The sequence below is a fragment of the Pezoporus flaviventris genome, unplaced genomic scaffold, assembly GCF_033815535.1.
Source record: "Pezoporus flaviventris isolate CSIRO_AGI_PZ_B2104156 unplaced genomic scaffold, CSIRO_AGI_Pfla_v1 ptg000225l, whole genome shotgun sequence".
Lineage (NCBI taxonomy): Eukaryota > Metazoa > Chordata > Aves > Psittaciformes > Psittacidae > Pezoporus > Pezoporus flaviventris.
The window spans coordinates 41,839-179,122 of NW_026892773.1; the positions used below are offsets into that span (position 1 = coordinate 41,839).

At 52.6% G+C, this 137,284-nt stretch overlaps 9 protein-coding genes and 1 long non-coding RNA gene across 13 annotated transcripts in view; 4 read left to right on the forward strand and 6 right to left on the reverse strand.

Annotated features, from left to right (window-relative positions):
- LY9 (lymphocyte antigen 9) overlaps window positions 1–1,570 on the forward strand; it is a 5,222-nt gene extending 3,652 nt beyond the window's left edge. The window contains exons 6-8 of one of the 2 annotated variants that reach the window (XM_061442395.1): window positions 775–827; window positions 1,154–1,243; window positions 1,483–1,570. In XM_061442395.1, coding sequence (XP_061298379.1) covers window positions 775–827; window positions 1,154–1,243; window positions 1,483–1,563 — 224 coding nt within the window. In that variant the 3' untranslated portion in view covers window positions 1,564–1,570. Of the gene's footprint in view, window positions 1–774; window positions 828–1,153 lie in introns of both variants that reach the window. The other variant, XM_061442394.1, reaches the window with a different exon arrangement.
- Window positions 1,571–8,729: 7,159 nt separating this feature from the next.
- On the reverse strand, window positions 8,730–14,108 carry VANGL2 (VANGL planar cell polarity protein 2). The gene is made up of 7 exons (XM_061442380.1): window positions 13,817–14,108; window positions 13,613–13,733; window positions 11,776–12,383; window positions 11,516–11,652; window positions 10,752–10,887; window positions 10,247–10,478; window positions 8,730–9,851 (listed from the first exon to the last, which is right to left on the reverse strand). The coding sequence occupies exons 1-7, from the start codon at window positions 13,885–13,887 to the stop codon at window positions 9,591–9,593; spliced, it is 1,566 nt and encodes a 521-aa protein (XP_061298364.1). The 5' UTR covers window positions 13,888–14,108; the 3' UTR covers window positions 8,730–9,590.
- Window positions 14,109–26,052: 11,944 nt separating this feature from the next.
- On the forward strand, window positions 26,053–27,350 carry LOC133262851 (uncharacterized). The gene is made up of 3 exons (XR_009741409.1): window positions 26,053–26,258; window positions 26,380–26,412; window positions 26,963–27,350. It is a non-coding gene; the product is annotated as an uncharacterized LOC133262851 (long non-coding RNA).
- A 2,376-nt stretch (window positions 27,351–29,726) lies between these two features.
- On the reverse strand, window positions 29,727–30,208 carry NHLH1 (nescient helix-loop-helix 1). The gene has a single exon (XM_061442467.1). The coding sequence runs from the start codon at window positions 30,206–30,208 to the stop codon at window positions 29,807–29,809; it is 402 nt and encodes a 133-aa protein (XP_061298451.1). The 3' UTR covers window positions 29,727–29,806.
- Window positions 30,209–44,365: 14,157 nt separating this feature from the next.
- NCSTN (nicastrin) lies at window positions 44,366–57,670 on the reverse strand. Its single transcript, XM_061442423.1, has 17 exons — window positions 57,627–57,670; window positions 57,269–57,543; window positions 55,870–55,993; window positions 55,349–55,467; window positions 54,101–54,246; window positions 53,764–53,914; window positions 53,394–53,503; window positions 52,468–52,620; window positions 51,006–51,110; window positions 50,752–50,829; window positions 50,041–50,210; window positions 48,760–48,862; window positions 48,388–48,483; window positions 47,784–47,873; window positions 47,501–47,650; window positions 46,984–47,196; window positions 44,366–45,363 (listed from the first exon to the last, which is right to left on the reverse strand). Exons 1-17 carry the CDS (start codon window positions 57,668–57,670, stop codon window positions 45,241–45,243), a joined length of 2,250 nt encoding a protein of 749 aa, XP_061298407.1. The 3' UTR covers window positions 44,366–45,240.
- A 128-nt stretch (window positions 57,671–57,798) lies between these two features.
- Window positions 57,799–78,040, forward strand: COPA (COPI coat complex subunit alpha). The gene is made up of 33 exons (XM_061442457.1): window positions 57,799–57,896; window positions 58,258–58,371; window positions 59,218–59,291; window positions 59,582–59,662; window positions 60,251–60,327; window positions 60,766–60,875; window positions 62,913–63,022; window positions 63,599–63,698; window positions 64,649–64,784; window positions 65,254–65,336; window positions 65,908–66,058; window positions 66,442–66,508; window positions 66,616–66,691; window positions 68,698–68,780; window positions 69,711–69,850; window positions 71,065–71,150; window positions 71,519–71,657; window positions 72,003–72,165; window positions 72,251–72,397; window positions 72,820–73,009; window positions 73,132–73,227; window positions 73,577–73,665; window positions 73,907–74,030; window positions 74,317–74,406; window positions 74,497–74,606; window positions 74,793–74,870; window positions 75,074–75,142; window positions 75,338–75,474; window positions 76,160–76,346; window positions 76,428–76,538; window positions 76,740–76,901; window positions 76,999–77,193; window positions 77,447–78,040. The coding sequence occupies exons 1-33, from the start codon at window positions 57,857–57,859 to the stop codon at window positions 77,504–77,506; spliced, it is 3,675 nt and encodes a 1,224-aa protein (XP_061298441.1). The 5' UTR covers window positions 57,799–57,856; the 3' UTR covers window positions 77,507–78,040.
- A 522-nt stretch (window positions 78,041–78,562) lies between these two features.
- On the reverse strand, window positions 78,563–80,305 carry S100A11 (S100 calcium binding protein A11). Of its 2 annotated transcripts, none has more exons than XM_061442461.1 (3): window positions 80,123–80,305; window positions 78,973–79,113; window positions 78,563–78,777 (listed from the first exon to the last, which is right to left on the reverse strand). In XM_061442461.1, the coding sequence occupies exons 1-3, from the start codon at window positions 80,123–80,125 to the stop codon at window positions 78,625–78,627; spliced, it is 297 nt and encodes a 98-aa protein (XP_061298445.1). In that variant the 5' UTR covers window positions 80,126–80,305; the 3' UTR covers window positions 78,563–78,624. The 2 variants fall into 2 exon arrangements, with proteins under 2 accessions (XP_061298445.1, XP_061298446.1); XM_061442462.1 differs by having other exon boundaries at window positions 78,973–79,110; window positions 80,123–80,301.
- A 5,764-nt stretch (window positions 80,306–86,069) lies between these two features.
- TCHH (trichohyalin) lies at window positions 86,070–92,024 on the reverse strand. The gene is made up of 3 exons (XM_061442424.1): window positions 91,887–92,024; window positions 86,125–91,401; window positions 86,070–86,081 (listed from the first exon to the last, which is right to left on the reverse strand). The coding sequence occupies exons 1-3, from the start codon at window positions 92,022–92,024 to the stop codon at window positions 86,070–86,072; spliced, it is 5,427 nt and encodes a 1,808-aa protein (XP_061298408.1).
- Window positions 92,025–93,842: 1,818 nt separating this feature from the next.
- On the forward strand, window positions 93,843–118,166 carry LOC133262948 (keratin-associated protein 9-1-like). 2 transcript variants are annotated; one of them, XM_061442459.1, is made up of 3 exons: window positions 93,843–94,528; window positions 108,784–108,904; window positions 116,491–118,166. In XM_061442459.1, the coding sequence occupies exon 3, from the start codon at window positions 116,511–116,513 to the stop codon at window positions 117,768–117,770; it is 1,260 nt and encodes a 419-aa protein (XP_061298443.1). In that variant the 5' UTR covers window positions 93,843–94,528; window positions 108,784–108,904; window positions 116,491–116,510; the 3' UTR covers window positions 117,771–118,166. The 2 variants fall into 2 exon arrangements, with proteins under 2 accessions (XP_061298443.1, XP_061298442.1); XM_061442458.1 differs by lacking the exon at window positions 93,843–94,528 and adding an exon at window positions 108,095–108,201.
- Window positions 96,810–99,435, reverse strand: LOC133262859 (cornulin-like). Its single transcript, XM_061442362.1, has 3 exons — window positions 99,006–99,435; window positions 98,335–98,494; window positions 96,810–97,990 (listed from the first exon to the last, which is right to left on the reverse strand). Exons 1-3 carry the CDS (start codon window positions 99,068–99,070, stop codon window positions 97,046–97,048), a joined length of 1,170 nt encoding a protein of 389 aa, XP_061298346.1. The 5' UTR covers window positions 99,071–99,435; the 3' UTR covers window positions 96,810–97,045.
- Window positions 118,167–137,284: the final 19,118 nt, after the last annotated feature.

Sequence of the window (137,284 nt, forward strand, 5' to 3'; positions counted from 1 at the left end):
GGAAAACTTGGTGCCAGCCCTCCACGAAGGAGACCCATGAGACCCCCCCAAAGCATCGGGATGCTCAGGGCTGTTTTGCGACGCAGCCCATCGCTGCTACAACGGGGCCGGTGCCCCGCGCGGATCCCACTGACTCCTCTTCCTTCCATCCCTGGAAAACAGGGTTGTTTCCATCAGCTCACACCAACGGGGGGATTCCTGCCTCCTCTTTGCCTGCGCCTGGATGTTGGGGTGCACTCAGCACCGGGGCCATGGGCTCCTGCCACCCAACCCTTGAGATCCAGCTCTTCCATGGGGAACTACGCACGAAGCATCTCCCCGCAGCAATCCCTGCCCTGCCTGAACCCTGCGTTGCTCTTCCTCCAGTGCTGCCAATGAGGGACACAGGAATTTTGACCCCCAAATGGGACTATGAAGGGTTTCAAGGGTCCTCTGCTGGGCCATGGAACGAGCTGACGCTGCCATAGTGGCAATGTCTGAAGGAGAGACAAACGCATCTCGCCCTCTGAAAGCAGCCGGGGATCTTGTACTGGAATGGGAAGAGCTGGTTTGCACTGGCGCGCGCTTCCACTGCCATCCTTTGAGCTGGAAGCACGCGCCCTGCTCCCACCTCCCGTGGGGCAGAAAGCGGGATGCAAAGCGATGCTCCACCTCCACCCAGACCCACAGCAACGCCCTCCAGCACCTCTCGGCCTGCTTTAAACCGGGATTCCCACCCTTCCCATCCACCGCAGCCTGTTCCCTCGCTGACCTTCCCCTCTTCTCTCCCCACAGAGGCCAGAGCAGAGTACACCACGGTGTATGCCCAGGTCGGCCCCTTCCAGCAGGTGAGTTTGTGCAGGTTCATCCCCATCCCCTGGGTACGTGCCCGGACCAGGATGCAGATGTGGGGTGGGGGGGTCCCTGCATGGCATGGGGATGACCTGGGGGGCCAGGATGGGGTGGGGAGGAAGGACAACCTCAGCCTATGGGAACTTGAATGGGGGACCTGGTGCTGGGGCTGCCCCAGGAGCAGCCAGCGTGGCCGCAGCCGCCTGCACGTCCCAGTGCATCACCGGGCTCTCCGTCCCCAGCCCCACTGAACCTGGTTTCTTTGGCTCACCTTGGGATGCCTCCGAGCCCTGGAAACCCCTTTTAAAGCCTTTCCCCCCAGGTCTACCTGCAAGAGGGCTCCATGACGACACCGACCCCCGGCGCTGAGACCTCCAAACCCACCCCTCCCACGGCGCCGGCTACAGCCCAGGTGAGCCGTGGCTCGTGGCCATCTCCCCTAAAGGGGCTCCAGCCCCAAGCAAGGAGATGGGGAAGACCCCAGGGAGAGAGATGTAACCCCTGGACCCACAGGCAGGAGCAGATGGGTCCTCACTGGGCTTTCCTGGGCTCCAGAGCATCAAACCAAGCCCATGGGTCCCCTCTCTCTTGCCAATGGAGGGATTGGGTTCCGTGAGCCCAAGCAAAGCTTTTGTCCCTTTGTGGTTGCAGACGGATGATGAGAAGATGGGTAAGGGCCTGCCAGGCTGCTGGGGGCAGGAGGAGAAAACCCTCTACGCGTTGGTCAGCTAGTGAGAGCAATACTCCAGTTTGCTCTGAGTGCGGGGCTCCCCCCATTGCTACCCTCTCTGGAGGGGAGAAGGATCATGGGATCATCATGGGATCATCATGGGATCATCATGGGACCATCATGGGATCATCATGGGATCAACTGGGTTGGAAAAGACCTTTAAGATCATTAAACCAAACCATTCCCAGCGCTGCCAAGGCCACCACTGCCCCATGGCACTTGGGGGGTGTGAGCACTGGTAGGGCCCTGGGCAGCCTGTTCCAATGCCTGAGCACCCTCTGGGGCAGGAATTGTTCCTCAGCTCCACCTAAACCTGCCCTGGTGCAGCTTGAGGCCGTCTCCTCTTGTCCCATCCCTTGTTCCTTGGGAGCAGAGCCCAGCCCCTCCTGTCAGCACCTGTAGGGAGCCATCAGGTCCCCCCATGATCCAGAGCTGTGGCTGTGCAAGGACGGGATCTGCTGCTCCTGATGGGCCACAAAGATGCTCCCAAGGGGAATGGCTTGAACCTGCCCGAGGGGAGACTGAGCTGAGCTCTTAGGCAGAAGCTCTTCCCTGTGAGGGTGCTGAGGCGCTGGCACAGGGTGCCCAGAGAAGCTGTGGCTGCCCCATCCCTGTCAGTGCTCCAGGCCAGGTTGGAGCATCCTGCTCCAGTGGAAGGGGTCCCTGCCCGTGGCTTTAGATGAGCTTTAAGCTCCCTTCCAACCCCAACCATCCCAAGCTTGTGTGATTCTGTGACTCCTGGGATTCGCCCTGCAGCACCTCGCAGTTTGGAGCCTCCCAATGGAGGCCGGGAAGAGCTGAGGAGCCCCTTAGCCCCCTTTCTTCCTGTTCCTTTGCCCTATACTTCTCAACGGGGCAAATACTTCAGCAGCTTCATTCGATTGCTCACCCGAAAGGAAGCAGGGACAACGCTTGGTGGTGCAAAGCTGAAGATGGAAACTCAGCCGGGAGCTGCCCTTTCAGCTCTGGCTGCTTCTGCAGTGCTCCTGCTCCTGCCGGGGACCTTGCAGACCTCAGAGCCCCCAGCACCGTGCTCAGCATCGCTCTGTGCCAGCAGCAAGCGGTTCGTGGTCCCCTGAGATGCTGTCATGGTCCATAGGCAGGAGATGATGCAGCCTGGGGGCAAACAGGACAAGGAAGGTGGCTGATGCTGTTCCACTCCACTGCTTTGATGGGTTTGGAGATGAGGTTTAACTCTTGGGTGAAGCGTTTGTATGGAAGCTTCAGGAGGAGAGCAGCTTCCCAAGAGATGCAGGGATGCTGCGCAGCACGCTGCTGGCTGCATCCCACCGGGATGCTTGCCCTGCAGCAGCGCCTGCGTGGCTTCACCCAGACCTGGGATACCCAGCGAGCAGGACACGGGGCACCCCAAATCCCTGCTCCCCAAATCCCCCCCCCTCAGAGCCAGCAATGGAGCCCAGCTCCCACCTTGGCACCAGTTTTCCGGTGCTGCCAGACAATGGGAAGCCGCTTCCCTCTGCTCTTTGTCTCGTCTGTGCAGATAGTAAATTATTCAGGGATGAAACTGGAGATCTCTTGGAAGTGCCTGGCACAGGGGAGCCCTCCAGGAATAAAAACGCCAGACACATCCGAGCTCAGTTTCTGTCTGCGCGCGGTTTGAGGTGAAACCAGGCCATTTTTGGCAGTGATTTCTTTGCTCTCCGCCTTTTCACAATGGGTGTTTGAGCTTCCACGCTGATCAATTCAAAACACACCCCATGGATCACGCATTCGACCCGTGCATCGGCCGTGTGGCACCAAATTCGCCCTTGTAACTCCAATCCCCAGCCTGGACGAGGCTTAACCCAGCGATGATGGCACCGGGGACCGGTCCAAAGGGAGCCGGAGCATCACCGGAGCATCGCCTCCTGCTTTGCCCCTGTCATGGGATCTGCCCCCTGTGATGGTCATAGCCCCAAAATGCCCCCCCCCCCCCTCCATGGGGTGGTTTCGGGCCATTAATCACCCCATTTCAGTGCCAGAACCTTTGAGCTCACAGGAAGCCGTTGGTGGGGCAGAAAGGGGAAGGAAGACATTGCAAGAGGGAGCAGTGGAAGGGGAGGATGGAGCCCCAAGGCGTGGGGATGGGCTGGCTCTGCATGGCAGTGCTCTGCTCCGGAGCTGGTGAGTGGGGCTCGGGGGGGTTCCCTCCATCTATGGGGCTGGGCGAGGAGGAAGAGGAGGAGGAAGGGGCGATGTGAAGGCAGTGGGTGTGCGACCACGGTGCCTGCTCAGGGGCCCCTTTGCAGCAGGGCAGGATGCTCCCCTGGACATTGCATGGGGGGAAAGGCTCAGGCCATGGCTTTATGGTCTGGCTGGGGTCTGGCTCATGTGCAGGGGCTGAACTGGGGTTTCCTGGGCTCTCCCAGCATTGATTTGGGCCCCAAATCCCCACGCTGGGCTCCCTCCTCCCTCTGGCCATCCCTTTGCTGGCCAAGGGGCAGGGATGCTCGGTGACCACCCGGCCCCTTGCTTGTCCACATCTCACCATGGGCTGGGTTGCTTGAGGACCCCGTTCCACCACCACAGAGCAGCACAGGCGGCTGCCCAGCACCAGTGGGATGCTGCTGGTGGCGTGGCCCTCATGAGTTCCAACAAGCCTTTGCCAGCACCCACCGTGGCAACGCCACCGGTAGCATCCTCTGCCTTAGGGGGTGTTTGTCTCAGTGTGACCGTGGTGGGAGGGTGATGCCACGGACCCGTTGGCATCCCTTTGTCCTGAGGCCTCTCCCTAAGCCGTGGTGCTGCGGTGCCGGCTGAGCTCCTGGTGTGGGACCATGGCGGTGCAGCCCCATTCCCGCTCCATAGGGGCAGTTTGGGTGTGGGGAGGCGTTGACATCAGTTGATGCCCCTCATTCCCAGCTCTCATCCTCAAAGAGGATGCAGGCCACGGTGACGACGGCCTCGAGCTGCCGACAGACCCCAACGCAACCGCTGCGGGTACGGACGAGCTGACGACGTGGCCAACAGCCTCCCCAACCCCTCCTTGGAGCAGGGACCCCATCACCACCTCCGTGCAGCCACAGAGAGATGCTGCAGGCAACAAAACACGTGAGGAAGGCAAAGATGCAGCTTGGGAATGTCCTGCATCCCCCACAGAGACCTCTTGCCGCATCCCTTTGGGTATCTGCGAGCAGCCGGGCAGCATCCCTTATCTCTTCCCTTAGGAAGCGCATCAGCTCTTCCCATCAAGTACTGGTCCCCGGCCATCTTCGTGGGGGTTGCTCTGCTCGTGCTCTTCCTCACCTACCGCTGGACCAAGGGGGAAGGTGAGGGCCCCCCTTTTGCTCCGCATCGCGTTGGGGCGGCAGGAAGAGGTAACAGCCACCTCCCAACCCACATCCTCAGAGCAGCGAGAGCCGCCTGCTCTGCTGCAGCTGGGTGAGCTCTGGGTGCGCGCTGGAGCAAGGGGGGCACGGAGCAAGAAACCCCGGGGGCCGCGGTGGGGCTGCCCCCTCGCTCGGTTTGCCTTGGAACGCCCAGGTTTGAACCCGGAACTCCCCTTCCTGCCCCGTGGTGGCCGCTATGGGGCCAGCTCAGCCCTTTGCTATAGCACAAAGAGAAGGTTTTCCTCCTCCTGCAAACCCCAAAGCTCGCAGCGCAGGAGGGGCTTGCAAAGCCCTTGTAAAGCCGTTGTAAAACCCTTGTAAAGCCCTTGTAAACCCCTTGCAAAGCCCTTGTAAAGCCGTTGTAAAACCCTTGTAAAGCCCTTGCAAACCCCTTGCAAAGCCCTTGTAAACCCCTTGTAAAGCCCTTGTAAAGCCGTTGTAAACCCCTTGTAAAGCCGTTGTAAAGCTGTTGTAAACCCCTTGTAAAGCCCTTGTAAACCCCTTCTAAGGCCCTTGCAAAGCCGTTGTAAACCCCTTGTAAAGTCCTTGTAAAGCCGTTGTAACCCCCTTGTAAACCCCTTGCAAAACCCTTGCAAAACCCTTTTAAAGCCCTTGTGAACCCCTTGTAAAGGCCTTGCAAACCCCTTGTAAAGCCCTTGCAAAGCCCTTGTAAAGCCCTTGTGAAGCCCTTGCAAACCCCTTGTAAAGGCCTTGCAAACCCCTTGTAAACCCCTTGCAAACCCCTTGTAAAGCCCTTGCAAAGCCCTTGTAAACCCCTTGCAAACCCCTTGCAACCCCCTTGCAAAGCCCTTGTAAAGCCCTTGTAAAGCCCTTGTAACCCCTTTGTAAACCCCTTGTAACCCCCTTGTAAACCCCTTGTAAACCCCTTGTAACCCCCTTGCAAAACCCTTGTAAAGCCCTTGTAAAGCCCTTGTAAACCCCTTGTAAAACCCTTGCAAACCCCTTGCAAAACCCTTGTAAAGCCCGTGTAAAGCCCTTGCAAACCCCTTGCAAAACCCTTGTAAAGCCCTTGTAAACCCCTTGCAAAGCCCTTGTAAAGCCCTTGTAAAGCCCTTGTAAACCCCTTGCAAAGCCCTTGTAAAGCCCTTGTACAGCCCTTGCAAAGCCCTTGCAAAGCCCTTGTAAAGCCCTTGTAAAGCCCTTGCAAAGCCCTTGTAAAGCCCTTGTAAAGCCCGTGTAAACCCCTTGCAAAGCCCTTGTAAAGCCCTTGTAAAGCCCTTGTAAACCCCTTGCAAAGCACTTGTAACCCCTACATCTGCCCCGGCCGCAGGGACGAGGGACCGAGCCGCCTCCACCAACGACTCCTCAGGTGAGACGTGCTCACCCTGAGCCTTAGACCCTCCTTGACGTGGGCTCGGCGCCGTGAGCCCCATCCCAGCTCCTTGCCTTGCAGATCTGGGAGCCCTGGATGCCACCAAACCCGCTGCTGCCCAGGTGAGCCGGGAGCCCGGCAAGCCCCAGCCTGGGCCTCGGTTTCCCCACCCGGCACAAAGGAGGAGCACCCAGCACCCAGGGATGAGGATGCTCAGCGCAGCTCCTCAAGCAGCGCCTCTTGCAGGACGAGAGGAAAGAGCCAGAGAGACCCCGAGCCCTGGAGCGCACTGAAACCGCCTTCAGCGAGCAGGACCCCCAGGTGCTGCACCCCAATGCACCGAGCCCCAGTGCAGGGATGGGGGACACTGCCCCCCCCCCCCCCCCAACATCTCATTTTGCTTCTCTCCAGCCTGATCCCCCCCAAGCTCCCAGTGGTCCCCATTGCTCCGGGGAGCCCGGTGCCGATTGAGCGCTCCCAGTGGCTTCCAGGGAGCCCGAGGGCAGCAGAGGGGCAGCGTGGGGACTGAGATGGGAAGATGCTCCAAGCATCGTGTGTCCCTGCGGTCCTAACCCTACGGACGCCCAAATCCTGGTGGGAACGGGGACCTGCGTGGGCCGTGGGGCTTGGGCACAGCGGAGCCAATAAAGACGGGTTTCACCCCAGAACCCCCTGCCCAGCCCCATTGTCACCTTTTCCCCATGGCTTGGAGCGGAGCAGAGGCGGTGCTGACAGCGAAAGGTGCGAAGGGCAAAGGAAACGCCAACGCTGGGGCCCGGTGAATCAGCGCTGCAGGGGGGGGGGCCCCATCAGTTTGGGTGTGTGGGGTGCAGGTGGGTGCTGGGGGGGGGGGGTGGCAAAGAGGCTCTGCAGCCCCCATGGGAGAGGTGCGAGGGGGGGGACTCAACCCCCCAGCAAAGGGGTTGGGAATTTGGGAATGGGCATTTCAGCCCCCCCCCCCCCCCATCCCAAACCCTTCGCCATCAACCCAAGTGCCTTGGTCCCCCAAAGCCTTGTTCCTCCAAGCCCTGCGCCCCCCATGAATCCCAAATCCCTGCAACCCCTAAACCCTCGGTCCCATCAGACCCCAAGGTTTGTGTCAAGGGGCCGGGCACTTGCACCCACACCAGTGGAAGGCGGCCCTGGTTGGACCCGGATGACCTTGAAGCTCCCTCCCAACCCAAACCAGGCTGGGATCCTGTGATTCTATAAATCCCAAAGCCCTGGGCCCCCAGACCTTGACCCCACACCCCCAAACCCTTTTCTCCATGGATTCCAAGCCCTTTTTCCCATAGACCCCCAAAACCTTGGCCCCGGCCACCCCTTGACCCTTTAGACCCCAACCCTCAAGCCCTTGGTGCCCATAAACACTAAACCTTTGGACCCTCCTAAAGCCCAAACCTTTGGCTCCTTAAACCCCAAATCCTTGCCCTCCATAAACTCCAAATCCTTCATCCCTCAACCCCCAAATCCCTGGCCCCATAGACCCAAAATCCATGCACCCCCCCCCAACCCCAAGCCCCGAGAGCAGGATGAGGTTCTCTCTCTGCTCATCTCTTGAGCAGGGACCTAAACCTGCTTCTTCACCCCAAAGCATTGGTGTGGAAGAGAAAATCACCATCACCACCACCGTCATCATCATAAAAAAAAGTCAAAAAAGGGTTTATTTTTTTATATATATATATAAAAAAAAATTTGTACAATTTTAGTTCCTCTATGAAAACCAGAAACCAACCAAACTTCCTACCAGGGCCGCACGGCTTCGAGCCACTGCAAACTGCAAAACCAAGCTTTTTATATATTAACAAAACCCCCCCAATTTTACACTTTACAACTTTCTACACGCATGCACAAGGGCTCGGCTCGGCGGAAACGCAACAACAACCCCCCCCTTCCCCCCCCCAGGAACAAAACCCAAAAGGAACCAAAAAAAAGAAGGGTTTCTTCTGAAAATCCCAAGTGGAAAAATCCCCCCCCCCCCCCCCATCTTTTCCCCGGCCGACCCACCCGCGCTCACCAAAGTCATCTCTTTGCACTAAACCACCCCAAAACGGGCTCCCTGCTGGGGGCTGGGGGGGGGAAACCTTCGGCCTCAAGAGGCTGGACCATGAAGGAGGGCTTGGAAACGCCTGAAAACTGGGGATGTCCTGGAAGAGGGGGGAGCTGGGAACCGTGGATGGGTTCGGACCCCCCCCCCCGGACCCCTCCAGCATCTTCACTCTGCTCCTGGTACCCGCCTCTAAGGTGGCATCGGGACCACAGCCCCTCGCTGCCCTCCCCTGGCTTGGCACCTTTCGAGTGCTTTAGGACAAACTAAGCCCAAACCAACCCCAACCACGACCAAACCAACCCCCTCCTGCCCAGCCACAGCCTCCCCATGGGCCCTCCTTCCCCGAGGCTCCGGGATCCATAGGGAAAAAAAGAGCAATGAGCCCCAAATCAACCTAAAATCCATGAGGTATTTGTGACCTGAACACGACCGAGGGGAGGCAGAAGCTTGTGCGTCCCCATGGCGAGCCAGCTCGTGGGTCACCCCTCGCCATGGGATGCTAAGGACCTCCTTGAGCCACAAACACTCAGCATCCCCGCCAGGAACCGCTCGTTTCATTCCCACCGCTGGCTCCAGGTCCAGGATTGGACCCCAAGACACGTTTTAAGCTGCTCTGCTTGCAACCCACAGCCAGCACGAGGGAGCCCCACGGTGATGCTGCTGCCACCAGGGACGTGGATCACCTCGGGAGCAGGGAAACCACTTGGAAACCCCCTTCTGCTTCTCGTATCAACCAGCTTTGAGCTTGCTTTTGTTGAGAGCTGAGCGTGGAAAACCATCAGCGGAGAGGACGTTCCGAGAGGCAGGAAATGGTGTCCTGGATGCCAGCGGCTTCCACAGCAGCCACGGATCACGGAGCTGCTTGCAAAACAGTGCCCAGAAGAACCTCTAGGATTAAAAACCAGCCCCAGATGCTGGGCAATGGTTTAAGGCCAGAGCCAGGTAGAAAACAGGCAAGCGCGGAAGGTCCTTGGGACCTGACGGTGCTTGAAGACGCTGGTGATGAACACAGAGTTAGCCCTTGGGTTACGGCACCGCAGCGCCGGCTGTGCCCGGTGCACCTTCGGGGGGGATGCTACAAGGACCTGGGTTTCAGGGAGGAGGAGGAGGAGGAGGAGGAAGGGGCTCAGCCCACCCCGATGGCCAAGCCGAGGGCGAGCGCTCACAGGTAGGTGATGGAGGCAGGCAATGGGTGCTGCTTCCTGTAGTTCTGCCCTTGAGCCACGGCCAACCCGAGCCGCAGCGGAGGTGGTGAAGACGAGATGGATGGCGAGGGAGATGCTCTCCCCCCCAGGCCCCTCTCCACCCCTCTCCAGCTCACACAGAGGTCTCTGACTGCAGCCTCATGACGAACTTGTGCGACTTGGGGTCCACGAACTCCTCCGAGAGCTTGAAGAACGGGATCTTCTTGGTGCTCACCACGAGGCTGAAGTCCTGGCGCTTCAGCACAAAGACCACCCCATCCTTCAGGCCGTTGGTCACCGGCTCCTCGCTCACCAGCGTCCACTGCTTGGCCAACCAGCGGTCCTTGTGGTACTGGATGGTGGGCCCAGCCGTCAGGTACCGCTCCAGGAATGCCTTGGAGGAGGGAGAGGACATGTGAACATCACCTTCCCGTCCGGGTCCTGCGGCCCCAAGCTGCTCAGCAGGTCCTGCAGGAAACGCATCCCTGCGTGGCTGGTTCCCATCGCTGCACCCTGTTCCCTTGGGATTACGCCTGCTTTGCTGGTTCTACCCCCCAACTCCTTGTCCTCCCTTCTTGCAGTGGGGAAGAAAACCGGCGCCCAAGCGCTTCAAAGTCTGGACCAATCCCTTGGGAAAACCTGTGGGCCCATCCCACCTCACCGTGCCCCTCCAAACTCATGTTCTAACGGTTGGACTTGATCTTAAAGGTCTTTCCCTAGTTGTAATGGGAGCTCAATGGAATGGGAGCGTAAACTCAACCTGGCTTCCGATCCCACGATTGCACCCACCTTGGGCGTCATGTCGTGGGTGATGCAGAACTCGAGGTGCTGCAGGATGCTCTCCATGGTGTGGTAGGGCTGCTGCTTGGTGGTACGCAGGTACTTCTGCATGGCCCGGGCCATGGAGGCGAAGATGGCCTGAGCTGCCTCCCGCGGGTCCATGATCTCCCGGGGGTTCTTTTGGTCCTCCTCCTGCAGCCGCTTGATGTGGGTGAAGGCTTCTTCCACCGCCACCACCAGCCTGTGGGGAGGGAAGCCACGGGCACGGGCTCAGTTTGGATACAGACAAGAGACCCCTTGGGGCTGGGGAAGGGGAGCCATTTGCCCACCTAGGTACAGCAGGAAGCCACCTCCCACCCCAAAACCTCACAACGCATTGGGATGCTCTTCCCCAAAGAGCAGGGATGCTTCACATCGGAGGTGACCCCCTCCACCCTCCCCAGCACATCCCAGGTCCTCATGGGGGTCCTGGCACGGGCACCCCACAGGACCCGCAGTGATGGGGCACCCGTACCTGGCGCGGCGCTTCCGCACCCGGCGCTCGTGCTCTGCCTCCTCGTAGTAGTACTCGTTGTGGCTGTTGTCCCGGCGCCGGGCGGCCGCCGCGATGACGGCGCGGGACTGGCCCGTGGAGTTGTTGGTGCTGTTTTCTGCGGGGAGAAGGATGAGGTTTTCCCCGCTGTGAGGGTGCCGAGGCGCTGGCACGGGGTGCCCGGAGGAGCTGCGGCTGCCCCATCCCTGGCGGTGCTCAATGGGGCTCGGAGCACCCTGCTCCAGTGGAAGGTGCCCCTGCGCACGGAGCTGGGTGAGCTTGAAGGTCCCATCCAACCCAAACCATTCCATGATGGATTGGGACCTATAGGGATGCTGGGGAGGGACTCTTCATTAGGGACTGCAGTGACAGGACAAGGGGTAACGGGTTCAGACTGAAACGGGGGAAGTTTAGATTGGATCTAAGGAGGAAATTCTTCCCTGTGAGGGTGCTGAGGCACTGGAATGGGTTGCCCAGGGAGGTTGTGAATGCTCCATCCCTGGCGGTGTTCAAGGCCAGGTTGGATGAAGCCTTGGGTGCCCTGGTTTAGTGTGAGGTGTCCCAGGGTTGGAACTGGGATGATCGTCAGGTCCTTTCCTACCCTGATTATTCTATGGTTCCATGATCTGGAGAAGGTTGGAGAGCGGCTGCGCTCTGCCCAGAGCCAAGAGGAGAGGAAAACACAGGGACGGGGAAGGGAATGAGGAGAGAGAACAAGAGGAAAAGCGCGGGGAAGGGGAGCTCACCCTCGCCGAGGGAATAGACTTTAAACCCCGACATTTTCTTGGACAGGACGGACTTTGGCAGGTTGAGGAGGGCAGGGTTGTAGACCGGGAAGTCGTGGTAATAGTTCTCCAGGATCCACACGGCCGCTCGCTGGATGCTGCAGGGCCACAGAGCGCTGGTTAGCACCGTGCCAGGGGCAGGACGAGGACTCAGCACCACGAACACCCTGGGGTGTGCGTGTGTGTGTGTGTGTGTCCCCTCCGACCCCAGCAGCCCGTACCTGAGGTGTCCAACGTTGTAGAAGCGGCTGGCCCCGTCGGCCGAGCGCACGGCCTTGAGGGTGAACTGGGGCTGGAGCTGCCGCAGCTCCAGCAGCACCACGGCCAGGTAGTGCACGAAGAGCAGCGCGTCCACCAGCGAGACGGCGAACTGCACCACCCCTTGGTAGTTGCGGTCCCGGGAGTCCAGGATGCGCACCCCGTAGAAGAGCCAGTAGGAAACGACGAGGAGGAAGACGAGCACCATGAGCAGCGCTCGGAAGACGAAGACGCGGGGGAAGAAGGCTTTGGGGCGGCGGAAGAAGAGGGCCCAGCTGCCCAGCAGGAGGATGAGGAGTTTGAAGGCCACGGAGATGAAGAGCCCTTCGCAGGGGGTCCCGCAGGGCTCCAGCTCCTCCCGCCACAGCAGCTGGGGCAGGAGCATGAAGGCGAGGGGGGTGAGGAAGGCGAGAAGGGCCAGCGCCCCGGCCAGCGCGACGCCCAGGTGCCGGGAGCAGTCCAGATGGGCGCTGTCCTCCATGTCCTTGGTGATGCGGGTGATGTCGTCGTGCGAGATGCTGTGCTCCGAAGTCCCCGTCACCACGGTGGTGGTCTCGCCCCAGTTGTCATCCTAAGGAGGGTGGGTGGGTTACAAAGGGGATGGTTTGGTGCTTCCCCCATCACCAGCACCCTCTCCACCCCAACTCCCATCCACCAAACCTCCAAGCCCGGCGCGCTGCCTGGTGCCATCACCCCCATTGAGGTGGAAGCCTCGGCTCGGGGTCCGGGGGGATGCAGTGATTTGGCCTCCGGGACCCTATGGGAAAGCCCCGTCGGCAGCTCCGCGCCGCGCTGCAGCTCTCCGGCAGCTTTGGGAGCAGGAAGCATCCCGGTTCCAGGCAAACCCCCTCATTAGCAGGGCCAGAAGGAACATGCCCGGCTGCTGCCCCAACACAGCCTCACCGCTGCTCCTCCTCCAGCGCCGCGCCGGGCAGGACAGAGGCAGCGGTGATCCAGCAGCTCGGAGCACCAGAGCGACCATCCCTGCTTCCAAAATCCCCCTCCCTCCTCCAGCCAGAGGGTGCAGAACGACCCATTCACTTCCACGTTCTGCCTCGCAGCTCCTTGGCAGCCCTGAAGCTTGGGGGTTTATCGCATCCTATTTCCCCCCTCTGGATTTCCATGGGAAAGCCGGCAACTCCATGGCAAAGAGCAAACTAAAGCCACAGCCTGGGGGGTTCTGGAGCCACGGGGAGCAGTGGAGGGGCTGGAGGGGGACCCGTCCAAACCCCAGCCCATCCCCAGGTGAACCCAGGCTCAGCCACTGGCATCCCAGCCTCTGCCAGCGCCGGCTTCTTGGTGGGGGAAGATGAAAAGAGCTGGAGCCGCCTGTGTAGGTGGCTGGGAGGGGATTAAAGCCAAGGACTGGCCGGAGGATCCTGGTACCCAGAGCAGGGGAACAAGGGACCCCCATGGGACCACGGGGCTGGGCTGGAGGGATGCAGCACGGAGCCTCCTCCGCATCAACCTGCTCCCTGGTGGGATCCGGCTGCCGCCTGCGCGCGGCCAAGCCGGCATCACCTGCAGGCGCCGAGCGAGGATTCGGTTAATCCCTAGGGAGTGGATCCCCATGGATTGCATCCTCAGGGTGTTTTTCCACCCGGGGCACCCCGTGCCCACCCCAGGGCGCCGCGAGAGCCGGGCCCCTTTCATCTGCACCGGCGCTGCCCGCCCGCCCTCGCCGCCGGCGCAGGGCCAGCCCAACCGGCTCGACCGGAGCACCGGGCACGCCGGGATCCCAGCAGCATCCCCACGGCAGAGCCCGGATGCCAACCCCGCTCCTCCCCGTGCCCAGCTCACCCTCTCGTCCCCCCGCGTGGATTCATTGTCCAGCAAGGGCTCGCCCGGCGCTTGGATGGTCACTGACTTGTCCCCGCGGCTCCCATCGCGGCTCTTGGAGCGATGCCGGTCCCGCCGCTCCCTGCAGGGCGCAAGAGAGGAATGCGTTGGGTGCGCTGGGGTGACAGCACCCGCTGAGGCCACGGGCACGCAGCAACCCCTCACCTGTGCTTGCGGGAGCTGCGGGAATGCCCGGACTTGTAGGAATACCCCGAGTATTGCGACTCATTGTCCATGGTGTCGGAGCGCCGGGGCTTGTGCCGCTCCACGCTGAGGGGCTTGGGTCTCCCCGGCCTCGGGACAGCGGCCAGGGCCTCCTTCAGAGGGGGCTTCTTCAGGCCCAGGGGCACCTTCAAGAAGTCGACCGTCACCTTGAAGGACTCTATTTTGATCACCGGGTTGGGCTCGTCTCAGGAGAAAACAGCTCGCCTGCCTGCAGAGGGAGGGGGAGGCTCAGCAGCCGTGGGGAAGCATCCAGCAATCCACCGGGGTGCTGGCGAGCGTCCCCTCACCGCCACACACGTTATCCCTGCACCACCACCTGCGTTATCCCTGTACCACCACCCGTGTTATCCCTGTACCACCACCCGTGTTATCCCTGCACCACCACCCGTGTTATCCCTGCACCACCACCCGTGTTATCCCTGCACCACCACCTGTGTTATCCCTGCACCAACACCCATGTCATCCCTGTACCACCACCCATGTCATCCCTGTACCACCACCCGCATTATCCCTGTACCACCACCCGTGTTATCCCTGCACCACCACCCGTGTTATCCCTGTACTACCACCCATGTCATCCCTGTACCACCACCCATGTCATCCCTGTACCACCACCCGCATTATCCCTGTACCACCACCAGTGTTATCCCTGCACCACCACCTGCGTTACCCCTGCACCACCACCCATGTTATCCCTGTACCAACACCCGTGTCATCCCCGCACCACCACCCATGTTATCCCTGTACCACCACCTGTGTCATCCCTGCACCACCACCTGCATTATCCCTGTACCACCACCTGTGTTATCCCTACACCACCACCTGCGTTATCCCTGTACCACCACCCATGTCATCCCTGTACCACCACCCATGTCATCCCTGTACCACCACCCGTGTCATCCCTGTACCACCACCCATGTCATCCCTGTACTACCACCCGTGTCATCCCTGTACCACCACCTGCGTTATCCCTGTACCACCACCTGCGTTATCCCTGTACCAACACCCATGTCATCCCTGTACCACCACCTGCGTTATCCCTGTACCACCACCTGCGTTATCCCTGTACCACCACCCATGTCATCCCTGCACCACCACCTGCGTTATCCCTGTACCACCACCTGCGTTATCCCTGTACCAACACCCATGTCATCCCTGTACCACCACCTGCGTTATCCCTGTACCACCACCTGCGTTATCCCTGTACCAACACCCATGTCATCCCTGTACCACCACCTGCGTTATCCCTGTACCACCACCTGCGTTATCCCTGTACCACCACCCTCATTATCCCTGTACCACCACCTGCGTTATCCCTGTACCACCACCTGCGTTATCCCTGTACCAACACCCATGTCATCCCTGTACCACCACCTGCGTTATCCCTGTACCACCACCCGCATTATCCCTGTACCACCACCTGTGTCATCCCTGCACCACCACCTGCATTATCCCTGCACCACCACCCGTGTTATCCCTGCACCACCACCTGTGTTATCCCTGCACCAACACCCATGTCATCCCTGTACCACCACCTGCGTTATCCCTGTACCACCACCCGCATTATCCCTGTACCACCACCAGTGTTATCCCTGCACCACCACCTGCTTTACCCCTGCACCACCACCCATGTTATCCCTGTACCAACACCCGTGTCATCCCTGCACCACCACCCGTGTTATCCCTGTACCACCACCCATGTTATCCCTGTACCACCACCCATGTCATCCCTGTACCACCACCTGCGTTACCCCTGCACCACCACCCATGTCATCCCTGCACCACCGCAGCTCCAGCCCTGGTGGCAAACACGGATGGGACACGAACAGGGAAAAGGAATCTGAGGCATTTTGAGGCACTTCTGTTTTCTCCCCTACCCAAGCTGAGTTTGGGGCGGCCCCTTCCCCTTCCGTAACGATGAGCTTCTGCTTCGGGTGATTTACGCTTCCATTACCACCACAGTCAGGGTTTTAACTGCCAAAAGGGTGCTGAGGGTGGGGGCCACGAGAAAAAGAAACAGAAACAGGAATGAATAATTGGGTGCAGGCAGCGTTTCAGGCCCATCTCGCAGCGCAGGGCTCTGCCTGGACACGCTCCCCAGCGCGGAGCCGGGATCTCACAGCCAGGAGATCAGCCTGGAGCCCCGGTGTGTGCGGAAGAGCATCGCTCCACACCGGCCTGCGTGAGCTGGGATTGCTCTGGGAGGCATTGAGGGGGGGCTCTGGGGATGGCAGCCGCATCCAGAGGCTGGTTCAGCATCACAAGGCTGTCTCGGGGCAGATAGCATCACCCTGAGCACTTACTCACGGCTACCACATGGTTGTGAGCCAGCCCCAAACTCCCACTGCAGCCTGCTATAGACACGCAAGTACGTAAATACATACACACGCATGATGCTAGAACCCCAGACTGGTTTGGGTCGGAAGGGACCTTAAAGCTCATCTAAAGGGACCCCTTCCACTAGAGCAGGGTGCTCCAACCTGGCCTCGAACACTGCATCCAAACCTTCTCCCTTCAACCCATTCCAGCGCCTCAGCACCCTCCCAGGGAAGAGCTTCTGCCTAAGAGCTCAGCTCAGTCTCCCCTCGGGCAGGTTCAAGCCATTCCCCTTGGCCTGTCCCTGCATCCCTTGTCCCAAGTTCCTCTCCAGCTTCCCTGCAGCCCCTTTAGGTATGGAAAGGCTGCAATAAGGTCTCCAATACCCACCTATGCCACCCTCTGCTGGCTTGGGAAAAGAACTCCTTGGCAAAAGCAGGATCTGCCTCAACGCTCTCGAGCCCAGGCCCCCCACTGGTTTTGGGGACCCCTAACTGCTCACAGCCCTGCCTTGGGTTTGGAGCTGGGGCTGTGATCCCACCAGGAAAGGGACCTGGACACTGGTGGGAGCCACCAGGTGCTGCCTGACCCATGCTGGGGGTGCTGGACCCTATCAGAGGGGTCCTGCCTGATCCCCGCTATGGGTGCTGGGGGGATGCAGGCATTGGGCACGCCCCAAGCTCCTTGTGCTGTGTTTGGGGGTGGACCCGTGCCGGGTAACCACGGCGATGCCATTTTGACCAAATAAAAGCCAAATGTCTTTTGGCCTCTTTTCCAAAGTCTCAAGAAGGGGGGAGATGGGGTCAAGGAGGCAAAAAGGGGGGGGTGTCCTTTTGTCCCACATGCTGGATGCTCACACGTTTATCGCTATGGCAACAACCCACCCCCCCTACACACCGGTTGTCTAGGAGATGGCAACAGGGTCCGGAGCTCGTCCCGGCATTCCCAGCTTCCATGGGGGATGGGGTTGGGAGAGAAAGGACCCCCCCAATCTCCTGCCAGCCCCCCCCCCTTCCCATTCCCTTAATGGGCTTTGTTTGCAGGCAGGGATTGAGTTTCTGCTGGGAACAACGCTGGGGCCTCCTCAGCACCAGGCTTGTCCCAGCCTGGCCCATGAGGAGCCCCGGGATGGGCACTCACCGGCTGCAGGCGGGTGCAGTCCCCGCGGTCACCGAGGCACTCGGAGCATCCTGAGCCTCCTGCTGGGGCCGGCATCCAGCGGGATGGGGGCTGAGCATGGAGGGTGGGGGGGTGTCACGGGGTGGGTGCTCGCGCCGGGGGTCCGCGGTCGAGCTGGAGGGAAGGAAGAGAGGAGGAAATGAGGATCCCGGTGTCCCCGCGGTGCTGGGATGCAGGGGGGGGGCATCGCATCCCCAGGGATCTGGACCACGTGTGGGCCGTGGCAGCCCCTCAGGCACAGCACGAGCCAAGGTCCTTGTCCCGCAGGTCACCCACCCCTGCTTCCCCTGGCACATCCACCCTAACCCCTGATGAGCACTCGGGAAGGGGAAGAAAATGAGGGTGGGCTTGAAACCCACCCCCCAGACACCACCACAAACCCAGATCCTGCCCTGACATCACCTCTGCGGTGCACGGCACCCGGCCCTGTACCACCAGCACCCTCCTGCCGTGGGATATGAGGTGCCCACAGCCAGCCCAGGCACTGCCCTGGCACCTCCAGCCAGAGCCGGGCACCATGGAGAGGCGCAGCTGATGCATCGGCCAAAATCAGGATGGGGTTTTCCAACTCGCCTCCATCGTTCAAGGCATCCCCCCATGCATTTAATGCTCCACAATGCTGCGGCCACGCTTCCAGGCCACCCTCAAGTCAGGGGTGCACTGATGGCGTGGGCACCCCGGGGCTGTCCAGCTCCCAAAGGCAAAGCCAGAGCTGGGAGATGGGGGTTAATCCATCCAGACTGGAACAGGCCACATCCCAATGGACACTGCTCTGCGGGGAGCAAGCAAGGAGCCATAGGAAGGGCTGCAGTGAGCCCAGCCCCTGGGTCCCAAGCTGGTGACAGCACAAGGTCATGGGCAGAGGTTTTGGGGCCCTTTCCCAAAGCAGAGCAGCGGCTCCAGCCCGATCCATGGATGAACCAAGGGACATCTCCGCATCCGGACCCAGGATCCCACTGGTGAGGACTGGGACCAAAGCAGCCAAGCTTTCCCCCAGCAAAGGCTGGCAGAGGGAATAACCTCCAGCCCGGGAGTCCAGCAGGGTTAATCTGTGACTGCAGCAGCCGCTCCACAGGTCCCCGGCGCCGGGAGCTCCCCGTCCTCTGGACCAACTCGGCCGCTCCGGTGGAGAAGAAAAGGGTTTTGGTTGTTGCTGCGTTGCCCAGCAGAGCAGGGAGAAGCCGGTTGAGCAGCACCAGGTGGAGGTGGAGAGGCTGGGAATGGATCCTTGTCTCCAGGAGGAGCAGCAGCTTTGCCTTAGCGAGCCCACGGAGACGCCGAGCAAGCGCCGAGGGCTGGGAGCCAGAGCCAGACACATGCAAAGGAGGAGGAAACCTCGCCTTGCTAACAGGGAGGTGAGGAACCAGCCCAGCAAAGCCCCAGGGGAGGAGGGGATTTGCCATCTCCTGACACCTTCAAGTCCAGACTGGATGGCTTCTCGGGATGATGCTGGAGCACATCACAGGGCTCAAAGCAGAGCCGGGGCTTCAGGGCGGTCCGAAAGGCTGCTGCCATCGTCCCTCCGGCCTTTGAGTCTGTGAACCTCAAATGCTCTGGCATTCAAATGCTCCAAGGAAACCAGATCCGAGTGTTTCGAGGTGGGAAAGCTTCCTTATCCCATCCATCCCCAGCTTCCCAACGCTGGGAATCATCGGGGCGGGCGTTTGCCTGCTGAATCCAATGAGCATCACGGTGATGGGGAAACCGAGTCACGGAGCGAGCCAGGAGGACCCTGGGGTCCTGGATTCCCCACACGTGATTCCAGCCCTGTTTCTCCTCCCAGTAAGCCCAGGAGGGCTGGAAGCAGGGCTCTGCCCATGCCAGGCCTGCAGAAACCGAGGCACGCCACGAGCTGGAGTCCACAGCAGCGGATGCACGGGCAGGAAACCCAACAGGAGCCATAGCCCTGCCTGGGCTCTCCTGTCCCACCCCAGGGACACGGGGGACCCCTCAGCAGCAATGCCCATGGTGGGAATGCTGCTGGTGGATCACCAAAACCAGCCTGGGAATGGGAAGCAGCTCCCAGCCCCAGCACAGGGGCACATTTGCTTGCTTGGCTACACACGCACGCCTTGCTGCCTCCACACAATAGGAGCCTTCCCAGCCATAGGAGTCTTCCCAGGGAGTTCACAGCACATCCCTCGATCCAGAGGCTGCTCCACATCCCTTCCCGTGGCTGGGAAAGCAGCTGCCCCAGTGCAACCCCAGCCCTGCGAGGAACCCACAGACTTCCAGCTCTTCGGTCCGTTGGCACGACCGGGAGCATCGCAGGGATGCGGGAAAGGCCCGTGGGAAGCCCTAGGGGGCTTTAATGCAGCTCCCCCCCGGGGGTCTCATTCTGCTCTCCAATTGCTCAGCGTCAGCTTGGATGCGGAAGGTTTCGTATCCCTTCCAAACTGCCAGCTTTCATTAGGATCCCTCGGGATTGTCACAATATCCACAGGAACGTCCAGCCCCTCACCAAGGCTCCTCCAGCAGGGAATTCCCACTATAGGACAAAGCCCGGCATTTCAATCCCACTGCGTGTCCGGGAGGGATGGAGGTTGCAGTGGGGATGGATTAGGTGCTTCCACGCAGGTAAAAGTGATTGCACCGAGATCTAGAACCAGAGGGAGGAAAACCATGGACAAAACCTTGGGATTTGCATGAGAACAGGGCTTGGTGCAAAGAGAAAAAGGAATTTGCATTGCAAAACACGCCAGCACCAAGGGATGCTAACGGGGGTCCTGCAGGCAGCTGAGCTCCCCATTACCTGCTCCATCCCTCCCATCCCAGGGCTTGGTGCCCGGCCCACATCCACATCCTCCATCTGCCTCATCCCGGGCTCACAGAGAGCACCCAGGGCTCCCTGGGGTGAGCAGCAGCTTCGCCCTCATGGATCCTGGTGCTGGGAAAGGCGATGGGACGGCACCGCGATGCGCACCCAGCACATGGCCAGCCCCACGGTGAGATGCTGGAGCTGCCAGGTCACCCCAAATCACATCTCCCTGCTCCAGCCACACCGGTGGCACCTCCGGGATGCTGGCACAAACCCATGCTCACCCGTGAGCACAGGGGAATGCAAACCCCAGCCTCCCAGGCTGCTTCTCTGCTGCTCAGGAGCATCCAAGTGGAGCTGCAGGATGCTTGGACGGGGCAGGCCAAGGAGATGCAGGGATCCATCCTCGTGGTCCAGGCTGTTGCTTTGATTCCAGCGTGTTCTCCAAGAGCATCGCTGGAAGCTCTGTCCCGAGGCGCTGCTGTGACACCCCAAAAGGTCAGTTCCTGCCCCAAAGGGACACTTGCAGAGCGCTTTTGGGTCAATTCTGGATCTGCTCCATCGGCTCTGGGTGCCTAAATCCTGCGAGGCTGTGCTGGGCAGGCAGCAGCATCTGCCTCTCGGAGCCTGGAAAAGCGGCATGGAGACAGGATCCATCCGGGTCCAGGCAAGGAGCGAGGCGATCACATTCACCCACGGACCGTGGGGCTCGAGGTGGGGCCAGGCTAAGCCTCAAGGTGGGAAACACCTTTGGAAGCAAAGAATCCCTGGCGTGGGGTCCAGCTTTGGTGATGCCCATGGGTCTGAGCACTGGAGTGGGAGCAGGCAGGGAAGGGCAGCCAAGGCTGGTGCTTCTCCCCAAGGCCCCTTCCCCAGCATCCTGCCTGGACAATAAAGCCATAAAGCATCTGCTAGGCCTCAGACAGCAGAACCAAAGTCAGACCAAAGACCTGGGGCTGATTCAGCCCAGCCTGACACCGGGGAGATGGGCTCCCGGCCTGACACCGGGGAGATGGGCTCCCCGCTTGCCCCCAGCTCCCTCCAGCCCCATTGTGTGTGAGCTGGTGGAAACAGCTCCCTGTGAAGGCAGCTGAAGGAGCAGGGGGTTGGCAGGCGACGACCCCAGCCCTGTGCCCATCCCCTGGGCTATGCCCCCCGGATGGGGCTGCCCAAAGGGACCCAGCACCCTGCAACCATCACCCGGTGAGGAGCCATCACCGGCTCCAATGAAATCGGCTGCTAATTAAAGCAGGTCTCATCCTGAGCCCCCCCCCAGCACAAAGACAGTGTAAATACAGAGGAGAAGCCTTGTGCAGAGATCACATCTGACTCAGGCTGCCTCGGAGCCCAGCTTGGTCCCAGCACAATCCCGAATTGCTGTGATTAAGCAACAGCCGTTCCCAGAGGCTCCATGGAGATAATATTTAATTCTTCTCTTTTCTTTTTAACCTCTGCCTTGGTTATTATTATACCAAGGCCTGGAGGGGGCAAACAGCCTCTACGCCCTCTCCTAAGGAAATCAAGCCTCTCACCCCAGACAGAGCAGCAGGGCCGATGTCTGAGCCCGCGCCCGGTGTAGAGCGGAGGGAACTCCCTGCTGGCTCAGGGCAAGGTGCCAGCATGGGACCAAGATAAACCGGATCAGGATCCGGCCGAGTCTCTCGCAGGTGAGCATTCCGGCACGGACGGACCGACCCTGCCCCATGGATGCCACGGATCTGGCAGGAGCATCGCCTGCTTTCGCGCTTCCGAGCGGCCACCCAGCCCCGGTGCGGGGCAGGTAGTGGGGTGCGTGCCCTATGGATGCCCACCTCCGTCCCCATTACGGCTTGCGGGGAGGAAGCCCGGCGCTTACACCCGCGCTGGGCACAAAGGGCTTGGAGGCCGCCGGGTGGTTGCCGGTGGAAGCATTCCCATTGCCGAGCGGGAAAGCCACGGGCACCGGTGCCAGGCTGCATTCAGCCGGGAGGACCCGGCCCTCGCTGCGGCACCCACCGGGAGGCTCCCGAAGATCCAGCGGAGCCCTGGGGCAAGGCAGCGAGCGGGGGCATCCCCAGCGCGCCCCGAACCCCGGCCGGGGAAAAGGGGGGGGTTATGGGGAACCCCGCACCCTCCGCACCCCCCGCGGGAGCCGGGCTCGCCCCGCAGCCGCTCCCCGCCTGGCCGCCGGCCCAGGAAAGTCCCCGGCTTCCCAGGCCCATCCTGCGGGGCGAGCCCAGCCCCAGCCCCAGCCCCAGCCCGGTCGGGTCCCGCTCCCCGCGGGGCTCGCTCCGCTCCCCGCTTCCCCCCGCACTCACCACGGTTCCCCCCGCACTCACCATCGCCGCCGCACCTTTGTGCGCGTCCCGCCCCCCCCCGGCACCGAAATCCCGGGGCTGCTGCTGCTGCTGCGGCGATGGAGGAGGAGGAGGAGGAGGAGGAGGAGGAAGAGGAGGAGGAGGCGGAGGAAACCCCGAATCCCAGCGGAGCGGCCCCCCCCCAGCCCCGCTCCGCCGCTCCCCGGCCCGCAGCCCCCGCCCGCGCCGCTGTTCCCGGCCGCTCCCCCCGCGCCCGCCCATTGTCTCCGCTCCGCGCTCCAGGGCCATTGTCTTGGGGGGGGGGGGGGCACCTCCACCCTCCCCCCAACCCCGCCTTGACCCCCCCTTATTACCTGCTGATGGGAATGGGGCCCCCCCTCCGTGTGGACCCGCACCCGGGGATGGAGATGGGGGTGCGCGGGGGTCCCCGCTGATTGCGTTGTGGGGGGGGGGGGGAAGGCTGAAGGTGAAGCCCCACGAGATTCGGGTCCCCCCACTCGTGTCCCCCCCACTCCCCCGAGCTCGGGTAGGGCCAGACCAGGAAGGAGGAGCCTTCCCCATGGGAAAGGTGCCCCCGAGGGGTGACAGCCCCGCGGCCGTGCCCCCGTTCCCCCCCTCCCCACGTCGGGCCGAGTTGTTCTGGGGTGGGGGTCAGGACCCTCGGGTGTCCCCCCCCCCGTCCCCCCCCCATGAAACGGGGTCCGTGGCCCGGCTCTGGCTCTGCCCCGGGATTGCCCCGGTGCCGGGGTCCAGCCCCGAGCTGGGTGGGAGCACCCGGGAGACCCCGGCCCCTACGTCCCCCCCCCCCCAGCGACAAGGGACAGGCGGGGAGGGGGGACGGGGAGGGCTGGAACACACTGGGCCGTGCCCCCCCCCAAAAAAAAAAGAGGGGGTCCTTTATAGGGGGGGCTCTCAGGTCTTTGGAGCAGCGCAATCCCCTCTGCTGATGAGGGGGGACCCCCAATGACATCTGCCCCCCCCCCCCCCCGGCCCCAGAGCGCTCTGCAAAGCCAGCCCCCGCCCCTCAATGGGGCCGTGGGAACTGGGGAGCAAGAGCCGCGGCGGGGACGCGTCACCTGCCCGGAACAGCCGCGCCGGGCGCTTGGTATCAATGAGAGAGGCTGGGAAGGGACCGGGCCCGCCTCCCTGCGCTGACCAATGGCGTGAGCCGGGAGGAGAGCGCGGCGCGCCATTGGCTGGATTTAAATGGCTTGTTTTGCCTTAATGGGGAGGAAGGTTTGGGGAGGGAGGAAGGGAGCCGTGGGGCGGGGGCTTATCCATCCCATCCCCATCCCCATCCCCATCCCCATCCCCATCCCCATCCCCATCCCCATCCCATCCCCATCCCCATCCCATCCCATCCCCATCCCATCCCCATCCCATCCCCATCCCCATCCCCATCCCATCCCCATCCCCATCCCCATCCCATCCCCATCCCATCCCCATCCCCATCCCATCCCCGTCCTATCCCCATCCCATCCCCATCCCCATCCCATCCCCATCCCATCCCCATCCCCATCCCATCCCCGTCCTATCCCCATCCCATCCCCATCCCCATCCCATCCCCATCCCATCCCCATCCCCATTCCATCCCATCCCCATCCCATCCCCATCCCCATTCCATCCCATCCCCATTCCATCCCATCCCCATTCCATCCCATCCCCATCCCCATCCCCACCCCAGCCCATCCCCAGCCCATCCCATCCCATCCCGCCCCACAGGGTTCCTGTGCTGTCTGAGCTCTGGCCCAGCTCAGCCCATGCATTTTGGGGTCACCTTCCTGCCCGTGTGTGCCCCAGGGACCAAGGCACCAGGCAGGTGGTGCCCAGCACCATCCATGGAGCAGCCAGAGCTGCGTGGTCCAGGCTGGGTTCTGGCTCAGAGGGAAGGGGTGACCGGAGCTGGAAGCTGCAGGACGGAGCTTGGGGCCCTTTGAGAGGACCCCTGATTTGGCCAGCTTGTCCCCCTCTTTTTGACTGAGGTTCTTGGCTATCATTGAGGAGCCCGTCTAGGAGCCGTCGCTGTGATTCCTGCTCTGGGGTGCCCCACGCAGCTCACCCCAGGATACTTATCCCACTGTTTTCCCACTTGGCTCAATGGGCCAAGTCACCAGAGTGGCCCTGAGGTGTAACCTCAAGGGTGCAGGACTTTGGGTCCCTCTGCCCTCCCTTCCCTCTGCAGCTGCCCCCGGCTGTCCCCTCGCTCCTGTTCAGGCTCCGGGAGTGATTAATGGGCCCTGGGAGCTCATTCCTGGCCAGCTGGGGTTGCTGGAGCCTCCCTGCCAGCTGGGAAGGGCCCCATTGTTCCCCCTTGTGATTTATAGGGACGTCCCCTCCGTCCGCACCCTGCTCCCGGGACTCTGCGAGGCACCCGGCCAAAGGAGCACCCGGGATCAGCGGCACACAGGGTGCTGGGTGCTTCGGAAAGGACTGCCCAGGACCAGCTCTGTCTGCGTTCTGCAGAGCAGGGGAGACCTTCCAAAGCCCTCATGTCACACACCACCATACACGGCCCCTCGTGCCCACCAGACCCCTCTCTTGGCCCAGAGCTGCTCCGCCACCCTGCGCACCGACAGTGACGGGTCCGACACTCATCAGTCCCGAGGAGCAGAGCTGGGCTTCCTGCTCCATAAGGAGTGGGTAACTCCAGGGATTAGGAGTCTAAAAGAAGAGAGCAGGGTGGCTGCCCTCCCTGGCTGGGACCAGCAGCATCCAACCACATCTGGAGGCATGGCATCATGAGACCCTTGTTCCTTTTGGGTCAGGGCCTTTCTCTCCCAGATGCCCACCTCCCATTGGCATCATGGCCATGGGGACGGGACCTCCTGCGCTCCGAGCCAAGCACGAAGCGAGCAGGAAACAGGGGATGCTTTTGGGGAGGTCACCAGGGACCGTTTGCCTTCATCCCTTGTCCCGATCCCAGCCCTGCCTGAGACCTGCAGCGGGTTTGGGCTGGGTCCCACGGCACGGCACAGGGATGCTCCCCGGCCTGGCTGGCAGGGGATGGGGGTACCCAGCCCTGGGCAGGGGGAAAGGGGGAGTTCTGATCACAGGGACCCAGCAGATGGCACTGGTGCCTCACAGAGGGGCTGGGGACACTGCTGCTGCTGCTGCCCCCCCCCAGGACCAGGGCACAGGCAGCCTGGGGCAGCAGGAACAAGGGATTCACCCTTCCCAGCCCGGGCTGTCACATCCTGCCCTGGCTGCTCCCTGCTGGCTGAGGAAGGGACGTGGGACAGGGCCAGGGGCCATCCCCACCCCCTGGCAGTGCTCAAGGCCAGGCTGGAGCATCCCGCTCCAGTGGAAGGGGTCCCTGCCCGTGGAGCTGGATGAGCTTCCAGGTCCCTCCCAACCCAAACCTCGCTGGGATTCCATGGTTGTGTTTTCCGTGGGTTCTGCTTTTCCACTGTGAAACGTTCCTTGAGCATCCCCCTAGCTGCGCACCGGGACTGGGGTCCTCCGGAGGCCTTGAGGAGGATGGAAAGATGGAGATGTGTACGGGGAAGGAGAGGGAGAGAAGGAAACAGCTGTGGGAACAGGAAAGGAGTTGGGAAGTGGGAGTTGGGTGGAGGAGAAGCGGAGCTGCCCGCTCCCTGCCTGCCCGCAAGCACAAAGAGCAGGCGAGGGACCCGATCTGTCGGAGATGGCAGCGAGGCCAGAACCAGCATCCGAATTAGCGTGAAGTGTTTCCATTGTGCGAGGCACAATGAGGACCATATGTCAAGGCCGGGGCCCGCAGCCGGGAACAAACAGGCCCTGAGGAGGTTTGGGAGCTGCTGCGTGGAGCTTGCACTGCCCTATCCCATTGTCACCTCCCAGAGAGAGGATGGAGGTGGGATGGAGGTGGGATGGAGGTGGGATGGAGGTGGGATGGAGACGGGATGGAGGTGGGATGGAGGTGGGATGGAGATGGGATGGAGATGGGATGGAGATGGGATGGAGGTGGGATGGAGATGGGATGGAGATGGGATGGAGATGGGATGGAGGTGGGATGGAGATGGGAAAGAGGTGGGATGGAGGTGGGACGGAGGTGGGATGGACATGGGATGGAGATGGGATGGAGGTGGGATGGAGACAGGATGGAGACAGGATGGAGGTGGGATGGAGACAGGATGGAGACAGGATGGAGGTGGGATGGAGGTGGGATGGAGATGGGAAAGAGGTGGGATGGAGGTGGGATGGAGACAGCATGGAGATGGGATGGAGGTGGGATGGAGACGGGATGGAGTTGGGATGGAGATGGGATGGAGGTGGGATGGAGGTGGGATGGAGGTGGGATGGAGATGGGATGGAGGTGGGATGTAGGTGGGATGGAGACAGGATGGAGGTGGGATGGAGATGGGATGGAGATGGGATGGAGACGGGATGGAGGTGGGATGGAGGCGGGATGGAGATGGGATGGAGGTGGGATGGAGACGGGATAGAGGTGGGATGGAGATGGGATGGAGATGGGATGGAGACGGGATGGAGACGGGATGGAGATGGGATGGAGGTGGGATGGAGGTGGAATGGAGATGGGATGGAGGTGGGATGGAGATGGCCGCCCAGCATGAGCATCCCTGTGCGGAGGCTGGGTCTGGATGCAGGCAGCGGGTACATGGGGCATCCCAAGGGGTGATCACTGGGGAGAAACCCCTGTGCTGGGACAAAAAGGGAACCTGGGAGCGCTGAGGTCCCTCTCCGTGCCCCATCGGAGCTATTGCCCGGTGCAAAGTCCCCTCCCTCCTTCCCTTCTCCCTCCCCCTGTTTATTCTCTCCCTTTGAGGCAGCTCTGCTGAGCCGAGGCCAATTGATTAGAGGCAGAAATTTGGAGCAAGCGGCGGAGCAGCTGCAGCCCTGCCCCTGGGGATGCCCCGCATCCGCGCAGACAAAGGACACGAGCCGCAAACCTGCTTCCCAGCGCAGCTCGGGGTGGGCTGAGGGAGCAGGGAGAGGGCTGGGGGACACCGGGAAGCCGTGGGTGACGTCGGTGCCGCCGCTGATTTCCCAGGGGGGGGCCACGGGAGGGAGAAGGTGATTTATGGGGTGGGGTTGGGGATGCTGATGGCTGGAGCAGATGGCCTCATCCTGCTGCTGTCACCAGAGCCACTGGGCCGCTCCGGGTCCGTTTATCCCAGCAACTCCAAGCTGGGCTCAAGCCGGGGCTGTGGAGTGGGGGAAAGCCAAGGATGTGAAGCGAGCCCGGATCTGCTGCACCAAAGAGGACCCATCCTGGTCCCTGCGGGATGCCCTCCCTTCCACGGCCATCGGCTCCTGCATGGGGGATCCATCACCCCCGGCACCGAGCAGCGCAAGGGATGGGTAAAACCAGCATTCAAGGGAAAGCAAAAGGGAAGCCGGGCGCTCCAGGTTCAAGATCCCCCTTTCGCTGCAGTTTAATTCATTTCCCCTCCCCAGCTTCCTTGTGAACTCCGCAATACCAAAGCCTTGCTCAGGCTGAGCAGCCCGGAGGAGCAGGCGCCGGGGCAGAGCACGGAGCAGGGTTTTCCAGCCTGGCCGCTCCGGCCGTGGGCTCTGGGTCTGTTTGCTGGCTCCCCTTTCCCCCAAAGCGCACAAAGCGGCAAGTAAATAATAATAACATTTATCAATAAATTAATCCAATAAATATCCTCGTGGCACAGAGACGGGGCTGGGGAGGGGCGGGGAAGGGGGGGGGGGCTGCCCTGCTCTGGCTTTGCTCGGCCGCTGCCTTGCGATGCAGGGATGGGGGAGCCGGCTCTGGGATGCGCTGCTTGATCCCTCCGGGATCCCCCGTTCACCGGTGAGTCCTTGGGAGGCAGAGGTAGCGAGAATTCCCGACTTTCATGGGCAGGGGGGAACGAGGGCCGGAGCGAGGCGGCGCTGGGAGCTGCCAGCACCCGCTGGGATGGAGCCGGATCTTGCCACTGCCAGCGCAAAACGAACTCTTCAACCAACCGAGCCCCCACCAGCGCAAGGCAAAGCAAAGCACTCACTTCTGCAAGGAGCCTTCCCCAGCCTCAGCCTGCCCTCGCTGGAGGAAAGGCTCCTGGGCTCCCTTTCCCCTTCCTGCTCCCAAAGTGCTGATCCACGGCTGGGAGGGACCGGGCTGAATCCCGGCTATGGAAGCCGGGGATGGGGCTGTGCCTGCTTCCTCCCTTCCCCATCCCCACGGCCCTGCCAGCCGCAGGTAAAGTGCAGTTTACCCCAGCCTGTGAAGGTCACCCCGCACCGGGGCCGTGCTGGTGTAAATGGGGGGGGGGGGCCTGGCACCCAGGGGTGAAGCCTCTTTGCATGTGGGTCCCGGTGCCCCCTGTGCTGTGCTTGTGACCCCCCCCCCAAGCCTTTTTCACCAGAGCAGTGAATGGGAGACAGAGGAAGAGTGTGGGGGGGGATGAAGTGCTGGTGCCATGGGGTGGTTGTGCCTATCGGTGCCATGGGCCAGACCAGGGGGGCTTCACACTCACTGTGCACTAGTGCAAAAGAGGGCTGGGCAGCAAAGCTTGGGATGCATGGATGTGGGGAGCAGAGTGCTGAGCTCTGGGGAGCCCCCATGTGCAATGGAGGGGCTTGGGGAGCCCCCGGGTGCTGCTCCAGCCTGGAATGGCTCCGGCACCTGGCAGGCAGCACAGCGAGCATCCCTCTGTGCTCCAGCTCACCGGGAACCCACCGCTGGCATCCAGGTCCTGCCAGGGCTGCAGCACATCCTTTAGGGGTGTGCAAAGCCAGGGAGCTGCTCTGCACCCTGGGGCTGCCTGGTGGTCCCGGATCATCCTGACGTGGTCCTTCAGGTGCCCAGCACGATGCCCAGGAGCAGAACAGCAGCAAACAGAGAGATTGCCCACGCTGGCTGTGCCGGGGGGGTGCTTGGTGGGAGAAGGCGCAGACAGACGGACGGACAAGGTTTCACGGGTCCATTTCTCCGTGGCTCGTGTTAAAGAGGTGCCACGCAGACAGGCTGGGGCTCAGTGGCTCCTGTGTGTGTGGGTCAGGGAGCAGATGGGGCGGGCAGACGGGCGGACTCAGGATCCAGCAGGCAGCACGGGTGGGATGCGCGGCAGAAGGACGGACAGAAGCTGGAAGCAGACACGGCCAGCCCAGGCTTCAGGCAGCAGATCCAGCAGGCCAGACAGATGGTGATGGACCAAACAGCCAGCCTGACTCGAGCAGGATGGAAAGACAGACGGACTTGGGCTTGGTGGTGGGGAAATACAGGACATGGTTCAGAGAGGGGGTAGAGCAGACAGCCGGGGACGCGGTCCATTTGAACAGATGGGTGGACACAGGCAACAGCGTTTTGGATGCCTGATGCGTGGGTCGGGTCGTAGACGGACAGACGGACTTGAGCCCTTGGCTCGGGCGCCCAGCACGTGTTCAGGTCGGAGATGCGGCAGCCGGCGGGATGAGCACGGGCCGGGCGGCTCAGACATCCAGCACATGGTTCAGGTAGGAGATGTAGCAGATGGCCAGGCGCAGGATCTCGATCTTGGAGAGCTTCTTGTCCGGCGGGAGGGTGGGCAGCAGCTTCCGCAGCTCCGCAAAGGCCATGTTGAAGGCTTCGACGCGGATGCGCTCCCGCGTGGCGTGGGCTGTCCGGTACTTGGCCGTGGCCCGGCGCCGGCGCCGGCGCTCCTCCCGGCTCAGGTGCTGCAGGTCCTTCTTCACTGCTTCTCCCGGCTCCATCCGGGATGGAGCGCACAGACCGACGGCGCCGGCGTCCTCAGGGCCGCCCGTGTGGACGCCGCCGCAGTCGCTGAAGACGGACTCGGACTCGGAGTGTGTCGGGGCCAGGTCGAGCTCTGTCTGGTCCGAATTGAGCATCATCGCTGCCGAGGAAGAGCAGGCAGCGGGATGGGTGCTCCGGGGCTGCGGCAGGACGGACTGAGCCAAGCACGGCGCTGGAGCAGAGCTGCTCTGCTTTAGTGACAAGGTCTCCGGCTCACAGCAAGCTCTGGGCTATTCTCCTCCTCTTCATCCTCGTCACAGTCTCTGCAAGGGAATTTGAAGTTTTTCCCTTTTTCCTGGAAAACTCGAGGGGTGGCCGACAGCGACCGCTACAAATGATGGGTGAACGATGGCAGGAGGCATATAAAATAAATAGGGAGATGAGGAAATATCCCCTGTATGCGCTCAGAGATCGCGGGCTCTTCCCTTGCAGCCGTGGCAGGACCCAGTTCTGGAGCTGTCGGTGTCAGAGCCGGACTCCTGCGTGCTCTAGAAAACAGAAGCACAAGGGCTCTCAGTACGAGGGCTCTCAGTACGAGGGGGAGAACCCGGCTCTTTGCTCCCCTCCTTGCCCTGCAGCATCGGTCCCAGACGGAGCAGGACCCCATCCTGGGATCGGCTCCGGGATCCCGGGCACGGAGGGTGGAAAGGAGCCGGTGGAGCGGCTCTGGGAGAAGGTGGGAGCCGTTTCTCCTGCCTCTCCGGAGAGATGCCAGGTGGTGGATGAGCAAAGGGGAAAAGCAGAGTGCAGGGGCGAGAGGCAGGGGGGGCTCATTGTACACTAAGTGAGCCCGTATGTCACGGAGCCTGGCACCCCCGACATATGGAACCCAACACAGCTGCTTTGCTTGATGTGTCCAAAGAGGCGCTGGCTCCCCGCTCCCTCCGGGATGCTGCGCCGCTGGCTGGGAAAGCTGCCTCTCCTCTCCCTTCTCCTCCCTCCCCATCGCTGCCTTCCCTGCGCGGCTCCAGCACTGGGTAAAGCAGGTCCTGCTGCAGGCGCATCTTCCCCCTGGGCAGGGGAAGGGGAACCAACGTCCGATGGGGAAACGCTGGCAGCGTGGCTGGGAAGGCAGCCAGGCGGAGATGTACAACCCATTCCCTCTCTTGGGCCTGACAGGCTTGTAATGAGCCATAGGAGTGAGAAAAGGGAACGAAACGGATGGGGACAGGCGATGACGGGGGAGAAATCGTCCATATCCCGCTTTAAAAGAGTGGTGTGTGGGGTGTTTGCAGAAAGGAACCCCATAGAACTGCATAGAAATGACTGCGCATCCCCCCCGAGCACCCCTAAACACACGGGGCTGCTTCTTTGCACGCTCCAACACACACACGGGTGCACATCCACATGCACGTTCCCCAGCACATAGGTGCAAATGTTCCCAGGCAAAAACTCCACATCCATTCACGAGCAAGAATTTACCCTCGCTTGTAAACGTGCCCCAAGTCGGGCATCTCTGCACACACACACACACACACACGCTCCCCACTGAACCATGATATCCGGTTTTCACCAAAGAAACTCCCCTGGGCTGGTTTTCTCTAACACAAACCACTGCCGCTATTAAAGGAAAAGGCCCAAATCCCAAACAAGAAGTTTAGGAAGCCCGGCCAGAGCTGATGGAGACGCGGCGCTCGGCATCCACAAGGCTTTGAGCTCGCCGTAAACTGCACTGCCCTCAGAGCACGGCTGAGGTTTGTGTTCAGCTTCTGCCCCTGCCGTCGAGGGAGGACAAACCAGGGACCAAGCACCACGGCCAAGGTGGGAGCGTGGGTCCCGGGTGCCGGAATCAGCCCCATCTGCCGCAGCCATTCCCTGCATCCTGACTCCTGCACCTCGTTTAACCTCCTCCATCCCCCCTTTTTTCCCCTTCTGCTCCCATCCCCTTCCCACGGACCCAGGACCTCCTTCCCGATGCAGCCCCATCCTGCAGCCGCCCTGCCCTCAGGAGCAGCGTGCCCATGGATGATGACCCCAGCAGGGCAGGGATGCTGCTCCAGCCACAGGCGCGAGCTCCGGAGCGGCCGCAGTGTGGAGGAAGAGGGGAGGTTGGCTCTGGGTTGACACATGATGGGTCTGCACCTCCGGTGCTAGGGCCATGGTGAGGTCAGGGCATGGACATCCAGCATCACGCTTGCAGCTTGCAGGAAACCCTCTCCCCCCGCTGCTGCATTGGACCCCTTGCACCAGCCTCACTCACCTCCTACCTCCCTCCTACCCCAGTGCTGCTGCTCGGAAACCTGCAGGCCCATTCTGCTCTCATGCTGCAAGCCCAGCCTTCAGCACAGGGCAGGGAGGGAGACAAACACCCATTTCCCATCCCCTCCGAGGGCACCAGCCCCCAGGCACGCGTGGGTCACTTCACCCTCCTCCTCCTCCTCCTCGGGCAGGGAGCGATGGCGACTGGTGCACGGAGGGCAGCGGCTGTGGGACAGCAACGCTGCTGGTGCTGTCTGGGGGTCCTTGGGAGTGAATTTGAGGTGCATCAAGCACAGAGGGCAGGAGCCCTGCGTGGGGGTCTCGGTTGCTGCAGGCAGGAGGCACCAGAGCATTTGCATGGAGACAAGTTTCAGTCCCGGCCCCAGATAAACTCCTTATCCCACTCCTCCTTCACTGGCTTGGTCCAGTCCTCAAAGCGCTTTCCCTTTGCAGGGGTGACTTGTGCTCTGAGTGGCTCCTTCTCACTTTCCCTCAGAGGAACTGTAAAGTGCCACCCTCCTGCATTCATCCATCACAAGAAGCTCTTTTAAACCTGCGCTAAACAGCCCTGCCTCCAGCAAAACCCCAGGATCGATGTCCGAAGCCTCCCTGGCCATGCAAAGTCTGTCTGGGACCAACTTCCAGGCCACCTGAATGGAGCTTCCTCCTCAGAAATCCCCCATCCCATCACCAAGCCCAAAGCAGAGGATGCACCCGCAGGTTTGTGCATTAAACCTCACCCCAAAGTCGAGCCCCCTTCCCCACGGATGTTGCCACGTGGACCACGCTGCTCCTCTCGCCATCCTCCCCACCTACCACATTCCCATTCCAGCAGCACCAAACCCCGCAGCCACATCCAGAGCACCACGGAGCCATGCCAGGACAGCCACCTTACCCCCAAGCCGATGACCATTCCCAGGCTCCAGCTTCCCTCTTCTAGGACGAAGCTCCAGGTAATCCAGGGAGGGAGGAACCGCTTGGCTCATCCGTCCATCGAGGAGGCAGAAAGTTTCCCTGCGCGCGCACCGGGTCCTGCTCCCTGGGATGGACTTGGGGGGTCAGGGAGAACCCCCCAAGAAGCCTTGGGGCCCAGGCATGCTACTCCTTGGGCAGGAGCAGGAGCGGGCCACGGTGCTTGGAGATGGGCACCCCAAGGAGGCATGTGCCCCATCGCTATTTATACACCCCAGCCTCGCACGCCGGGTCCGACCCCGGCTGCCTCATTGGCCGCTCCGGTGCTCCCCCCCTCATAAATATTAAAGTCAAGAGAGGGGATGCCATTGGCTGTGCAGGAGGTTGGAGCCCCCGGGAGAGGAGGGAGGTGGAGGTTGGATGTGGTCCTGGAGGGTGGATGGAGGTGGTGGGCTGGGAGGGAGGGAGGGGGTGCCCGGGGAGAAGGCGACATCTGTTCCCTGTGCATATTTCATAAGGAGGAATAGAGATGGGAGTGGATGTGGGAAGGGGAGAGGGGCCCACAGGCAGGCAAAGTCCCTGCGCTGGGGCGGGATGAGGAGCAGCAGGATGGGGCTGAGCTTTCCCGGTGGCTCCCAGTGATGGGCAGCCCCGCAGCCGTGGCGTGGGTGAGCGTGTGTCCGTGGGCAAGCAGCTTGCATGATGCAGGGGTCCCTGCGCCCATGTGTGGGGTGGGCGAGCGCTGGTGGCTGCTCCCAGGCAGGCTCTACCAGCAGCAGCAACTACCCCATGGGTCCTGCTTGGGAGCTGCTGTAGGATTCACCTGTAGTAAAGTTTGGGGAGGAAAGAGGAAGAAAGCGGCGCCCAGAATACACAGGCATTGCTCTGAAACACCAATCCCCTACTGAACCACGAAACACGGATCTCCTCGGTGGGTTAGAACTGGTCTCTACCTCTCACTCTTCCCTGCTTCTGAATCCTCCTCTTAACCTCTGCCTTGAGGCAATCTGCTCTGGTCTGTCCTCACTAAACTCCCTGCATCCCCATCCCACACAGCCGCATCCCTCCCAGGCGCTTCCTGGAGAGCCTCCTGCTCCCATCTTCTCCTTCCACTGAGAGCTGGAGGTTTTGCCTCCCTCCCAAGCCTTGGGTTCCCTGAGGCCGGCAAAGCCCAGGGACGGGCGCTGGCACCTGGGTGATCTCCAGCCCCTGGCAGGGAGCAGCAGATGGGCCCAGGACGCGGCAGAGGGCTCAGGTGGTGCTGAGGAGCCCTCCTCGCCATTGCCATGGCACCCATTAGACACCAATACTCGCCTAATGAGCCCACGGCCATCGCCGCATCCGCCCCGAGCCGGGGTGCGCATCCCTCACGGGCACACGAGCAGCACAGGCCGGGCCCCACGGCCCCGCACGGCCCTCACCAAGCCCTGCCGGCCCCACCGCGCACCCCGCTCCCCTCTGCCCCTGCGTCCCGCCTGGGTCCGCGGCCCCCCGCCGGGCTGCTCGCGGTGATTCCTCACTCCGCGCTCCTCTGTTCCCCTCTGGGTCTCTCCTGTCCGCCCCCCCCCCTCCAAGGGCAGCTCCTCTCCCGCTGCCAGGACGCCAGCGGGGCTCTGCCTCTCTCCGCAGCTGAGGCTGGGATGCTGCGGGCATCCTGCCGGGCCCAGCCCGGGGAGCGATGGAGCGGGGCCGAGCTGGCTCCTGGGGCACCAGGTCTGGGGCGTGCTGGCCTCGCAGGGCACAGCATCCACGTTCCGGCTCCCTTCAGCAGCATCCACGTTCCGGCTCCCTTCAGCAGCATCCACGTTCCAGCTCCCTTCAGCAGCATCCACGTTCCAGCTCCCTTCAGCAGCATCCACGTTCCGGCTCCCTTCAGCAGCATCCACGTTCCGGCTCCCTTCAGCAGCATCCACGTTCCAGCTCCCTTCAGCAGCATCCACGTTCCGGCTCCCTTCAGCAGCATCCACGTTCCAGCTCCCTTCAGCAGCATCCACGTTCCGGCTCCCTTCAGCAGCATCCACGTTCCGGCTCCCTTCAGCAGCATCCAGGTTCCAGCTCCCTTCAGCAGCATCCAGGTTCCAGCTCCCTTCAGCAGCCTCCACGTTCCAGCTCCCTTCAGCAGCATCCAGGTTCCAGCTCCCTTCAGCAGCATCCAGGTTCCGGCTCCCTTCAGCAGCATCCAGGTTCCAGCTCCCTTCAGCAGCATCCAGGTTCCAGCTCCCTTCAGCAGCATCCACGTTCCGGCTCCCTTCAGCAGCATCCAGGTTCCAGCTCCCTTCAGCAGCCTCCACGTTCCAGCTCCCTTCAGCAGCATCCAGGTTCCAGCTCCCTTCAGCTGCCTCCACTCAGGTTCTCGATGCCTCAAGTGGAAGCATTGGCAGATCCATCCTCCCAGGCCAGATCCCTTCGGGAGCACTCTGTGGGACACAAACTGCCCGGCTTAAGGACACAGCAGGGGACACAGCCTGGTGCCAGCCCCCTCTGCCTGCCTGCAGTGACACAAGCACCTCACAGGGACACTTCCCATGAGGCAGACACCTTAACTCTGCCCCGGCACGAGGCAGACTCGCAGCCTTCCTCCTCCTGCAGGTTACCGCAATGGCCCCTTCATGGGCCAGCATCCGCATCTTGCCCTGCCAGGGGGGAGAATTCCATCTGGGAACAGCCCTCAGCTGGGCCGTGCCCCAGGCAGGACACAGCCCCATTGCCAAGGCCCTGTGCACACACAGCTCACGGAGCCTTGCAGGGCTGACCAGCAGATGCGAGATGAAGCCACGGGTCTTGTGGGAGGTGACAGCAAAGCGAGAAACTTAGGACCCCTCTCCTGCAATCCAAGCCAATATCCCCCTCCCCATCCCATCACTGCAGTCCCCCCCGGTCCCTGCTCAGAGCCTGCATCCCACAGGACCTGCCATGGTCCCTGGGAGTTTTGGCTCCTGCCTCCTTCTCCGCTTCCTCAGCAAGGAATCCTGAGCTTCAGATACCCTGAGGCTGCTGAAACCCATGAGGTCCGGGGCCGGGGAACAAGGGACCCTCTGCCTTTGCTCTGAGTTTCCCAGATTCCTGGCTGGCAGGAACTGGCATCAAAACCAAGCAGGAGCCCACAGGCTGGAGCCTGCAGAGCCCCTCATTCCCTCTGAGCTCCCGGGCCTGCCTTTCAACGCCTTGTTCAGGAAGCAAGAGGCTGCTGAGCCCCGGTGGGCACCCATCCGGCTTGTTAAACCCTCTTGGGACCTGTGAGCTTGGTGCATCCAGGTGGGGCCGTTGTGGCTTTTCCATCCGAGGGGGATGAAGCCCTCCAGGACCTGCCCACCTCGACCCCCAGGGATCAGAAAGTGTGATGTGGGGCCGGGGGGGGCACGACCCAAGCTGGGTCTTGCTGCCCCAGGGCTCCCATGGGGTGCAAGGAGGGCACGGGGAGGTAGGAAAAGAGAGGAGAAGAGGCTGTGTTTGGCAGGAGATGAGGTGACATATTGCACACAGCCACTGGGGACCACGCTGGCCTGGGCTTGTCAGGAAAGAGAGGCAGCTTTAACCCTTGTGCTGCTGGAGCAGCCCACACACCGTTTGGTAACTCCTCCACAGCGAGGAGCTGCGTGTCCGAACAAGTGGAAGACCTGGAAGGAGATCCCTGCCCCAGCTCCCAGACACTGGGAAGATGCAGTCCCTGGGGAGCATCACCGCTGCTGCCCACCAGCAGGACGGGTACCCATCAGCTGGTACCCTCGTCCACACGGTGGGACCGCACTCCACCTCTCCAGCAAGGACCCTCTGCAGAGCAAAAGATGCTGAGCCCCTGTGTTCCTGTGGCCACCCAGCTCCTCCCCACGGCAAGGCCTTCTCCAGCAGACCTGCTCTGGACCTCTCCCCACAGCCAAGCCATCAGAGATCTCACCGTTGGTGCCACCACACTTGGTCCAGCCGTGCCCAAAGGTGGTTTGTGGAGGGGGCTGCGCAGGACACGTGTGGGTGGGTAGGAGGCTGAGCAAAGTCCAGCACCCCTCAGCACACTCTCCTCTCCTCTCCTCTCCTCTCCTCTCCTCTCCTCTCCTCTCCTCTCCTCTCCTCTCCTCTCCTCTCCTCTCCTCTCCTCTCTCCTCTTTGTCTCCCTGGCTCTCACTGAGTGCAGGTTTTGTGAGCGGTCGGTGACAGACGGCCCTGGTGCTCGATAACCAGACAATCTGTCACCACCACCACTGACAGCTTTCACAAGGAGCCCCCTTCCTTTCATCCTTCCCCGTTCCCTTTGCCTTTGCTTGTCCCCCCTTCCCCACGTGCTCTCTGGCTTTGTTCCCCCCTAAAAGCCAAATAGCGACAGAAGCTCCTGATCATAATATTGCTCTAATCGAGTCTGTCATAATCGGATCCAATCTAATTATGTCCAGATCCCTCTCTTCTCCTGACTCTCTCTATTGCCTGTCCATCTGTCCCTCTCTTCCCTTCCAGTCTTTGTGTCCATCCATCTGTTATCTGCAAGGCCTTTCTCCCTTCCCATCATCTCCCTGGGCCCCTGCCCCATTCACAGCGTGGCCGCCCCGGCCCTTTCCTCCAGCGGCTCCCTCTCCAATCCATCTCTCTTAAAGGCCTCTCCATCAATCCATTTAGCAGCAGCTCCCTGCCTCCTCTAGCCCATCTGCTTCTCTCTTTCTGCTGGCTGCGAGATGCAGAGATGCTGTTTTGTTTGTCTGTCGATCTTGATTAGCCCCAGAAACCTCGCTGTTAAAGCTGTGCTGGCGCTGGGGAAGGATCACCTGGGTAGCAGAGCGCTGTAGGTCCTAAGCAGCATCCTCCATCCCTGCCTCACTCTCTACCTCCTCCAAGCAATTGCACCACACACAAGCACTCAGGCTGGACATGAAAGGATGGAGCCCCAGGAGCCCAGGGCTGCACAAGGCCGGGTGGGGAAGAACAAGCTTGGATCAGTATCTCCCCACGCTGCCTTCCTCCTTCTCTGGCTGTAGTGTTTCCTCCAGGAACACAACTGCCTGGATGATGGGCAGATGGATGGACAGACCCGCAGGCACGGTGCTGCCGGGATCTGCCTGATGTTCTCACTGCATATGGAGAGAGGGCAAGGTAAAGCCCAGCCAGGGCAGTGGTACCCAGCACGGGAACTGGGTGCCCAGGTATCCACGTGCTGGGCGTCAGCGCTGGTCTCTGTCAGAGGCAGCAGAGATGGACCCTGGGCATGACCAAGCCTGGCAGGTCCTGCACTCCCTATCTGTAGCAGTCAGCCCCTGATTTCAAACACATGTTGGACTCATGCTTGCTGCCCTGTTCCTTCAGCTGGACCTCACTGTTGCTCATGGGTGGGATGCAGAAAGCACTTGTGGCATCATGGCAGCAGGATAACGGGAGAGTGACTGTGGGCTATTGGACAGAGCACTGCACTAGGACATAGGACTCGAAGCATCCTTTAGACACCAGCATCACACAAAGGCTCCATTAGGTCTGCATCAAGTTTACTGGTCCACAGACCAAAGACCTGCCAGTCTACATAAGGCAGAGAAGGGGTTCAGGCCCAGGGACTCGAGGTACAGGGCACACAAAGCTCAGAAGTCTTTAAAGTCTTCAGCACAAAGAGCTCAGAGCCATTTCAAGGCACACAGAGGAATAGCTCTTGTGGCAGATAACAGGGTCTCTCCATGTATTGATTTGGGTGTTTAAGCTAAATAATCCATGCCTGAGCAATTGTCACTTGTGAGAACAGGGTCTGGTTGCCTGTATATGCCTCAGAGCAGAGCGTGCAGCAACACCTCGGTCTCTCTAAAGCCTGAGCTTTACCAGGCAGGCAACAGCCACCCTGCAACACTGACCCACAGGGAGAAGCCAAGGGGTGAAGGATGCTCCACGTGGGACAAGGTGACTCCAGCCAGCAGCAGCACCACTGCCCACAGCACAGAGCTCCAGGGCTGGGAGCAAGAGAGGCAGCAGAAGCTGGGGAGGAAGGATGCTACGTGGGTAGCGAACGCATCACCTCGAGGCAGGGAAACAGCAACTCTGAGAAGCACAGTGCTACAAACACTGCCCTGCAGCGTCCCACGCTCAGTCCCCACGTTGAACAAGGCAACTGGAGCTGTTCCTATAGCTCAGCCAACAAACCCTCCTGGCCCTTTGTCTTTCTTTGGCCTCCAAAAATCAAGCCCTTCACCCCCGCCGTGGGCTTCACCCCTGTGATAAAACATAGAAAACCAAGCGTTTCAGACAGCACCGATCTTCCCTTCCTGTCTCCACTGCTTCCTTCTCCCAGAAGCCAAAGAGCCCTGGCTTTGTTCTGGCTGTTAATTAACTTTCCTGCCTCTTAATATTCCAAAGCCATAAAGTTCCCAGGAGCTGGGGGGCCGGGCGCTAAGAAAACACCCATTTCCTCTCCTTTCCTCCTGTCTCATTGACTGGCACCCCCATATGTCTCCCCCCTTAGGCCACTAGGGCAGCTGCAAGCCCTCCTCTCCGGGCTCAGCCCCAGCCCTCTGCCTCCCCCGAGGCAGCTCAGTTCAGAGGTCAAGAGAGTCAGTGGCATCTTCCTTTTGTGCAGCAATCCCTGCTTGGGTCGCGTGGGGAGACAGGGGAGGAAATTGATGCCTGCAGATTATTGTGTGTGCATGGAGGGGGGGGGAGCGTGTGGGTCTCCGGGAGATGCCTGGGGGCTCTATGACAGAGACAGCATGTGCCAGCTGCCCTCCTCAGCAAGGGCTGCCCAAACCCCCTCGTCTGCGCTTTGATGTAGCTGGAGGTGGGGGTAACCCGAGCACTGTCTCGGTACTGGAGGCAGGGGTGAGGGCTCCGTGGGGTTATTGGCAAGGAGAAGACTTCTCAGGGGGTAAAGGGTGCTTTTGGAAGTGAATGAGGGAGGAGAGGGAGGCAGCGATCCCTGCCTTGGCACGCCGCAGCCAAAAGAGCCAGCAGCAGGTAGTGAACGACTTCCCTTCGAGCACAACAGGAAAGGTGGCTCCAGTGTCCAGCTGGATCTTTTCCAGGGCTGCCCTCCTGCACCAGACCCACTGGAGCTGGGAACAGGCGCAGAGCTGCAGCCTTTACCTTCAGGAGCAAAACAGCGCAGGGTGCAGCCAGGCAAAGCCCCTGGGAGCAGCTGCCCCAGCCCTCGCTGCCCTCAAGGGCCTGGTTATGTTTAGGAGCAGCTCAGCAAGACCTGCTGGAAGTTGCATCATTTCTTGCTCCCCTGGCACAGGGCTGCAGAACTTGCTTCTTCCAGGCTCCATCTCTTGCGGGTGAATTTGCCCTGGGCTGCTCAGCCACATTCTGCTTTCTCCCTTGGTTCTTTGGTAAAGTGTTGAGAAGAGGAGAGAGTTGGCAGAGCCCCCATCCCACTGAACCAGCAGAACTGACCTGCTGAACGCGGTGCCTAAAAGGTGCCAAGCGCTTGGACGGAACTCAAAGCTGCCCAGCATCTGTAAGCATCAGGAAGAACAGGTTAGACCAGGAATGATGGAAAACAACCTCAAAATGTAGTTGTTTTGGAAGAAATTCAAGTAGTTGTGCTTTGGAGCAGGAAGCCAAAGCCTTTAAGAGTCAGAAGAGAGCATTTTCCCAGTGCCTGAAGTTCATTGGGATGAACTGGAGTGAGCTTTCGTCTCCTCTGCTGCCTGTGCTAGAGAGATGGTGACCTCTGCCAGCCGGGAGAGTATCTTCAATGACTGCAGCAAGGTTTGCCAGGGGAAATCTGTTGAAGCCAGACAGGTATCTCCCATGTATTGTTTCCCAGCTGGACTATGTCCTCTTGGACCAGCCATGACACACCAAGTGATGCCCACTGCATCCCTTCTCTAGACTAAGGTGCTTTCCATATGGTTTGCATAATTCCCCATGCAAACTTTCCTAATTATCAAAGCAAATGGGCTTTGAATAGGGGGAAATTCTCTTGGTCACGTCAGCCACCGGCTCTGCACTGTCACCCAGCGTGACTTAGACTCTGCCTTACCCAGCCAGCACACATCAAACTACCCACGGTTGCTCCTCAGAACTCAGTAATTCCGTTCCTATCACAAAGATAAAAATAGAGCTACATCTAAGCAATACTCACACTACTTTCCATATTGCCTCACCACCCTCATGGTAAAGAACTTCCTTGTATCTAAGCTAAATCCATTTCAGTTTGAACCCGTCACCCCTTGTCCTGTCACTACAGCCCCTAATGAAGAGTTCCTCTCCAGCATCCTTGTAACACCCTTCAGACACTGGAAGCTGCTCTGAGGTCTCCACGCAGCCTTCTCCTCTCCAGGCTGAACAGCCCCAACTTCCTCAGCCTGTCTCCATACAGGAGCTGCTCCAGCCCCTGCTCATCCTCGTGGCCTCCTCTGGACTTGCTCCAACAGCTCCATGTCCTTATGATGTTGAGGACATCAGAGCTGCACACAATGCTGCAAGTGAGGTCTCACCAGAGCATGGCAGAGGGGCAGGATCACCTCCTTTGACCTGCTGGTCACGCTCCTTTTGATGCAGCCGGGGATATGGTTGGCTTTCTGGGCTGCAAGGTTGGAACTGGATGATCTTAAGGTCCTTTCCAACCCTAACTTCTCTGATTCTATGATTAATGTACTGAGAAGGCATTTATTCCCCGTGGCTTATTAGCATTAGGGATGCTCTAATTAATGCACAGTATCTCAGGAGTGATGGGGAAAAGTGCATCAGGGGAGTTATCAAGTTTAAGGTTTGCACAGCTGAGGACAGCTGCTGTTATACTGCAGGGGCAGGACCAACTTTGGCAGCCCCAAACCAAGGGCTCTTCGTTACAAAGGAAGGTACACACAAGGCATCAAACCGGTTTCATTTTAAACTGGGAACACCTATCTTCTGCAGATAACTGTGCTCAGACTGAAGGCACGGAAAGGATGGCTTAAGAGGGAGCTTTTGAGGGCTAAGACACTAACTCTGGGCTTAAGGCAGCAGACAGCAGCTCCCTGCGGGGCAGTGATTTAACAGCCATACACAAAAGCAGCAAAGGCTCTGCTGGTCCCAGCGGAGGGGAAGGAGCACGCCCAAACCCACTGTCAGCTCTTTGTCTGAAGACCAGGAGCGAGACTGCACAGCTGAACAGGTCACAGAGACCCCAGCTCCTCCCACCCTGCCCCGTTCAGGATGGGGCGAGGGATGCAGGTGAATGGGAGGCCTTTCTGCACGGTCTTGTTTCCGTGTAAAAAAAATGGGATTGCATTCTCCACGACAGGAAAAGCAGCTCCTTTCCCCAGCGTTCGCCTTCCTGTAACAAAACACCTTCGTATTTCAAGCACCGTTCACCTCAGGGTCTCAAAGGCATCCCCTCACCCCTGTGACAAAGGGCAGTCGCAGGGTCCGTGGCACTGGTAGAAGGGCACTGCAAGCAGGAGGGAGCTGCAGCCCTGGGGAGGACAGGGAAGAGAAACCCAGGGGCTAGGACTCACTCTCGTAGCTCATTTCCTTCCCAGATGAATCCCACAGTCCTGTTTCTCCCCCACCCCCTTCCCTCCAACCCTCAGGCCCGATTCCCCAGGGGAGGAAGGCTCCGATCTGCACGGCACAAGCCTCATCATCAAAAGCCAGCTGAGCAAAACGAATTCACTGACCATGGCAAAACGCAGCCAGGAGGGCTGGAAACACCTCTGGCTCCTGCCTCTCCTTCCACCCCTCTGCACAGCAACACTGCTGGCACTAGGAGAGTTCGAGGGACACACAAACCCCCAGCTCAGGGTACATTTTGGGCTGCCAATCAAAGACTTACAGTGTTCTCCGGTGCTGGCAGCAGGAGGGGAAATGTGTCTCTGCTGCAGTGCCTGCCAGCCAGCCCCCTTTGCTTCTCCCCTCCTTGTCAGGCACTGATAGGAGCGTTGCTCATCGTGCTGTCCACAGGGGAGACCTGTTGGCCATCCAAGGCCCAGACAACAGAGGCAGCTGTTTGTTCTCCTCGCCAGAGAGCGAACAAAAAGCTGGGAGTGGAACATGGTGCTGAGAGTGGTAAAAGGGTTGATTTCTGGTTGTATGGAGGGGAAAAACGATGCAGAAGCCTCCAGGGGAAAGAAAAAAAACAAGGACAGAGCCTAGGTTTGAGAGATGGGAGAGAGCAGTATGGGAAAGACAGGGTTTTAATATGAAAGTGATATCAAGGACACTGAGTATATAGAGTCACAGAACAGTCTGGGTTGGGAAGGACCTTAAGATCATCCAGTCCCAATCCCCTGCCACGGGAAGAGATGCCTCACACCAGATCACATCACCCAAGGCTCTGTCCAACCTGGCCTTGCACACTACCAGGGGTGGAGCATCTTCTTTGGGCACCCTGAGCCAGCACCTCACCACCCTCACAGTAAAGAACTTCTTCCTGATATCCAATCTGAACTTCCCCTGTTCAACTTCAACCCAATATCAACCCCTTTGCTGGTCAGCCATCACCAATCCCAACATCTCTCCCCACAGCACTGCTCCACGAACGAAGCATTTGCAGTTTGACATATAAAAAGCCTAACATGAACTTACCTTAGGGAAGGCAAAACAATCCTCTGCCAGCCCACACAGTTGTGAGGTCCTCGTCTCACCCCATGTAATTCCACACACAGAAAGAGCCTACTTGGATAATTCTGGGGAAGGGATTTTGTTCTGCCAAAGTTGGAAGGAGGCCAAAGATTAGGAGTTAGAGGCTATGAAAATCCTTATTGTAAAGACAAGACATCCCCATGTAAATTGAGAGATCAACTTCTTCAGCATCGCTAGGAGAAATGAAATCAGGCACAGAAACATTCCACCATGGATCAGAGGCAGTTTCTTGATAGTGGGATGCACCAGCAAGTGGAAAAAGCCTCCCTCAGGGAAGCACTGAAAGTAGAGGCTCTGAGTGACTTTAAAACTGCAGAGTGCAAGCCTAGCTGAGAAAAGACTTGAACACAATAAACCCTCCCTATCCTCTAGGGAAGGGAAAGCGAGGTCTGCTTCAGCTCTAGCAGGCTCTGACTTCTGGTATTAATCCCCTCTCCCTGTTTTCTCCCTCCTGGCTTTGGAGAGCAGCACCATCACACCTTGAAATCTGCTGAACAAGTGAATTTTCACCCAGAAGAAACAACCAGGAACATCCAAGTGCCTGGTCAGTCACAACCAGCAGCCCCCAGAGCTCGCTCTTGCTGGGCACTAAGCCCTGGCATCGAAGGAAGCAGAGTGTGTGAGCATCATTAAAACCCATGTTTATTATAGCAGCAGCAAGGGCCTGACCAAGATCAAGGTACCGTGGTACAAATTGCTGTTTGGAATGACCAGCAATCCCTGCCTTGGACTGCTTACAGTCTAACCAACAGTGAGTTAACATCCTATCGTGTCTGAGGGCACAATGTCTTTTGTCCAGCTAGAGAAAGAATTCCAAGTTTCACCATAATTCCCAAACCAAATGAGACAAAGCTCTGAGACCATACTGCAACACCCAGTGGTTCTGGTCCTTTGGCAGCAACCAAGACAAAGCAGGCAATGGGTTAACTTTGTAAGTGGAGATTTTTTTTTTTAATTAAATGGAACTATTTATATATATACAAAGCCCAGAAAATATTGCACCATTTAAAAAAAGGACATTTTACATCTGATCATCTGTTTAACACACCTTGCCCTCCCTGCATTGGAACATAGACAGGTTCACAGCAACACCTGGGACATGAACAGGCAACACGTGCCACCACGGAAATCCACTGGTCCACATGCATCCCGGAGAAAACAGCTCCCTTTCCACCTGGCCTTCGTTTCGGGAACACCTCCATCACCTTGCCATCGCACTAGCACAGGACCAATCCCCTCATGTTGCTCAGAAGCAAAGACGAACTAAAAAGAAAGGCTTTGGGAACTCCTCAGTCCCAGTTTCTTTAGGGCTTGGTCGGCACGGTTTTCTGGGAAAGTCTCTTATGTTTTCAGGGCTCAGCACCCAGAATCCGAGCGTGGAAGCTCTGGAGAGAACCATCTGCATCCCTGTCCAGAGACAGGGGCATTCCAGTGTAGTTTTATCTTTGACAACTGTAATCCAAGGGCTAAGACTTCTCAAGCCCTGAGAGCATCTTCAGTAAGCCACAGCCCCAGGGTCCCGGGGGATGCTAAACAGTACATCTGCTTTGGCGTTGATGAAATAGGTGGCCAGGAGAGAGAAGACCAGAATGGCAATGCCCACAACCAAAGTGATTATCTAGGAAGGGAGGAGAAACACTCAGCATTGTTGTTACAAACACAGCCCTGCAGCACCTCCCAGAATTTGCCTTGAATCACAGAATGGTTTGGGTTGGAAAGGACATTAAAATCATCCACTTCCAACCCCCTGCCATGGGAAGGGACGCCTCTCACTAGACCACATCACCCAAGGCTCTGCTCAGCCTGGCCTTGCACATTGCCACGGATGGAGCATTGACCACTTCTTCAGGCAACCTGTTCCAGTGCCTCACCACCCTCGCAGTAAAGAACTTGTTCCTTATACCTAACCTGAACTTCCCCTGTTTCAGTTTAAATCCATCACCCCTTGTCCTATTGCCACAGCCCCTGATGAATGAGGGGCTCTATCAGAAAGCTACAGACACCAGCTCACTCCTGAGGCACTACTACATGGAGGTGAGAAGATCCTCCAGGACCTTACAGCCTTAGATGAAAGCAACTGCCAGGCAGGATGAGGTCAGGTTTGCTGTGGTTACAACCAGGGCACACAAACTGATGTTCAAGAGAAAAGGTTAGAAAGTTCTATCATGGATTGGAATCATGGAATGGTTTGGGTTGGAAGGGACCTTAAAGCTCACCCAGTTCCCCCCCTCTCCTGCAGGAAGGAACACCTTCCACTAGACCAAGTTGCTCCAAGCCCCATCCAGCCTGGCTTTGAACACTGCCAGGGATGGGGATATCTCAGAACAGACCCCACAGAGCAGTCACCAGAACTCTCTCAGTACATCTTCTATGAGGTCAACACTTGGGGAATGGTTAGGCTCAAACTGCATCTCCAGGGCACCAGTGTCTGCTGGGCTCTAACACGCCGAGGTACAGGCAGGGCTCTGGGCTTGCCTGGCAGCATTCAAAAGGCCCAGTGCCACAGAACTAAATTGCTCAGATTTCAAATAATCACCTGAGAGGTGCAACAACTGCCTGGGCTTGCATGGCCTTTGGGTGGCTTACTGCTAGGCCATGATGATGCCATCCTGTGCACTCCTGAGTCTGTCCTGACAGCCTGACATCATTAACAGCCAACCAGAGGGCATCAAAACAGACACAGTGTCCCAGTGTGACTGTATGCTTAACCCTTATTCTGCTGGCACTTAAGCCACATCTCACCCAGCTAAGGGCTGCTCAGAACCTGGGACACTGAACCACCATCAGCTTTTGTTTGTGAAGGTTATTAGAGACTTATTTCCCTGCTGTTAAGAGGGGATTCAAAGGGCAGGAAGGAAAATCTGGGTCATGGATCAGGCAAAACATCAGCCAGGTTCACTGCCTTGACTCCCTATGCCTGGAGAAGGGGTTAAGACTCCTATGCCTCTATCTTTGATTCACAGAGCTCAGCCTGCTCATGGGACTCTTGGTTATTCTGCACAGTCTCAGTCCCAGCGACTCTGTTATTAACCCACAAACAGCCAGAGGTGGAAGGAAGGATGATCACCAGCGATGCTCTTGGTCACCTCCTTTTCCAGGATCAAAGCCTGCTCTTAACAGAGGAGCTCCCACAAGATCTTGGAACAAACTCTGAGCTGTTTCCAGCAGTCAGGAGGTGCTATTCAAAGCCAGTCAGATCTTTTCCTCTACTTTCTTTTCCAGACATGTACAAACTCACCTCTAGCTCCCTGCTGGCAACCAGAAATATTCGGGCCCGGATCTCTTTCCACCGACTCTCTGTCCATGTGGAATACTCTGTAGACCCCCACTGCCTCAGCTCAAAGGCAGGAGAGAGCGCTTTGCTTAGGTGAACAGTTGACCGAACGCAGTAGGGGACTCGGGATGTCGAGTTGGGATCCAGGGAACCCTGCACCCAGGCATAGTCATACATCTGCAATAAAAACAGGAGGGTAAGAGACAGGAAAGAGCCACCAACTAAGCCCTGTCCCCTCGTCCTGGAACCTTACCTGTGTCTCTGGGGAGAGACAAAGAGACTTTACTGCCTGTTCTCACTGTAAGGGGATCCTTTGGCCTCCTCTTCCTCTGCCCCTGGGCATTAAGATGCCTCCCTGTTGGGAGCTTCCCACTTCTCCCACGTTATTATGAGTAACAGAAAGCATTCCTAAGCAGCTTTCCTCAAAAGCAGAAACGGCCAAAGCTTGGCTGTCCCCAGTGTCACTCTCATGGTTACTTACTTCTGTCTCACTGTTGGGTGATTTTTCAGGGTTCAAGCACTCCTCCTTGGTGAAGTTAACAACAGTGCCCGTGAGGTTGGCCAGGACATACTGCACAAGGTAGGTAGTGTTCACAGGGCTGGAAACAGCCACATAGTGCTGGGGAACATCATCGCCTGGAGCAGTCAGAGAAGAGGGAATGGCAGAGAGAAGGTCAGGAGCAGACAAAGTGGCACTTTAGAAAACTGCCAGGTAACATGTGGGGTCAAATCCAGCCCCTGTTCTTCTGTCCTGTGTTGCTCTTACCCAGAATTCCTTTTATGTCTGGTTTAATGATGGACTGAAACCAGGAATTGTTCATTTTAATCAGAAAGCCATACAGCATTCGAGAGACCTGGGAAGAGATGGAAATTGCTTTGTACAAAGAGGAAAGAAAATAGCATCCCAACAGTTATATTTCTCAAGACTATTTGGCTTATGGATGTTTCCCACTACAGGGGCCAAGAGCACAGCAAAGGAGAAGCTGTATGTCACAACTGTACATAATTTCATATAAGCTATGAAAATTGGGTTTGAGTCCAGCTCCACCAACTCCTGAGTCGGCCCCTGTGGCACACGCTGCCATTTCACCTCAGCTTATTCTTCTGCTCTGTGGGACAAGGATAAAGGAGCTCTGGTTTGTAGAGGGCTCCTGAAGCTTAATGCCTGGCCTGAGATCAGGTGAGGAAGTAGAGAAGGGTGAAAGGGTTTTCACTCAGCTGTGGTGAGGAAAGAGCAAAGGGGGGAGGTAAAGCCCTCACTGAGGCAGACAGGACAGCGTGCTGTGTAAACACATCTAAACAGAGACAGAAGGGAAGTACGTGAGGGCTCATCAGAGATGCCAGGGACTCAATCCCATCTGCTCGTACCGTTCTTGGATCTGCCTGAATAGCAGAGGTGGTGTTGGCTCCCCCTGCAAGGCGGTAGAGAGCACGGGCGACCACTGTGGCAACTTCTGCCAGGGACTGCAAAGGAAGAGTGCTCTGTGTTAATCAAGACAGGCAGATCCAGCACAACAAGCAGGAGAGCAAGCCAAGATCTACACATCCATCAAAACCCTCACGTCGTGCTAGCATTTGAGTAGCTATTGCCTTTGTCACTGGACAAAGCGCTCCCCACCTTCTTTCTGCCCTAACGGAAACAGCTTTCCCCCCTCTGCTCATGAGCTTGCTTCTATCCACCCCTACCCAAAGCCCCATCTGCCCCAGGTACAGCAGCTACAGAAAATGGGCAGCAGGAACCTTGGCTGTATCCGTGACAAACTCCAAGGTCTCCTCAGGGCTGAGCCCCTCGGGGTACTGCATCCGGATGTTCTCTGGAGTGTCGTACATGCTCTGGTAGTATCTGCAAAGAAGAAGGCAAACAGAGGTTGGGGAGGGGCAGAAAGAAACCACAGGGCATGGAATTCAATTCAGAGTGTGCCTAAACCAAACAGTGGGAGCAGTCTCCTGGGAGCAGAGAGACAGCCCTGCCAAAGCACTGCCCTGCCACACGCTCCTTAAAGCATTTAATGAGGCTTTATAATGAACTTGGCCCTTCCACAGCTTCTCCCATCTGAGGATCTCCAAGCAATTTACAGGCTGTGATTAGCTTTCAGGTGGGCGACAGCCCAAGCTATTAAGTGGGTAGAGAAACTGAGGCAAGGACAGCCCGTGCACAAGGGCTCCTGGGAAAAGGGCTTTTGCTGCAAGTCGTGCCAGTGGATTTTATTAATGCCCTATCTTGAAGGCAGGGAGGAATTCCAAGTGAGCTCCGAGAGAGATTTCCACCAAGGCACACGCAGCTGAACTGGGAACTGGGCTAAAAACCCAACACATGGTCTATGCACCCGACATCCCCAGTCTACACAGAGGTCCCACAGCAGCAAGCTGTGCTTTCCTGCAGCTTAGGTTTTCTTATCCCTTTAAAGCAGTGCAGATTTTGAGGTAAAAGGGAAGCTACTTCCCCCTCGATTGCTACAGAGAGCCTCAGAAACAGCAGGGAAGGAGAGAAAATGAAGGGAAAAGGGCAATTTGGAGAGTTTAAGGAAGAGGAGTGAGGAATACTTCTATCTTCTACCCCACATTTCCACTCCAAAGTCGAAGCGGAGCAGGGGGTCTTCAAGCAGCACACCATAGTAGGGTCATGTGGGGTGAATGCAAGTGCTCTTTCCAATGCCTGGGGCTTTTTGCCATTGCAAATAGAAAGCTGTATTAAAAACAACAACAAAAAAAAGGCAGCTAGCTGCTGGAAGAACAGATGAGGCTTAGGCACGCTCAGTTGCCATTTGCTCACCTTTGGCTCCCAGCCAGCTGTGGGGAACATTTTCTGTACAAAACTGGATTTCTTTCGCTTGTCAGAATAATTATGTCGTGCTTGCTCAATGACATGGCACACGTCTGCTCCTCTGCTCCCCCTGTGCTGCTCCACATGTATGTTGGGGAGCACACATGTATGTTGCAGGAGCTCAGGTGCCCTCTGCTGGCACCACTGCCTTTGGCCAGAGGCCAGTCTGGACCTGCTGAGCCTGGAGAAGCAAGTACCTGTTCTGGAAGGCGGTTCTGTGGTCAGTCAGGACTACTCCAGGGATGTGCCGGGCTCGAAGGAAGCGCTGGAAGGAGGATGGGGGAAGAGGCTGCGAGAATCCAGCTTCCTGCAAAGTCACGTTTGCTCCCAGGCTGCTGCTCCCCAGGATATCCAGCAAGTTTCTAACCTGAAAGAAGAGAAACCAGTGCTGCTCTGCTGCCCTTTTGGATGTGCTGTTTCTCTGGAAAGGTTAACATCATAGAATCATGGAATGGTTTGGGTTGCTCCAAGCCCTGTCCAACCTGGCCTTGAACACTGCCAGGGATGGGACAGTCACAGCTTCTCAGGGCAGCACCTACGCCAGCACCTCAGCATCCTCACAGAGAAGAACTTGTGCCTAAGGGCTCATCTCAATATCCCCTCTGGCAGGCTAAAGCCATTCATTCCCCCTTGTCCTGTCCCTACAAGCCCTTATGCAAAGCCCCTCTCCAGGTTCCCTGTAGCCCCTTTAGGGACTGGAGCTGCTCTAAGGTCTCCCCTTCAGGAGCCTTCTCTTCTCCAGGCTGCCCCAGCCCAGCTCTCTCAGCCTGACTTCAGAGCAGAGCTGTTCCAGCCCTCGCAGCATCTACATGGCTTCCCCTGGACTCACTCCAGCAGGTCCACAAAGATCCACATCCTGATTATCTGCAGTGTGCTAAAGACCAACCACACAGACTGCTTTCTACTACCTGTACATCAACAGATTCATTCATCCGAGAGACAGGGTCTGTATGCATCCATAGAACCGAGTCATTCCTCAGAGCCACCTTCAAGAAGAAAACGAAACCACCATAAGTATATGGCTGAACATCACTGAGTCTTGCAGAGGAGGCAAGTTCAGCTCAGGGAAAAATCAAACCCAGTAAAAAGCTGGCTGGGAAAAGCCCAGCTCAATTATCACAGAGAAACAGGGAATTAAAAGGACCCCTGAGTTATCCCACACCTGATTCAGCTCCACAAATGAATGAATGTTGTCCAAGCGGAGAGGAAACTTGTCTTTTTCCATATCATACACCATTCGTGAGCTGCCAATGTAATCAAAGGTCTCCTGCAACAGAAAAGAAAATCCAGTCACACAGGAATCACCTGGGTATGTGCCTGGGGCAACTACCAGCAATATCTGAGAGGCTGAGGTGGACCAAACCCAAGAGCTGGAGGGGCAACTACTGCCTCAAGTGTTTCTGAAGGTTCACATAGCCTGTGACACACTGGAAAACCAAAGTAAATATTCCATTGTGCCTGGCTCCAAAGACGAAGGTGTTGTAGGAAGGGATGGAGCAAAGGACAAAAAGGAAGGCATTGAGCAAACAAAACCCAGGGGACAGCTATTGAATTCCACAAAGTTGGTCAGAGTTAAGTGAGCACCGATATCTAGCGAGATACTGTTACTGTATCAGCAGAGAGGCATTAACATAGCCTTTACTCTGGCATAAGCCATCCTCTTTGTTTTTTAGTAAGGAGTACAGCAAGTCAGGGAAAAAGGGAATTCTCCATTGCAGGAACTACACATTTTCCTGAAAGAGGGGGTGTCTGTTTCCCCTAAAAGAACAAGGAAGTAAAGGCTGGACGAGTTTGTCACGGGAGCTATACGGAACTGGGGAAGAGTAGTGACCTTAAGAAGAGAATCCCGTGGCACAAGCAGGCAATTAAGTCAGAGGCAGCCACGAGACTTTCCTCTTGACTCATTTACAGTCAAGTCTTCTCATCCCTCCTCCTTTCTGGGAACATGACGGAGAACGTCCATTCCTTCTGTCTGCTGGGTCTCCCCCAGAGCAATCCCGACCATGCAAGTACTGAGGAGGGTGAATGAAGGGAATCACATGGCCACAGCATGGGGCTGTGGGAGCCAGTTTCACAAAGCTGCACAAAAGAAGCCATCAGTGTGTAGATGCCTTGAGGGGAACATCAGCTGTTGGCCATCAGTCCCTCCTCCACACGCTTGTTCTGCTTTTCCACAGCTGCCAACTCCAATGCTGGGCTCTCAGAAATGAGCTGCATTTTGCTGTTGTCAACACATATATTTTTAATCTAGCCCTTTTCTGGGCTTCATTTCAGAATTTAAAGTCTGGCCACTGCAGTTCATCCCTCATGGGGGTGAGGCAGAGAGCAAGCACACAGGGAGGCACACTGGGAGGAGACATGAGGAAAGCAAAGTTTGAGTCATTCATCCAACAAGAACTGTGGGGCAGAATATGGGTTGCCCCCAGTGGAAGCTCCATCTGCTGTTGTTATCCCAGTGCAATTAAGATCCTGTTCTCACTGGGGGAGCAGAGAGAAGCACGGTGTGGGGATGCAGACAAATGACTCTGTACAAAGAGTAGGGAAAAAGTTCATTTGCAGGGAGCCAAGGGCTGATTTGATCTCTTGGAACAAGCCAAATGGTGGAGCGATGCCACAGCTCTTACCCCTTGGAAGAAGGTGAACATTATATTCCTTTGCAGCAAATGAACATCTGATGCTTTGTGAAGGGCTTCAGCAGCAGCCAAGTGGGTCACAAAAGAAGAGACAGCACTCTCTGCCCCGGGTGCAATGTTCCAGAAGAAGGAATGGCTGTCAATCTGGAAGCACGAACAGGAGGTGTAAGAAATGTGCACAGGGAGAGAGGAATAGAGCATTGGAGAGTGAATCTATCACCTCACTCCTATCCCCCTCATCCTACTGATAAGGGAAGAACCAAAGCACCCTGCTTAATGAAACTTAAAATACCAACAGCATTGCTGTGGCAGTCCTGAGGCCTCAGAGCCCTGTCCAGAAAACAGAGATTAGTGAGTGTGGTGTAATTTTAATGCCAAAAGCCCTCTTCAGCATGAGGCTCTGAGACAAGGACAAAAGGGAGTCTGGAAGTGGAGCTTGGAAAGTGACTGTAAACCAACTGCTAGATGGGGAAGTGAACTTCATTCTCAGCTCTGACACTGACTCACTGCCTGACACACAACAAAGTCTCCATGTGATTCAGTCTCTCCCCCCCCAGAAAATACAGACGAGCCAACTGTGCTCTTTGTCACAAGTTATAAGGGTGTGAAATATCTTAGGAAAGCCCAACAGACACGTTATTTCCACTTGTCCCATCAGTGAAAGAAATGCAGAGAAAAGCCTCATATAAAACAGAAGCAAAATGGGGATGTCCTTCTGTTGAAACAAAAAATTAGGTAAACCCAGCAACTAAAAGGCTTGTACTTGCAGAAACCCAATAGCCAGTGAGGTCTAAAAGGTCTGGAACATGGGAAGAAATGAAACTGTGTCAGAGAAGTATATTCCCATGAGACTTGAAGCCCACATCTTCCCAGAATCCTATTCCATGCTCTACAAAGCAGGATCAGGAGGTACCTACTCGTGTGGCAACAATAATAACTTCCTTCTCAGGATCGACTTTCCCAGAGGAATTAATAGGTTGCAAGGTGCTCCACACGTTGTAATCAAGGAGAGGATCACAGACAACCTCTAGGAAACAGGAAAAATCATTGTCTGAGTTGAGATTACAGCAGTGACAAGTGGGAAATGAGCTTTCTGGTCAGCTCAGTGGATCTATGAGCTTCTGCTCCACAGGGGTGAAGTCCTGGCCCCAGGAAAGTCACTGCCAGGGGAAAGGATTTCAGTGCACATACACATTCCCAAATTTCCTTTCTTTTAAACAACTGTCTTCCCCTGGGATTCTTACCACCAGCCTAAGGGGGCTGACAAGGGAAAAGGAATGTGCTCACCTGGATTAATGCTGAAGGTGCTTTGGAGGGAGCTGCGTCTCATGCAGGTGACAGTGCTGGTGACAGCATGCATGTGGGAGAAAAGCTGCATGGCACAGAGAGGGTACTCGGGGCCGGATCCATCACGAGGGACGTTATGGTCTTGATAACACTGGATGGAAACAAAAAATCATTCCAAAATTAACCCTTCTGTAGTAGCACTGTGTCCTGCATATAAAATCAGATGTCTTTTTACTCTGCATTTCAACATCTAAGCTGAGAGAAAACAAAACTTTGTGCCCCCTTTCCTAAGCTGTGCAGCAGTTCCCCCCTCCTGCTCGCTGAGGAAGTGCAGTACCTGCTTAATAACTTGTGTCTCATTGGCATCTTCGAGGAGAAAAATAGGGAAGTCAAAATCCTCATATGAAAGCCCACTCCCCACAGGATTCCACACGGTCTTATTGCAGTGTGCAAATTGAGGGCCATAATCTTTGGAATAGACACCTGGAAACAGAAAAGAAATGGGCAAACCTGAGCCTTCAAGAGAATAACAGACTGCAGGAGAAGCAGGGCCTGCTGAGAAAATAGCAGCACATCCAGAATGAGCAGCATTACGGGCTGAGGAACCAGCTGATAAAAGCTTGGAGAGATGGAGCTGGTCACTGCATGTGGCCGAGTGGCAGAGACAGAGCGCTGTGCCACACCGAGAGGATGAGGAACGTGCATGCTCAGAGCCATCCCATGCCAGGAGGCTGGCAGGAGAACTCAGAGAGCATTTATCACCTGCTGAGAGAGTGGAGGAAGCACACAGAGAAACATTCTACTTCAAAAGGAGGAACATACAAAACCACAGTTTCTGGGCTCATCGTGTGCTGGAAGAAACCCTGAGGCAGCTGTAAATGTGCCCATCACATTAACACCTAGATATGGTACAAACAGCACGGAGGCAGAGACAGGACAAATGCCAGCACACCAAACTCCAACAGGGCATCCTGTGCAGCAGAAAGCTGTGTGCAAACTACAGAAGGTGGAGCAATTTCTCCCCTCAAAGTGCAAAATATAACAGAGCAAATTTGCTGCATGAAGAAATAGGGGAACGAAAACCTAAGTGAGAGCACAGGGGGAATGAAAACCTAAGTGAGAGCACAGGGGGAATGAAAACCTCAGTGAGAGCACAGGGGGAATGAAAACCTCAGTGAGAGCACAGGAGGAACTCAGAGAAGCACAATGCCATTTCAAAAAGCAGGAACTGGCTGGGACAGAGAGGTTCATGCACGCTCCACACAGTCTACGCCAACACAAGATGCTTTAATGATCACATGTGGACAAAGGACAAGTTTCATGTGTTAAAAACAAAGTTACCACAACCTGTGGTCAGGTTTAACATTTGTCTGTCTTCTAAACTGCTGTCCCAGCCCTTGTTGGGAAATGATGAGATTCTAGCCCACACCAGCTGCTTTGAAGGAACACGTTGAGCCTGTTCTCTTAAAGGCCTTTTTGACATATAGCTGCAATTTCAGCTATCCTTTGCACCTCCTGGCCCATACAGTGTAAAAGCACCAGTTCTCTTCCTCCCAACAAGGATAAAAACTTAACATTTTCTTACCAAACCCATCATTGGGGCACTTCAAACCAGGAGAGAATCCCTGGGGAGGGCTTGGCTTGGCAATGGCCACAGCAAGGCCAGACACTCGTGAGGTTCCCTTCAGCTGCTGCAATACCCTCCTGGAAGAGAGAAGATACAACTGAAATGATGAATTCAGTAATGAATTCTGCAACCAGCAGAGAAGTTCAGCCCCTTCTTCCCTGCTCTGCCCAGAAGAGATGTGACCAATCTTAATCATATTGTTTAATGAACTTTTGTAACTGCTACAGTGATGAATGTGGCATAAGAATTGACACAGAGCAGAGCTCTAACAGCAAAGCACTCTGTTTAAGGAGAAATCAATTCAGGCAGTAAACCACAGTAAACCCACAAATGTTTCAATGTCACTACACTTCAACCAGTGAGGGACGATTCTGCCATCTATCACTTGAAAAATGATGTTTCCATCACCACAACAGGGACCCACGTTGCTCTTGTGGGCTCCCATCACCCTGGGAGGATAAAAACTGACAATGACCAACCTGTTGAAGAGGCTCCCATCCAGCAGGACCATGTAGGGTGGGTGTGGGCCATCTGCCAGCACCCAGTTCAGGTCCTCCTCCTTCTCCACCACATGGATCACCCCTGTGTCTCCACTGATGGAGGCTGTGGGAAGAGAGCGTGCCCTTTATGTCTCGCAGTGATCTGCTTCAATCCCACCCCAAGGCCCAATGGAAGAGCAGGGCAGCGTGCTGGTAAGGGCTTTAGGGAAGGACAGCTCATGGAGTTACAGGGCTGGAGGAAGCAGTCCGGTGAAGAGGCACTATGTGGCCAGAGCAGGCCAGAAGAAGGAACAGTGGCTTTCAGCAGGGAACTCAAAATAGCTGAACACACAGATTAAGAAATAGACACTTCTGTGGTGGAAGCATCTTTCGGTTAAGCACGTTCAAGGACCTCCATTTAGTTGCTAAACAAGCAACTAAAAGTCTCTTGTGACTGAAGAGAATAAGGAAGTACAGGAGGGAACTGAGCCCCTGAGACAGAAAGGCACCTGCCTCAATGACCACAGGCACAGAAGCAGTTTAGTGCTGCCCTCAGCAAAGGGTAAAGGTGGTAAATCACAGCTCAGCATGAGTTAAGACTGGGACAGCAAAGGGGACTAACAGCAAAGGAGGTCCACTGCTTGTGATTCCACCCTGTGCCAACGGAACTGGATGACTGACAAAGTGCTTGATAAGAAGCTATGGATAAAACTAAGCATTTTGCTCCCCAACACAGTTCGTAAGCAGGAAGGCAGGGCTGTGTACGGCTGCCTGCCCAAACACTGAGCTCACTCACAGGGTGGAAGAGAACACAGAGAACCTTGTACCCTGGGTTATCTACAGACCAAGTGCTGCCCTTTAGTGGCAGCTGAGAACCTCTGCTGCAGGGAGTGGCTCACTGTGGAAGCAAAACTGAATGGAGAAGGAGCAAAACACAGACTCACAGTAAAATCAGCCAAAAATGCTGCTTGAATGGGGTTCCCTTATCGATCTTTCCACTGTAAGTCATGCACTCCTGCCTTCCCCATTCCAATATGGCAAAACCTCCCTTGCAATGTTAACAGCACTGCACAAGCAGCTCCGCCAAGCCCTCTTCAGATGCTACCTTGTCACTTCTTCACTCTCTGCTCCTTCACTCTTGCCCCCTGCTAACCCCTCATGCACTCTGCAGCGCCCACAGCTTTGCCCTGTACACCCGGAAGCATTGTTTTGGCTCAAACCTCTGCTCTGCACCGTAGCAGGGATTCTGGAGGACTCTCTAAGGTCTCAACTTAGCAGAAACAGGTCTGTAGCCAGCAACACAAGAGCAGGATCCGAAAGGAGGACAAACAGTGAAGAAGACGAGGGCAACGCTGACGCAGCCAAGGCGCAGCTCGGGGGGCCCCGCTGCTGTACTCACACTGGCAGCCGATCTGGTGGGTGGCATTCAGGAGGCGGACGCACGGCGCCGTTTTGTTCAGGGGGATGTAGATCTTCCTCTCCACGGAGTTCCCCTGGCAGGAACCTGCGGAGCACACCCAGCCCCGCCTCAGAGGGGTGGGGGGGACAAAGCAGCGGCCCCCGCACCTCAAAACGCTCCCCGTGACCCGGGAACGGGGAACGCGAGCTCGGACGGGAGCAGCCGAGGGCGCCGCCGCCTCACAGCGGGCCCGGCCCGGCCCTCGCTGCCTCCACCTCAGCCGGGGGAGCCCCGCTCGCACCAAGCCTCACCCGCTGCCAGCAGCACGGCCAGGAGCAGCCCCCGGAGCAGCCCCCACCAGGCCGGGAGCGGGGCCCTGCAGCCTCCCACCGCGGCCGCCATCGCCGCTCTCCCCGCCGCCATGTTCCCGGCTCTTCCGCTTCCTCCGCCGCCACCGGAAGCCGCTCTGTACCCGCGGGAGGACTCGGGCTCGATGCTCGGGGAGGCGGCGGAAGCGGAAGTCAGCGGGGGTCGCTTCCGGGACGCCGACGTGGAGGGGCCGGGGCGGCGGTGGCGGTGTCCGCGGCGATGCTGACCAAGTTCGAGACGAAGTCGGCCCGGGTGAAGGGTAACGGCAATGGCGAAGCCGGGCCCGGGCTCTCTGCGACATGGGGAGCTGAGGGGAGGGTTGTGCCGGGGGCTCCGGGGCGCTGGGCGGGGAGGGTCGGCGGCCTCGGGCCTGCTCCGGTTCTCCGGGCCTGCTCCGGTTCTCCGGGCCTGCTCCGGGTCTCCGGGCCTGCTCCGGGTCTCCGGGCCTGCTCCGGGTCTCCGGGCCTGCTCCGGGTCTCCGGGCCTGCTCCGGGTCTCCGGGCCTGCTCCGGGTCTCCGGGCCTGCTCCGGGTCTCCGGGCCTGCTCCGGGTCTCCGGGCCTGCTCCGGGTCTCCGGGCTCCCGTCACGCCTGTGTGTGTGTGTGTGTCCGTCCCTGCAGGGCTCAGCTTCCACCCCAAGCGGCCTTGGATCCTCACCAGCCTGCACAATGGCGTTATCCAGCTGTGGGACTACCGGATGTGCACCCTCATCGACAAGTTCGACGAGCACGATGGTCAGCGGGCAGCGGCTGGGACCTGCGTGTGGGGGAAGAGTGGGGTGTGAGGGGAGGCGCTGTGGGGTGTCCTTGGGGTTTGCTGGTGCTGAATGTTGGTGGTGCACACGTGAATTGGGGTCATACTTTTGTGTCTGGAAAATGAACTTGTAGCTGTGAAGGACCAGGGTGTTTTGTGATGAGATACTGCAGGTAAGGGTGGAAAGGAATGGGTTTAGCAAAGGTGGAAGGGAACTGGGTTTAGGCAAAGGTGAAAGGGAACTGGGTTCAGGCAAAGGTGAAAGGGAACTGGGTTTAGGCAAAGGTGGAAGGAAGCTGGGTTTAGGCAAAGGTGGAAGGAAGCTGGGTTTAGGCAAAGGTGGAAGGAAGCTGGGTTTAGGCAAAGGTGGAAGGAAGCTGGGTTTAGGCAAAGGTGGAAGGGAACTGGGTTTAAGGCAAAGGTGGAAGGAAGCTGGGTTTAGGCAAAGGTGGAAGGGAACTGGTTTAGGCAAAGGTGGAAGGAAGCTGGGTTTAGGCAAAGGTGGAAAGGAGCTGGGTTTAGGCAAAGGTGGAAAGGAGCTGGGTTTAGGCAAAGGTGGAAGGAAGCTGGGTTTAGGCAAAGGTGGAAGGAAGCTGGGTTTAGGCAAAGGTGGAAAAGAGCTGGGTTTAGGCAAAGGTGGAAAGGAGCTGGGTTTAGGCAAAGGTGGAAAGGAGCTGGGTTTAGGCAAAGGTGGAAAGGAGCTGGCTTTAGGCAAAGGTGGAAAGGAGCTGGGTTTAGGCAAAGGTAGAAAGGAATGGGGTTGGGAATGGGACCTCAGGCTTTGCTCAGCCCTTTTGCTCTGTCCAACCTGCTCTTCCTCATTACAGGCCCTGTTCGAGGTATTGATTTCCACAAGCAGCAGCCTCTCTTTGTTTCTGGAGGTGATGATTATAAAATAAAGGTAAAACTTTACCCTTGTAGCTCTTGTTCTCTAAAAGGCATCATCCAGGGAAGGGAAGTGCAAAGAAACAGCTTACAAGAGGAGAAGGAGCGTTTGTGGGAGGGGAAGAGCGTTTTGGGGTTGTGATTTTTATGTTTCAAGGACATAGGTTTGCTGCAGGGCTGTAGTTTTCCATATTAAAATGGGTTTTTAATGCAGAGAGGTTTGTAGTGAACTGAAACATGAGACTGCACCTCAAATCTGGCAGGCAGTGGCAGGTGTCATCATTGTTCTGCTTCTGTGTGGCGCAGGTCTGGAACTACAAACTGCGCCGCTGTCTCTTCACTCTGCTGGGCCACTTGGATTATATTCGCACGACCTTCTTCCACCACGTAAGCTCTGCTCGTGCCTAGCCCAGCAGTGGGTGCCTGCTCCCTCTGTGGGCAAAGGGAATCTCTTTTTGCTTCCTGAGGTGGGAATCTTTGCCTTAGAATCGTAGAATCCCAGTGTGGTTTGGGTGTGAAGGGGCCTTAACGCTCATCCAATTCCAAACCCCTGCCATGGGCAGGGACCCCTTCCACTGGAGCAGCTTGCTCCAAGCCCCTGTGTCCAACCTGGCCTTGAACACTGCCAGGGATGGGGCAGCCACAGCTTCTCTGGGCACCCTGTGCCAGCGCCTCAGCACTCTCACAGGGAAGAGCTTCTGCCTAAGAGCTCATCTCAGTCTTCCCTCTCGCAGGTTAAAGCCATTCCCCTTGTCCTCTCTCTGTATCCATTGTAAATCATGCTGGACTTGCTGGTATGAGGCTGCTCCAGATGTGGTGGCCTTTTGTTGAGGTGTAAGAGGCATAAATGGTGCCTCCAAAATGTTCAGTAAGATTTAGAAAGGCAGATTCCTGGGGACAGTTGGAAAATGCCACGTGGGGAGGGAATGTCCAGGATGTGTACTAATTCATACACAGAATGCTTTGTCTTGTTAGGAATATCCCTGGATCTTGAGTGCTTCTGATGACCAGACCATTCGGGTTTGGAACTGGCAGTCCAGAACTTGTGTTTGGTAAAGTGCATGGTTGCTTTAAGAAATAACTGCATGGTTTGGGGAATGAGCTGTCTTCACCCATTGTGTCCAAGCTTAGTTGAAGGAATAGAACTGAGCAGTTCTGAATGTTTCCTTTAGCCTTTTTCTCTTTTATTATGATGCCACTAGAATATTATTCGTAAATTCATGTTATTTGTTTGAAAACATTTTTGAGGTTAGAATAATGTGTGTCAGTGCTGAAGCCTGTGAAGTTATTGATACCAGAAAGTCAAAACTTGAATGCTTTATGTAAGAACAGACACACTCAATGTTCTGTTATGCTTAGTCTTGAAGAGCAGCGTTTAGCAATCCCATATTCCTCACTATCCGTCCCAAGACTGAGCTTGTTGCTGTTGGTGCAAGCTGGAATGCATATTAATATGTTTTAAGTGGTATTTTCTCTCCTCTTTGTTGTAGTGTGCTGACAGGACACAACCACTACGTGATGTGTGCCCAGTTTCACCCCTCTGAGGACCTGGTGGTGTCAGCCAGCTTGGACCAGACCGTGCGTGTGTGGGATATTTCTGGTGAGCTGCTCAGGCTGAGGGGTTACCCAGTGGTACAGCCAGGGTGGAGTGGTTCAGATCTGGGTGCAGGAAGAGCATCCTCTTCACTGCAGGAGTCTGAGGCAGAACAGTACAAGTTCGCTGTGATAGGAGCCTGTTCCCCTCTGCTTCCATGAAGTTGTAGGGTGTTGGCTGGAAGGGACCTCTGGGTGACATCTAGTCCAGCCTTTAGCTTGAAGAGGATCTTCTGCCAGCATAGATGAGGTGAGCTGCAGCTTTCTGCAGCCAAGAAACCCTCTAAAGGTGGAGATTCTACAGCCTGATCTCCCAGTCCTATTTTTATAGCTGACAGATAGTGCTGTCAGGAGGAATGGAGTCCCTGCCCATGGCAGGGGGGGTTGGAACTAGGTCCTTTCCAGCCCTAACTATTCTGATTGTCAGCTGGTCAGCTTTGCAGATCTGCCAGACTTAGGAGGATTTTAGACATGTCTGGATTGCTTTTATCCCCTTGTGAAAATCTTGGAGGCAGCAATAACTCAAACAGAAAGATAAAAAGGCTTCTGGATTACAAAAGGTGTTGTGTTTTTTTGGTAGCTTAGCTGTGGATGGTAATAGGAAGATAGTATTATAGGAATTAAGTATGACCCCTAAATGAAAAGCTGGAAATAACGAAAATACTAGGTGGAAGTAAGGGGCTGGTGGTGCTATAGAATCATAAAATCACAGACTTATTTGGGTTGGAAAGGACCTTTGAGGCCATCTAGTTCCAGCCCCCTGCCATGGGCAGGGACACCTTCCGCTAGAGCAGGTTGCTCCAAGTCCCCAGTCTGGCCGTGACATAAACCATTCCAGAGACAGACCTTTCTCTGTCTCTTTCCATTGGAGTTTTGGTTGGCCACCCTGTGGGATTGGCGGGACAGGCTCAGCCATGGGCAGCTGTGTCAACAGCAGAGGCTGGGGACAGGATATCCTGGTTATTTAAAACCTGTCCCCCTCTCTGTGCTGCCAGCATGGGGAGCTTAACAGCTATTCCAGCAGCAAGCTTTGCTGCTGCATTCTCCCACAAACCCTCTCTCTCAGCAGAGTTCCAGCTGCCAAATTGGTTTGGAGTTAGTACAGACCTTTTTTTTTCCCCTCAGCTGATATGTGATGAGGGGTTTTAGAGACATTCTGAGTTATTGACTCAGCTGTGGCTCCAGTCAGACACAACACTGAGAATATCAGTGGGTGAAAAAGCCTACAGAGAGGTGAGAAATGGATTCAAAAGACAATTCCACTCCCCAATTTTTCCCCCAGATGACTTATGTCCTTTGCAGGATTCTGTCCTGGCTCTGGCAGTCTCCTGGGGAAGGGTTATGTCCCCATTTTGTCTACTGTCTGTTGTGATCCCAGTCAGAGGGAGCATTTAGTGTTAAGCTTTAACTCCATCATTTGGTGTTGAGCTTTAGCTTTAGCTCCATTTCAGAGTGTTGCTGTTAACTTGCAGCTTCTGCTAACATCAGTGAGAACTTTTTGGAGCAGATTTGGGTTAGGGGTTGGTTTTGAGGGTTGCCTGTTCAGCCTTTTACCTGTGTGCTGCTGGAGAAGCTCCTTTTGACTCTCCAGTTCCCTGCTGTGTTCTGCTGGGTTTTGGTGCAGGGTAGCAGGTACAGGTCTGTTTTAACCTGAATGACTTTGTTTTCTTCAGAATCAGGAACAGGCTTTGTTTCATGTACTTTTAGCTCCTGAAAATGTCTTGTATCATAGAATACCAGACTGGGTTGGAAAGGACCTTAAAGGTCATCCAGTTCCAGCCCCCTGCCACAGACAGGGACACCTTCTACTAGACCAGGTTACTCCAAGCCCTGTCCAGCCTGGCCTTGAGCAGTGCCAGGGATGGGGCAGCCACAGCTTCTCCTGGATGTTCCTCACCCTCTTTCAAGTTCCCAGTTTCCACCTCAAGATGCGTGTGAACAGCACAGGAGCGTGCTCATCTTGTTGTTAAACAAGAAACATTATCTTGATAATACAAGTTTTGCTTCCTTCACCTCTGCTTCTGCTTCCTCTTTGTTCCACAAGGCCTAAGGAAGAAGAACCTGTCCCCTGGAGCTGTGGAATCGGACGTCAGGGGAATAACGGGAGTGGACTTGTTTGGGACAACAGATGCAGTTGTGAAGCATGTTCTTGAGGTACAGTATCAATGTGTGTGTGTAGTACAGCCCCTTCAGATTCATTTCATGAAATCTCTATGATACAAATAGTCCTCTAAAAGCCCAGAAAAACAACAGGAGAGAAAAAAGTTGAGAAAACTGACTCAGCTCTGCAGTTACATGGTCTTGTAGATTATGGTGGTACCTTCTCTTCGTTTCGAAGCTGAATCTGGATGTTTGCACTATAACCAAACAGATTCAATACTCCCTGTACAGCCAAAAGCTCAGTTCAATAGCAGCTGTTATTACCTTGTGTTATTGGAAGCAGCAGAGGAGATGACAGTAAAGCCAGCCTTCCATGGTGGCTTGTTTAAGCTGGGAAGTGATTGGTGCTCTATGCTGAGCTGCAGCTTTGCTCTACTGATGAAGAATGGTATCTGCAAAGCTTATTACTGCGGGCATCTATAATGTTTCTGTCACTGTGAGCAGCATGGTGTATAAAACCAGTGAAAGCTGTGTCTTGGCAAGCCTGTCTGCAGTCTTTGTTGCTTTATCCTTCCTTTACTCATTCTCTTCAATCACCACATTGCTACAAGTGAGTGTTTTTGCCTGTAGGGCCATGACCGTGGGGTGAACTGGGCTGCCTTCCACCCCACAATGCCACTCATTGTGTCAGGAGCTGATGATCGGCAAGTGAAGATCTGGCGGATGAATGGTAAGAGGATCCTATGAAGACATAGAAGGAGTTGGGGTCGTTCAGCCTGGAAAAGAGAAAGATCCAGGGAGACCTTAGAGCAGCTTCCAGTGCCTAAAGGGGCTACAAGAAAGCTGGAGACAGGCTTTGGACAAGGGCCTGTAGGGCCAGGCCAAGGGGAATGGCTTTAACCTGCCAGAGGGGGGAGATTGAGATGAGCTCTTAGGCAGAAGCTCTTCCCTGTGAGGGTGCTGAGGCACTGGCACAGGGTGCCCAGAGAAGCTGTGGCTGCCCCATACCTGGCAGTGCTCAAGGCCAGGTTGAACACAGGGGCTTGGAGCAAGCTGCTCTAGTGGAAGGGGTCCCTGCAGGGGGTTGGAACTGGATGAGCTTTAAGGACCCTTCCAACCCAAACTATTATCTGATTCTCCAGGGGGAGTCTACAGGGAGAAGGGGTTAAGAGCTGAAATTTATGTTTGAAATGGGCTGAACCTGGAGGTAATTTGCACTTTGAAGACGTATCTGTACGATAGAGTAGTAAATAATCCTAAGCAGCATTGGGTTTTGCAGTTTGAGGAGAGCTCTAGCAAATGCTTCAAGCTTCTTTTGAGTTTTACCCAGTGCTGTGCAGAAGCTTGTAGCATTAGAAGAATTTGACTCTGAGGTGGTTTTTAGTATGGATGGATGAAGAAAGGGGAACAGTTCAAGAGCTACAAGGCCTCCACCAGGAGTGACTTAGCTCAGTCCAGCTAAACACAAGTCTTAGCACCTCTTTAGTGACCTGGCTGATCTGTTCCTCTTAGGTGAGCTGTGCTAGTGGTTACAGAGAGATCTTGAATGTGGATTGCAGAGAATGGAATAGCAGCCTGTGGGCCATGCAGTTCGCTCTATAATAAAGTGCTTTCTGTGCTTCAGCAGAACTTTACCTGTTGAAGTGTTGTTTTCCTCACTTTTTTTCCTCTTCTGGGTAGAATCAAAGGCCTGGGAGGTTGACACTTGCCGGGGGCATTACAACAACGTCTCGTGCGCTGTCTTTCACCCGCGGCAGGAGCTAATCCTCAGCAATTCCGAAGACAAGAGCATCCGTGTGTGGGATATGTCCAAACGGTTTGTGCTTGATGGCAGTCGATACGTGTGTGAAAGACCTACGTTACTCTTAGAGAAGCTGAACACCAGCAGTTCTTTAAACATCAATGCCAGTGTTTGATAATTCATGAGTGACAAGTCATGTTTAGCCCATCTTCTGTCCCTTTGAGACCCGTGTTATGAGCTAGGCTTGTAGTTGTCTGAAAGAAAGGAAGAGGCTGGCTTGCCCAGTGATACTGCTTCTAAAATATGGTAAATGAGAACATCTTGCTTGAGAAAAGGCTTTAAATAAGAGTGTTTTGAGCTCTCAGTGGTCTCCTTGTGCTGAATGCTCGAGGTGGGTCTCTGTGGCAAGAGGTGTTGCCAGTATCATGAATCCCAGATTAGTTTCTCACTATGTCACGGTTTAGGACCTTTGTTTTGGGAACTGAAGTCTACACGAAGGTTTCCATTTTGTTTCTGTTCCTTGTCCCTTCTGTTGCACATTTAGCACGGGTGTCCAGACCTTCCGGCGTGATCACGATCGGTTTTGGGTGTTGGCTGCTCATCCCAACCTCAACCTCTTTGCTGCAGGTAAAAAAAGCTCCTGCTCCATGTGTGATGGGTTGCTGTGAAGACAAAATGTATTCCATGTAGGAAATCCATACAGGATTTGCTTTCCTTTAGCACACTTTGCAGAACACGCTGACTTGTGGATGCTTTTATTAAAGGTATCTTAGGGAAAAGGCCCTTATTTAGTCGAACACAATCCTTGTGTCAGCTGTAGATCAAAGCTGGAACAAGATTGCCTCTGCATCACTTAGCTGTATGTTCTAAGGCCAAGAAGGGATGGAACAGGTCCTAGGAGAACCCACACTGGACTACTAACACTTAAAGAAACATGTGGCAGTGAGGCAAAGTGTTTCTAGAAGAGTGTCAGCTCTTAGATTTATTGGGAAACCTATGGGCAGGGGGTGGGCCATGAGGAAAGAAGTGCAATCTTGTAATTCAGTCAGGCTGAAGAGTGGCAGAGGTGGCTGGTGGTCAGTGGTTATGATTTTGATTGGCTCTTTCGTGGTTTGAGGGGCTTGGTGGTGTCATCTTCACCATGAGAAAACCCACGGGGTACAGTTCACATGTTTGAATCCTCACATGCTTTTTCCAGGCCATGATGGTGGCATGATTGTGTTTAAACTGGAGCGTGAGAGACCTGCTTATGCTGTGCATGGGAACATGCTGTATTATGTGAAGGACCGTTTTCTCCGCCAGCTTGATTTCAACAGCTCAAAGGACGTTGCTGTCATGCAGCTGAGAAGGTAGGAGATGGTATTACCGGTATCTTGAGTCCCTGGTTAGTTTCTTGCTTGCACATAGGTGGTACAGTTCTATTCACATACCTCAGTTTCAGCTGACTTTTCTGTCAGATGAGCTTACCAAGCCTGCAAGAAGTTTTTTAAGTCAGTTTTTATGTGTCCATAGATACATATTTCTAATGTTAAGTGTCAAACTGGAAGGCCAAGTCTTTCGTTTATGAAACTCTGATGTTCTCACAGTGTTTCCAAGTGGTTTTGATTCAATCAAAACTGAGCTTTGCTGGTACTCAGTGTATTTCAGAAGATAAAGGGTGTTTATCAGAAGGTGGCTCTGAAATAGCCTTGGTCCTCCTTAACCTTCTCTTTTCTTCATGACTCTCCTTCAGTGGTTCCAAGTTCCCTGTGTTCAACATGTCCTACAACCCCGCTGAGAACGCTGTCCTCCTCTGCACAGTAAGTCAGTTCTGCTGCATGATGTGCTGGAGACCTTGCCATGAGGCTCTGAGTGTTGGCTCTGTGAAATCCTGTCTCCAAATGGCTTTTTCCCCTTCTCTCTGCAGAGGGCCAGCAACTTAGAGAACAGTACTTACGACCTCTACACCATTCCCAAGGATGCTGACTCCCAGAATCCCGATGGTAGGCATTTCTTCTTTCCCATTAATCCTTGTGTGGGTTTATTATTGTGTAGCTGTCCCTTCCTCTGCTCTCCAACTGTGTGTATGTGTGTTATATATAAAACCAGCTTTGTTTCTCTAAGCCTCTCTTGGACTCTTCCTCTCTGTTTCCTAATGCCCCTGCAGCACGCGTCATTTGGCAGGCTTCCTGCTCACTATATCACACCACACTGACTTGAAAAATTCATGTTCATCCCAAACTTTTACTGCTCCAAATATATATTTTATAATTTGGTTATTAGGAACTTTGCATTCCCCCTTTCCACGCAGCAGGCAGCCTTCCTGGCTTGTCAACAGAGATGGATTTTAACCAGATATGGTTTGTTCTAAGAGGTTTTATACTCTGAAAAGAGGCTGTAAAAGTGACAGTGCCAGGCTGCCAGTAGTCAGTTCTTCCTCTCGGCAAATTCCACATCACTTTTGTGCAATTTACAAGTCAAAACATGATTTAGAGGGGAAAAAGCAAGTAATTCTTTCTCGTAACTCTGAATTCCATTTGGGATCTGAAACTCCAGCTGGTTCCTCCTGCCTCTGTCGTCACGGCAGTAAAGATTTTGAGATGAGGGGGAGTGATGAATGAGTTAGATGGGAATCCAGCTCTCTTATTCATGGATTTATGGATTTCTGCAGGTCTGATGGAGGGAGGATTTCTCTGCTGAGCACAGTCAGGAGCTGTATTTAGAGAGAGAATTAGAAAGTGAGCTTTTTAGTGGCTTAGTATAGATTAAGTGTTACTGAATAGGTTTCAAATACCTAGTTTGATTGAGACTTGTCTGGGGACACCCAGCTTGTGACCTTCTAAATGAAGAGAAGGGGATATTCTCCTTCCAGAGGAAGGCCTCATGAAAACCATCTACTTTTAATACATTTTTAAGAGTAACGTAAAATTGTACTGGTTTATAAGTATTTTTTCCAACAAGCTGCTATTATGCAACCTTCTGATGATCTCCTGGGATGATGATGCAGGTATATAACATGCTTGGAGCTATCATCCTCATGTCCTTCAGCTTCTTTACCAGACTGGGAAGCCAAGCTTTGTTACCATACTCTATTGGGTAATATATTTCAATCATTTTCTGCCTGATCTATGGTCTGTGTTAAAAGATTTAAAGCCAGTAAAAGTGTTGAGTTGTGGTGATTCAGAAAACCAGGTGAAGTTGCCATCAGAAGGCGCCAGGTGGAGCTTGGGAATTGAATTCAGAGAAGTCTTTCTTGGGTTGGGTCGTAAATAAGGGCTGAAGGGTGAAGCAGTGAGGTTTAAGCCACCTTTTGTTAGGATGTAGGCTGGCCACAAATGGCACTACCTTGATGAAACAGCACTTGGTCTAGTGTGTGTGTCTCCAAAAACACTTGTGGGGAGCAGAGAGAAAAGGACCTGAGAATTAAAGATCAGTTTTTTACCAAAACAGCAGCTTTTTCACTTCTCTTGCTGCAGAAAGCCTTCTCCCCATCTGAAGCACATCCCTCAGCACTGTTCACTGGGGCTGTCTGACATGCAGAGAGCTGTGTTTGTATTAGCATTTGAAAGCAGGGAGCACAGCTGCGTGCTGGGGAGAGCTCAGCCTTTCTCCTCCAGCTTGTTATAGATCAGTTTGCAGTGGGGGGAGAGAGAAAAAGCGGGGGGGGGGGGAAGCTTCCACTGAAGCTGGGACCCTCGCTGCTCGCTTCGTTTGGCCATGAAGGCTCTGCTCGTTAGTGTGACAGACGGTGCTGTCACCCAGTGCAGCGCCAAGCAGCTCCTTGTGCCTTGGCTGCAGGGAAGGACTGGCACTGGCCACGTCGAGATCCGAAAGGACATCGGGGAAGGGGAGGGGGGGGAAATGAGTCTTGTGAATAGCCTCAGGTTAAACAGGAATTAGTGGGAAGCAGCTACAGCAGCCAGGATGGGCTCAAACAAGACTGACTGATGTGCTGCTGTAAGAGCCTGCCAGAGGTTTTATTCACTGCCTGCGTTTTGCTCTTCCCCAGCCCCTGAAGGGAAGCGTTCCTCTGGGCTAACAGCTGTGTGGGTAGCTCGGAACCGCTTTGCAGTCTTGGATCGCATGCACTCGGTAAGGGGACACGCTTAATAGGGTCGTTTCTTTAACGGGGTGTCATTTGGAAGCTTGCAGATGGAAAGGAGGGAGGTTGGGTTCATGGAATTACTGGAGATCCAAGTAGACTGGCAGAGCATTGTCAGCAGAGGGTGGGCTGCAGCCGTGCACAAAGAAATATCGTACAGTGGAAACAGAGTGGGTTGAAATAGGATTTAACTTCTTTGATAGTAAATCATAGCTCAGTTGCTGGAAGCCTGCTACCGCAAGGCTCAAGGGGTGAAAGCTGATCACAACAGGACTGTGAAGCCACCCAAGTCACTTCCATAGCATCAAAGTAATGGGAAATAATGAAAACAGGTTGGATTTTAATAGAGCTCTTTGTTCTCGCTTGTGGAGTGCTATAGGAGAAAGAAGGGGGAAAGACAGTTGTGGACAGTTTTCCCTGCTTGAATTCACTTGATGTGAAGGAGAAGAAAGGTCTTGCGCTTTGCCCCATGCAGGATATTGTATTGTTTCCTTTCCTTTTCCTTAATAGTGCTTTTGGTTTAGTAAACTCAGGCTTATTTCATGCCAGTTGTGTTACTCCTGTCCGCCTTCCCCACCTCCACTTACCATTTTCCCCTTTCAACTTCTTTCCTTTTATTATCTACACTGTTTCTCTCACTTTTCCCTACTATTTACTTTGTTCCTGTTGTAGAGAGGGTTTGCAAACTGTATCAGCCAGTTAGTAGTGATAGTGGTGGGGCTGGAAGGGAAGGATACACTGTGTCTGCACCCTGAGTTGGGTTTTGTAAGAGGGTGAAGTTTGATCCTGCTTCGAGAAAGGCTTGTTTTGGCCTCTTGTGCCTGAGGTTCAGCCATACAAAAACTAAAATAATCCTGAGTTTCTTTGTAGACTCTACCTAACTGTCCTGTGCTCTTGCCTTTCCTCTCCTCAACTGGCAGATCCTCATCAAAAACCTGAAGAACGAGATCACGAAGAAGGTGCAGGTGCCGAACTGTGATGAGATTTTCTATGCTGGCACAGGGAACCTGTTACTAAGAGATGCAGACTCCATCACCCTCTTTGACGTGCAGCAGAAGCGGTGAGCTCTGGTCTGCTGGGAGAAGGTTTAATATTGTCATCCTGCTGGCGTGTGCCCTCTAGGGACAAGTAATAGCTATTAATGCACTCCAGAACTTAGCATCAGCTGCAGGCTGTGTCAGACTGATCCAAACCACGGCTAACAACTGTTACAAAGAGCAGAGTGTAAACACAGCCAAGGTGCAATTTATGCTGCAGGCATCGTGCCATTGATCACAGAGAGATGTGTGCCATACCCTTGTAAAGCCTGTGACTGCAGAGTGGGGTGCTATAAAAGAGGAGAGAAATCAAAAAGCCCAAACTCAATCAAGCTAAGCCCGCCTGATGTCTTGTCCCCTAGGTTTTATATCTACTCATAATGCTCTTTTGGCAGCATGTTTTGTGCTGGTATATGTGTTGCTAGCCACAAAGAAATGGGCAAGGAGTTGGAGCTTTTGGCCGTCTTGTAGGCTTGAGAAGGTTCTGGATTGTCTGCAGATAGATACAGTGTATGTTAATTATGTCCAGAATCATCATAGAATCCCAGACTGGTTTGGGTTGGAAGGGACCTTAAAGCTCATCCAGTTCCAACCCCCTTCCACAGGCAGGGGCACCTTCCACTAGAGCAGCTTGCTTCAACCTGTCCTTGGACACTGCCAGGGATGGGGCAGCCACAGCTTCTCTGGGTGCCCTGTGCCAGTGTCTCAACACCCTCACAGGGAAGGGCTTCTGCTTAAGAGCCCATCTCAATTTCCCCTCTAGCAGGTTAAAGCCATACCCCTTGGCCTGTTTCTACAGGCCCTTGCCAAAACCCTGTCTCCAGCTTTCTTGCAGCCCCTTTAGTTGCTCTAAAGTCTTCCTGGAGCCTCATTCCCTCATTTGTATGCCTTTGTTTTTTCTAGTATCAAAGTTACAAGTAAATAAAACACTGTGAATGCTGCTTGGGAATACCTCATTTCCTTCATTCCGTAAATCCATCCCTAAAACCTTATTTGAAATCCAGGTTTTGAAGTCAGTTGTCACTGAAACATATTTGTTATTGCACAGGTGGGTTTTGCTGGACTGGACTGCAGAGACGCTCAGTCCTGCCTTATGGTTTTATAGCACTAGAATGGCACAAAGGGGCTTCAGAGCATCTGCTAATTGGGTTCAGGCTGTTGGGTACTGGTAGCTCTTATAGAGAGAACTGGGCTGTGGAGGGTGTCCGACTCTGATGTCAGTGCTGTCCTTTCCCAGAACTTTGGCCTCTGTGAAGATCTCCAAGGTGAAGTACGTCATTTGGTCGGCCGACATGTCCCACGTGGCTCTGCTGGCTAAGCATGGTAAGTGGCAGGGGGGTGCAGTGTTTCATGTGGACCCTGGTGCACGCTAGCTCCTTCCTTGGCTGGGAGCAGAGCCCTTGCTAAGGGAACCGTTCAGTGCAGTGAAGATGCAGCTGAAGGTGTTCACAGCATGGGCTCTACTGCCTTGTCTTCTGTAAGCTTGTAAAACAGAGGGCTTATTGTACTCTTCAAAATGATCCAGCTAATCTTTCGTGATGACAGTTTTTGGTTGCCATCACCTCCTTGGTGTCTGACACTGAATGCAGTTCCTGTTGCTGGGATTATGGAAGAGAGAAGTCGTAATTCAGAGGCAGCTGTTTTACAGTAGAGGCTTCCCTAGCTTGTCTTCCTTTGGTTTTCCTCTCCAGCCATCATGATCTGCAACAGAAAACTGGAGTCACTGTGTAACATCCATGAAAACATCCGTGTCAAGAGTGGTGCCTGGGATGAAAGCGGTGTTTTCATCTACACCACCAGCAATCACATCAAATATGCTGTCACCACAGGGTCAGTCTGGGAGTCCTTGGGCTGACAGGCCTTGTGCAGACTCGGAGTGGGGGGGGGTTGGCCAACACCAAAGCTGAGGCTTGTGAAAGGGACTTTATTACAGCATAGATGTCCACCAAGGCAGATAATAGAGCCAAGTGCTTGCGTTTGGTTGCTTACCCTGTGCACTGGGTTTTTATCGCTGGGCTGGATGGCTGCACTGCTCATCTGAGTGGGGCTTGCTTTTATAATACAGGCTAAAATAACAGGCAGAGTGTTGATCCTCCTTTGGGGGATAGAGAATGGAGTTGTACAGCTGGGCTGTGCTGATGTGCATGTCACACGTGTGCTGTGTGTTGGCAATAGGGATCATGGAATTATCCGCACCCTGGACCTGCCGATCTATGTTACCCGAGTGAAGGGGAACAATGTCTACTGCCTGGACAGAGAGTGTCGCCCCAGGGTGCTCACCATCGATCCCACAGAATTCAAATTCAAGCTGGCTTTGATCAACAGAAAGTACGATGAGGTGAGGAGACGTGGGGAACACTGTGCTCTTCCTTGACCTAGACCTGAGGGTGGAGAGAAGTTGTTGACAGCTTTAATCTCTGCAGGTGCTGCACATGGTGAGGAATGCTAAGCTCGTGGGCCAGTCCATCATTGCCTACCTGCAGAAAAAGGGTTACCCAGAGGTGGCCCTGCACTTTGTCAAGGATGAGAAGACCCGTTTCAGCCTGGCACTGGAGTGTGGTAACATTGAGGTGAGCTGGCAGGTGGTGCTGTGGGAAAGGCATGTCATAGAGTCATCGTAGAATCATAGGATGGTTTGGGTTGGAAGGGACCTTAAAGCTCATCAAGTTCCAAACCCTCTGCCATGGGCAGGGACACCTTCCACCAGGTTATGCTTTAAGGCATCGCTTGCAAACCTTGCTTTTTGCTGCAAGGAGGAAGAGTATTGGGAGGAAGAAGTCTTAGTTGAGTGATTATTGTTGAGGGTAGTAGCAGCCTTACTAACATGCTCCAGCTGGGGGCGTGATTTAGTGCAGTGAGCCTTGTAATCCCATGCTTTCCATCATGGGCATTATTAACAGAAGCCTGCAAAGAAAACTGCTTTCTGCCAAGCCTTTTTAACCCTGTCAGTTCTCTCATTATATCATGTATGATACCATTATATCCTGTCCAGATTGCTCTGGAAGCAGCCAAAGCTCTGGATGACAAGAATTGCTGGGAGAAACTGGGAGAAGTGGCGTTGCTGCAGGGAAACCACCAGATTGTGGAGATGTGCTACCAGCGCACCAAGAACTTCGACAGGCTCTCCTTCCTCTATCTCATCACTGGCAATCTGGAGAAGCTTCGCAAGATGATGAAGATAGGTGAGTGGCAAAGAAGAATGAAATCAAGAGGATCTGAGTGTCATTCCCAGAGGGAATGAGCAGCATCACAGTGGCAGCCAAGAATACCAAAGCTATCGTGACTTCTTTTCCTTTTGGTTCAGCTGAGATCCGTAAAGATATGAGCGGCCACTACCAGAATGCCCTGTATCTGGGAGACGTGGCAGAGAGAGTGAGGATCCTGAAGAACTGTGGCCAGAGTGAGTAATATCAGACTAACATATGTCCCTGGGGAGAAGCTGTGGAGAGGTTGTTGGGATGAAGTCATTTTTGGAGGCAGATAATCCCTTACCTGAGAAACTAAATCAGGTGAGTAGAAAGTAACCCAAGAGCTCAAATACCATCGAGGAGACCTGAATCAACTGTAGAGCGTATTCAGATCATAAGTTGTTGCCTGCACATTTCAGTCCTAAATCCAGTATCACACCCTAAAGGTGTGAATCTACACCTTGGTATGCTGCTAATCCTCCCTTTGTGAGTGGCTGGCCATGCATGATGGTGTGGGGAGTTTTCTTTTGGCAGTGAAGGACATACTGTATCTCATTGCAGAGTCCTTGGCCTATCTCACAGCTGCAACTCATGGTCTGGATGAGGAAGCTGAAAGCCTGAAGGAAACATTTGATCCTGAGAAGGAAACGGTTAGCAACCCTACTAATGCTTCCTGCTGCATTACAAGAGCTCTAGGGCTTGGAAAGGTGACAGTGGATCTGGTGTTAGTGTGACTGGCCAGGCAGCCCCTTTCTGGGAGGGAGGAGCCATCTCCATTCCAGTCACTGCTTATCAGACTTGAGACCATCTGTGCTGCTTGGAGGAGAGTAGGGCAAAGAATGGGATTTCCTTTATGTGGCCTTTAACTGTTTTCTGCTCCTCTCTGCTCAGATTCCAGACATTGATCACAATGCAAAGCTACTGCAGCCTCCTGCTCCTGTCATGCCTCTGGATACCAACTGGCCATTGCTGACTGTCTCCAAGGGGTTCTTTGAAGGAACAATTGCTAGCAAAGGTACTGCTTTGGACTTGGGAAGTTGCATTAAGCTGTGATGTGCACAATGGAGTTATTTGTCTCTGTGGCTCCTCACCTGTTGCTGTTAACCTCAGATTTGTTGTGTGCTGCTAGCAGAGGTGGGAATCCAGCATGGCATTTGCACCATCTGAGGCAAATCTCTCAAATCTTTGCCCTTTTAGCACAAGATGGGACTTCACAATTGGAGGGGAGGTTGCTGGCCTAACCTGATTCTTTGCTTAACACCTCAGCGATGAGTAAATAAAGGATCCTGCTCTTTTTGTAGGCAAAGGGGGTGCCTTGGCTGCTGATATTGATATCGACACTGTTGGCACTGAAGGCTGGGGAGAAGATGCAGAGCTGCAGCTGGATGAAGGTGGGTGAATCCAAGAGCCCTTCATGCAGAAGTGTAAGCGTGTGCCTGTGTAAGAGCTCTGACTATTTCTCTCTTGCTCCCTCCACGCAGATGGCTTTGTGGATGCTGGAGAGAACTTTGGAGAGGAAGGTCTAGGTAAAGGACAGGAAGAAGGAGGTGGATGGGAAGTTGAAGAAGATTTGGATCTTCCCCCTGAACTGGTAGGAGGCTTCTTAAGTAGCCCAGAGGTAGCTACTTGGGAAGACAGTGACAGTCTGTGGTGGTGGTATGGAGGAAGTGTGTTCTGGGCTTCTTCAGAGGCTTGGTCTCCACAGCTGTGGCCAGCTCTGATTGCATCTGAGTGCTGGAAGCTTCCCCACTAACCCCTGTTTTATGTGCTCCCCCAGGATGTTCCTGCTGGCCCAGCAGGATCCACAGAGGATGGATTCTTTGTGCCACCCACCAAGGGCACCAGCCCAGCTCAGGTAATGGTGCAAGTCTTTGATTGTCTTGCTCAGGAACTTTCTACTTTGGTGCTTCTTTTTTGGGGTTCAGTCCTTGTTAGCACTCACCTGTGAGCACAACACAGGAACTGTGTTAAGGGGAGTTAGGGGTAGTGAGGATAGGTAAGACAAATGCATGCACGTGCACAGTTCCTCTTGTAAATGTTTCCCTTCTGTTCATATAGGTTTGGTGTAACAACTCTCAGCTGCCTGTTGACCACGTTCTGGCAGGCTCCTTTGAGACAGCAATGAGAGTAAGTTTCCCCTGGAATGCGTAGAGAAAAGACTATCCCCATGTATTTTGTCTCTGATCTAATCTGAAGCTTCATTTTGTGTCCTGTTGTGGACCATTTTGTGCATTGGTTTCTCTGGGTATAGAATGAAAGGTGCTGGGAGCCTGTGCGTCCTTTGGACAGCTCTTACTCAGCAGATCATTGTGTCTCTTCCAGCTCCTCCATGACCAGGTAGGAGTAACAAACTTTGGACCCTACAAGCAGTTGTTCCTGCAGACCTATGCCCGTGGCCGTACGACCTACCAAGCCCTGCCATGTCTCCCTGCCATGTATGGGTACCCACATCGCAACTGGTAAGCATCGGGTTAGCTCCTTTGCTGTGCTCTCTTCCTTGTGCCATAGACCTCTCGGACTCCTTGGTGTTGTAGACAGAAGTTATCTCTCCCCTCTGTTGTGAAGGGAGGAGCCTATCAGTTTGTGGGATTTAAATAGGGAGCATTCTGTCTTCAGTGGGATTTTTCTGCTGCCTGCTCTTAGATGTAAAGATGTTGAACCGCTTTCATTTTTTGGTTAGAGAGTAAAAGGCTTTTCAAAGCCAGGTTGGATGGGGCTTGGAGCAACCTGGGCTAGGGGAAGGTGTCGCTGCCTATGGCAGGAGGTTGGAACTGAATGAGCTTTTTAAGGTCCCTTCCAAACCAAACCCTTCTGTGATGCTAAAACCAGCGTGTGGCAGTTGGAATGCTGAGTTTTCTAGCACTAATGCTCTGCCTCCAGCAAAGCTGCTCTGGGGCATCTCAAGAACCACAGGTGTGTGCTTTACAGTAGAAAAAGGAGCCAGACTTCCCAGCCTGCACTGATGCAGAGGGAGCTGGGCATTGTGGGCAGCAGAATCATGGAGGCACAGATGTGTCTTGTGCTAAGCTGCTGGTGAAGAAAAGCAGCATGGCCCTAGGTCAAACCGTATCTGACAAACTGCTGTTGAGTGGTTGCTCTGCAGTGGTCCCGTTTGTACCTCCAGCCCCTCTTTGGTGCCCCCAGGAAAGATGCTGGTTTGAAGAATGCCCTCCCTGCTGTTGGACTGAAACTCAATGACCTGATCCAGCGCCTGCAGCTCTGCTACCAGCTCACTACAGCCGGCAAGTTCGAGGAGGCCGTGGAGAAGTTCCGCTCCATCTTGCTCAGCGTGCCCTTGCTGGTGGTGGACAACAAGCAGGAGATTGCTGAGGTGAGGGACAGACTCTGTGTGGTGTCTGCATGCCCTTGGGGCAGGAGGCTGGATGCCTGACTCTGTTTCCCTCTCTGGAAGGCCCAGCAGCTCATAGCCATTTGCCGGGAGTACATTGTAGGACTTTCAATGGAGATTGAGCGGAAGAAGCTGCCCAAAGAGACCCTGGAGCAGCAGAAGCGAATCTGTGAGGTACAGAAACTCGGTGCCATCCTTCACAAAGAGGCAGATAATGTGGGGAGTAACCTTTGGGTTTAAAAAGGCAGTGAGAATCCTGCTTTCTGCTGTGTCCTCCTTTAAAGCAGATGCGGCAGGCATTACCTGGCAGGGGTTTCCTGCAGCCAGGCTTGGTAGTGATTGTATCCCTGATGTCCTCCTCTCACCCCAATGCAGATGGCAGCCTATTTCACCCACTCCAACCTGCAGCCTGTCCACATGATCCTGGTGCTGCGTACTGCTCTCAACCTCTTCTTCAAACTCAAAAACTTCAAGACAGCTGCTACTTTTGCTCGTCGGCTGCTGGAGCTGGGTCCAAAGCCGGAGGTGGCCCAGCAGGTACGTCTGTGAGATGCATGGGCAGGGGTATCTGAGGTGGCACATGTCTGGACTGGTTCCGAGCTGCCCCTCTGCTCAATGTGGTTGCTTTTGGCAGACCCGTAAGATCCTGTCGGCGTGTGAGAAGAATCCCACCGACACCTACCAGCTCAACTATGACATGCACAACCCCTTTGACATCTGTGCTGCCTCTTACCGGCCCATCTATCGTGGCAAACCTGTGGAGAAGTGTCCTCTCAGCGGGGCCTGCTACTGCCCTGAGTTCCGTGGGCAGATCTGCCGTGTCACGACGGTAAGGGAGCTTCGATGCCTGTCACCACCGTATCCCAGCCTATGATGTTTCCCTTCAGCAGCATCCCCGTGCTCCCTCTAAACTGCCTTGGCGTGGGTTGTGGGTCGAGTTGAATGTCGGGGGCCTTGGAGCAGTTTGGGAGTTGTGAAATAGTGTGTAATTCGAGTGCTCCCTTCAGGGCCTGACGTTGCAGTCAGTGTGTGCGTCTGAGAGCTGTCTTTGGAGCATTAATCATCTCCTTTTTATTCCTCAGGTGACAGAGATTGGCAAAGATGTCATTGGGCTGCGGATCAGCCCGCTCCAGTTCCGCTAGGAACCCATCCCCGGGAGGTGTTAGACCAGAGGGAAACGGTCCCATTCCACAGCACAGCATGGAAACCTTCACCTCCCACCATTCCAGCTTTTAGTCTAGTCTCTTCCCCATAGATTGCATCTTACCTGCTCTTCCCTACCCAATAATGCTGTAGTGAGACTCTGAGCTGCTGCCAGGTAGTCACAACTTGTGCTTCTGTTTCCAGATCCAGCTGATGTGAAGTTTCTTAAGGCCAGTCTTTTCCAGAGGGAAAAGCCAGCAGCTGCCTCTTACATCCTTAGTGCTGAGCTCCTGAAAGAAGAGCTCAGAGCCCTGCTGCAGTCTGGGCAGCAGGAAGAGCCAAGCCTGGCTCTCATGGGAATGCCTGAAACCAGGGCCAGGGCCAGTCCCTGCTCTGGGGGTAGCTCAGAAGAGGCAGGAGAGCAGCTCAGCAATGGTTCAGGTGCTAGTGGTAACTTCTTGTTTTGGTGTCCTAGCAACATGTCTCTGAAATAATCAGCTTGCCTCATCAATAAAGTGAATTGACCACCTTGATCTTTCTGATGCTCAGTTGGTCTTACTGAGAGAGAAGAGAGATTTGATTGAATTTTCTCTCTTCACCTCCCCTTCCTGTCCATTGCTGGGTTTGGAGGCTCCAGAAAATGGAGGCTGTAGGCTTGAAATAACGTATCGTGCCAGCAGGGGCTGCTTTTGCTAATTGTTAGTGTGTAATTGCAGTTGTCAGTGCTCAAATTATCCTGATTGGTGAGGCTCCTGCCTTTGCATTTACCTCGTGCGGTTGTACCCTGTTGTGTTGCTGTACCTTTCCCTGTGGCATTTACCAGGCTGGAGGAGCTCCAGAGCCAGGCAGGCTGTAGTTTCCGGCAGTGATGAGGATGAGAACATGTGTGTTCTCACATCAGTGAAGCAGCAGAGGCTTGGACTGAGATCCTGCTCCCTCTGTGCCTGGATTTACTTTCTTAGTGCTTTCTCCTTCCTCATGATGCTGAAATAAAACCATGCCTTCCACTAGGATTTGAAACCTTTTATTTTATACATAAAAATGAAAAATGCTTCCAGCTTTGCATTGGTTTTGTTCCAGGAATGTTCACAGCAGGGGGCTGCACTAATAGGCAGGACTAGCGGGAATGGGTGTTAAGCACCAGGGAATCGTGGCAGGCCACTGCAATGCCCCCGATGAGGTTCAGGAACTCGGGGAAGTCGAGCTGCCCATCACTGTTCAAGTCCAGTTTCTTCATCATCCTGTCCACAACACCCGGGTCCTTCTGGTTCTGCAGAAGCCCAAAGAGAGTTTGAGTTTATGTCTGCTCCTCACCAAACCTGTTCAGTGCCAGAGCACGGGGCTTGGTGGAGGGAGGCAGAATCCAGTGGGAGCAAGCTCATCCCGTTGCCCACCATGGTGCTCGGAGGCCTTAACTGCCATCCTGGGGGCTGCAGCCACAGGAGCCTCTCGTGGCCTTGCTCACCTTTGTGAAGGCAGCCAGCTCGGTGTTCATGAAGGCCAGGAACTCCTTCTTGGAGAGGGTGCAGTTGTCCCCTTCGCGCCCCGCGTACCGCTGGAAGACGGCGAGCAGGGACTCGATGCAGCGCTCGGTCTCCGTGGGCTGCTGGAGCAAGAAGCGGGGTCAGGTGAGTGTGGAAGGGAGCTCTGGGCCTTCTAGAGGAGGAGCTGGGCTGGAGGGGGCCTCCTGCACTTGCTTCCCTGGAGGAGTCTCCTATGCCCAACCTGTCCAACTGCATTTCTTTTTGCCTTGGCCCAGCGCTGCGGTGCAGGAAGGACCCAGAAGATTGGGGAGTGGTTCATGGAAAATCCCCTGGGGACATGGCAGCTCCCAGCAGAGGAGGGTTCGGGACTGGGAAAAGCTGATGCTGCAACCACAGTGACCTGCTAGGCTTTGTTGCATGCGCTGCAGCTGGGTTTCTGGACAGATAACCCTGTCCTCCCCCCTTTTCTTCCCCCTGCCCTGTCTGCACAGAGGAGAGACTGAGTCATGAGAGAAAAATGCAAGCGGAGTTGGCTCCTTCTCCAGCAGGGTTGGACAGGGCAAGGTGGGGGGGATGCAGGGCTCCAGTCTCTGGGGCTGGGGGGAGCCTGCTCTTCCCTTCCCTGCTAACCTCAGCATCCTGGGGCCTCCCTGCCACATCCTGCCCGGTCTGAGCCTCAGCTTGGTGAATGTGACAGGGGCTGAGCTTACTCAGCCTCAAGTCCTCAGCTCTTGGCTCCCTTGGTGCTGGGGCGGTGGGGAGGGGGGGGCAGGACAGTGGAGCTGCAGCCCCGAGTCTGGTGATGGGCAGCGGAAGTACCAGTGGGGGCAAAAGGAGAAGAGGGGAGTGAAGGGGATGGGGGAGAACAATCCAAATGCCCACCCCGTAGTGCCCCACACCTGCAGGGACGCTCTGCCCTCCCTATCAACCTCTGCACCCTCTTCCCCTACCCGGGCCCCTTTCTCTGGCAAAGATTTGGCTCAGCCCTTGGCGCCGTCTGCTCTCTCCGGTGCCAAGCCCCGTCTTGCCTTCAGCTCTGGGGCCTCTTGTGGGGACAGCGCCTTTTCCATCGCCCTCCTGCCCTTGGGGGCCTGGCTCTGCCTCCCCATCCCGGGCTCCCGGTGCACTCACCATGGCTGCGGTGCGAGGAGGGGGCTTGGTTCTGGTGGCAGCCGCGGCGCGAAGTGGCAGAGCAGGAACCGGGGTGGTTTTGAGCTTCACCCCGCAGCCGCCGCCCTTCCCAGCCCTGACTCAGCCCCTTGGGCTGCGTTGGGCAATCGTCATCCCTAACGGCGGATCTGGACGTGCCTGCGGTCCCCAGCTCGGGCTCAGGAATGTGCTGGGCCCCTCCTTCAGACTCTGTCCCTTTGCTTCAGGAGCTTTATTCCTTACAGTTATTCACGCTCGCCTTTTCCTCCTCCTTATCCGTTTTCACCCCTTGATCCCTTGCAACGCGTTCATTCCTAACTCGTTCACTTCATCCACAGGCTCGAGGTTAAGCTCCCCCCTGGGGCTGCCTCGCTGTTACCCGGAGTTTCTGCAGTATTTCTTCTTGCTGTGGTGAGATTCGAGCTTCCCAAGCTCTTCCAAAGAGCCCGGCCAAGGCAGATGGGGTGTCGGGGAGCAGGCAGCGTTCCCCTGCCCACCCTGGGTGTCATCTGCTGCCTGTCCCCTTCAGCTTTGACCGGTCCCCACTGCGGCACCCTGGGAAAAGGGGGGAAGGCAGCCCCATAGGGTTGGGATGCTGCACTGGGAGCTGGCTGCAGCATGGATTTATCCCCAGTGGCGCTGGGCTGAGTTCCTCAGCGGGGCTGGCCACCCTTGTGCTGCTGCGGAGTGAGGGACCCTGGAGGGCTGAAAACAGGGAGACACAGAGGAGGAACAGGAGGCACCTGAAAGGCACCCACAAAGGCAAGTAATGTGCCCAAAGAGCTCCGGGTGGCGGCTGCCAGGCACCAGCGCATGGAGCTGGGCTTCCCAGCCGCTCCCCATCCGTTGGGAGCCAGGGAAGTTGCTGGGATACGCGGTGTTTGCACAACCACCCCCAGCTCCACGCCTTCGCTGACGCTGAATCGCCCGCCCGAGGCCGGATTTCCCCGTGAGTCCCTGCCCCGGGCGGTGCCGTGCGGCCCCAGGCGCTTCAAGGGGAGCCTGCGGAGGAGAGGAAGGGATGCAGAGGGCTGCAGGGGTGTGTGCTGCGCCCTGGGACCGCTTCCAGGGACGGGGGCTCTGCGGGGGATCCTGCTGGAGACCCCAGCTCCGCGTCGAGCAGGACAACGGGCAGCAGCAAAGCAGGGAACAAGTCTCCGCAATGGGTTTTCCTTTCTTGCCCAAATTTCCTGCCCCCAAGCTCTCTTTTTCCCCATGTATTGGCGGAAACAGTACTTCCTCCCCCTCTCCTTCCAACCCCTCCCAAACTGGAAACAGCTCAGTCCATGTAAATCAAAAGGATTTTCCAAACCTGGGAGCTGGGGGCAGGAACGCTGCCCCTCTTCTCCTTGGAGTTTGCATTTCCACCTGCATTTTGCAAACTCCTCTTTGCCTTCCCTTAGCAATAAACCCTGAACTGCTCTGAGAGGTGAGTGCCCTTTCCCTCTTTGCACAAGCCAATCCCAGCGCCGTCCTGGCTCCATGGGGGACACACACCTCAAGAGGTTTTGCTTTCCTGCTGCTCTGTGTGTGTTTGCAGTCAGGGCTTTGGCCCCATTTGCAGACAGCCCATCCGGGCTGCCATATGCTTGCCACCAAGGCTCATGACAGCTGAGAGCATCGCCCCATGCATCTGCCTGCCCCTGCCTGGGACAGATCCTTCCAGTGCCCCAAGCACTGGGTTCAGAATGTCACTGGGTGGTGGTTTTGGCTGCCCTGGGTGCTGCCTGCTGGGGTGAACCAGGCTATGGTGCCTTGGCTCCTCCTGGCCTGTTACCAGCCTGGTTGCTTTTAAGAGCAGGATGCAGCGATGCTGGGTTTGTCCTTGCTTCTGTCTTGGTCATCTCGCAGATTCGCAGCCCCATCTGCTGAGGGAATTGGTTCTCTGTTGCTCAAGAGAAAGAAAAAGCCCCCAGCACAAGAGGGATGTGGAGCTCTTCAAGAGAGTCCAGAGGAGGGCCAAAAAGATGCTTCGAGGGCTGAAGAGTTGGGGTGCACCTGGACACCCCTGTGTGGATCGTGGAGCACAGCGTGTGCAGGAAGGCCCTGAAACCATGCACATCAGTGGTAAGGGCCAGAGGTCTGTGGGCTCCTGGACACGTAGAAGGGGGGATTTGGTGGGATTTTCAGCAGCCCCCGCCTGGATTAAATGCCTGGGATGGGGAGGAATGTGTGAGCTGAACTGAGCCACCCCCCCATCAGGCTGAGGCCCTTGTAGATGAGATGCAAGGATGAGAGCTGTCAGTAAGTGCAGTCATCAGCTATTTATTCTGGTTGTTCATGCAATACATCAGTGTGAAGAAGAAAGGCAGACCCCCCCACCCGCCACCATTACCCTGCAGTAACCACAGCACAACGCAGCTGCTTCAAAGCCTCTGCTCAGCTGTTAGGGGAGCAGAAAGGTGCAACCAAAAGCTCTGAGTCTACAGAATTTTTTGGGTTAGCTTTTGGTGGTGTTTTTTTTTTTTTCTCCCAGCCTTGAGGATTTTCAGGCCCCAATGAGATTGAGATATTGGGAGTTTTTAAGGGGTTTTGCCTTGCAGAAGAGTCACGCCACAGGGTAGAAGAGATAACAGGGACATAAAGGATAGAGGGACCCAAGGAATCCAATTAGAGCAGGAAAATGAGTACTGCATTATGGCAGCTGGACATAATGTGGGAATAAGGTGGATAGACATAATGCAGGAAGGCAGAGGCTTCAGGTACTGCGGTAACTGCCTGCCTACCTACAAGCTGAATATGGTACATGGAAAAACCACTTGACACCCTCTCAGAACACCCTGTTAAACTGTGTAGAGATTCCTCTCACGTGTTTGTACTGAGGTCGTGGCAACTCGCTCTTCCCTTTCACGTGCCTGGCGGTAGCGACGATCATAGACCTCAAGGTCCAGCTCCCGTTGGCGCTTGACCCTTCTCTCCCCCGCGGGCTCTTCAATCTCTCTTTCCCGGTAAACCCTTCTCTCTTCCTCTGCATCAAGACGCTCCAGGTCACGCTCCCTCCTTTCCAGATCCCCACTGGCCTGCAGTTCCCGGGACACGCGATGGATCTTCACGTCATCTTTTGCAGCCACTACATCCGTCTCTCGTGTCCTCTCAAGCCTCACAAGGTCGAGTTGCCTCCTTCCATCAATTTCAGCCTCACGTGCTTCAAAATCACGTCTCTCACATGTCTCTCTCTGGTTGATGGTGGCACCTCGCTCTTCCCTTTCACGTGCCTGGCGGCGTCGACGCTCAATGACATCCAGATCGAGCTCCTGTTGTCGCTCAACCCTTCTCTCTCGCAGAGGCTCCTCTCTCTCTCTTTCCAGGCAAATTCTTCTCTCCTCCTCTGCATCCAAACGCTCCAGGTCACGCTCTCTTCTATTGACTCTGTCACGGGGCTCCAGTTCCCGGGACACGCGATGGATCTTCACATCAGCTTCTGCTGCCAATACATCCGTCTCTCGTGCCCTCTCAAGCCTCACAAGGTCGCGTTGCCTCCTTCCATCGATTTCAGCCTCATGTTCTTCAAAGTCACGTCTCTCACGTCTCTCTCGTTGGCTGGTTTTTGTACCTCGCTCTTCGCTTTCAAGTGCCTGGCGGCGTCGACGCTCAATGACCTCCAGATCCAGCTCCCGTTGGTGCTCAAACCTTCTCTCTCTCAGTGGCTCCTCCCTCTCTCTTTCCAGGTAAATTCTTCTCTCTTCCTCTGCATCCAAACGCTCCAGGTCACGCTCCCTTCTTTCGAGCTCCTCACGGGGCTCCAGTTCGCGGGACACTCGATGGATCTTCACATCAGCTTCTGCTGCCACTACATCGGCCTCTCGTGTCCTCTCAAGCCTCACAAGTTCTCGTTGCCTCCTTCTGCTGACTTCAGCCTCATGTTCTTCAAAGTCACGTCTCTCACGTCTCTCTGTCTGGTTGATGATGGCACCTCGCTCTTCCCTTTCACGTGCCTGGCGGCGTCGACGCTCAATGACATCCAGATCGAGCTCCTGTTGTCGCTCGACCCTTCTGTCTCGCAGAGGCTCTTCCCTCTCTCTTTCCAAGCAAATTCTTCTCTCTTCCTCTGCATCCAAACGCTTCAGGTCACGCTCCCTTCTTTCGAGCTCCTCACGGGGCTCCAGTTCCCGGGACACGCGATGTATCTTCACATCAGCTTCTGCTGCCAATACATCCGTCTCTCGTGCCCTCTCAAGCCTCACAAGGTCGCGTTGCCTCCTTCCATCGATTTCAGCCTCACGTGCTTCAAAGTCACGTCTCACTTGTCTCTCTCGTTGGCTGGTTTTTGTACCTCGCTCTTCCCTTTCATGTGCCTGGCGGCGTCGACGCTCAATGACCTCCAGATCGAGCTCCCGTTGGTGCTCAAACCTTCTCTCTCTCAGTGGCTCCTCCCTCTCTCTTTCCAGGTAAATTCTTCTCTCTTCCTCTGCATCCAAACGCTCCAGGTCACGCTCCCTTCTTTCGAGCTCCTCACGGGGCTCCAGTTCGCGGGACACGCGATGGATCTTCACATCAGCTTCTGCTGCCACTACATCGGCCTCTCGTGTCCTCTCAAGCCTCACAAGGTCACGTTGCCTCCTTCTGCTGACTTCAGCCTCACGTTCTTCAAAGTCACGTCTCTCACGTCTCTCTGTCTGGTTGATGGTGGCACCTCGCTCTTCCCTTTCACGTGCCTGGCGGCGTCGACGCTCAATGACCTCCAGATCGAGCTCCCGTTGGTGCTCAAACCTTCTCTCTCTCAGTGGCTCCTCCCTCTCTCTTTCCAAGCAAATTCTTCTCTCTTCCTCTGCATCAAAACGCTCAAAATCACGCTCCCTTCTATCGACTCTTTCACGGGGCTCCAGTTCCCGGGACATGCGATGGATCTTCACGTCAGCTTCTGCAGCCACTGCATCAGCCTCTCGTGTCCTCTCAAGCCTCACAAGGTCGCGTTGCCTCCTTCCATCAATTTCAGACTCATGTTCTTCAAAGTCACGTCTCTCACGTCTCTCTGTCTGGTTGATGATGGCACCTCGCTCTTCCCTTTCACGTGCCTGGCGGCGTCGACGCTCAATGACCCCCAGATCCAGCTCCCGTTGATGATCGACCCTTCTCTCTCGCAGAGGCTCCTGTCTCTCTGTTGCCAGGCAAATTCTTCTCTCTTCCTCTGCATCAAAACGCTCAAAATCACGCTCCCTTCTTTCAACCTGCTCTCGGGACTCCAGTTCCCGGGACACGCGATGGATCTTCACATCAGCTTCTGCTGCCAATACATCCGTCTCTCGTGTCCTCTCAAGCCTCACAAGGTCGCGTTGCCTCCTTCCATCGATTTCAGCCTCATGTTCTTCAAAGTCACGTCTCACTTGTCTCTCTCGTTGGCTGGTTTTTGTACCTCGCTCTTCCCTTTCAAGTGCCTGGCGGCGTCGACGCTCAATGATCTCCAGATCCAGCTCCCGCTGGTGCTCGACCTTTCTCTCTCGCAGAGGCTCCCCTCTCTCTCTTTCCAGGTAAATTCTTCTCTCTTCCTCTGCATCAAAACGCTCCAGGTCACGCTCCCTTCTTTCGAGCTCCTCACGGGGCTCCAGTTCCCGGGACACGCGATGGATCTTCACCTCAGCTTCTGCAGCCACTACATCTGTCTCTCGTGTCCTCTCAAGCCTCACAAGGTCGCGTTGCCTCCTTCCATCGGTTTCAGCCTCATGTTCTTCAAAGTCACGTCTCACTCGTCTCTCTCGTTGGCTGGTTTTTGTACCTCGCTCTTCCCTTTCAAGGGTCTGGCGGCGTCGACGCTCACTGACCTCCAGATCCAGCTCCCGTTGTCGCTCGACCCTTCTGTCTCGCAGAGGCTCCTCTCTCTCTCTTTCCAGGCAAATTCTTCTCTCTTCCTCTGCATCAAAACGTTCCAATTCACGCTGCCTTCTTTCAACCTGCTCTCGGGGCTCCAGTTCCCGGGACACGCGATGTATCTTCACATCGGCTTCTGCAGCCACTACATCCGTCTCTCGTGTCCTCTCAAGCCTCACAAGGTCGCGTTGCCTCCTTCCATCGATTTCAGCCTCATGTTCTTCAAAGTCACGTCTCACTCGTCTCTCTCGTTGGCTGGTTTTTGTACCTCGCTCTTCCCTTTCAAGTGCCTGGCGGCGTCGACGCTCAATGACCTCCAGATCGAGCTCCCGTTGGTGCTCAAACCTTCTCTCTCTCAGTGGCTCCTCGCTCTCTCTTTCCAGGTAAATTCTTCTCTCTTCCTCTGCATCCAAACGCTCCAGGTCACGCTCCCTTCTTTCGAGCTCCTCACGGGGCTCCAGTTCGCGGGACACGCGATGGATCTTCACATCAGCTTCTGCTGCCACTACATCGGCCTCTCGTGTCCTCTCAAGCCTCACAAGGTCACGTTGCCTCCTTCTGCTGACTTCAGCCTCACGCTCTTCAAAGTCACGTCTCTCACGTCTCTCTGTCTGGTTGATGATGGCACCTCGCTCTTCCCTTTCACGTGCCTGGCGGCGTTGACGCTCAGTGACCTCCAGATCGAGCTCCTGTTGTCGCTTGACCCTTCTCTCTCTCAGTGGCTCCTCCCGCTCTCTTTCCAAGCAAATTCTTCTCTCTTCCTCTGCATCCAAACGCTTCAGGTCACGCTCCCTTCTTTCGAGCTCCTCACGGGGCTCCAGTTCCCGGGACACACGATGGATCTTCACATCAGCTTCTGCAGCCAATACATCCGTCTCTCGTGTCCTCTCAAGCCTCACAAGGTCGCGTTGCCTCCTTCCATCGATTTCAGCCTCACGTGCTTCAAAGTCACGTCTCTCACATGTCTCTCTCTGGTTGATGGTGGCACCTCGCTCTTCCCTTTCACGTGCCTGGCGTCGTCGACGCTCAATGACCTCCAGATCGAGCTCCCGTTGGTGCTCAAACCTTCTCTCTCTCAGTGGCTCCTCCCTCTCTCTTTCCAGGTAAATTCTTCTCTCTTCCTCTGCATCAAAACGCTCAAAATCACGCTCCCTTCTATCGACTCTTTCATGGGGCTCCAGTTCCCGGGACACGCGATGGATCTTCACGTCAGCTTCTGCAGCCACTGCATCAGCCTCTCGTGTCCTCTCAAGCCTCACAAGGTCGCGTTGCCTCCTTCCATCGATTTCAGCCTCATGTTCTTCAAAGTCACGTCTCACTTGTCTCTCTCGTTGGCTGGTTTTTGTACCTCGCTCTTCCCTTTCAAGTGCCTGGCGGCGTCGACGCTCAATGACCTCCAGATCCAGCTCCCGCTGGTGCTCGACCTTTCTCTCTCGCAGAGGCTCCTCTCTCTCTCTTTCCAGGCAAATTCTTCTCTCTTCCTCTGCATCAAAACGCTCCAGGTCACGCTCCCTTCTTTCGAGCTCCTCACGGGGCTCCAGTTCCCGGGACACGCGATGGATCTTCACATCAGCTTCTGCAGCCACTACATCTGTCTCTCGTGTCCTCTCAAGCCTCACAAGGTCGCGTTGCCTCCTTCCATCGGTTTCAGCCTCATGTTCTTCAAAGTCACGTCTCACTTGTCTCTCCCGTTGGCTGGTTTTTGTACCTCGCTCTTCCCTTTCAAGGGTCTGGCTGCGTCGACGCTCACTGACCTCCAGATCCAGCTCCCGTTGTCGCTCGACCCTTCTGTCTCGCAGAGGCTCCTCTCTCTCTCTTTCCAGGCAAATTCTTCTCTCTTCCTCTGCATCAAAACGTTCCAATTCACGCTGCCTTCTTTCAACCTGCTCTCGGGGCTCCAGTTCCCTGGACACGCGATGTATCTTCACATCAGCTTCTGCTGCCACTACATCCGTCTCTCGTGTCCTCTCAAGCCTCACAAGGTCGCGTTGCCTCCTTCCATTGATTTCAGCCTCTCGTGCTTCAAAGTCAGGTCTCTCGCCTCTCTGTCGTTGGCTGGTTTTTGTACCTCGCTCTTCCCTTTCACGTGCCTGGCGGCGTTGATGCTCACTGACCTCCAGATCGAGCTCCCGTTGGTGCTCGACCCTTCTCTCTTGCAGAGGCTCCTCTCTCTCTCTTTCCAGGTAAATTCTTCTCTCCTCCTCTGCACTCAACCGCTCCAGGTCACGCTCCCTTCTTTCGAGCTCCTCACGGGGCTCCAGTTCCCGGGACACGCGATGGATCTTCACGTCAGCTTCTGCTGCCAGTACTTCTTCTTCTCGTGTCCTCTCAAGCCTCACAAGGTCCAGCTCGCCTTGGCGCTTGAGTCTTCTCTCCCTTGCGGCCTCTTCAACCTCTCTTTCCCGAAAAACCTTCCTCTCTTCTTCTGCATTCAACAGCTCCAGGTCATGCTCCCTCCTTTTGAGCTCCTCACGGGGCTCCAGTTCTCGGGACACACGATGGATCTTCACATCAGCTTCTGCTGCCACTGCATCAGCCTCTCGTGTCCTCTCCAGCCTCACAAGTTCTCGTTGCCTCCTTCCGCTGACTTCAGCCTCACGTTCTTCAAAGTCATGTCTTTCACTTCTCTCTGTCTGGTTGATGATGGCACCTCGCTCTTCCCTTTCACGTGCCTGGCGGCGTCGACGCTCAATGACCTCCAGATCCAGCTCCCGTTGGTGCTCGAACCTTCTCTCTCGCAGAGGCTCCTCTCTCTCTCTTTCCAGGCAAATTCTTCTCTCTTCCTCTGCATCAAAACGCTCCAGGTCACGCTCCCTTCTTTCAACCTGCTCTCGGGGCTTCAGTTTGCGGGACACGGGATGGATCTTCACGTCAGCTTCTGCAGCCACTATATCTTCTTCACGTGTCCTCTCAAGCCTCACAATATCCAGCTCACGTTGGCGCTCGAATCTTCTCTCCCTCGCTGCCTCTTCAACCTCTCTTTCCCGAAAAACCTTCCTCTCTTCTTCTGCATCAAAAAGCTCCCGGTCACGCTCCCTTCTTTTGAGCTCCTCACGAGGCTCCAGTTCCCGGGACACGCGATGGATCTTCACGTCAGCTTCTGCTGCCAATACATCCGTCTCTCGTGTCCTCTCAAGCCTCACAAGGTCGCGTTGCCTCCTTCCATCAATTTCAGCCTCGTGTTCTTCAAAGTCACGTCTCACTCGTCTCTCTTGTTGGTCGGTTGTTGTACCTCGCTCTTCCCTTTCAAGGGTCTGGCGGCGTCGACGCTCAATGACCTCCAGATCCAGCACCTGCTGTCGCTCGACCCTTCTCTCTTGCAGAGGCTCCTCTCTCTCTCTTTCCAGGCAAATTCTTCTCTCCTCCTCTGCAACCAAACGCTCCAGGTCACGCTCCCTTCTTTCAGCCTGCTCTCGGGGCTCCAGTTCGCGGGACACGGGATGGATCTTCACCTCAGCTTCTGCAGCCACTACATCCGTCTCTCGTGTCCTCTCAAGCCTCACAAGGTCGAGTTGCCTCCTTCCATCGATTTCAGCCTCTCGTGCTTCAAAGTCATGTCTCTCACGTGTCTCTCTCTGGTTGATGGTGGCAACTCGCTCTTCCCTTTCAAGTGCCTGGTGGCGTCGACGCTCAATGACCTCCAGATCGAGCTCCCGCTGTCGCTCGACCCTTCTCTCTCGCAGAGGCTCCTCTCTCTCTGTTTCCAGGCAAATTCTTCTCTCTTCCTCTGCATCCAAACGCTCAAAATCACGCTCCCTTCTATCGACTCTTTCACGGGGCTCCAGTTCCCGGGACGCGCGATGGATCTTCACATCAGCTTCTGCAGCCAATACATCCGTCTCTCGTGTCCTCTCAAGCCTCACAAGGTCGCGTTGCCTCCTTCCATCGATTTCAGCCTCACGTGCTTCAAAGTCATGTCTCTCACGTGTCTCTCTCTGGTTGATGGTGGCACCTCGCTCTTCCCTTTCATGTGCCTGGCGGCGTCGACGCCCAATGACCTCCAGATCGAGCTCCCGTTGATGCTCGACCCTTCTCTCTCGCAGAGGCTCCTCTCTCTCTCTTTCCAGGCAAATTCTTCTCTCTTCCTCTGCATCAAAACGCTCCAGGTCACGCTCCCTTCTTTTGAGCTCCTCACGGGGCTCCAATTCCCGGGACACGCGATGGGTCTTCACGTCAGCTTCTGCTGCCACTACATCAGCCTCTCGTGTCCTCTCAAGCCTCACAAGGTCGCATTGCCTCCTTCCATCAATTTCAGCCTCACGTGCTACAATGTCACGCCTTTCGCGTCTCTCCCTTCGGTTGGTTTTGGCACTTTGCTCTTCCCTTTCACGTGTCTTTCGGCTGTGGCCCTCATAGACCTTGATGTCCCGCTCCCTTTCTGTATCAGTCCTCCTTTCCTGTTCTCTATCTTTCCTCCTTGTATCATCTCTTTCTTCCCACTCCTTAAGCTCATGGTTTTCACGCTCACTTTCCACATGTTCAAGGTTATGTTCCTCATTTGTACGTTGTTCATCGATACGTCTTTCTAGCTCACAGGTCTCACAGTACCTGAGGTCAATTTCTAGTGGTTCCTTTATGTATGACTGATGCGGGACTCTCGAATCCAGGCATTCAGGCTCACGTAGCTTGTTGCTCTTCTCTTCAAGTGCTCTTTGTTCCAGCTCACGTAGGTGGTAGCGGCTTCTCTCTTCTGTGAGTAATTCAGGTTTACGTGGCTGATTGTCACTTCCTCTATCTGCTTCTTGTGGCCGCTGGTTTCTGTCATCCTTTGCTGGTCCTACTGGCTCATGTGGCTGACGGCTACCCCACCGGTTTTGCAGTGGTCTTGTTTCATAGCCCTGGCTGCGACTCCTTATGTCTGCCAGTTGGTCTTGCTGTGGCCCCTCTTGATATTTCCTCTCACCTCTCCGCAGCCTGGGCTCCTGTGCTTCCAAGCTTCTGTGCTTGCGGAGTTGTACATCTCCTCGTCTGTTCGGCTCTGGTGGCTGACGTCTTCTCTGGCTGTTCCGTTGGTCGCATGGCTCTCGGCTTTGTTCTTCATACACCTGAGGGATTGGCTCCCTTCGCTCACTGCTTCGTATTGCATCATTTACGCTTTGTGTGTTACGTTGTTGGTAACTCCCCATTTCCTCTAGTGTTTCAAGCTCATTGGCTCTGGTGTCTCGTTGCAGTTCGGGTTCACAGAGGGGATGGTCATTATTCTCACAGATTTGTTCTTCCTCCTCCTGGAGCTGTCGACTGCTCCCTCTGTTCTTAATTTCAGGCTCTTGGTGCAACTTGCCACTGGATGTCAGCTTTGTTCTTTGCAGAAGGTATGGTCCCTTCGGCTGGAACCAGTAGCAGGCTTTAGCCACTCTGAACACCAAAAGCAGGAATTCATTAAAATCAATATGCCCATCACCATCCCACTCCAGAAACTGCAGAATCTTGTCAACTGTCTGAGGGTCACGTGGCTTCTGCAGGGAAAAAACACACAGGGGAACAAAAAAGGGTGTTTAGGTTTCCTGCTCTTTGTCAGGGAAATGCAAAGACAGGGACAACTGCAATCTTTTCTCCTTCCATCTTACATAGCTTCACTTCTATAGTTCATCAGCAGTTCCATGCCTTTGTTCTCCATTTTCCTGGTTGTCCCCTGGCTGCAGCTGCCCAGCTGTCTTTGGGCACATACTGAATCCCTCTACTGGATCCATTTCCTTCCTACCTTTGAAAGAAAAGCACACTTCCCCATGGCTCATCCTCCAGCTTTTGCACATTGTCTTATGGAAAAAATGAGTTGGAGGATCTGTCAAAGCAGTCAGTGCAAAGGAACATAACTGCTGCTCCCCTTTGCTGAAAGCCTTCCAATCCCACCATCGTAAGAATAACCTCCTCTCCAGGAGATTTTTGTAGTCCCTGCACTCCAGTCTGGGCCTCAAGCCCTCCCCCTTGCAGCAGCACTCACAGCTATGACATCTGCAAACTCCCTCTGGATGAACTCTTGCATCTTCCTGTGGCTGAGGTTGGAGCAGTCTCCATCTTCCTTTGCATATTTGTGAAAGAGGCTGATGATGGTGGAAATGCCGTCTAAGAAGCGAGACATCTTCCTGCAGATTCAAGCAAGCCTGCAAGAAAAGGAACAGGCCTAAGGATTTGTGATTTGTTTGCCTCTGAGCATGGAAAGAGGAAGGAGAATTGCTGCGGTCAGGCTGTGTGCGTTAACGGGATGCTAGGTGCCATGACCCGTGTGTCTGCTCCTATGCCACGGTGAGCTCTGTTTCACCAGGGCACTGGGAAGAAATCCAAATGCTATGGGGTTTTAGTGGGATGGGGAGTGTCTTCCAAGTGCATACTAACGTACTTGAATGACGTTTGATAGGGGATGGCAGGATACCTGCATTTATGGATCGCAGGGAGGGAACTGGGCATGGTGACTCAAGAGATGCCCCAAGAATCTGCCTGCACCCATGGGGCTATACCAGCTACTCGTTTTTCCAGGGTCCATGCTGCTGTCTCTGCCTGGTACTGAGCTACAATGGCTTCTTTGAAGCAGCTTAGAGGCTGGCATGGCCTGAGACAAGATCTAGCTGGGTCAGAGACAGAGTACTTACAGGGAGTTAAAACAAGCCCTGTGGCTGATGCTCCTGTGACCAGTAATAATACAAAACAACTGATAAAGCTTTCATTACAACTGAAGTTATTGGCAGATAGATTTTTGTCAGATCACTTAGGTCAGAGCTGCTTATTTAGTTTTACTGAGATCTGCTTGGCAGAAAGCAGTGCTCCTGTTGCAGCTTTGTGTCTGGAAACCTCAAAAACCACCTTATTCCTTCCTCCTCACTGGATCCCCAAGCTTGTATCAGTGCTGAGATCTCAGCCTGCAGATGGGGAAGCTGTGACCTGTCTGCCTTGCCATCTCTCCAACGTGCGCACACACATGCACACGCATCTGCATATGAAATCCTGTAGAGAACATAAAAATTTCTCCAATCTGCTCATTCCAGCAGGGATCTGACCCCAGACCAAAGTAAGGCACAAAGTCTGGCTCCCTCTTTCATTTTCCCTATGAGAAAAGCTGCCTCTAGACATGGCCACATAACGACATCATGCAGATATCCCAATAACACAAAACAACACCTCAATGAATATAAATGCAAAAGACTCAGAAAATACTGTGGCACGAATGACGCTGCCACCCAACACAAATCCTATAGAAACCATATGTCCTTGCCCAGCAAAGGGTACGTTTCAGGAGTGACTTACCCAGATCGCCAATGGGATCAAGTGGGATTCCTGTGAAGCCGTGCGGAGTGATCGGAGGACCTGAGTGCTTTTATAGGGTCCTTGACGGAGCTACGGAAAGGAGACACCCTTTGTGGACGTTCTCCTGATTCATCTTTGGCCAAGCCCAGCTGCACCTTCACGTCCTCAAACGGGTTATTTAACTTATCATCCCCTTACCTATCATTTTAACCCAGAAATAGCAGTTGCCATGTGGCAATTCAGGCACTGGCTGGTTCCACCTCATCCAGGCTGTAAAGTTATTTTACAGGCTGATTGTATTTCAGATTTTACAGAATTTAGAGTAGCTATAAAACATATATATGCATGAATGGGAGGGTGCATTTTAATGTAAGTGTGCATCTGTGAAGGTATGAATTTATATACGTACCATGCACACACACTCAAAAATACCACCAGGATGAAATTTTGAGGATGACACAGAAGTGCTGGTGGTAGCAGAGCTCACTATGAGCAGAATGGGGACAGTTGAGATCTCTATGGCCCATGAACTTGATGCCACAATACCAGAGATTATTTTTGTTTGCTTTTTGTGCAATTCCCTTAGCACCTTTGGCCTGAGGTTGATGGGATTTGTGTCTGGCTTTTGCTCACAGAAGGACAGAAGAAGACCCAAGTGCTACAAAAATGGTGAAGTGCAGGTGAACAGCAGTGAGATTCCCAAATCCTCCAGATCTCAGCTTGTGTGGGGTCCTTGTAGAGTGTTTTAATTTTGGTAACTTAGAAGCTTCTTATCCTTATGTAATATTGAATATTCGTATTCTTAAATTATGTTGTATTATCCAGGTGTCTGTTGGAATAAACCCAAACCCAAACAGAATACTTTTAAATGCAAAAGTTTGCAAAATGACTTTTCATACAAGGAGATGTCTGTTCAATAAGCAGCGACTTCACATGGACAAAAATAATGAGAAAATGTTTTTCATATTAGATGTTCTCCACAAATTACTTTCATTTCATCTTTACTTGATCTTCCATTACAAATAAAAGCAGAAGCCTTTCTGCTGGGAGGTCGATTCATGTTGAATCTTCATCTGTTGCCCTAGGCAGCTTTCGCTGTAATTGCCTCTACTTGGGAAAAAAAAAAAAAAAAAAGAAGAGAAATCTTTTAACAGTAAATTAATTAGAGACCATCTGATTCCTTTATTCACACCATCTCTCCCAGTACATTGAGCAAATAAGGAAGATACCAGCCATGCCACCTGGGCCTCTGCTGTTGGTTTTGGAGGTAGGATGCTGCCTTGACAAGCATGACGGAGACATTGCAGAGAGCCTTTAGAGCATGAACTTGTCACGCAGCCTTGGGTGAGTGGCTCATCTGTAAGGTAAGATCATACTGGGTGTAGGAGCCTCATTAATTAGTGCTGGTAACACCTTGGGGATACTCATACAAGTACGTATGAAGGATCGTTACTAACCATACTTCATTTTTGAGCTTTTTTTCAAGATTAAATTATACTTGTGCAAATTATACCCCACCTGTGGGATAATAATACCCTTGGGAAACTGTAATTTCATGGTGGATTGGAGTTATTATTAAAATTAGAGTATTACAGTGTGGCTTGGTGTCCTGTAACAGTCTGTAATCCCCCCGCATGGGCTGGGGCAGTGCGGGATGGTCGGGTGCCATGTTAGCCACGTGGAAGATTCTGGGTATCGATGCAGGAAAAGGTACATTGTGTTTCATCCATGCAACGTCATCCCGTGCTTTGCTGCCTTTCTGAGGACAAAGCAACGAGTTTCAAAGCACGTTCTTGGCAGTGCTGGAACTCCCTTTGTTTCAAGGGCTTGGTTTTCCCAAAGGTTCTTTAATTAGATGGGACTTGGGGAGGGTTTTAAAAGCTGATACCCAAGAGGGTGGGCTCCATCCTCCTGCTTCTCACCCAGTTCTGTGCCCATCACCATTTATATAGGTGACCAAACTTCTATTGCATTTGATCTTAGAGGAATTAGGCTCCTCATGTGGTGTATAAATGACCTTTTTTCTTCCAGCTCCTTCCCGGCTTGCAAGACTATTAGACAGGTATTTGTGTCAGTGGGATAATTTTAATGTTCTCCTAAAATAAATCAAAAAACCCCTCTTAATTTCAAATATGATACTCCTGATGGCAAAAACTGTGTTATTCAGAACAGAGCACATAATTAACATGTACCTAACCGGGCTTGGTGTCTGCCTGAACTGGGAGGTCAGTCTTTATATTGATGCTGCAGAAGGTGGCAGCTGGGGACAGACTGACTACAGGGGATGGTTTGGTCTGGTGATTTTAGACCCTAAGCCAGAGCTAATAGGAAGCAAAGAGCTATTGAACTGAGACCTGTTTTACAAGAAAAATGGTGTTCTTTGGAAAATGATGTTTTGAGGGATGTCTCAGATGGAATAGGGTTTTGACATATAGGTGATGGAATTTAAGCCTTGACTCTCCCATTACGTGTCCACAGCTGTCACGAGAACTTATTATTGCTGCTATGTTTTCTCAGTAGGAGAGCGGAGCGATGTACTTTGTGTCTAATACTTTTCATTTTAACATTGTCACTTTTAAAGCGACTCATTTTAGGGGCGGCCGTTCTGGGGGTAGTTTTGAAACGCAGGTTTTTCTGATTCAGCACTCAGCAAATTGTGAAATTCTGGGGTGTCCCAGAGGAATGACGTTTTATTTCCCAGTGAGGTCTCTGTGTGCTGCTTGTCACCGGCCACAGAGCAGGAGGTGCGGGTGCATTTATCATGTGCTGATTTGGTGATAGGTCACAAGTGAAAGATAACATGGTGAAAAACAGGCTGAGCATCACCCTCCCTGCGGGATCCCGAGTCCTGGGCCTGTCTGGTGGTCCAGCACGTCTGAACCCCCTAATAAACCCCACTGACTTCACCGGACTGCTCATACCCTCAGAGTTATTCACATTCCGATGTGCATGTTTGGACAAGTGCCTGAGGACCTGGTACCCTGAACTGAATCTGAGTTTGAGATTGGCTCTGTTTGTGCATAGTTTTGCTTGTCAGTTTTTATCTCTGGCTTCCCAGTTGTCGTTGGGGCTGGATGTACCCGAATCATCATTTTTGCTGTGTTTAATATATTTCCACAATTTTCTTTGGAGAATTCCATAGCTAATAGGGATTTTTGATCTTCATAGCATGCTCCACATTCCCCTTGCTTCTGAGATTATTAATAAGTGAGAATGAATAGGACAAATCCCTCCCATTCAGTTGTAAGCAGCTGTTTATTTTTCTCAGAGCAGACATGAAAACCACCCAGAGCAGATGGATGCTGTCAGGAGTCTGCTCAGGTCGGCCATGCTGTCGTGTCAACCAAAAACTTCTCCTCTCTCTGAAGACATCTCTCTCAGGGATGTCCCATCCCTGCCTGCGGGGAGCAATCCATTCACCTCAGCTAAATTGCAAAGGCAGCTCAGCTGCAGCTCCTCGAGGCTATCCATCCCCAGGACACACCTGCCTCTCTGCAGCCATCCCTCCATCTGCACCCTGGAGCAATCTGGCTGTATGTCATGTGAGGGATGGATGCACCACATCATGGTTGCTCAGAGCCAGGCTGAGGGCACGCTTGCAGTGATACACCAGGACACTGTGCTCGTATGCCTTCAGTTTTATTGCTTTGCTTACACAGGCAGAGGCAGCCTAGCACAGGGTAAGAGGGAAGGTCTCTAAGCATGCATAGCTCAGTACAAACCAGGAGTGGGAAGCTCAGGGCTGACATGGAATTGGACGAGATGTGACAAGCAGAAATGAGAAAACCAGGGTGGGATTGGGCAAACTTTACCTCCTTGCATGGAGCAACAGCCTCAGAAGGAGGAGGCTTGTTTCAGCCTTTACTGCTGTGGTGGCCACTGATACAGAGATTCCAAGAGCTGTTGCTCTATAGCAGGTTGGCTCTGGTGATGAGTATTGTGCTGCTGCTGTGCTGGACAAGATGGAGACTCTGCCCCACCGTGTTCCTGCTCCAGCACTTTGGCTTCAGGGTGCTGGGGGTAAGCTGGGTCCTGCTCTGTGGACTCTGTCTTTGGACTCTGAGGGAGGTTTGAACCCTGTTCTGGTGCCTCAGTTTCTTGGGCCTGGTGGATTTTAGGGTCCTGCTTTGGTGTCTCAGTATCTTCAGCCTTATGGGTATTTCTGTCTTGCGCTGGGGTTGCAGTGTCCAGGATTTCACTTCTCTCTGGATCCCTTTCTGGTACTTCAGTCCCATCATCCTGATGGGTGTCCTTGTCCTGCTTTGGTGTCTCACCCTCCTCAGTTTGATGGGTTGCCTGGTCCTGCTTTGATGTCTCACCTTCCTGGGCTTGACGGGTGTTGTAGTCCTGCTCTGGTGGCTCAGCCTCCTGTGTCTGATGGGTGTCATGGTCCTGCCCTGGTGTCTCACCCTCTTGGGTTTGGTGGGTGTCCCCATCCTGCTCTGGTGTCTCACCCTCCTGGGTTTTATGGGTATCTTGGTCCTGCTTTGATGTCTCACTGGTCTGGGTTTGATAGTTGTCTGGATCCTGTGTCTCAGTGTCCTCAACCTGATTGTCCACACCCTGCTCAGGGACCTGTTGATTGTGGTGGACTGTGTGCGGCTCCGATGGCTGCTCCCCACTTGCCTTCTCTTGTGATGTCACCTCTTGACCATCTTCTGGTGCCTGGTGCTGCTGGAGTGGCTTGTAACAAGCCTTGGCCACATGGAAAACCAGGCTGAGCAACTCGCTGAAGTCAACCCTGCAGTTGCTGTCATCATCCAGGAAGCACAGAACCTGCTTGATGGTTTGGGGGTCCTGGGGGTTCTGTAAAGACACAAATGGTGTTGGAAAGCCTGTAAGCTATTCGCCTCCTCTCTCTGGGGGCTCTCAAGCAGTCTCAAGGTAGAAATCCTGCCCCATGCTCCCAACCCTGGTGGCTCACGTTGCTCCCTGCACTGAGCTCTATGAGCTGCTGGCATTGAGAGAATGAAGAGCTTCTCCTCTTCCCTGCAGATCCTGGGAACTGGAGGCATCTGCGCCTATCCAAGGAAGCCAGGGGTTCTGTACTCCCTCATAGGAGTGCATGGCTTTACGAAACCTACTGTACCCCTGATCCCAGCCCAGGGCCGTACCAGTGGTGGGTCCCAGCTACAGGGCTGGATCCTCACCTCTATCGCATCCCCAAACTCCTGCTCAAAGAGCTGCCTCAGCTCCTCCCTGTTCAAGGGGCTGCAGTTGCCATTGCTTCTGGTGCACGTGTAAAAAGCAGCAATGATGCCATTGATGTTTTCCTGGAGCTGGGCCATCTCCCTGCAAAACTGAGGCAACCTGCAAGAAAACACAGACAAAAAGGGGTTGGTTGGTTGGTTTTTCATATAAATTACTCTTAACCAACACAGCTGAACAGCTAGAAAGAGGAAAAAGAGACAGAGAAGGTCACAGATGAAATGGAATCAGTGTAAGAGAAAGAGGGAGCCAGAAGGATCTCACAGGAAAACCAATCTGACAAACGAAACTCAGCTGCAGAGATGGTGGGGGTGTGGACCAACAAGTGATGGTTGGAGAGGTAAAGGACAGTGAGGCTCAAAAGGCTGGAGCCACACGGTAAGAGAGGAGGGAAAAGAAAATATCCCATTTCTTTTTGTCTGGAGCAGAGCAGAGCTGTGAATGGAAGCTGCCTCTAACAGTCCATCAATAGCGTAATTCCAGATCTCATTATTACTTTTGTCCTTTAAGGGATCTCTGCATTGCCAGCTCCAGGGACACTGTTTCAGCTGGAAGCTTCTGCTTTCCTGCTGGTAGAAAAACCAGACAGACCAAAAAGCCTGCCCAAGCTTACCTGGATGAGGAGCAGGAGTGCTGAGCTTCAGGAGCACAGTCTGGAGCAGAACAGCTCTTGGTCATCTTATATAGAGTTCAGGATCACAGCCCGCATCTCCCAGAGGAGACACCCTTAGAGACACCCTTTCAGCAGGGTGATCTGAAACGTCTTCCACCCATTTACATTGTCATGCCCATGTCTTCATTTGTCTCTTTCTTATTAGCTTTGGCTCTGATGCTTTTCTCTGTTGTTAAAGTAAGATCTTTCCTAAGCCTGCCCCACCTGCAGACATATTTCAGAGGGGTTTAACAGAAAAGGCTATTTTTAGCACTGGGTGATTTAGTTTAAGATGATGCCCAAGCAACGCCCGTGCCTCTTGAGTTTGCAAACGTGTTTTGTGAAAAGCAGATCTCCGGTGACTGACACGCAGGGGAGGAGACGGTCTGGGAGTGCTTGCAGGGTGAATAGAGAGGAAAGAAAAGGAAGGAAAATGAGGATATTGTGATGCTAAGATCAAAGTGATTCCTGCCAGGAACTCCCTCTTCTGGATCCCGACGGGAGGCAGGCATCGAGCAAAGAAATCTTTTCAAACAGTGCCACCAAGTGGGACTCGGAGTAGGACAGGGGGTGACATCGCTTGTCCCAGAGCCAGCAATCAGCTGGGGACTGCGGGCATGGTGGGCAGCAAGCACCCATTACCCAGCAGGGGAAACTGAGGCACACGGCAAGGAAGGGCTTAAACTCCTAGTGCCGTGGTCAGCATCAATCCCTGCTGCAGCTCAGTGGGTGAGGCTACTGGGGCCTAGTGGGTTAACTGGGAGCCCCGAAGACCTAAATGAAAGTTATTTCTCTTTGCTCAGGGACATCAATTTTATTGTGCTCCTCTTGTGCTCCAAATGCAGTGTGACCTGAAAGCTGTTCTCTAAGCCCTTTGGGTCAGGCTTTAAGGTGTCTTCACTTAAGCTTTTTTTTTGTATATTTTTTTTTCTGTATTTTTTCTATTTTTGAACTCTTTCTTTTGGCCAATATGTGGTTAGTAAGAAAGACTGGGAAAAAGATTATATCATAAATCCATGTAGCTTTTAAAGTACGAGGAGTTTTAGGCACAGAAAATGAAATACATCCAGTTTTGTGCTGAAAAAACCCAAACAACCCGCTTTCTGGAAAATACCCTGCCTTGCTCCATGCCTGGCAGGGGAAAGGTGAATGAGTCCCACTTTATTCATGTGAAATCCTTAAGGTGTGCATAGAAGAGCTTGGAGAGGATAAATATGGGAGGCTGCAGGATCAGGAGGGCTTTGCAGGTTGTCCTGTCCTTTGGCGGTGTGCTGAGTCCTCTTGAGTTCAGGACTTACTTTTTCTCTGGCTGGGGCTATCATCTCAAGCCATGCCCTTTCTTTCAACTGAGAGGGTTCTGACCTGTGACAGTTTCAATCCCAGCAGCCATCAAGCAGCTCTTCCATCAGCCCAAGCGCGCAGTACCCAAGGAGGAGCCGTGATCTCCTGGCCAGTACCTTTTGCTTTAGTTCCTATCCATCTTTCTATCATACCTGCATGCAAACACACAATTTTCTCCTAATATTGGCATATTGCTGCTAACCTTCTCATTAAGTTGCAGTGAGGGTGGGAGACAATTGCTTTGGAGAGGCAAAAGCATTTAGGGTGTTCTTGCTGGGGCAAGAACGGGTTCTTACTGAAGTTATTTGTAGTCAAACCACCCAGCCCCTGAGCAAGGTGGTTTTTCCTCTTGTAGACAACTGCAGTCAGTAACAGACTTTTGTTGTACTGGATTCCATGAAGCAGGGAAGGTTAGAAGGTTCAAGTGAAGAAGTTAAAAGCACTGCAGGACAGAAAAGAGTAAAATAACGCTTTTTAGCAGAGCTCGCACTGAATTATGTTGAATCCAGGGAGTGGAAAGCAGGTGAGACTTGCTCTAACAAAATCTGTGGATGGTTATGCAAGAGCTTTAAAGTAATTGAGTACCTGATTTGGTGATTCAGCAATCATGGTGATGGCTGAAGACCCACAAATTAGGTCAGGCTTAAAGTTCTCCTGCTGCATTTTAATGTGTAGAGCTTCCAACCTCGTCTGTAATTCTTTTTGTTGAAAGTAGAACTAGAAAACTCGTGCCTCTTTGGGGAGCCCAAGGTTGTTTTCCTCTCTTCTGCCTTGTGGAAAAGAAGAATTGCTCAGCTCCTGGGTTAATGGAGGGGGGAAAGAAAGAAGCAGATGAATCGTGGAATCATAGAATAGTTTGGGTTGGAAAGGACCTTAAGATCATCCAGTTCCAACCCCCGTGCCATGGGCAGGGACACCTCACACTAAACCATGGCACCCAAGGTGCTGAAGGAGGGAAGGGTGCACAAAAAGAGTGTTGCCAGCAGTTGGGGTGTGTGATTAATGTAAAGGCAGGGAATGGTGTTGAGCCGCTATGGGCTGTTAGGACTTGGGGGTGTTTAAGGTTTGGAGCTCAAGGAGCTGGGTCAGAGCGGTCAGGTTTCTCAACAAAAAATAAAGCAGGAAATTACTGTTTATTGCTGCATGACTCCGTTCCTGCTCAGCAGGGAAAAGCAGAAGTGTAGGTTAGTGCTGCTGAAGGAAGGAAAGTGCTGCACTGAAGGTTTAATGTGAGAAAGCATTTAAACACAGGGTTTGGAGAGCTGGAAATCTTCGGGGCTCAAACCTTCGGGTTTGCTTTGGGAGGAGAAAGCAAATGCCTGGTTAGTGCCTGCACTTTGAGCAGCCAGGGGACCCAGAGGTTTTATCTGTGGTTGCTGCCTTCCTGACGTGCCTCCTTTGCCTTTTCCTCCTGTTATTTCCTTCTTTATTCTGCCTGCTGGGGGCAGTTTACACTAAGGTGCAGGCTTAACTCCGTTTTCTTTGTTCTATACATGAAGCACGGTTCCTAAACTTTCCCGGGGCTAGAGCCCATTATACAGAGTTTTATCACCCCATCTATGTGGTTATCAGGAGTTAAGCTAATTGGAATAAAACACTTTATTTTCCTATGCTGCCTAGGCATTTCAGCAAGTTACTTTGCTTGCAGCCTTCTTAATTGCTAATTCATTGTGAGGTTTAAGAAGTGTAATACCTCAGCTTTTCTTTAATACATGTTTTCACCTTTTTACATATTAATGAGCATATTTATCATATTTCTTCAGAGATAATTAGTTTCTAAATCTTCCTGTGGTAATGCACTCAAAGCCAGCTAGCAATGCTAGCTCAAAGACTTTCTGCATTTGACTAATCCCACAGTTAAAATAAGGAAATAATCTTTTGGCAGAAACAGGGCTTTTGAAGATATTTTTATTGCTTTCAGGCAGTTTTAATACATATGTTAACTGTAATTTTGGGGAAGTTAACCAAACCCTTCCTTTGTACTGCAGAACTCACAAAGGGGCATAGGTATCTCTGATTATCTTGTTCCTCTCACCCATAATCTTCTTGTGAAGACAGGTTTTTTTCTGGGCTCATAAATTATCTGTCTTTTTAAATTCAAAGCATAAAAGCTATCATTGGATAAATTATTTTTCTGAAGGTGCAAAGGAGCTCCCAAGTTTACATAAACCGCTTTAGGTCTGGAAGATGAAAGGAAATGAAGCTGTGAATGCTCCATCCCTGGCAGCGTTCAAGGCCAGGTTGGACAGAGCCTTGGGTGCCATGGTTTAGAGTGAGGTGTCCCTGCCCATGGCAGGGAGGCTGGACCTAAATGATCTTAATGTCCTTTCCAACCCTAACTATTCCGTGATTGCGTATGTAGCCAGCCAGTGCATTGAGAGCACGTATGAAATTCTGGATCTCATTTTAAGCAAATCTTTAGCATTTGGAGACTAAGAATAAGCCTAACATGGAAATAGGGCAGTGAGGAAGATGAGATGACATTATCCCACATTTAGTGTTCTGAAGAATTATTTCACCTCCCTCTGAAGGCACCTGCTTTTCACTGTAAGGAGGAGGAACGCTGGTGATGCTCCTCTGATTTTCTTCCCCTATTGTCTCATTCTTAGGTTGCAGCCCCCCCTCCTGCCATGTGCAGGGAGTCTGGCTGGGGATGGAGGCAGCAGCACTTTGCTTCTGCCACCTGTGGAGCTTGCTGCCTTCTCCTGGGGCTGACAGCAGAGGAGATGGGATGGGACAGGCCAGGGCAGCTGGCTCGGTGTTGGGCTCTGCCAGCTTGCTCCACTTGAAAGCTGAGGGTTTGGTGGAGACCTGAGTCATTTCTTGTGGCCGTGGTGGAAGTGAGTCATGGGCTGCACTCATTTCGGCTGCTCCCCTTGGTGGTGGGGACAATTTTGGTTCCTTTGCCCGTTAGTTTCCTCACTGCCCAGCACATCACCAGGAGAATTTCTGGTTTTCTAGAATTGCTAGTTTGGGGTTTTTTTTTGGTTGTTTTGTTGGCTTTTTTTTAGGGAAAGCTGCCATTTTCAAGCAGTCCCAGGTTTAGTCTCTTCTCTGGTTGGGGTGCAAAGCTGCTGTCTGCTGTCCTGAAAAGCAGCTCTGGCCACAAGGATGGCTGCAGGAGCATTGAGGCCATGGGGAGAGGAAGCAACCAAGAAGTGCTCGGCGGTGGTTGTGCTGCAACAATGGGAGCGACGTCTAGAGCAGAGGGTGGAAAGGGGCAGAGAGGACGTGTTGGGAAACACAACCTGATAGAAACCCCACCAAAGCCAGGCTGGCAGTGTGGTGTATCTGGCTGGGCAAGGTGCCGCTGGGCAGGAACAAGGTGTTGTGTTGGGCTGGCAGCCAAGGGCTAGAGCGGGTGCTCTGGGGCAAGACAGAACTTGCTGGGCAGTGATGTGTGTCTGGCTGTGTTATGGAAGCACCCAATGAGGCGAACAATGCAGGTCTGGGAGCTGCTTGCACAAGGCTTGTGGGATGGCAGCAGGGGGGAGATCACCTTGTCCTGTACTGTGCTACTTGTGCTGCTTGCATGAATGCAACTCCTGCTTGCTCCTCTCTTTGTTTTTTTTTCCAGAGCAATGTACAGACAGGGAAGTCACATTCACATTGCTCTTTATTTTTTTTTCATAGGGTTCCTCTTTCTTTAGCCTGTCTTTCCCAAGAAATAAAGCTTCTGTTCTCCACTTCTAATATCCTAACCTGTTATTTGCAAGCAGATTTGACACAGTGGTATGGTTCGAACAACTGTTGAATTTCAACTGGTTTCATGAAGAGGCTCAATTAATGATGCTATAGTAGAAAGGACTATTCGGTTCTCCCTTCATCAAGCTGTTGGATACAGGGCAGACAGTGGAAACCAGGCTCTATCAGTCCTGCCTTTGCCCTGCTTTGTTTAACAGCAACATTTCTGTTTGTTTATAGGGGAAAGGTGAGAGCAGAGGAATGTGTGCTGAGCGCTTGCAGTCTCCCAGCTGTTCTCTTCTTGCCTAGGTGCAGGTTTGTGGTGAGGTTTAGAGCTTGAAACAAAGCCAGTCACAGCCCCTGAGCAGAAATCACTTGGATCTGAACCCAGCAAGAGGCTGGATGGGAGCCTGAAAGCCAGAAGGGAAAAGATGGGGTGGAGAAACAGGGAATTTAGAGTCAATGGGGCAATGGCTGAACCCATTATTTCTGCAAAATGCTTCACTTAGTGCAGCTCGTGTGTGTTTTGAAGAGTTGCTTGCATGTGCAAGCATGATGGTTTTAACTGGACTTCTCAGCCTCCTTACTTGCCTGGGAGACCCTCTGGAGCTGGTGACTCTGGCCAGGAGAATGTGGACTCCAGATGGCACTGCTCACTAGTGCAGACATGGAGCAGTTGACCTGCTCTGAAAGGCTAGCTACCTAGAATGACTCACATGGCTCCACGAAGTAAGCAGTACTGGCCCTGGGGTACTGCATGAGGTCCTACATCTTGGTACCAGCTGAGATGTTCATCTGCAAGCTCTCAGCCTTGTTGGTCATGCCTGAGAAATGAGGTCCTCTGCTTCTGTTTGCAAACAAAGTTTGGTGGGAGCCAGGTTGGACGGCATCTTGTCCTTTCCCTCTATAGGAAAGGTGTAAATTACTAGTTGGTATGTTAGAAATGCCACAATTACACCTGATGCCTCTTCTCCAGCTGTACCAATTACACTCCACCCTGATGATGATGAGGTGTCACAAGGCAGGAATAATGACAGATGAGTGAGGGGAGGAGATCATGGCAATGGGGAGCATGAGAACCGAAGGAATGAAGAGATGGGGTAAGGCAATGAACAGGCTGCTCCTGAGTTTTGAGGTGCAAACACAGTACATCCCCAGGTAACATGGACCAGTGAAAGGATCTAGCTGGGTCTGGTCCTCTTCCTGCTTTGCTTCTTAACCACCAGCACTGCAGGCCAGGAATACGACTGGATCACTGCAGCCTAGCCACAAAGACTATCTATCCCTCCCAGATTGGTTGAATGAAGAAGCATTTGCAGGAAGTACAGTCAGTGCACCCAACAAAAAGGACAAGTCTTTCTAGGTTTAGTTTTCATGCAAAACATGACACGCTTATGGCCCTGGATGGACTGTGGAGTCCTTTAAAGAGCTAACAAAATCTTTACCTTGGTCTTAATGAATACTTCCAGCTTAATGACACTTGAGGAAAGGAAGCTTGCTTCCGCGGTTGCTGTGCGGGAGGAAATGGCTCACTCTCCAGGTTTTGTTTTACTATTGTTGGTATGCACTTGGAAGCACCCAGGATGATGCCAGCAAACTCTGAGCATCAGGAGATGAGTGCTTGCATGTCAGATATTTTGGGATGGAGCACATCATGGTGGCATTGCCATAAACGTTGGGGTTGCGAGGGGAAGTGCCAGCCAGGGTAATGCAGGTGTGTAATGAGCGGTTCTATTTGTAACTTAGATTATGTGGGAGAGCCCAACAATTTGTAAAGGGCAGCCTAGTAATAAAGTGTCAAAAGAGCTTCTTGTAACAATGAGCTGAGCAAGTATATTTGGTACTACAGTAAACAGTATTCTTCTGCTTATCATCCTTGTTGGTTCATCTTTAGTTGTCGCATTTATGCTACTATAAACTATCTTCACTAATGTTTGATTTATAGGTGTTTCCAAAATATAATATGACAGATCAAATCTAACTCACAGATTACAATGTAATGGGTGATATATGTAGTTTCAGGCATGGTGATCTGGCACAGTGTCTTGAGAATGACATCTGCTGATTTATTTACTAGAAAAAAAGAGAAACAGTTGTCAAGCTTTTCAGATCCATCCAGATTTATTCCCTCAATCCAATACACTGCTATTATGGCTACACTCAAAGGACTTCTTTTATCTCTTTGCAGATAGATAGAGACTGCTAACAGGGATGTTGTACTCGATATATTTATGCTAAAGATATTGTATTTGATGTGTGTTTGGAGACAGAAAAATCCTTTCTAACAAGGGATATTAAAGACACAGCAAACAAAGTGCCATAATCCATTAAAAATGGCTTTAATTGAACAGAAGGAGGGTTCTCATCTTTCTTTCCAGGCTGCCCTGTCCTGAATTGGGCTCTTCTTGCAGTGACAGCAAGCTGCTCTATCAGCAAACTGCAGCCCATGACCAAGTGCCACTGGGAGTACAGAAAGCCTTGGATTTTAGCACTGAGTCTGATATGGCTGATAGGCAAGAAATGTTAGATGATATATCAATTACACAGCAGGCAGCTGCAGGAATAACTGGCATAACCTTCTCCCCCTGGTCTTTCTACAACTTTTGAGAATGCTTATTCGTCTACTGCAACAGGTTGCTGCTAATATTAACTTTGCTCTGGGAAAAGCTGTTACATGATGAAAGCTTTTAATTATACAGAGTTTTACCCAGTCTTCAACAGGGCACTGTGCAGCAAAACTTCCATTTCTCAGCATTACTCTTCTGGTGTTTTCTGCAGTCTCTTTCTATTCAGCATTTCTCTCTCTTCCCCCTGAATGCTCTCTGACAGTTTATATCTCTATAAAACACCTTTCTTTAGCTCTTTTAAAATGATGTCTTTGAGATCCTTTTCTGATTATTCTCATGGCAATTTTCATTTAGAAGACCATAAAGAAGAAAAAAAAAAACAAAAAAAGGCTAGAAAATGCTAAGGCAAAGTCACAACTGAAGTTAGGACAGACTAAGAAAAGTCATTTGTACGTGGGAAGTAAAAAAAGGTTGAAGATGATGAAATGTGTCTCTGAATGCAATTAATACTTGCATTACACTTTTGCTATTCTTTCTGCAGTTAACATTAGGCAATAAAAATAAGAGTCATAATTAACAGATGATTGAAAAGTATTTTTTTCATTTTTTCTTTATTTAACATGAAGCAATTTTCTCCCTTGTCGTTACACGTGAGAAACCAAAAGACTCACCACGGGAGGTCTCATTGACGCAGGAAAACCTCTCCTTTGCTGCATGCCCACTGATGCCACTCTTATTTCTTGCCTCGCAGCCAGCTTTGACACCTGGAAAGGCAGCGCTCCACCACGGCGGTGGTGCGGGTGTTCAAGCGGAAAGGTGTTTGAGGGGCCGGACAGGCTCCAGTACCCTTGACCATACCCTTGGTAGAGCTGGTGTCTGCATGTGTGCACTGCTCCACAGTGCTCTGGGATGTGCACGTCCCTGTGGGTTCTGCGACGCTCTGGGTCTTGCATGGCTCCATACAAATTGGACTTTGGGATGTGCAGGGATCCACACATGTAATTGAGCACTGATCAGGGCGGGGATCACCAATGATCACACCCTGCCCACAGCAAGGTTCTTCCGTATTGGTCTCGATCACCTCGAGGGTGCAGGGCTCCACAGTTGACATTGGGTGCTGCAAGGAGATGTTTTCCGCACAGGTCCCAGATGTCTCAGGGGGGCAAGACTCCACCAGTGAGGTTGCTTGATGGAGGGGGGAGGTCTCCAAGCCTGCCCCAGCTGTGTCAGGGGGACAGAGCTCCACTGTCAGGATTCGGTGCTGGAGGGGGAAGGCTTTTGCACCAGTCCCAACTGTCTCCGTGCAGGGATCCATTGATGAGGCTGGGTACTGCTCGGGGAAGGTTTTCACACCCATCCCGGCTGTCTCAGGGGTGCAGAACTCCACTGGCAAGGCTGTGGGCTGGAATGGGAAGTTGGTCCCTCCCTTGCTTTGAGCAGGTTCACAGGGGGTCGCTGCTAGGCACACACAGTCACTCACACAGGGAGGAGAGCTGGGGTGGCAGGCAGCAGTGTGCTCAGGGCAGCAGATATCCTCAGGCATGGAGACAGCAGGAGGAGGGCAGGTGAGCCCAACCTCAGCACAAGCAGTCACACAGGCGGCAGCACCCTGACATGGGCAGGGATCCACCTGGAAAGTCTGCTCAGGACAGGGGGGCATGTCCTGCACAGGGCAGGCAGCCAGGTCCACCATGGCACGATGTGATGTGCACGTGTCTGTGTGCACAGCATCCCCCATGCAGGCAGAGGGGGACAGGCAGGGCTCCTTGCACTGGGAAGTCATCTTTCTGCACTGCAGGCAAGCCTGAAAGAAAAAAAGCAATTTATTGTCTTCCCAACCCAAAGAATCAGTCATTTTCTTGGCTGGTGAGCCCTTCAGCAAGATGCTTGCTGTTTGTGCCACATTTTGGTCTTGAAATGATGAATAGAGAGAAAATCTTCTGTTTCCTTAAATTCTGCAACCACTTCTTATGAAAAGAAGTTTGGTCATTCTGTATTTCTGGATAAATTTCCAAGCTCAGCTTATCTTATTCAAATCTGTTTCCAGCCCCCAAAATTCACTCTAACAGCATTTTCCTGCATAGATAAGAGTAGATTTCATTATCATTTTCAGCAACTTTATAAACTTTAAGTTAATCCCTTTCCAGGTATTTTCTGCTTGTCCCAAAGCTCTCTTGCAGGACAGTACCCATCTCGCAGCACCTGCAGGAGGTGCAGCTCTCACTGTCCTACCTTTACCATGGCTAAAAGCAGCAATAGGCTAAAGAGGTAAAAGAAAGATGTGGTTGTTTAGGATTGCCATGAGGCTGGGTGCTCTTACCTGGGACCTCTGTCACTGCTGTATGTGATGCTGCAGTCACTTCGCCACTGAGACAATAACTACATGCACAGCAGTTTTGGCTTCTGCCTGCTGTGTACGTGCTCAGTGAGCAAGACAGTAATTTATCCCTCTAAATCTAGTGCTGAGACAACAGGAAGCAGTTTGCAGAGCGTCCATGGGAATTAGAGCAACGTAAGTGTGAAGGAAGATCAAATCTCTTAAAATCCTTGTCACTGAGAAGGTGTGAGAGCCAACAAATTATTTCCCTTACATAGCTGCTAGCAGTAATCTATTCCAACACATAGCAGAAAATTAACACCAGCAATAGGCTTAGGTTTATACAATCCCAAAGATACTTACTCAGCTCAGGACTAACAAATAAAGATGGCTAACAAGCAGAGCAACTTTAACCTGGGATCTACCTTGTATATTCAAGAGCTTAGCCTTTGAGATGAGGTGCCCCAGGCACACATGCAGGCTACCCTTTGTTAACGCAGACCTGCTCTGCCTCTGCCCTGTGATGAATTATCCGACTAGTGATTTTTAATGGAAACTGGCTATTTCCATGCCTATAGTGTAACCTCGGGGGGGCAAAGATGGCTTGTAAATTCACATGTCCTTTCAGCAGGGTTGACGCCAGAGAAGTATTTAGGAAACGAATGGTTGTTTGCTTGCTCTCAGATAGTCAGTCAGTCGTGTTTTTTGCAAAGTATCCTCCATCCCAACACATCCTGCATGCCATTAGAGACAGGATGGGAGGTGAAGTTTGGAGGATCTTTTGTTTTTAGCCACATTTGACCTCTTTCTGTCACTGTCATGTTTAGATATGGTGCTGCTGGTGGCAGTGTCCTGAGGGACTCCTGGAAACTCTGTCTTGTCATTAGTCTCGTGATGTTCTGCAGTTCTGCATTTTCTCCTGAAGCTCTGACTCAAACAACACAACACTACTAAGCTGCCATGATGTTGCCTTTATCCTCATGCAGGTACACCCCCAAGGAACAGATGGGCTATAGGAGAAGTGACCACCACCTTTGTCCCATCAGTGCACTGGTTCACCCGAGTCAGCTGAATTACACTGAGGGTTAATTCAAAATCCTTTGGTCAGCAGTGAACTGGCAACACAAGTGGTCAAGCTTCCCAGATTGATTTATTTCCAGTTAAATAGGCAAAAGCCACTACATTGGCACCACCATGCTCAGTAGCAGGGGCACACAAATTAAAAGGGAGAACAGCATGCAGACACAAAACCATACCTTAGTCTCCAGATAATAAACACCTTCATCTCTGCCTGCAAGTAATACTGGTTTGATGCTTGTGTTACCAAGTGACTAAAGGCTAGTTTAGAGTGAGCAGAGAAGGAAGTTTCTGAGCCTTTGATCTCTCACAGGCAATTCACTAATTGGCTCTCCCTTCTCTCTTATAATGAGAGGTTTTCACACAAGAACATCTTCACTTGATTGCAACTGTGGCAGGCAGAAAACAGTGACACCATGCTGTTGAACTGTGCACTGTTCTCTATCTTCTGTGTATGGTGTATCATCTCAGTCTCAGTTTAGCCAGCTATACGATAGAGATGTGCACAGCAAACCAGAAAGGGCTACTGCCACTGACACTATGGTCAGAGCACCAAACGCAGACAGTTCATCACCCTGGAGCATCTCTGCATAGAGAGGGGATGCTGCAGCAGATGTCCTGGAAAGAGTCTGAGTGACACCGAAGATCTGAACACAGTGCGAAGACTTCCCTGCCTGCCTAACTAACAAAATAATGACAAATTTAGGTTTTGCTAGCTTACTACACTTGACTGAGGAGCAGAGGCGTTATGAAGCTGCCCAGAAAACTTGGGTGTTCCCATATACTCGGCTGCACTCTCCAGCATACAGTTAACAGGCACGTAACTACTCCCTTCCATCTGGAACATGTGAGACAATGTCTGGAGGCTGTGTCCACTTAGGGGCCCACAGGCAAGGCAGTCTCTAACAAACTGGGATGAGCCTGGTAGAGATCACCAAGGTGTTTCAGGGGTGTTGAGGAGATGATTGATGGGGAGAGGCTGAAGGACCTGCTCCTCCTGAGAGGCAGAGACTTAGGGGAGATCCTGGGGCCACTTTCACCTACCTAAAAAGTATTAATGGAGAGGCTTTTCTCAGACGATCCCAGGGACAGGGGAGAGGCAATGACTGCAGGTTGCAACAAGGAAAATTATGCCCAGATTATTGGAAATAAACTTCTCAGTAAGGGGGATATTGTGCATTAGTGAGAGCAAGCAAACTTTCAGAGCTGAGCAGAGCAAAGCTGCCTGCAGAGTTCTATCCCATGTGTAACCCTGGTCTCTATGGCTGTCTTAAGGCAAGGTGCAAGAATGTGCACCTTGGTTATGAAAAAAAAAGTTTAATCCCAAGGCAGATTGTTTCCAGGCTGTATCATCAGTTCTTTGTTCAAAGTAGGAAATACGTGGATCAGGAATACAAGCTTGCAGGCAGCAGTCATAGTGTCGCATGTACCACCTTGGTGGCCACATTTGATAAAAGATTTTAACATAGAATGATGGTATGGTTTGGATTGGAAAGGAACGTAAGATCATCAAGTTCCATACCCCCTGCCATGGGAAAGACACGTCACCATAGACTATGTCTCCCAAGGCTCTGTCCAACATTAGCAAGTGATTTAAGAACTGGAGGTTGAACAGGTCTGGATTATTAAAAAGTGCATTTCCATACCTCTGAGGTGTCTCACTTCCGGAGACACGGACACTGGAATCATATAAAAGGATTGATTCTGCAGTGTTCTGCAAACCATTTGGGTTTCATTTGCTACTTGCTGGTGCTGAGTTGGGTAAGTCTGTCTTGGCTTGCTGGGAAGCAACGTAGTGGTTGGTGTTCTTTAATTGCTAAATGCTACCTGCAGAAGCAAGTTAGAAGACTGATGAATGCTTCTGCTTATCAAGATTTGTGTTTGGTGCTTACCAAGCAGCTGAGCCTCAGGTAGATCGATATTCATTCCAAGTTCTACCAGTCTTTATTTGCTGTGTGCTTTGCAATTTATGTGCTTACTCTATCGAGATGCATTTCAGGGTAGTTGAGAGAGGACTAAACTCTCTCTTTCCCCAGTGGCAATGTTACTGTGTTTCAGCCATGAAATTAAATGTATTTGAGAAAGATGGAAAGGCAAAGCTGGGATTTCAAAGGAAAAAAATGGTTGGGGAGATCCTTCAGGCTGCAGGAACATACGGAGTCCTGGCTGTGACCAGCGGTACTGCAGCAGATGCGGAAATGTCTGCTATAGCTAGTTCATGGCTCCATGAGGGGCTGCATGTGGGAAACCCATGATGACAGCCTCAAGGTGACCCTACTCTGAAGTACCATTGCCCTGCGGAGTGTCCAAAGCCTAAGGAATGAAAACGGTTTGCTGATCCCTATACTTGCCTCCCATCTTTGCCTTCTTGTGCGCTTCCTGCCCTAGGAAAAGTTAATAATTCAACACTTTTCCTCAGGCTTGCATAATTTTGGCTGTAGCTACACCAAGAACAATGCATTTACTTGTAAGATGTAACTAAGTTACTTTGTGCCCCCAAGGAATATTGCCTGGGAGAGTTGTTCTGTAATTCCTCTTTGTACTGATGTGGCTGGAGGAATTTTCCCATCTGCTGTTTCTTGCCAACTTATTCCTTTTCTTGTGAGAAGCAATAATAAAAAAACTGCTTTTGGCATCAGCTGTCCTCAAGTGTTTCTTTCACTGTGGAATTTCCACAGACTCACCCTTTCTCTTTGAGTTTCTTCCTAAAACCCTGGTGTTTGTTAGCTTCTGGTCGAACTTACGGGAAGGTGTAAGGCGATAGTCTTGGGAGGGATCTGGGACTCATCTGAGACATCCCAGATCATCACTGGGAGAGGGATGCTCTACAGCACGAGGAAGCAGTGCTCTGACATACTTTTGAAAAGACTTGGAAAGGCCAAGCTTTTCCCAAAGTGCTCCTCAGTTGCTGGAGGAGCTTAGGGCCAGCAATGTCTGCCTCACACAGGCTGACATGAAATGTTCCGTTATGAGCAATGGGTAAATAAGCCACTGTCCAGGGAAAGGTGAGCAGATCTAGGAGGCTAGCATAGTGGCTTTGTCACCCATGTGTGTCCTACAAGTCCTATCTCAGCCTGTTGCAATCAGCTTCTGTTTTTTTTTGTCTCTGGCATCAACTGGGCAAGCAGCATCACATAAGGGGATGCACACAGATTCACTCACCACTGAACTCTGCTGAAATGTCATTAGTGTTAGCCAGCTGCCACTGAAGTGTTATATACCAATCAATATAATTTATATTATTGATACCAAGCATATAATTGATGTCCTTGGCTGTGTTGTCCTCAATTAAATCTCCTTGAGGCACAAACTGGACTTTCCTGACTTTCCCATCTTTCCGCATTACCCACCAAATACGCCCAGGTCCTTGAGCAAAAGCAATCCCATGCATGGGTTTGCCTTTAACTGAGGCAGGAATAACCCAGACTGTTTTCCCCAGCAGATTCTTTATGTGCAATGCAGGAACTTTATTCCCCCATTCAGCACCAGGTTCTCCATCCAGCAGTGGTATCTTGCCACTGTGCAGCAACCCAAAAGTGTTTACCTCTATGTTGACACTTTGCTTCCATTACATCAACCACACCCAAGGGGCATTTGTCACTGTCCTGGTTTAAGCCCAGCTGGTAACTCAGAACCATGCAGCCTCTCGCTCGCTTCCCCACTTCTTCCATGTCCCCCCCTGCCTCCCCACCCGGAGGTAGGGGATGGAGAATCGAAAGCATGTGAATTCCATGGACTGAGATAAGAACAGTCCAGTAACTAAGGTATAACACAAAACCACTGCTGCTACCAGCAATAAGAATAATGATAAGGAAAATAACAAATGGAGAGGCTACAAAACTAACAGGGGGGAGGAAAAAAAAACCAATAAACACAAGTGATGTACAATACAATTTTTCACTACCTGCTGAACGATACCCAGCCTGACCCAAGCAGTGATCTGGGTCTTCAGGGTAACTCCACCCAGTTTATAAACTGGGCATGATGTGCTGTGGGATGGAATACCCCTTTGGCTAGTTTGGGTCAGGTGTCCTGTCTCTGCTTCCTCCAAGCTTCCCATTCTTCTCCTCACTAGCAGAGCCCAGGACATAGTGAGGCCATGATGACTTCTAGCATTTCTGGATAAATGGGATTTCATATTCAAGCTCATTGTGCGATTAGTGCAACCCACTTACTCCATGTAATAACAATTGCATGATGTGTAGAGGAGACCCTCCCTTTGAAAATCCAGGCCACCATGGGCAGCCCGTGTGCCTGGAGCAGTTGTGCTTCAGTGCCAATCGTAGAACCATAGAATCACAGAATGTTTAAGGCTGCAAAGTACCTTAAGATCATCTAGTTACAACCTCCTGCCATGCACAGGGACACTTCACTCTAGACCATGTCGCACAAGGCTCTGTCCAACCTGGCATTGCACACTGTCATGGATGGAGCATTTACCACTTTGGGAAACAAGTTCCAATGCTTCACCACCCTCTCAATAAAGAACTTCTTTCTTATATCTAACCTGGACTTCTCCAGTTTGAGTTTAAGCCCATTACCTTTTCTTCTACTGCTACAGTGCTTGAAGACGAGTACCAATCTGTCATCCAAGATCACTTCCGAAGCAGCTGGAAGCCCTTCATAGGCTGCCACAGTCTCTTTCCCAGTTGGAGTATAGCAGGTCTTGGATCCCCAGTATCATCATATAAAAAAGCCGAGGGGTCAACCGCGAGTCCCTCCAGGTGCTTTCTGCCAGAGGCACCAGAAAGGACCATTCTCCAAAGCTGTGGTGCAGAGCACATTTGCCACATCTTGCCTGGTCCAGGCTGGGCCAAGTGCTACTGCATGAACAAAGTCCCATTTAATTTGCTCAAAGCCGTGTTGTTGCTCGGGGCCCCATTTGAAATCGTTCTTCTCTTGGGTCCTGTGATGGAGAGGGATTTCAACCAGACTGCAATTTGGGATGGACATTCCTGGAAAACACAAAACACCTGAGAAACCTTGTGTTTCTTTCTTCTTGGTTGATAAAGGCGTTGCTGTTATCTTATTTATGACATATGTGTGGCTATGACAACATTCATCTTGCTATTTTTAATTCCCCAAAACTGGATTTCCTGCGCAGGTCTCTTGACCTTCTTTTGGAATGTCCAAATTACCTTTTATCCAAATCAAATTTAATCCTGAGGGGGATTGTTTCCAGGCTCTATCATCAGTTCTTTGTTCCCGATCCCCCAGCATACATGGATCAGGAATAAAAACTTGCAAGCAGCACTGATATTGTTGCATTTAACACTTCAGTGGCCACATTCCATTAAGAATTACAATGTAATTCTTAATGGAATGTAAGGCAGTAATTTCAGAATTGGAGGTTGAGCAGGTCTGGATTATTAAAAAAATGCATTTCCATACCCTTGAGGTGTCTCACTTCCGGAGACACGGACACTGGAATCATATAAAAGGACTGATTTTGTAGAGTTCTGCAAACCATTTGGGTTTCCTTTGCTACTTGCTGGTGCTGCGTTGGGTAAGTCTGTCTTGGCTTGCTGGGAAGCAACGTAGTGGCTGGTGATCTTTAATTGCTAAATACTATCTGTGGAAGCAAGTTAAAAGACTAATGAGTGCTTCTGCTTATCAAGATTTGTGTTTGGTGCTTACCAAGCAGCTGAGCCTCGGGTAGATCGATATTCATTCCAAGTTCTACCAGTCTTTATTTGCTGTGTGCTTTGCAATTGCTGTGCCTTCTCCACCAAGAACAGTCTCAGGGTAGCTGTAAGGGGACTAAACTCTCTCTTTTCCCAAGGACAATCTACTCTGTTTCAGGCATGAAATTAGTGGGTTTGAGAAAGATGGAAAGGCAAAGCTGGGACTTCAAAGGGAAAAAGTGGGTGGAGAGCAATGAGAAGAAGTGGATCTTGCAGGCTGCAAGGGTAAGCAATGCCTGGAAGGAAATGTGGATGAGAAGAACTCAAAGGACTTCCGTGGGAGAGGTGGGAAAGCTGCTGCACTGTAAACGTCAGCTCCTTTCCTTGTGGAAGTTTTGCGTCGCAATGCCGCCCTTCATGTCCTCTAGCTGAGGATCTGTGTGTGGACAAGGAGCTACCAGAAACCTAGTAGACTCCTGTTTGGGTGGAATTTGGGAAGTAACGTCAAGCAGTAAATCCCAAATCAAGGAGATGTTTGTTTTCATGTGAACACTGCCGTGATTTCAGACCCTGCCATATAATGTACTTGAGTTTAGATGACACTTCTTTTCTTTCTTCTTTGGGAAACGAGTTGTTTGAAAAGTACGTGCAGCCAGCAGCTAAATGTCTAAGTGCTTTTTTGTGGGCTTAGGGCTTTGTTCTGGATTTCAGGCTGTTTTCCAGGATATTGTTCAGGATTCACCTGGAAACAGCCTAGTTAAACGAGGGGTATAGAACACCTTGTGAAAGCTGAATGTCTCTGTTGTCAACAAAATATTTTCCTTTGCTGCTTTCAGACATCACCCTTCCTTCAAAGATGAGTTGCCAAAAGGGTTGCCACCTGACAAAGATCTACCTTTCGACTCCTGCCACTGTGGTGAAGGGTATTCCCTTCAAAGCAATAGGAAGCTTTGTGAATGGCATTAGCAATTTGGCTAACACCCCTCTTGTGGCTCCATATCTGTATTCATATGGAAATGATGGGAATCCTCAGGGCAACCCCACCTACTTCAACCGGGGCAATATTGATGTGACACAGAATCGTAGGTGCATGGATCCGTGCTGTGGGGAAGTGACCAAGTGCACGACCTCATGTACAGACCCAAGCTGCTGCGAAGGGATGAAGGGCATCACTAAATGCAAGGATTCATGCTCAGAAGTGTCAAAGGACAACACCATTTACTTGAACCTGGGCAATATTGATGTATCACAGACTCCCAGGTGTGCGGATCCCTGTGGTGAGGAAGCGACCAAGTGCACCACCTCATGTGCAGACCCAAGCTGCTGTGAAGGGATCAAGGGCATCACTACGTGCGAAGATTCGTGCTGTGAAGGAGTGACCAAGGGCACCATCATTTATTTGAACCCGGGTGATCTTGACGTGATGCAGAACCCCAGATGTGAGGATCCATGCTCTGAAGAAGTTACCAAGTGCACTACGATTTACTTGAATTTGGGTAATATTGATACGACACAGTGCGCGTTTCCGTGCTGTGTGGAAGTGACCAGGTACACCAGTGCATGTGGGGACCAATGCTTCTGGAAAGTGACCGAGGGCACCAGCAGATGTGAAGATTTGTCCTGTGAAGATGTGACCAAGGGCAATACCATTTACTTGAACCTGGGCAATATTGATGGGTCCCAGACTCCCAGGTGTGCTGATCCATGCCACAAGGAAGGGACCAAGTGCAACACCATTTTCTTGAACGTGGGTAATATTTGTTTGACACCGACTTCCCAGTGCATGGACCGGTGCTGTGAAGAAGTGACCAGGGGCAACACCATTTATGTGAACCTGGGCAATATTGATGTGTCTCAGAATCCCAGGTGTGTGGGTACCTGCTGTGGAGGTGAGACTAAGGGCAACACCATTTACTTGAACCTGGGTAATATTTGCGTGACACCGACTGCCAAGAGCACGGACCGGTGCAGTGAAGAAGTGACCAAGGGCAACACCATTTTCTTGAACCTGGGCAATATTGATGTGTCTCAGAATCCCAGGAGGACTGATCAGTGCTGTGGAGGTGTGACCAATGGCAACACTATTTTCGTGAACCTGGGTAACATTGATGTTTGATGAAGTTAACTGCATGGCTCTGTGAGGGGCTGCATGTGGAGCCTCCCATGGTGACAGCCTCAAGGTGACCCTACTCTGTAGCGCCATTGCCCTGTGGAGTCTCCAAAGCCTAAGGAATGAAAATGATTTACTGAATCCTGTACTTGTCAATGCCTTCCATCTTCGCTTTCCTAGAGCCCTCCCTGCCCTCGGAAGAGTAAATCCTCCAATGGTTTCTTATCGTGCTCTGCTGAATTTCTGCTGTATTTACTCCAAGAACAATGCCTTTCCTTGTAAGACGTAACTAAGTGATTTTATGCCCCCATGAATATTGCCTGGGAGAGATATTCTGTAATTCCTCTTTGTACTGATGTGGATGGAGGAATTTCCCCCTTTGTTCTTTCCTGACATCTCGTTCCTTTTCTTGTAAGAAACAATAATAAAAAAACCCTACTTTTAGCATCAGCTGTCTGCAAGTGTTTCCTTCTCTGGGGTATTCCTGCAGACTCACCCTTGCTCATTGAATTTCTTCCTAAAACCCTGATGTTTGTACAGCGGCAGCTTCTGGTAGAATGATGAGACAGTCTAAGGCAAAATCCCTGGGAGAGACCTGAACTCGTCTGGGATATCCCAGATGACTGCTGGGAGAGGGAATGAAAAGAAACTTTTGAAAAGTACTTTTGAAAAGACTGGGAAAGCTCAATCATTTCCCAAAGTGCTCCTCAGAAGTTGAAGGTGCTTAGGGCCAGCAATGTCTGCATCACACAGGCTGACATGAAACGTTCCATTATGAGCAATGGGTAAATAAGCCACTATAAAGAGGAAGGTGAGCAGGTCTAGGACACTGCCGTGTGAAGCAATCACCCATGTGTGTCCTACAAGTCCTATCTCAGCCTTTCGCAATCAACTTTACTTCCTTGTCTTTGGTGGCAACTGGGCAAGCCACATCAAGACACAGATTCACTCACCACTGAATTCTGCCGCAGTGTCAGTAGTATTAGCAAGGTGTCTTGAAGAATCATGGTAAATCTCCATGAACATCTGCTAACAGGGTAGCAGTGCTACCTTAGAATCCCATTTGTTTGCCAATTGTTCTCCGGAATTAAGTCAAGTCCTCAGGGACTTGAAGTCACCCTGTCACACCTGCCAAGGCAGTGCTCTGGAGGCCCAGAGCAGAGGTAGTGCAGAGTAGAATTAGACTGAGCAGCAGCAGCTGAAGGAGGAGAGATGGGGAGGCAGACTGTGGGGGAAGCCAGCGCAGCTGTGATGCAGCAGATGTGGGCACAACTCTGTACTTGGAGCACCCAATGGCTTGTTCTTTCAAGATGCCCCAGAGCACATTTCTGGTGAGTAATCTGCAATTATTACATCTCACTTCTTCTCATAGAGGAATCTGAACAGTAGTGGTCCATGATAAATCATACCCAATGGCCATGACATTGCACATCGCTTGGGGAGATTCAGCCTCACACAAATCGTGAGCTTCTGCCATAGGAAGTAGAAGAGAGAGCCTTCTTCCCTGGACATATGAGAGTTATAACAGGGAGGCAGAAAACAGCTGTTCAGCATAAGCAAATGTCATAGACCTACACTCCTCATTCTGTTAGACAATGTGCCCTGAGCTCTAAAAGGTATTCCTCAGAGATCAGGACAAAGCTTTATTCAGTCATCTAAAAAATAGGAAGAAACAATAAAATTTCCATTGTAAATTATTGGGAAACCCCAAGAAATATCTGCAATATTTAGAAAAAAAAAACAGAAAAGAGATGGAGAATTTTCATAGCTAGTTCTTCTTTTCCAGGTTAATTGGATTCAGATGCTCACTTGTCCTTCTTCATGGAGCATTAACCCTCAGGAGTAAACAGGAAAAGACAGATAGTGCTGTATTCGGTTCCTCTCGGGCAGAGAAGTAGTGATATCATTACCCCATCAAATAGTCCCGAAGGCATAAACTAGCCAAGCCACTTCTTTTCATGGGAGGCTCATTGTATTTTGCATTCCGATTCCTGGATTCTCAGCTATGCAATGGTGTCTAAAGGCTGACGCATCACTGAAAAAGACAGGGTCCTTCTCCCATTCAGACAGTTCATCATAGACAGGGTCTTCTTCAGCACGTGTCACTCCCTCCTCTGGTGACATGCCAAAGATTTTGCCCTCTGGCCAGTCCCTGATAACTTCCAGCATTTCTGGATGACTGGGATTTCCTCTTCAGCCTCATTGCATAATCACTGAGTGACACTTACTCCAGCTAGGACTGGTTGCATGATGTGTAGAGGAGACGTTCCCTTTGAACATCCAGGCCAGCATGGTCAGTGTGTGTGGCAGGAGGAGCTGTGCTACAGTGCCAATGATTTCCAAAGCAGCTGGAAGCCCTTTGTAGGCAGCCAGGATCCCTTTCCCATTTGAAGCAGAGCGAACCTCACATATCCTGTCTCTCTGACTCTAAAAATCAAAGGGTCATCCTTGAATCTCCCCTGGTGGTTTTTGTCAGAGGACCCAGGCAAGATCCAGGCAGGACCATTCTGCACGGCTGAGGTACAGAGCCCATTTGTCACCTCTTGGCCATTGTGGGCTGGCGCAAGGGCTACTGCATGAACTAAGTTCCGTTTAGTTTGCTCAAAGCCTTGTTGCTGCTCAGGGCCCCATTTGAAATTGTTCTTCTCTCAGGTCCCGTGACAGAGAGGGCTTTCAATCAGACTGTAATTTGGGATGTGCGTTCTCCAAAACCACACAACACCTGACAAAGCTTGCATTTCTTTCTTCTCGGTTGGGGAAGACATTGAAGACGTTGGGGAAGATCTTGTTCATGACATCTGTGTGGCTATGACAACATTAGTCTTGCCAATTTTAATTCCCCAAAACTGGATCTGCTGTGCAGGTCCCTTGAACTTACTCTGGAATGCACTAAGTTACCTTTTATCCAAAACAAATTGAATCCCAAGGGGGATTGTTTCCAGGCACTATCATCAGTTCTTTGTTCTCCTTGCACCAGCAGAAATGCGTGGATCAGGAATAGAAGCTTGCAGGCAGCAGTCATAGTGTGGCGTTTAACACCTCGGCGGCAGCATTCCATAAAGACTTATAACGTAAGCCAGCAATTTCAGAATTGGAGGTTGAGCAGGTCTGGATTATTAAAAAATGCTTTTCCATACCTCTGAGGTGTCTCACTTCCGGAGACACGGACACTGGAATCATATAAAAGGATCGATTTTGCAGAGTTCTTCAAACCATTTGGGTTTCCTTTGCTACTTGCTGGTGCTGCGTTGGGTAAGTCTGTCTTGGCTTGTTGGGAAGCAACGTAGTGGCTGGTGATCTTTAACTGCTAAATGCTACCTGCAGAAGCAAGCTTAGAAGAGGGATGGTTTCTGCTGATCAAGACTTGTATATGTTACTTATTGAGCAGCTGAGCCTCAGGTGGATCGATATTCATTCCAAGTTCTATCAGTCTTTATTTGCTGTGTGCTTTGCAATTGCTGAGCCTTCTCCATCAAGAAGAGTCTCAGGGTAGCTCTAAGGGGAATAATCTCTCTCTTTTCCCAAGGACAATCTACTCTGTTTCAGGCATGAAATTAGTGGGTTTGAGAAAGATGGAAAGGCAAGGCTTAGGACTGCAAAGGAAAAAAGTGGGAGGGAAGAGAAGAAGTGGATCTTGCAGGCTGCAATGCCTGGAAGGAAATGCGGATGAGAAGAGCTCAAAGGACTTCTGTGGGAGAGGCGGGAAAGCTGCTGCACTATAAGCATCAGCTTCTTTCCTTGCGGCAGTTTTTTGTCACAATGCCTTCCTTCATGTCCTCTAGCTGAGGATCTGCGCATGAACAAGGCGCTGTCACAAACCTAGGAGTCTCCTGTGTGGGTGGAATTTGGGAAGTCATGTCATAGAGCTAATCCATAAACTAGATACTCCATGGATATGTGAGTAGTGCCATGATTTCAGACCTTGCCGTATAATCTCCCTGAGTCGAGACAGCACCACCTTTCTTTCTTCTTTGGAAAAGAAGTTGTTTGAAATGTACGTGCAGCCAGCAGCTAAATGTCTGAGTGCGTTTTTGTGGGCTTAGTGCTTTGCTCTGGATTTGAGGCTGTTTCCCAGGATATTGTTCAGGATTCGCCTTGAAAAATTGTAGTTAAAGGAGGGGTATAAAACAGCTTGTGAAATTTGAATGTCTTTGTTTTCTTCAAAGTGTATTCCTTTCCTGATTTCAGATAATACCCGTCCCTCAAAGATGAGTTTCCAAAACGGTTGCGATCTGAGACAGCCCTGCTTTCTCTCTCCAAACGCCCAGCTGGGAAGTTCTTCCTTAGGAAGATTTGAAGATGCTATGAGAAATCTGGCTAACACCCCTCTTGTGGCTCCATATCTGTATTCATATAGAAATGCTGGGAATCCTCAGGGCAACCCCATTTACTTCAACCAGGGCAATCTCGATGTGCTCCGGAATGCCAGGTGTGTGGATCCCTGTTGCAAGGATGTGAGCAGGGGCAACACCATTTACTTGAACCTGGGCACTATTGATGTGTCCCAGAATGCCGGGAGGTGCGTGAATGCATGCAGTGGAGGTGCGACAAATGGCAACACCATTTTCTTGAACCTGGGCACTATTGATGTGTCCCAGAATGCCGGGAGGTGCGTGAATGCATGCAGTGGAGCTGAGAGCAACGGCAACACCATTTTCTTGAACCTGGGTCTCATTGATGTCTGATGAAGTATCTGCGTTGCTCCATGAGGCTCTGCATATAGGTCTCCCGTGGTGACAGCATCAACGTGACCCTACTCTGCAGTACCATTGTCCTGTGGAGTCTCCAAAGCCTAAGGAACGAAAATGGTTTGCTGATCCCTGTGCTTGCCAACGGCTTTCTCCGGACTTCCATTTCCTAGTGCCTTTCCTGCCCTAAGAAGAGTAAATCCTCCAACGATTTCTTCTCGTGCTCTGCATCATTTCTGCTGTATTTAATCAAAGAACAATTCCTTTCCTTGTAACTTGTACCTAAGTGACTTTGTGCCCCCAGGATATTGCCTGGGAGAGGTATTCTCTAATTCCTCTTTGTACTGATGCGGCAGGAGGAATTTGCCCATGTGTTCTTCCTTGCCATCTTGTTCCTATTCTTGTGAGAAGCAATAATAAAAAAAGTTCACTTGGCCTCAGCTGTCTGCAAGTTTTTCCTTCACTCTGACCTTCCTGCAGACTCACCCTTTCTCTTTGAGTATCTTCTGAAATCCCTGATGTTTGTGAGGTGGTAGCTTCTGGTCGAACTTATGGGAAGGTGTAAGGGAATATCCCTGTGGAGACTTGAACTCATGTGGGATATGCCATATGAGAGGTGGGAGAGGGGATGCTCTATGGCACGAGGAAGCCCTGCTCTGCCATGCTTTTGAAAGGACTCGGAAAGCCAAAAGCATTTCCCAAAGTGCTTCTTAGAAGCTTCATTCTTCCTGAAGCACTCACCTTCAGGAGTAAAGAGGTGGCTAGTGCCGTATTTGGGCTCCTTTCAGCCCAGTAGTAACGATCTCACCACTCCATCAACTAGTCCCTAGAGCATGGAGTAGTCAAGCTGCTTTTTTTTGTGGGATCCTCATAGGCTTCGACATGTGGCCTCCTGGCATCTCACCTGTGCATCGGTTTCCAAAGGGGAGGGATGGACCATCCCTCTGGACACCTGCCCCACCGGGAACCTGCCCACAGAGCTGGATCACACCCTCACACCTTCCCCGAGTAGCTCTGGAGGGACTGATGAGCAGGAAAAGTCGAATGCATCGGGGATCCAGGCTTTAAGAATGAAATGCATCACCATGCAAGAGAGTGGGCTGGGAAGGCCTCAGAATGCTGAGAATCTGGGGAGAATCCTCGATTTCTGTGAAGATACTGTCTTATCAAAAATAGATAAGTGGAATCTCTGGGATGCTACACATAAGCAAAATGAACTCCCTGATGTCAACCAGTGCTTGGTGCCACTGCACTTAGGAAAAAACAATACCTCACTTAGGAAACTTTTATTTAGGGCAAAGGAATCAGGATGTATGATACTTGTAAAGAAAAGTGTCCTGCGGCTGATAATAGAGGGATTTTTCCTTGCAGAAATCCAACTGAACAGCCAAAAGCAGCACGTGTCCAGAGAGTTTCACAGGCATGTAAGTCAGTTTGAGATGTTTCCATAAAAAATCATGACATCCGCACATTGTGAAAATTTCTATTTACGCTAACACTCCCATCTGCGTGGCCAGCAGGTTCTGCAGCTTGTCATAGGGGACTCCATAGAGTCGCCTTCCATCTCCAAAGCTTTCCCACAACACAGCAGGACCCATCAGTAAACAAGGCATATTGCTTCTCCCATTCAGACAGTTCATCATAGACAGGGTCTTCTTCAGCACGTGTCACTCCCTCCTCTGGTGACATGCCAAAGATTTTGCCCTCTGGCCAGTCCCTGATAACTTCCAGCATTTCTGGATGACTGGGATTTCCTCTTCAGCCTCATTGCATAATCACCGAGTGACACTTACTCCAGCTAGGACTGGTTGCATGTTGAGTAGAGGAGTCGTTCCCTTTGAAGATCCAGGCCAGCACGGTCAGTGCGTGTGGCAGGAGGAGCTGTGCTTCAGTGCCAATGATTTCCAAAGCAGCTGGAAGCCCTTTGTAGGCAGCCAGGATCCCTTTCCCATTTGAAGCAGAGCGAACCTCACATATCCTGTCTCCCTGACTCTAAAAATCAAAGGGTCGTCCTTGAATCTCCCCTGGTGGTTTTTGTCAGAGGACCCAGGGAAGATCCAGGCAGGACCATTCTCCACAGCTGAGGTACAGAGTGCATTTGTCACCTCTTGGTCACTGTGGGCTGGTGCAAGTTCTACTGCATGAACTAAGTCCCGTTTAGTTTGCTCAAAGCCTTGTTGCTGCTCAGGGCCCCATTTGAAATTGTTCTTCTCTCAGGTCCTGCGATAGGGAGGGCTTTCAATCAGACTGTAATTTGAGATGTGCGGTCTCCAAAACTGCACGACACCTGACAAAGCTTGCATTTCTTTCTTCTCGGTTGGGGAAGACGTTGAAGACATTGCGGAAGATCTTCTTCATGACATCTGTGTGGCTATGGCAACATTCATCTTGCCAGTTCCCCAAAACTGGATCTGCTGTGCAGGTCCCTTGAACTTACTCTGGAATGCACTAAGTTACCTTTTATCCAAAACAAATTGAATCCCAAGGGGGATTGTTTCCAGGCACTATCATCAGTTCTTTGTTCTCCTTGCACCAGCAGAAATGCGTGGATCAGGAATAGAAGCTTGCAGTCAGCAGTCATAGTGTGGCGTTTAACACCTCGGTGGCCTCATTCCACAAAGACTTATAATGTAAGCCAGCAATTTCAGAATTGGAGGTTGAGCAGGTCTGGATTATTAAAAAATGCATTTCCATACCTCTGAGGTGTCTCACTTCCGGAGACACGGACACTGGAATCATATAAAAGGATCGATTTTGTAGAGTTCTTCAAACCAATTGGGTTTCCTTTGCTACTTGCTGGTGCTGCGTTGGGTAAGTCTGTCTTGGCTTGCTGGGAAGCAACGTAGTGGTTGGTGTTCTTTAATTGCTAAATGCTACCTGCAGAAGCAAGCTTAGAAGAGGGATGGTTTCTGCTGATCAAGATTTGTATATGTTACTTATTGAGTAGCTGAGTCTAGGGTAGATCGATATTCATTCCAAGTTCTACCAGTCTTTATTTGCTGTGTGCTTTGCAATTACTGAGCCTTCTCCATCAAGAAGAGTCTCAGGGTAGCTGTAAGGGGAATAATCTCTGTCTTTTCCCAAGGACAATCTACTCTGTTTCAGGCATGAAATTAGTGGGTTTGAGAAAGATGGAAAGGCAAGGCTTAGGACTGCAAAGGAAAAAAGTGGGAAGGAAAAGAAGAAGTGGATCTTGCAGGCTGCAATGCCTGGAAGGAAATGCGGATGAGAAGAGCTCAAAGGTCTTCTGTGGGAGAGGCGGGAAAGCTGCTGCACTATAAGCATCAGCTCCTTTCCTTGTGGCAGTTTTTTGTCACGATGCCTCACTATATGTTCTCTAGCTGAGGACCTGTGCATGGACAAGGCGCTGTCACAAACCTAGTAGACTCCTGTGTGGGTGGAATTTGGGAAGTCATGTCATAGAGCTAAACCCAAAGCAAGGGACTCTGTGGACATGTGAGTAGTGCCATGATTTCAGATCCTGCTGTATAATCTCCCTGAGTCGAGACAGCACCACCTTTCTTTCTTCTTTGGGAATGAAGTTGTTTGAAATGTAAGTGCAGCCAGCAGCTAAATGTCTGAGGGCTTTTTTGTGGGCTTAGCGCTTTGCTCTGGATTTGAGGCTGTTTTCTCAGGATATTGTTCAGGATTCGCTTAAAAAAAGGCTACTTAATTGAGGGGTATGCAACACTTTGTGAAAGCTGAATGTCTTTGTTTTCCTCAAAGTGTATTCGTTTTCTGATTTCAGATAATACCCATCCTTCAAAGATGAGTTTCCAAAACGGTTGCGATCTGAGACAGCCCTGCTTTCTCTCTCCCAACGCCCAGCTGGGGAGTTCTTCCTTAGGAAGATTTGAAGATGCTATTAGAAATCTGGCTAACACCCCTCTTGTAGCTCCATCTCTGTATTCATATAGAAATGCTGGGAATCCTCAGGGCAACCCCATTTACTTCAACCGGGGCAATCTCGATGTGCTCCGGAATGCCAGGTGTGTGGATCCCTGTTGCAAGGATGTGAGCAGGGGCAACACCATTTACTTGAACCTGGGCACTATTGATGTGTCCCAGCAGCCTGGGAGGTGCGTGAATGGAGGCAGTGGAGCTGGGAGCAACGGCAACACCATTTACTTGAACCTGGGCACTATTGATGTGTCCCAGAATGCCGGGAGGTGCGTGAATGCATGCAGTGGAGCTGAGAGCAATGGCAACACCATTTTCTTGAACCTGGGTCTCATTGATGTCTGATGAAGTATCTGCGTTGCTCCATGAGGCTCTGCATATAGGTCTCCCGTGGTGACAGCCTCAAATTGACCCTACTCTGCAGTACCATTGTCCTGTGGAGTCTCCAAAGCCTAAGGAACAAAAACGGTTTGCTGATCCCTATGCTTGCCAATGGCTTCCTGCAGACTTCCATTTCCTAGTGCCCTTCCTGCCCTAAGAAGAGTATATCCTCCACTGGTTTCTTCTCGTGCTCTGCATCATTTCTGCTGTATTTAATTGAAGAACAATGCCTTTCCGTGTAACTTGTACCTAAGTGACTTTGTGCCCCCAGGATATTGCCTGGGAGAGGTATTCTCTAATTCCTCTTTGTACTGATGCGGCAGGAGGAATTTGCCCATGTGTTCTTCCTTGCCATCTTGTTCCTATTCTTGTGAGAAGCAATAATAAAAAAAGTTCACTTGGCCTCAGCTGTCTGCATGTTTTTCCTTCACTCTGACCTTCCTGCAGACTCACCCTTTCTCTGAGTATCTTCCTAAATCCCTGATGTTTGTGAGGTGGTAGCTTCTGGTCGAACTTATGGGAAGGTGTAAGGGAATATCCATGGGGAAACTTGAACTAACGTGGGATATACAATATGACTGCTGGGAGAGGGGATGCTCTATGGCACGAGGAAGCCCTTCTCTGCCATGCTTTTGAAAGGACTCGGAAAGACGAAAGCATTTCCCAAAGTGCTTCTTAGAAGCTTCATTCTTCATGAAGCACTCACCTTCAGGAGTAAAGAGGAAAGAGGTGGCTAGTGCCGTATTTGCTCTCCTTTCAGGCCTAGAAATAACAATCTCATTACTTGATCAACTAGTCCCTAGGGCATGGACTGGCCAAGCTCCTTCTTTTCATTGGATCCTCATTGTCTTCCGCATTCAGCCTCCTGGCATCTCAGCTATGAATATGTTTCTAAAGGGGAGGGATAGACCATCAGTCTTGACACCTGCCTCACCTGGAACCTGCCCACAGAGCTGGATCACACCCTCACACCTTCCCCGAGTAGCTCGGGAAGGGACTGATGAGCAGGAAAAGTCGAATGCATCGGGGATCCAGGCTTTAAGACTGAAATGCATCACCATGCAAGAGAGTGGGCTGGGAAGGCCTCAGAGTGCTGAGAATCTGGGGAGAATCCTCGATTTCTGTGAAAATGCTTTCTCACCAAAATGCGATTAGTGGACTCTCAGGAATGCTAAACATAAGCAAAATGAACTTACTGGTGCCAACCAGTGCTTCATGCCACAGCACTTAGGAAAAAACAATACCTCACTTAGGAAACTTTTATTTAGAGCAAAGGAATCAGGATGTATGATACTTGTAAAGAAAAGTGTCCTGCGTTTGATAATAGAGGGATTTTTCCTTGCAGAAATCCAACTGAACAGCCAAAAGCGGCACGTGTCCTGAGAGTTTCACAGGCATGTATGTCAGATTGAGATGTTTCCATAAAAAATCATGACATCCGCACATTGTGAAAATTTCTATTTACGCTAACACTCCCATCTGCGTGGCCAGCAGGTTCTGCAGCTTGTCATAGGGGACTCCATAGAGTCGCCTTCCATCTCCAAAGCTTTCCCACAACACAGCAGGACCCATCAGTAAACAAGGCATATTGCTTCTCCCATTCAGACAGTTCATCATAGACAGGGTCTTCTTCAGCACGTGTCACTTCCTCCTCTGGTGACATGCCAAAATCTTTGCCCTCTGGCCAGTCCCTGATAACTTCCAGCATTTCTGGATGACTGGGATTTCCTCTTCAGCCTCAGTGCATAATAACTGAGTGACACTTACTCCAGCTTGGACTGGTTGCATGATGTGTAGAGGAGACGTTCCCTTCGAAGATCCAGGCCAGCACGGTCAGTGCATGTGGAAGGGGGAGCTGTGCTTCAGTGCTGATCATTTCCAAAGCAGCTGGAAGCCTTTTGTAGGCAGCCAGGATCCCTTTCCCATTTGAAGCAGAGCGAACCTCACATATCCTGTCTCTCTGACTCTAAAAATCAAAGGGTTGTCCTTGAATCTCCCCTGGTGGTTTTTGTCAGAGGACCCAGGCAAGATCCAGGCAGGACCATTCTGCACGGCTGAGGTACAGAGTGCATTTGTCACCTCTTGGTCATTCTGGGCTGGTGCAAGGGCTACTGCATGAACTAAGTCCCGTTTAGTTTGCTCAAAGCCTTATTTTTGCTCAGGGTCCCATTTGAAATCGTTCTTCTCTCGGGTCTCGTGATAGAGAGGGCTTTCAATCAGACTGTAATTTGGGATGTGCAGTCTCCAAAACCACACAACACCTGACAAAGCTTGCATTTCTTTCTTCTCAGTTGGGGAAGACATTGAAGACGTTGGGGAATATCTTGTTCATGACATCTGTGTGGCTATGACAACATTTGTCTTGCCAGTTCCCCAAACCTGGATCTGCTGTGCAGGTCCCTTGAACTTACTCTGGAATGCACTAAGTTACCTTTCATCCAAAACAAATTGAATCCCGAGGGAGACTGTTTCCAGGCACTATCATCAGTTCTTTGTTCTCCTTGCACCAGCAGAAATGCGTGGATCAGGAATAGAAGCTTGCAGGCAGCAGTCATAGTGTGGCGTTTAACACCTTGGTGTGCTCATTCCATACAGACTTATAACGTAAGCCAGCAATTTCAGAATTGGAGGTTGAGCAGGTCTGGATTATTAAAAAATGCATTTCCATACCTCTGAGGTGTCTCACTTCCGGAGACACGGACACTGGAATCATATAAAAGGATTGATTTTGTAGAGTTCTTCAAACCAATTGGGTTTCCTTTGCTACTTGCTGGTGCTGCGTTGGGTAAGTCTGTCTTGGCTTGCTGGGAAGCAAAGTAGTGGCTGGTGATCTTTAATTGCTAAATGCTACCTGCAGAAGCAAGCTTAGAAGAGGGATGGTTTCTGCTGATCAAGATTTGTATAGGTTACTTATTGAGCAGCTGAGTCTAGGGCGGATCAATATTCATTCCAAGTTCTACCAGTCTTTATTTGCTGTGTGCTTTGCAATTGCTGTGCCTTCTTCTCCGTCAAGAAGAGTCTTAGGGTAGCTGTAAGGGGACTAATATCTCTTTTCCCAAGGATAATCTACTCTGTTTCAGGCAAGAAATTAGTTGGCTTGAGAAAGATGGAAAGGCAAGGCTTAGGACTGCAAAGGAAAAAAGTGGGAGGGAAAAGAAGAAGTGAATCTTGCAGGCTGCAATGCCTGGAAGGAAATGTGGATGAGAAGAGCTCAAAGGACTTCTTTGGGAGAAGTGGGAAAGCTGCTGCACTGTAACGGCCAGCTCCTTTCTTTGTGGCAGTTGTCACGATGCCTCCCTTCATGTCCTCTAGCTGGGGATCTGCGCATGGACAAGGCGCTGTCCCAAGCATAGTAGACTCCTGTGTGGGTGGAATTTGGGAAGTCATGTCATAGAGCTAATCCTTAAACTAGATACTCCATGGATATGTGAGTAGTGCCATGATTTGAGAACCTGCCCTATAATCTACCTGAGTCGAGACAGCACCACCTTTCTTTCTTCTTTGGGAATTTAGTTGTTTGAAATGTAAGTGCAGCCAGCAGCTAAATGTCTGAGGGCTTTTTTGTGGGCTTAGCGCTTTGCTCTGGATTTGAGGCTGTTTACCAGGATATTGTTCAGGATTCGCTTAAAAAAAGGCTCCTTAATTGAGGGGTATGCAACACTTTGTGAAAGCTGAATGTCTTTGTTTTCCTCAAAGTGTATTCGTTTTCTGATTTCAGATAATACCCATCCTTCAAAAATGAGTTTCCAAAACGGTTGCGATCTGAGACAGCCCTGCTTTCTCTCTCCCAACGCCCAGCTGGGGAGTTCTTCCTTAGGAAGATTTGAAGATGCTATTAGAAATCTGGCTAACACCCCTCTTGTGGCTCCATATCTGTATTCATATAGAAATGCTGGGAATCCTCAGGGCAACCCCATTTACTTCAACCGGGGCAATCTCGATGTGCTCCGGAATGCCAGGTGTGTGGATCCCTGTTGCAAGGATGTGAGCAGGGGCAACACCATTTACTTGAACCTGGGCACTATTGATGTGTCCCAGCAGCCTGGGAGGTGCGTGAATGGAGGCATTGGAGCTGGGAGCAACGGCAACACCATTTACCTGAACCTGGGCACTATTGATGTGTCCCAGAATGCCGGGAGGTGTGTGAATGCATGCAGTGGAGCTGAGAGCAATGGCAACACCATTTTTTTGAACCTGGGTCTCATTGATGTCTGATGAAGTATCTGCGTTGCTCCATGAGGCTCTGCATATAGGTCTCCCGTCGTGACAGCATCAAGTTGACCCTACTCTGCAGTTCCATTGTCCTGTGGAGTCTCCAAAGCCTAAGGAACAAAAACGGTTTGCTGATCCCTATGCTTGCCAATGGCTTCCTGCAGACTTCCATTTCCTAGTGCCCTTCCTGCCCTAAGAAGAGTATATCCTCCACTGGTTTCTTCTCGTGCTCTGCATCATTTCTGCTGTATTTAATTGAAGAACAATGCCTTTCCGTGTAACTTGTACCTAAGTGACTTTGTGCCCCCAGGATATTGCCTGGGAGAGGTACCCTCTAATTCCTCTTTGTACTGATGTGGCAGGAGGAATTTGCCCATGTGTTCTTCCTTGCCATCTTGTTCCTATTCTTGTGAGAAGCAATAATAAAAAAAGTTCGCTTGGCCTCAGCTGTCTGCATGTTTTTCCTTCACTCTGACCTTCCTGCAGACTCACCCTTTCTCTGAGTATCTTCCTAAATCCCTGATGTTTGTGAGGTGGTAGCTTCTGGTCGAACTTATGGGAAGGTGTAAGGGAGTAGCCATGGGGAAACTTGAACTAATGTGGGATATACAATACGACAGGTGGGAGAGGGGATCCTCTATGGCACGTGGAAGCCCTGCTCTGCCATGCTTTTGAAAGGACTCAAAAAGCCAAAAGGATTTCCCAAAGTGCTTCTTAGAAGCTTCATTATTTATGAAGCACTCACCTTCAGGAGTAAAGAGGAAAGAGGTGGCTAGTGCCGTATTTGGGCTCTTTTCAGGCCCGGGAATAACAATCTCATTACTTGATCAACTAGTCCCTAGGGCATGGACTGGCCAAGCTCCTTCTTTTCGTTGGATCCTCATTGTCTTCTACATTCGGCCTCCTGGCATCTCAGCTATGAATACGTTTCTAAAGGGGAGGGATGGACCATCAGTCTTGACACCTGCCCCACCTGGAACCGGCCCACAGAGCTGGATCACACCCTCACACCTTCCCCGAGTAGCTCTGGAAGGGACTGATGAGCAGGAAAAGTCGAATGCATCGGGGATCCAGGCTTTAAGACTGAAATGCATCACCATGCAAGAGAGTGGGCTGGGAAGGACTTAGAGTGTTGAGAATCTGGGGAGAATCCTCAATTTCTGTGAAAATGCTTTCTCACCAAAATGCGATTAGTGGACTCTCAGGAATGCTAAACATAAGCAAAATGAACTTCCTGATGCCAACCAGTGCTTGGTGTCACTGCACTTAGGAAAAAACAATACCTCACTTAGGAAACTTTTATTTAGAGCAAAGGAATCAGGATGTATGATACTTGTAAAGAAAAGTGACCTGCGGTTGATAATAGAGGGATTTTTCCCAGCAGAAATCCAACTGAACAGCCAAAAGCGGCACGTGTCCAGAGAGTTTCACAGGGATGTATGTCAGTTTGAGATGTTTCCATAAAAATCATGACATCCGCACATTGTGAAAATTTCTATTTACACTAACACTCCCATCTGCGTGGCCAGCAGGTTCTGCAGCTTGTCATAGGGGACTCCATAGAGTCGCCTTCCATCTCCAAAGCTTTCCCACAACACAGCAGGACCCATCAGTAAACAAGGCATATTGCTTCTCCCATTCAGACAGTTCATCATAGACAGGGTCTTCTTCAGCACGTGTCACTTCCTCCTCTGGTGACATGCCAAAAATTTTGCCCTCTGGCCAGTCCCTGATAACTTCCAGCATTTCTGGATGACCGGGATTTCCTCTTCAGCCTCATTGCATAATCACTGAGTGACACTTACTCCAGCTAGGACTGGTTGCATGATGTGTAGAGGAGATGTTCCCTTTGAACATCCAGGCCAGCATGGTCAGCGCGTGTGGCAGGAGGAGCTGTGCTTCAGTGCCAATGATTTCCAAAGCAGCTGGAAGCCCTTTGTAGGCAGCCAGGATCCCTTTCCCATTTGAAGCAGAGCGAACCTCACATATCCTGTCTCTCTGACTCTAAAAATCAAAGGGTCGTCCTTGAATCTCCCCTGGTGGTTTTTGTCAGAGGACCCAGGCAAGATCCAGGCAGGACCATTCTGCACGGCTGAGGTACAGAGCGCATTTGTCACCTCTTGGCCATTGTGGGCTGGTGCAAGTTCTACTGCATGAACTAAGTCCCGTTTAGTTTGCTCAAAGCCTTGTTGCTGCTCAGGGCCCCATTTGAAATCGTTCTTCTCTCGGGTCTCGTGACAGAGAGGGCTTTCAATCAGACTGTAATTTGGGATGTGCGGTCTCGAAAACCACACTACACCTGACAAAGCTTGCATTTCTTTCTTCTCGGTTGGGGAAGACATTGAAGACATTGTGGAAGATCTTGTTCATGACATCTGTGTGGCTATGACAACATTCATCTTGCCAGTTCCCCAAAACTGGATCTGCTGTGCAGGTCCCTTGAACTTACTCTGGAATGCACTAAGTTACCTTTCATCCAAAACAAATTGAATCCCGAGGGAGATTGTTTCCAGGCTCTATCATCAGTTCTTTGTTCTCCTTGCACCAGCAGAAATGCGTGGATCAGGAATAGAAGCTTGCAGGCAGCAGTCATAGTGTGGCGTTTAACACCTCAGTGGCAGCATTCCACAAAGACTTATAACGTAAGCCAGCAATTTCAGAATTGGAGGTTGAGCAGGTCTGGATTATTAAAAAATGCATTTCCATACCTCTGAGGTGTCTCACTTCCGGAGACACGGACACTGGAATCATATAAAAGGATCGATTTTGCAGAGTTCTTCAAACCATTTGGGTTTCCTTTGCTACTTGCTGGTGCTGTGCTGGGTAAGTCTGTCTTGGCTTGCTTGGGAAGCAATGTAGTGGCTGGTGATCTTTAATTGCTAAATGCTACCTGCAGAAGCAAGCTTAGAAGAGGGATGGTTTCTGCTGATCAAGATTTGTATAGGTTACTTATGGAGCAGCTGAATCTAGGGTAGATCAATATTCATTCTAATTTCTACCAGTCTTTATTTGCTGTGTGCTTTGCAATTGCTGAGCCTTCTCCATCAAGAAGAGTCTCAGGGTAGCTGTAAGGGGACTAATCTCTGTCTTTTCCCAAGGACAATCTACTCTGTTTCAGGCGTGAAATTAGTGGGTTTGAGAAAGATGGGAAGGCAAGGCTTAGGACTGCAAAGGAAAAAAGTGGGAGGGAAGAGAAGAAGTGAATCTTGCAGGCTGCAAGGGTAAGCAATGCCTGGAAGGAAATGCGGATGAGAAGAGCTCAAAGGACTTCTGTGGGAGAGGTGGGAAAGCTGCTGCACTATAAGCATCAGCTTCTTTCCTTGTGGCAGTATTTTGTCATGATGCCTGCCTTCATGTCCTTTAGCTGAGGATGTGCGCATGGACAAGGCGCTGTCCCAAGCATAGTAGACTCCTGTGTGGGTGGAATTTGGGAAGTCATGTCATAGAGCTAATCCTTAAACTAGATACTCCATGGATATGTGAGTAGTGCCATGATTTCAGACCCTGCCGTAGAATCTCCCTGAGTCGAGACAGCACCACCTTTCTTTCTTCTTTAGAAAAGAAGTTGTTTGAAATGTAAGTGCAGCCAGCAGCTAAATGTCTGAGTGCTTTTTTGTGGGCTTAGCGCTTTGCTCTGGATTTGAGGCTGTTTTCTCAGGATATTGTTCAGGATTCGCTTAAAAAAAGGCTACTTAATTGAGGGGTATGCAACACTTTGGGAAAGCTGAATGTCTTTGTTTTCCTCAAAGTGTATTCGTTTTCTGATTTCAGATAATACCCATCCTTCAAAGATGAGTTTCCAAAACGGTTGCGATCTGAGACAGCCCTGCTTTCTCTCTCCCAACGCCCAGCTGGGGAGTTCTTCCTTAGGAAGATTTGAAGATGCTATTAGAAATCTGGCTAACACCCCTCTTGTAGCTCCATCTCTGTATTCATATAGAAATGCTGGGAATCCTCAGGGCAACCCCATTTACTTCAACCGGGGCAATCTCGATGTGCTCCGGAATGCCAGGTGTGTGGATCCCTGTTGCAAGGATGTGAGCAGGGGCAACACCATTTACTTGAACCTGGGCACTATTGATGTGTCCCAGCAGCCTGGGAGGTGCGTGAATGGAGGCATTGGAGCTGGGAGCAACGGCAACACCATTTACTTGAACCTGGGCACTATTGATGTGTCCCAGAATGCCGGGAGGTGCGTGAATGCATGCAGTGGAGCTGAGAGCAATGGCAACACCATTTTCTTGAACCTGGGTCTCATTGATGTCTGATGAAGTATCTGCGTTGCTCCATGAGGCTCTGCATATAGGTCTCCCGTGGTGACAGCCTCAACGTGACCCTACTCTGCAGTACCATTGTCCTGTGGAGTCTCCAAAGCCTAAGGAGCGAAAACGGTTTGCTGATCCCTGTGCTTGCCAACGGCTTTTTGCAGACTTCCATTTCCTAGTGCCCTTCCTGCCCTAAGAAGAGTATATCCTCCACTGGTTTCTTCTCGTGCTCTGCATCATTTCTGCTGTATTTAATTGAAGAACAATGCCTTTCCGTGTAACTTGTACCTAAGTGACTTTGTGCCCCCAGGATATTGCCTGGGAGAGGTATTCTCTAATTCCTCTTTGTACTGATGTGGCAGGAGGAATTTGCCCATGTGTTCTTCCTTGCCATCTTGTTCCTATTCTTGTGAGAAGCAATAATAAAAAAAGTTCACTTGGCCTCAGCTGTCTGCATGTTTTTCCTTCACTCTGACCTTCCTGCAGACTCACCCTTTCTCTGAGTATCTTCCTAAATCCCTGATGTTTCTGAGGTGCTAGCTTCTGGTTGAACTTATGGGAAGGTGTAAGGGAGTAGCCATGGGGAAACTTGAACTAATGTGGGATATACAATACGACAGGTGGGAGAGGGGATGCTCTATGGCATGAGGAAGCCCTTCTCTGCCATGCTTTTGAATGGACTCAAAAAGCCAAAAGCATTTCTCAAAGTGCTTCTTAGAAGCTTCATTCTTTTTGAAGCACTCACCTTCAGGAGTAAAGAGGTGGCTAGTGCCGTATTTGGGCTCTTTTCAGGCCCGGGAATAACAATCTCATTACTTGATCAACTAGTCCCTAGGGCATGGACTGGCCAAGCTCCTTCTTTTCGTTGGATCCTCATTGTCTTCCACATTCGGCCTCCTGGCATCTCAGCTATGCATAGGTTTCTAAAGGGGAGGGATAGACCATCAGTCTTGACACCTGCCCCACCTGGAACCTGCCCACAGAGCTGGATCACACCCTCACACCTTCCCCGAGTAGCTCTGGAAGGGACTGATGAGCAGGAAAAGTCGAATGCATCGGGGATCCAGGCTTTAAGACTGAAATGCATCACCATGCAAGAGAGTGGGCTGGGAAGGACTTAGAGTGTTGAGAATCTGGGGAGAATCCTCAATTTCTGTGAAAATGCTTTCTCACCAAAATGCGATTAGTGGACTCTCAGGAATGCTAAACATAAGCAAAATGAACTTCCTGATGCCAACCAGTGCTTGGTGCCACTGCACTTAGGAAAAAACAATACCTCACTTAGGAAACTTTTATTTAGAGCAAAGGAATCAGGATGCATGATACTTGTAAAGAAAAGTGTCCTGCGTTTGATAATAGAGGGATTTTTCCTTGCAGAAATCCAACTGAACAGCCAAAAGCAGCACGTGTCCAGAGAGTTTCACAGGGATGTATGTCAGTTTGAGATGTTTTCATAAAAAATCATGACATCCGCACATTGTGAAAATTTCTATTTACACTAACACTCCCATCTGCGTGGCCAGCAGGTTCTGCAGCTTGTCATAGGGGACTCCATAGAGTCGCCTTCCATCTCCAAAGCTTTCCCACAACACAGCAGGACCCATCAGTAAACAAGGCATATTGCTTCTCCCATTCAGACAGTTCATGATAGACAGGGTCTTCTTCAGCACGTGTCACTTCCTCCTCTGGCGACATGCCAAAAATTTTGCCCTCTGGCCAGTCCCTGATAACTTCCAGCATTTCTGGATGACTGGGATTTCCTCTTCAGCCTCATTGCATAATCACCGAGTGACACTTACTCCAGCTAGGACTGGTTGCATGATGTGTAGAGGAGATGTTCCCTTTGAACATCCAGGCCAGCATGGTCAGCGCGTGTGGCAGGAGGAGCTGTGCTTCAGTGCCAATGATTTCCAAAGCAGCTGGAAGCCCTTTGTAGGCAGCCAGGATCCCTTTCCCATTTGAAGCAGAGCGAACCTCACATATCCTGTCTCCCTGACTCTAAAAATCAAAGGGTCGTCCTTGAATCTCCCCTGGTGGTTTTTGTCAGAGGACCCAGGCAAGATCCAGGCAGGAC

Bases quoted from the DNA above. Each gene is read 5' to 3' on its own strand.
- VANGL2 (XM_061442380.1), bottom strand. From the start codon at position 13,887: ATGGACAATGAGTCGCAATACTCGGGGTATTCCTACAAGTCCGGGCAT. The intron at 12,384-13,612 runs GTGAGCTGGGCA...CACCCTCCTTAG, and splicing joins CCACGCGGGGGGACGAGAGG to GATGACAACTGGGGCGAGAC. The intron at 9,852-10,246 runs GTGGGTGCAATC...CCCTCCTCCAAG, and splicing joins CCCACGACATGACGCCCAAG to GCATTCCTGGAGCGGTACCT.
- NHLH1 (XM_061442467.1), bottom strand. From the start codon at position 30,208: ATGATGCTCAATTCGGACCAGACAGAGCTCGACCTGGCCCCGACACAC.
- NCSTN (XM_061442423.1), bottom strand. From the start codon at position 57,670: ATGGCGGCCGCGGTGGGAGGCTGCAGGGCCCCGCTCCCGGCCTG. The intron at 54,247-55,348 runs GTAAGAAAATGT...TTCTGTTTCCAG, and splicing joins GTGCCCCAATGATGGGTTTG to GTGTCTATTCCAAAGATTAT. The intron at 50,211-50,751 runs GTAGTAGAAAGC...CTCTTCTTTCAG, and splicing joins ATGAATCTGTTGATGTACAG to GTTAGAAACTTGCTGGATAT.
- COPA (XM_061442457.1), top strand. From the start codon at position 57,857: ATGCTGACCAAGTTCGAGACGAAGTCGGCCCGGGTGAAGG. The intron at 60,328-60,765 runs GTAAAGTGCATG...TCTTTGTTGTAG, and splicing joins CAGTCCAGAACTTGTGTTTG to TGTGCTGACAGGACACAACC. The intron at 68,781-69,710 runs GTAAGGGGACAC...CTCAACTGGCAG, and splicing joins TCTTGGATCGCATGCACTCG to ATCCTCATCAAAAACCTGAA.
- S100A11 (XM_061442461.1), bottom strand. The intron at 78,778-78,972 runs GTGAGCAAGGCC...GGGCTTCTGCAG, and splicing joins AGCTGGCTGCCTTCACAAAG to AACCAGAAGGACCCGGGTGT.
- TCHH (XM_061442424.1), bottom strand. From the start codon at position 92,024: ATGTCTCGCTTCTTAGACGGCATTTCCACCATCATCAGCCTCTTTCAC. The intron at 91,402-91,886 runs GTGAGTGCTGCT...TTTTCCCTGCAG, and splicing joins AGTTTGCAGATGTCATAGCT to AAGCCACGTGACCCTCAGAC.
- LOC133262859 (XM_061442362.1), bottom strand. From the start codon at position 99,070: ATGACCAAGAGCTGTTCTGCTCCAGACTGTGCTCCTGAAGCTCAGCAC. The intron at 98,495-99,005 runs GTAAGCTTGGGC...GTTTTCTTGCAG, and splicing joins CACTCCTGCTCCTCATCCAG to GTTGCCTCAGTTTTGCAGGG. The intron at 97,991-98,334 runs GTGAGGATCCAG...GTGTCTTTACAG, and splicing joins AGTTTGGGGATGCGATAGAG to AACCCCCAGGACCCCCAAAC.
- LOC133262948 (XM_061442459.1), top strand. From the start codon at position 116,511: ATGAGTTGCCAAAAGGGTTGCCACCTGACAAAGATCTACCTTTCGACT.